The 117,960-nt window shown below is 49.2% G+C and overlaps 3 protein-coding genes and 1 long non-coding RNA gene across 8 annotated transcripts; 2 read left to right on the plus strand and 2 right to left on the minus strand.

The window, feature by feature from the left end:
- The first annotated feature begins 8,888 nt into the window (after positions 1-8,888).
- On the plus strand, positions 8,889-71,377 carry UBE2O (ubiquitin conjugating enzyme E2 O). Its single transcript, XM_059864745.1, has 18 exons — positions 8,889-9,301; positions 42,374-42,433; positions 47,490-47,600; positions 48,267-48,364; positions 49,797-49,860; positions 51,535-51,678; positions 52,317-52,426; positions 53,234-53,384; positions 54,138-54,640; positions 57,316-57,470; positions 58,343-58,455; positions 59,518-59,643; positions 60,649-60,738; positions 63,026-63,683; positions 64,569-64,705; positions 65,206-65,409; positions 66,112-66,169; positions 67,595-71,377. The coding sequence occupies exons 1-18, from the start codon at positions 8,927-8,929 to the stop codon at positions 68,332-68,334; spliced, it is 3,897 nt and encodes a 1,298-aa protein (XP_059720728.1). The 5' UTR covers positions 8,889-8,926; the 3' UTR covers positions 68,335-71,377.
- Positions 71,378-73,038: 1,661 nt separating this feature from the next.
- Positions 73,039-80,273, minus strand: SPHK1 (sphingosine kinase 1). Its single transcript, XM_059864481.1, has 5 exons — positions 79,818-80,273; positions 75,507-75,656; positions 75,171-75,265; positions 74,828-74,943; positions 73,039-74,318 (listed from the first exon to the last, which is right to left on the minus strand). Exons 1-5 carry the CDS (start codon positions 80,233-80,235, stop codon positions 73,544-73,546), a joined length of 1,554 nt encoding a protein of 517 aa, XP_059720464.1. The 5' UTR covers positions 80,236-80,273; the 3' UTR covers positions 73,039-73,543.
- A 7,132-nt stretch (positions 80,274-87,405) lies between these two features.
- Positions 87,406-112,935, plus strand: PRPSAP1 (phosphoribosyl pyrophosphate synthetase associated protein 1). Of its 5 annotated transcripts, none has more exons than XM_059864485.1 (11): positions 87,406-87,543; positions 88,195-88,306; positions 96,127-96,179; positions 97,847-97,913; positions 102,348-102,520; positions 102,925-103,040; positions 103,735-103,790; positions 104,308-104,453; positions 110,370-110,440; positions 111,098-111,244; positions 111,832-112,935. In XM_059864485.1, exons 2-11 carry the CDS (start codon positions 88,224-88,226, stop codon positions 111,988-111,990), a joined length of 1,071 nt encoding a protein of 356 aa, XP_059720468.1. In that variant the 5' UTR covers positions 87,406-87,543; positions 88,195-88,223; the 3' UTR covers positions 111,991-112,935. The 5 variants fall into 5 exon arrangements, with proteins under 5 accessions (XP_059720468.1, XP_059720469.1, XP_059720470.1 ...); XM_059864486.1 differs by lacking the exon at positions 87,406-87,543 and adding an exon at positions 87,599-87,704; XM_059864487.1 differs by lacking the exon at positions 87,406-87,543 and adding an exon at positions 87,927-88,056.
- LOC132336714 (uncharacterized) lies at positions 107,586-111,898 on the minus strand. Its single transcript, XR_009488933.1, has 2 exons — positions 111,759-111,898; positions 107,586-111,375 (listed from the first exon to the last, which is right to left on the minus strand). It is a non-coding gene; the product is annotated as an uncharacterized LOC132336714 (long non-coding RNA).
- Positions 112,936-117,960: the final 5,025 nt, after the last annotated feature.

Genomic DNA, 117,960 nt, shown 5'->3' on the forward strand with positions numbered 1-117,960 from the left:
TCACCCCCCTGCAGGGAGAAGGGACCAGCCCAGGTTCCTCAGGGGTGTTTGATCTCCAACAGCCACCATTCAGTGCTCACTGTCCAAGAGCAAGGCTTTCCCCCAGAGCATATGGAGGCTGGAAACAACTGAGTCCCAGGAAGTCTCTACAGGGACATCCATGAAGCTGAGGGTTCAAAACCTCGTGTTTAAGTGGCTGCTCCAATCCCATCAGAGAAAACTGGGAAAGGGCAATCAGGTCCCTCCAGCTATTTTTAGGAATTGCTTGAGACCCCAACCAGCAACACCCTGGAGCAGTAGTCAGGGAAGGGGAAAGGTTGCTCCTTGCTTCCTTTCCTTGCATTTTTTCCCCTCCAGCATGTTATTCCTGCCAACCCAGGTTATACAGATGAAGGGCGGATATATTTATGTCTGTTTTCTGGAAATGAACTTCTTGCTTTGCTTCTCACTCCCTGAAGAGTTGAAGGTCTTCTGGGGAGGGGGAATACATAGAACCTGCAGAGTACAGAGGAACCAACAGTGCTCCCTAACCCTGGAGAAACCCACGAGCCCTGCACAGCCATAGGGGTACCATGGGAAGCATCAAACCTGCAGAAATGAAGGAAGGTCTGCCCAAGTCCCAGAGTAAGTGAGAAACAGCAATGAGGAACATTCTGCCTCCATAGCTCATCTACGCTCCAGAAAATCCTTCTGTATTTGTTCAAGTCACTTTATACACCAGGCTGAATTTTGTGCTGTGACTCCTTGCCAGACCTGCCTGAGATGAGCCCACTATGTCTGTGTGTCGCAGTAGTGAACCAAGAGCTTACTCTGTAAATTTTTCCTGCCATCACTTGTGTTTGTGCACCAGAAATCAGAGCATCCCCATGGTACAGAGGGATGCTCACAGGTAAAGAAACAGGCAGGTGCACAGAACCCCCCTGGCAATATCTTTTACTAAGCTATGAATTGTCTGCCTGGGTTTGGAGCTGGATTCTTTTTAATTAGTTGACAGTACAGAGTTATTCACCCAGTCTTAAAATCAAATACTCTGTGTGGAAGAGCTCAGAGAGCAGGGAGGGTTTCAGTGAGAAGAGTCCCTGCATCTGGATTTTGGAAGCACATGTTGGAAGTGTAGGGGTGAGCAGGAGCTGGGATGAGAGTCACATCCTTCCCTGTGCCTAAACCACTTCTCAGCAAGCCAAGCTCTGCATACCAGCCTCCCACCCCTCTGGGGAAATTCCCCCTGTCCTGGGACACAGGAGCAAGCCGCAGTGGCCAAGGGACCAGCAGCTGTCCCCGAGGCTGTCAGTGGCCCTGGGTTGTGACAGGAATGTGGGGGCTTACCAGCCGGGGACGCTGAGCCGCTCCCTGCCCGCCTGTTGCCGCCTCAGCGCTGGCAGGAGAGGAGGATCCGGGGTTTTGCCTCCCCTCCGCTGTCTGCTGCATCCTCCACAGCCCCTGCTTATATATATTTGTTATTTATGGAGCACGTGATGACATCCTAAGGAGTTTAGAATTCTGATGAAAGACAGGGAGAGGCTTTAAGGTGTCAGGACAGCAAAGGGATCACTTCAGGCTTTTTTTTTTCCCTTTTCTTTTTTTCTGTTCTTTTTTTTTTTTTTTTTTTTTTCCCCCGGCTGCAGAGAGATAAAGCATTTAGCTAATTGCTCTGCTCTGCGGGCTGGGCAGGGAGAGCAGGGGACTCAGTCAGGAAAGGGAGCACTGTCCTATTCTGATCCTGACCTCTCCAACAGCATCCGGAGCCCTGCCCACAGTGGATGAGCTTTGTTTGGGGAAGGATGGGGAGGCTGCTGGTTGTGCCAGGCATGATCATTTCTTGGGCTTGAGCAGGGGGGAGTTTCTCAGCTGACTCCTTGTAGGATGGGGAGTCAGATCTAAGCTTTCTTGCCCAAGGAGCTTGTTCCAAAATCCAAGCATCTCTCCTCCGTGCAGCACTCTGTCCCTGGAAGCTGTTACATAAGAAACTGGACAGGCAGAACCAGCAATGTTTGTCCCCATCAGGGCACGTGTAATAAAAGGGAGATTATCCCAGGCAGGAGTGCGATGTTGGCATCATCATTATCATTGGAAACCAGATGCAGCCCTGAAAGAAGCCTGGAGCAGGAGCCAGAGCTGGCTTTGCTCCACTGGAGACATTTCCAGGGCAGCTCTGGACTAGCTTTAGCTTCCAGCCACGGGTAAAATGACCTGGAGCTACGCCCTTATCTCTCTCTTTTAAGCTTTTTCATTGAATCAAAACAGAAATATGACCCAGCAGCTTTTTGCTCTTCAGAAATGGCATTTTGGAGCAACTCCCAGCCATTAAAACAGCCCAGCTGAGCGGAGGTTGTCCCGTGGCTGGAATAGTCAATCAGGGATGCCGCATTCCACAGTCTGTCTCTTCCTGCTCCCACATAGCTGCAGAGGGTCAACAGCTCCATTAAATTAGAGCCACAGCAGTGTGCCTAGATTTGCATATTTAGCAGCTCTCTTAGCATCTTCAAAGAGCCCGAGCTGTCACTGCTGCTCCGCAGCGGGGCTGCTCCCTCTGTTGGAGTACCCACTCAGGAAGACAGCAATTATCCCTGGGCAGGATTTGCTGCGAGGGGCGACATGTGGGAGGCAGATGAATCACGGCTTGGCCCCCCCTCTGCCAGGATTGGGGACGAAGCCGTGCACACGCAGCTCAGGGGCTCCTCAGCCGCGCCGGGCTGCGGCTCCGGCCCAGCCGAGCCCCATTACCCCTGTGCTCGGCGGATTAAGCGGCTTGTGGTGTCTGCAGGCCTGGCTTTAAGGCAGGGTCTGCCCTCAGGGGATGCAGATGGCATCGGGATCCTTCCCTGTGTGACGCCGCTGGAGAGGTTTCTCTCTCAGACTCACGTAATTGCATTATTCCCAAGCTGGATGCTGTTTACATCCCTGTTCAGCACCTTCCTCTGGCTTGGCCATCGGGACCCACATTTCCAAGAGGGTGATGCTTTTCTCCTGGCAATGTCCTAACAGCAGGGCTCTGCCCTTTGGCATTGCTGCAAGGTCAGCTGTGGGCTCTGATTTCCTTCTCCCTCACCTCCTTCCTTTTCATCGCTCGTGCTGGTGCCTGTTGTTGCTGTAACTTCCCAGCAGGACGTGACTCTTTGGACATACTCGCTATTCTCAGCACTTGCCAGGTTGCCCACCTGCTGCTTCTATCCCCCAGTGCTCCCTCTCGAGCTGCCAGGAGTGGTTTTAATTCACCAGCAGCTCCTGAGAAGCCAGCATGCTTCCAGCTCTTCCTCTGGAGCAGGACATTGTGGTTTAGGAACCTGCCAGCTGCTTCTCTTTCAAAATAGCAACACAGGGCTCCTGTGGAGGGTGGCCAGCCCCCAGCCTCACGCTCTGAACAGGGTCTGGAGGGGCTAGTTCTGCTCTGTGCTCTGAAGTGTTTATATATGTATATCTATAATATGAATAACATGCAAATATACTTGCATATGTCTTTCCTCTGGCATATTCCCTTTGGCCCATCAGTGGTGGGACTGATTCTCCCCACAGACACTCTCAGGGAGCTGGGGAAGGGATGAAGGGATGAAAGGATGTTACATCACAGCTTTTCTGGGTTCTCAGCAATGGTTAGAGGAACAGGCTTTGAACTCTGGCTTTGACCTGCAGTAGATAAACATATGCCTTTGCAGGCCTGGTGTATCTTGCTGCTTTGCTACCTTTGAGGAAGGAGAACAAACAAGACTGGCAGATGGTTTCAGCCATGGCAGCCTCAGCCAAAAGCAGGAGCTGGTGCCAGGACCCAGCCTGGACCTCTTTAGTCCCCTCTCTGGAGCACAGCACTGGTGTTGATTAACCTCCTCTCCTCTCTGTGAGCTGGGTTTGTAACTAGGTCACAGCCACTCCTGGCACAGTCCTTGGGGGGAAGGGGGTCAGTGGGGGCTGCAGGAGCTTCTCTGGGAGGAGAGGGCTGGGCAGGTGGGAAGGAGCTCGGCACAGCAGCCCCACCCTCCAGACCCAGACCTCCAAGTAGTTTAGAGCCAGTGTGGCTTTGGGAAGAGGAGATTCCAGCAGTTTGGCAATTGCTGGGGCATCCTGCTGCTTACAGGGTCTGTCTGTCCTGTCCCTAGCCTTAACCCTGGCACATGCTGCTGAGAGCCAGGGTGACCCCTGGACATGGTGGGGACCAGATGCCATCCACAGGGAAGAAAAATCCTGGAGGGCAAGGCTGAGCCTGGACCAAGGTCCTTGGAGGAGTTTTGAGATCTCAGTGAAAAGGGTGAGAGGAGGAGGATCATGCCCACATCGAGTTGTTCATGCAAAAGGTGATGCTGCTCTGAGTTTTCTGTAGGAGAGCAGAAGTGTTTGGTCAGGGCAGTACAGCCAGAGGGGGAAGGGATGGGTAATCACGATTCCTGCAGGATCATGGAATGGCTTGAGGTGGAAGGGATTTCACAGAGCATCTCATTCCCTGCCCACCCGGCCTCTGAAGGCTCTCTGGGATCACAGAGACAGGATGAAGGATTGCCATATGCTGCATCACTTGCTCATATTTCTGTTCCCTGATGTTAATGGGGACACAGGGACTCCTGCTGAGCTGTTTGTCTGCGTGATGATGAAGATAAACCCCCAGCTCTCCCTGTGGGAGGGTCTGGATGCATTCCCTGTGACACCAGCTGCTCTGAAAGACCTTTCCTTAAGGCACCAGCTCTTCCCAGCAGGGAAAGGACAGGAACTCTGTGCCTCTGCGAAGCAGAAAAAGAAGGAAACCCTGGGAGGATTGGCCAAGGAGGGGCTGCAGAGCAGAGCAGAGCGGGTGGAGCACTCGCCTGCACCTGAGCTCGGAGCATGGGGGGTGGTTCAGAGCTCACCTGCACCTGAGCTCGGAGCAGAGGGGGTTCAGAGCTCACCTGCACCTGAGCTCGGAGCAGAGGGTGGGTTCAGAGCTCACCTGCACCTGAGCTCGGAGCAGAGGGGGTTCAGAGCTCACCTGCACCTGAGCTCGGAGCATGGAGGGGGTTCAGAGCTCACCTGCACCTGAGCTCAGAGCAGAGGGGGGTTCAGAGTTCACCTGCACCTGAGCTCGGAGCAGAGGGGGGTTCAGAGCTCACCTGCACCTGAGCTCAGAGCAGAGGGGGTTCAGAGCTCACCTGCACCTGAGCTCGGAGCATGGGGGGGGTTCAGAGCTCACCTGCACCTGAGCTCGGAGCAGGGCGGGGGGGTTCAGAGCTCACCTGCACCTGAGCGCGGAGCCCTCAGCCTGGCTGCAGCCGCGGGGCTCCGAGCGGAGCTGCTGCCCCTGGGGAGCCACGGGCCGGTGTCACAGCTCCCCCCGCCGGACCGGAGCCGCCGGGAGGCGACAGCCCACGAGGTGGCACCAGAGCCCCGCCGCAGCCCGGCACCGGCACCGAGCGGGCACCGCGGGACCCTGCGGGCACCTATCGGGCACCTGGCACCCTCCGGGATGCCAAGGGCGCATCCCGGCACCCAGCGGGCATTCCAGGCCCTGTGGACATCCCAGAGCCCGGCAGACATCCCCAACACCCAGCAGACATCCTGGTACCCTGCTGGCATCCTTGGGACCTGCCACGCCTCCTTGAATTCTGTTGGTACCTCCAGTGCCTGACAGCCCCCCCAGCACCCTGTGGTCACCCCACGACCTGCCCCTTAAACCCTGAACAAAGAGACCTTGGGAGAGACCCAAGGAGGAAGGGCAGGGCTTGCTTTTCAGCAGTATCTCTACAGGGAGGTAAGGGCTATCCTGGGTATCCCAGCACCTGCTGGGCATCTTGGCACTCTCTGGGTATTCTGGCACCCTCCGGGCATTGTGACACGCCCTCTGGGCAGCAGTAGCTCAGCAGGGAGATGCTGGTGATCTAACCTAAGTGCCATAAGGTGGTTAGATCACAGGGACAGCTTGGTTCCAGGGAGGATGTTCTCCTGCAGAGTAAAGGCCATCCCTTCCCAAAACAGCCCTACCAGCAAGAATTGTCCCTTAGCTGGGCAGGGAAGCTGCTTGGCATGTGTCGCTTTGTGTGTTTTGCTGAGCGGTGGGGACTTGCAGAGGTGCCTCAGTGGACATCTGAATAGTGATGTTAAATAGGAGAGGCTCATTTTGACACCCAGGCACTGTAAAATCTGCAGGCCATCAATGTTGTGACAGCCAAGGCCCTGGGCTGTTGTGTCCTGAAAAAAGCAATCAGTCCTCCTTCAGTGGCACTTCCTGATGGAAGCATATCAGAGCTCCAGCAGGGATCAGAGTGCAAAAACACACCTAGCTCGACTCCTGCTAACGAGCAAACAGCCCTGACTTGTCCCCATTACAGTCCCCCTGCCGTGAGCCCAATCAGGGGTATAATGTGATTGTTTTCGTGGCTATTTGTGGCTACCTGAAACCCCACCACTGCTCTTCAGCACATAATAGCCCTGAAGAGGGACAGTTTCCATCTCCACACATGATTGTGCCCATTACTGTATCTATATTTTATTAGTGGCTGTTGCAATGTACATTAAGGAGATGATGAGGAGCATCACTGTGCTGGATAAAGCTCTGCTTTGAAACCCCGAGTAGACATGGCATCAGATTAAATGAAGCCAAAGGACACCTTCTGCCTTTCTTAAAAGCCTGATTCTGTTTCCACAAAGGCACAATTCTCCCTGGCCACAGAGGGAGAGGGGTTGGAACCTTGTCCATAGCTCCAGGTGGGCTGGATGATCGCCCTGGGGAGATGTGTCATACTCCTCCCTCCAGCACAGCAATGTTCAGAGGGTGAAATCCTCATGCCAGAGGCACTCATGCTCTAGAAGTTCTGAATGCTGCCTATCAACCCTACAGCTTGTCCACAGAGGTCAGGGCATGTGGATGCAGGTCTGTATTCCCAGGAGCACATCCCTGGAAACAGCTGCAATCCCACAGTGGCACTGAGTGGATATTTAAACTGCCTTTCCTTGTGGGGCATGCTGCCATTTAGCCACCCAATGGTCCCTTTTAGCTCTATTCTGTTTCTTATCCCTGGGTTGAAGCCAAAACTGCTCCAGCAAGGAATCACATTAACACTCTGCCTTTCTGATTAACAGGATGCTGTGGGGAGTCATTAAATGCTGGGGTGGGGGCTGGCTTGACCTGGGAGCAGACAGGGGCTGGAGGGCTTTCACTCCCTGATTTGGAGGGAGGACAGGGATAGTTTGTATGTCTCCATCCCTCCGGATATCCTGCTGCCCTGCCACCCATACCCAGGGGTAGTGAGGAGCTGGGCAGAGCTCCCAGAGCACCCATCACCCACACACTGCCTGCCCAGCATCTTCTCAGCTGCTTCCCAGGGCTTTAGGGCCATTTACAAAATTGGAAAATCCCAATCTTGAGAAGAGGCTTCCAGAATTTAGGAGGTGAGCACAGGCAGACCTTTATCCTGGTTGCTTTTCCTAAAAGGAGAAACCTTGGAAGGTGGCTTTGGGTCAACCAAAGCCAGCTGGTCAATCCAGCCAAGGCAGAGCAGTCTGGGAGGGAGAGGACAAGAAGGAAAACACTGCTCTGCTACTCCTGGGGTCTTTTCTGCAGAAGAACAAATTAGGCTGAGGATTTCAGGCATTTTTTTGATATTCAAGCCAGCACTGCACAGGCAGGAAGGTCTAGGGAGAGAAGAGGCAGGATATGTTGTGGTAAAAGATAGGCAGTAAAGGCTATTTTGGATTCCTTTAGTCCTTTGCCTGCCAAAGCAGCAGGACCTGCTCAAAAAAACTTTTCTGTTTACAAAATCGCTGCAGACAGAGGAAAAAAATCCTTAGAGTCAATGAAGCCAAATATTCTGCTCATTTGCACACCCTAATGAGGGGTTCTAGGAGCCATGAAAAGCAAGACCGGGCTTTGATGTCAGCTGGAGAGCAGCTCCCAGCACTGAGCAGTGCCCAGTGCCAGGATGGACCCCCAGCTGTGCTCAGGCAGAGGGGTCTGTGAACAGCACAGCCCCCATCACTGGGGAGCAGGGGGTGATGCTGGGCAGCCGACAGCGACTGAGAACTGGGGCATGATGCAGTGCAGGGTCCCCCCATCCCTGGGGCTCAGGGACAATGCAGTGCAGGGTCCCCCCATCCCTGGGGCTCAGGGACAATGCAGTGCAGGGTCCCCCCATCCCTGGGGCTCAGGGACAATGCAGTGCAGCCCCCCCATCTCTGGGGACCAGGGGGTGATGCAGTGCAGGTTTCTCCATCCCTGCGGACGATGCAATGCAGCCTCCCTCCCAAATCCCTGGGGTTCGTGCCATGGTGCAGCAGAGCCCCCCATCCCCGGGGATCAGAGAACGATGCCGTGCAGCCCCCCATCCCTGGGGATGATGATGCAGTGCCCCCCAATCCTTGGGGATGATGCAGAGCAGCCCCACACCCCTGGGGGTCAGAGAACAATGCAGTGTAGCCCCCTCCTCTTTCCTGGGGATCAGAGAACTATGCTGTGCAGCCTGCCACCCCTGAGGATGATGATGCAATCCTCCCCATCCTTGGGGATGATGCAGTGCAGCCCCCCATCCCCGGGGATGATGATGCAGTGCCCCCCATCCTTGGCGATGATACAGAGCAGCCCCACACCCCTGGGGGTCAGAAGAGCATGCAGCCCCCCCATTCCTGGGGCCAGCGGCACGGCGCAGCCCCCCATCCCTGGGGACGATGCAGCCCCCCCATCGCTGGGGGCGATGATGCAATCCCCCGTTCCCGGCGATCAGCCGGCGATGCAGCCCCCCCGCCCCGGGGCCGGTAATGCAGCCCCTCCCGCGCCCCCGCCCCGCCCCGCCCCGCCCCGCCCCGCCCCCGGTCCCGCCCTGTCCGCGCCCTCCCATCTCGCCCCGCCCCTTATGGGCGTGACCTGTGGTCGCTATGGGCGTGTTCCCCTCTGGCCCCGCCCCTGGGCCGTTACTTGCCGCCCCTCCCCTGCCCTCCCCCTCCTGCCGGCCGCGCGCTCCCGCTCACCGGCGCCATGGCGGAACAGCCCGAGGAGGGGGCACCGGCACCGCCGGCACCGGCACCCCCGGCTCCCCCCGCCGCGCTGCCCCTCTCAGCCCCGCCGGGCGGCTCCCAGCGCCTCCTGTTCTCCCACGACCTGGTGTCGGGCCGCTACCGCGGCTCCGTGCGCTTCGGCCTGGTGCGCCTCATCCACGGCGAGGACTCGGAGGAGGACTCTGAGGAGGGCGGGCGCGGGGCCGCGGCCGGCGGCGCCGCCAGCTCGGGCGGCTCCGAGTCGGGAGGCCCTGGGGCCGGCGGGGAGGAGGGCCGCGCCAGCCCGCTGCGGCGGGGCTACGTGCGGGTGCAGTGGTACCCGGAGGGCATCAAGCAGCACGTCAAGGAGACCAAGGTAACCAGGGCGGGGGGCGGCCCGCGGCCTGCACGGGCCCGGGTCTCTCCTCGGGGGGCTGGCGCCGGTTGCACGACCGGGGCGCCGCCTTGGAGGCTTCCCGGGGCAGGGCCTGCACGCCCTGCGGGGCTGCGGGGTCGGTGCGTTGGAGGCTCCCGAGGCGGAGGTTGCTGCCCCGTTTCCCCCGTGACGCCCGTCCTCGCCCGCCCGTGCAGCCAGGAGCCGGGGCGGGGAAGGGGGCCGGTGTTCTCCAGAGTGTGAAATCCTGTTCCCTCCCTTCAACACGCTCCCTCTTGCAGCCCGGCATGGATGCTGCCGCTGCCTTGCGCTGATGGCAGAGCATGACTGCTCTGCTGAGGCAGTGGAGCTTGCTTCCATACGGAGAAGCGGGCCTGTGAAGGTGATCTGAGCGAACTTCCAGACAGCTCTTACTTGCTGGAGTTGTAGGCCAGTGTCTCAGCCTTTATTGAACAGTGTCGTCACCCCTTGTTCTAGGGGAGTCAGCAGTTGAGCAGGGAAGCCACCCCTGGATAAAGATTCCAGCAGGAAGCAAACACGGTTTGGATCTGCCCTTGTTTACGTGAGCATTTACCCCTTGCTAATGAGTTGCACGTAAATATGTGGCATCTTAATTATATCTGACGAGCCACAAGATGTAGGTCTGCCTTGGAATATTCCCCCTTCCCAAAGTTGGTGTGGCCTGGGGTTTTAGCCCAGGCTGACTGACAGTTCAGAGACAAAAGCGGGCGAGTGGGGCACTGTGATAGAGCACAAAGGGGCTGCCAGGGATGGGCGTTCCACTGAACAGAACGGGTGCCTGCACTGTCCCTGCAGGCTCCCCCTGCTCCACTGGGCTGGCAGTGGAAAGCAGGATGCTTCTGGAGAACTGTCTGCTTTGCTGGTCCAGAAACAGCCCTACACAGTGCAGGAGAGAGGGGAGACTGAGAGGAAGAAAGGTGTGTTGCAGTCTTAAAGGCATCGCTAGGATTGCCAGTGCTACAGAATGAGCTAAATTTAGGTGGTAGTGTCATTAGACACGTGACTGCTTGGAGATAAGAAAAACGAAAACAGGTATTCTGAAAAGATACTGCCATATGATGTATTTCTACCTTAAAAAGAAACCCACCTCTTTTCTCTAGAAAAACTCCATAATTCAGTCACTGCAGCCTTCCAGTAAAATCTTTGTGTTGTTGCAGCAAAAATTTGTCCCAAGTTGAGTTTGGTTTTCAGCATGTAAACAAAGCTACCTCCATTTGGGTGAGTAAACACAGATTTGGTTGGTACTTTTGGGTTCCTAAATTCAGAAGTATTAGCTCTCACTTCAGTCACTTGGTAACTGCACCCATTGCAGCATTATAAAAAGCTGGACTGAGGAGGATCAGAAATCAAAGACACTTATGTAAATAAACATTCTGTCTGTTTTCCCTTTTAGTGCTGCTGCCCTGGTGTAGGTGCCTTTACCACTCGGGTAATATACCCTGGGGAGTAGTTTCCTGAGTGCTAGAGAAATTTAGGTGTACTTCTGTTGGTTTTTTTTTTTCTGGAAAGCTGCCCACTAACCAAATTGAGAGGCATTGTGTACAGTCTGCACTGCAGTTTGGGGTTGCTGAAAACAAACCTGACGCCACTGGAAACATGCAGTGGGACTGATCATGGTTTTGTGGTTATAATTGGGTTTTTTAGCTGTCTGCTGACCCAGCCTCTTTTGGGTTCCACGGATGTGTGAGAAACAGCCAGGTAAGCCTGACAAGCTTGTCATTGTCCATGCTGGTACAGACCATAGGCATTATATGATTATCCTGGGTCTAAAGTTTGTTGGCTTCTTGGTGCTGTTGCCTTCAGGTACATCTTTTGGCTGTGCCTGACTCTCTAGCATCTTTGTCTGTGAGGGTCTTGTTTGAGGTCTTTTAAACATTAACCTGTCCAGGTGACAGCTCAGCCCTGGGCTCCAGAGAATGCTTGTTGCACTCTTTTATTTCCCTTAAATCTGAAAAGGGCAGAGGGTAAAGGTGCTCTTGGGGCCAGGGCTTTTGTGTGCCTATTTAGTGCATCAGATCCTGATTCCACACAGAACGCTGGCTGCCTGTCTGCTTCCTGTTTGTCAGGTGCTCCAGGATCTGGGAATCCTGTGTGTGTATTGGATAGAGTGAATGTTGTAACTGAGGGGGAAATAAAGCTGTTGGAAATTTTGAGTCCAGTGAAACAGCATCTTTGGCTTCCAGTGCAAAGATCAAAAGCAGCTTTCTGTACCCAATTAATAATCCTTGAGCTTTCTTGTATTTTCTTGGACAGTAATTTTTGCTGTTGCTTCTGGAAGTTCAACACTTGCTGTTGCTCTTTCAAGTGGCAGAAGCTCTTTTAAGTGGCAGAATGTCACTTAAACCCAGACACAAAAATTACTGATGTTAGTCAGTAATAGAAACTTTCTCTTGAGATAGACCTTAGCAGTTGGTGCAAAGCCCCACCAGCTCCTCCAAGAATTGTGTATGTGAGCACATTCCTGCCTTTGGTTCCCCTGTTGATAGTCATTAGCAGCATAACAATGATGAGACTAATAAGAGCCAGGATTTCTCTCTGTGGCTTCAAGTGCTCCTTTCCTGCTCTCCATGGCCATATCACCCATTTAAGACACTGGGAAATCACTGTTGCTGAATATTGTAAAACCTAAGCAGACCTGGAAGGAGAAAGTTTCCCTTTCCAAATATATTTGCCATCCATGTCTTGTCTGACCCAACAAATCTGCAGAGCAGTTCCTCTGGCTGGCTAAAGCCATATCTCTGGAGGTAATTTGGAAGGCAGGTTTGGAAGTACTGTGAACTGCTGTGAACACCTGATGTTTTTCTTAATAAATTATCAGGAGTTTTAGGGACCCGGCTGACTTTTAATTTCAGGATCTCTCCGCTGTAGTTCAGCATTCCTGCTGCACACTTGAGCTGCCTTTGGGAACTTTGTGGGAATGCTTGAATATACTAGGTGTTAGTCAGGCTCTGGGGACTTTAAAATGCTGCTGCCCTTCCTCCTGCCTCTCCCCTGAAAGCCTCAGAGCTCTCTGCGACCTTTCATTTTCATACAGCCTGGGCAAGGCATATTGGCCTCTTGTGCAGCTCGGGGAAATGGAAAGTGCAGGTGTTGTGTTTCAGCACCTTATCTGAAGGCCTTCAGCCAGCCAGGCCTCCTGAATTCCCCGTGCCTGCCTCTGGGAGTGAGGGCTTGGTCCCTCACTGTGATACACTGGCAGTGCTGGGTGATGTGTAGGGACCATTGCAGGACTCCAGGTTTGCTCTAAGAGTCCAGGTGCAATTTCTAAAAAGTTTTTCACAGCCTCTTTTGTAAGGTCCAGAATATGATTTAGTTTGGATGACTCTCTTACCTCATTCAACTTTGTTTTGAAAACAGATTCAAACTGTCAGGACTCCTGAGATATAAGCTGGTGGCTGATAAACTCATTATCTGGAAATTATCTGATGTTATCTCCAAAAGATTCTCCATGGATTCAGCTCTGCTTCATCCCACACAGACCTTTTGTTCTTTTCTACCCTTTGCTCCTGTAATTTCCTGACCTCAGATATTGGGTCATTCATCTAATACAAGGTTACAGGAGGAGTTTCTGAAGATCCTCAAGGTCTGTGTTTTCCCTCTGTCCATTCACAGCCACTCTGAGCCCTCACTGCTGTGAACACAGACCACCAGCATGTGCCCTTCAGATGTTAATCCTGGCTAGTGACTCTGCAATTTATTTACAACTGAAGCATGAAAACAGCCTTAAAAATCTTCAAACCTGGTGAGCTGTTGGCCATCTGGAAGTGCAGTGTGGGTACATTGAACAAGTGAAGAGGAATAGCAGGATCCTCTTTGGGGCTGTGAGGAAATGCTGGCCACAGAGCCAAACTCTGGTTCTGTTGCAGCACACAAATCTCGTGCCCATAAACTATTAACAGAGGGTTTTACTGCGTGAGGAAGCTGTATCTAACCCTCTTCTTGCATCTGACATTTCAGTTAGTCTCCCAGGGGGGTTCTTTGAAACCACCTGATGTTTGTAGCTGTTAGAGACAGAAGACAAAAGACTTACTGGAATTTTTGCAGTTCTGCATAATATAGAACCAATTAGAGTGTGACCTTTCCATCCTGTGGGTATCCATTGCAAGGTTAGGTACCCTTGGGTCAATTCCCCGTTTTACTTTGATTTGTTTAGCTCTTGTGATATAGACTTGGGGATCATCATTAATATTTTACTGCAAAAGTGGAATCCGGCACAATTCACAGTGTGGAAGTCTCAGGAGTACTAAATATTGTACATTGTTACTGCTTTGTGTTCTGTGTGCAGAGTGAATTGGTAATTCAGGAGTTGAAAGTGGCCATCTGGGCTAAGCCATTTATTATAATTTTTCCAAATGTAGACAGGAGTGTTATTTTTAAAATGAGCGAAGCCTGTTCTCAAGCAAGGAGTGTTTGTGATGTGCTCTCTTCTAAGGTGTGCTCCCTTTCAGTGTGCTGCTGTAGCTTAAAAAAACCCCAAACTAAATTAGTAATGCTTTTAGGACTAGTAAACAAACTAATGTGCACTAAAAGCTTTAGAAGGAATCAATCGATGCCCGTGACAGGCTCTGGAGTACCTGTGTGGGTGAGACATTTTGCTGCAGCTTTCTTGTACAAATTTATTTGCTGATGCGATGCAGCTCCAGTGCAGGCTTTGGCAAAGAAAGGGACTTTAGGCAATTTTATAAAGTTTCTTTTTTGGCTGAAGATTACTTATTGAAGTTAAATAGCAGCAGCTTTGACAAATGCTTTAAAGGCTTTTTGGGACAAGGTCTTGCTTGCCCATGACAGCTGTCCTTAGCTCCTCTCCTCTCTTCAGAGGAAAGGCATTATTTTTAATGTTCAACATCTGTGTTGGTGTGGGAAATAATTGGTGTTTGGAAAGCTGAAAGCCTCTTCTCCTTTGACTGTTTAATTGCTTGGGGGATTTCAAAGGCTCAGAAGGTGATGACACCTTCCTAAATGCTACTTAGGAAAGCCCTGCCTCATTTTTTCCATTCTGCTGTTACCTCCCACCATGTGCAGGGTCTTTGCCCAAAGGGACCTGTGTTTAGGTCATCCTGAGTACAGGAGCTGATCATTTGAGCTGAAATCCTTGTGCTTCCTTTGAGGTTGGCAGTCCTGACTTTCCTGGAACTGAGATGTGAGATGATGGCTCAGCTTCTGCGTTTTACATAGTTCTCCAGAGTACTTGACCTGTAACTCAGCTCAGACTCTGCCTTGTGTAGCTGGTATGTCCCATTCCTGAGACCTTTAGACCTGTGGCAAGGTACAAGAATGCTGACTCCTAGGGGAGAAAAAACCCATGGTAATGTTTGGGCTTTCTTCCATTTGCTTTGAGGCTGCTAAATAGAAATGTGCATATTTATGACTGAATCAAAAATATTCTCCTAACTTGCATTTGTGAAGTTAAGCAAAAGTGAGTTTCTCTTAGTGACAATGTCCTGGGACTCTGATAGGGTTTTTTCTTTCTGAATGTTAAATTTTTCTGTGAAGGGAGCAGGAAACTTTGAGGAGTAATGATTGTTAGGAGTGAATAAAAACATCAAATACTATGAACAGCATGTGGTTTTGACAGTAAAGATGCTGGGGATTGCTGGTTAGTGTAATAGCTGCAGCACTTTCAGAGTTTCAAGTTGACAGGTGTCTTTTTAGCTTTAATGCTGTTTCTGGTCTGTGCTGACTGAATTTCAGAAGATCCTGTGCCTGTGGTGGTACAGAGTACACACAGCCCAGCTTGGTGCAGTTGGACACTTAGAGACTTGGATGCATTTCTGGATATAAAGAATCTCTTCCTGTGCATTTCAGGGTTATTGCTACCTTCCATGTGTCTGATTGCACATCTGGCCAAAAGAAAGGGCTGGAGTGATGTGTCTGCTGTACTTTCTGCCCCGTGTTTGGGAGCACTTGGACCAGGCCATGGGAGAGACACAAGAGGATATTGTGAACATTTACTGGGCTCAAATCTTTGTGTGTGGTGTAGATGGAAACGAATATGGTGGTGCTGGATGTGGATTTAGTAACTGTGCTGGATATGTGCGTGTGCAGGAGAGGTAAGGGGAAGGACAGGTGATGTTTTCTTTGTTTTCTGCCCTTAATTGTATTAGGGTTTAGAGCAACTTGATGGAGAGACAGATCCAATAAGTACCTGCAGATGGAATTTCTTCCTCTCGCAGAATGACCTGTAGGTCGAGGCCAAAAGGTCAAGGTGGGTTGAGGGTGGGCGGATTTAAAGACTAAGAAATCTGTACCTCTGTACATGTTTTGGATTGCTTTTTAAAGAAATGGCATCACTTTTATGCTTTGTTCAGCCTTCTCCATCAGTCAGGTGCAGGTTGTACCAGAGCAGCTCTGACTGCAGGGAGGGTTACTGGGAAGGCTTAAGCTAAATAGCATTGATGCTTCTGTGCTGTGAGATACGAGTGTGGACCTGCTGACCTGCAGGTCTAAAATTTAACAAATTAATAGTTAGTGTGTGGAAGTGGTGTCCTAGAACAGTATCTTGATGAGCCTCTGTAGTTTTGGTGGGTTTTTGGATTTGCTTGCTGTGTTAGCTGCTGGCATACAGGTTGCTTGGATATACAAGGTGAAAGCCAAGATAGAAAGTGCTTTTTGTGCACATATGCTGAGATCTTGAAAGTGGGACACATCAAGCTACGCCATAAATAATCTGTCCAGTTTTTCAAAGAGATTGAACAACCAGCTCCCTGATGATGTATGTTGGATGCTCTAGGTAGGTAGGCTTCTTTGAGATTGCAGAGCTGGTTTTTTTCCATGCTTTTGCCATTGTGTTTAAAATCATGACTTCTGTTTCTTTCCTCAACAGCTGGTGCTGCTGCTCTCTGTGTGAAAGAATGGGCAGTGTGGAGGCTGTTGGCAGGAGGTGAGACCAAGGACTGGCAGCAGAGCAGGCCAGGAGAGGACACAGGAGCCCTTGGTGTCTTACTATAGCTTCCAGGCCAGGAAAAATTAAATTCACAGGAGTACATTAGGAACAAGGAAACCATGCTCAGCTTGCATTTGCTGTGGTATCACTTCACAGCCTCTGGTTACAGCCTCTTGAGTTGAAGAGAAACTGCACAGCCATACCCTTGGTCCATTAAGCAGGATTGGTTTTGTACAATGAAACTGCAGCAGTGGTACCGTGTGGTTCTGTATTCAGCACACATCAGACACGGTCTCAGTGGTTTGCACTTACTGCTGCCTGTAAAACCTTTAGCTTTTCTGCTTGTGAGGAGTTTGGAGACAGACAAGTGAAGAGGGCTATTTAATCACCAGCTGAAAAGATGAGGAGCTTAAGGCTTTTAACTATTTTTCTTAGTCTGGAGCTGGGAGTTCTGGTACCTTATTCCTGTGGAAGTGACTGGCTACAGTTGTCATTTGTCAGTGGATGATGAATCTTCTGCTCAGTAAAATACACTAATAGGGTGAGCTGGAATTAGTTCCATCATGACTGATTTATTTTTTACCTACTTTTGAAAGGATAGAACTTCTTTGAGAATAAAAGAACTTTGCATATGAATCATTTGGGTGTAAGAAATGGTGCTGCTTTTCTGCTGATAAAGGATACTTAGCAAATAAGTCGCACTTCTCATCTTCAAAGCATTTCCTGGGCAGTGGGTGTTGGAAAGGTGACAAAATCTCTGCCCTCAGGTGACTCTGGGTAAGACAGGCAGCATTAGTGCTGCCAGGTGGTGTTTTCTTGGTGTGTGCTCAGTGCTTTCTCTATTTGACCATTTCCAGGGCTCAAGAGCACGACCTGGCTGCTCAGTGGAAAAACTTTTTGACATTCCTCAGTGCAATTACAGCTAGAGATTTGTCTGGGAAAATTACTTTCAGGCAGAGCCACAAAACATTGGTTATTTGGTGTATGTGTGAAATTGGATGCTTGGGAACTCACCACTTGGCATTGAGTAAGTCAAGTTTGATTTGGTTTCACTTATGTGAAAAGCTAAACTGAGTAACCCAGTGTTTTAGAAGTTAGTTTAGGTGTAAATCTAGTGAGCTGGGGGTTTTGCAAGGCTGGATGAAAAGTGTAGTCAGTGAAGAATAGCCAAGATTAACTCTTAGGTTAGTTCATAGTGGTGTTTCTAGAATCAAGTGGGTGTTTCAGACCTCTTGGCTCAAGATCTGTTGTTAGAGAACTGGTCCTAGATCTGTCCTCAGTGAAATTGTTGGCAGCAGCTATACAGAAACAGTTGGAGCCTGAGTAGTACTGATCACCCAGGACCCTTTGTATTTTCATTTACTCTCATGGCACTAAAATGGTTATTCTGCTTTACCTGCTGCTGGACAGGGGTTGGAGGTGTCAGAGTGTGAGGGGCTGCTGCCCATCCCATGTGCCCAGTGCTGCCTCTGCTCTCTGCCCTCACATCTTTGCTTTTCAGTATTTGGAGTGAGTGTGCATGGAGCACTGCTTATTATTTTTATTGAGAGTTGATGGCATTTCCAGCAAGACCCTGCTTGTCCTTTGGCTTTGCCCTTCTGTCTGCTTTTGAAGATGAAAGTTGGGGTTTTTTCCCTCTTGGAAGGTGGGTTAAGTATCAAATCCATGTGAATAAATCTCATGACTATTGCAAGTAATATTTATACTTCCATTCAACCTCTGAGTCCAAGTTCCTTAAAACAACATTAGTCTTGAGACAAAATAGCTATATTTTCTAAATTTAGAGTTACTACACAGTTGGATAACTGGCTGGAAATGTTACATCATGAACCTCCTCCTCAGATTTATGTCCTTAGCACATATAACTTCTGTCAGAAGTCTTTGCTCTGTCCCTGTGCTGCAGGTTGTTGTAGTTTTTCTGATTTCCCAAGCTGTGGTACAGCCTTGTCTTAGTGAACGACAGTTCATGGGTTCAATTTAAAGCAGAAAGTGGGAGCAGGGAAGAGAGAGGAATCTCCATCCTTTGTTTAAAACTTGCTTTTGTGGTTTTTTTGTTTCTTAAAGTCTGCAGATGTGGATGATTAATTTGCTTCCTGTAAGGGTGGCCTGGCCAACATTTCAAGTGTATTTTAAAGAGCTTGGGAAGCTCTTCCTCGTTGTAGTAGTACATAATCACAGAACTTCCTCGACTGTGCATCTCTGTACATTCCTGAAATACAAGAAAGAAGAGAGCAGCCTGTGGAATGCCCCAGCAGGGAAGGTGACACTGTACAGGAAACACCAGCATTCCTGGCTACTTAGTTTAGGAAGAAACTTCATGAGGCTTTCTTAATTCTTTAACTGATATTTTTATCATCCTAATGTCAGTGTTGTGAGATCTCACTTTGTGTTAAATTGGACAAGCAGATCCAGAGTGTGTCATTGACTCAGTAACTACTTTTTCAGCCACAACATCTGACTTGCACAGCTGATTCAGCTTTTTGGTGCTTTTGACTCTGGGGCCAGAAACTTCCTCTGTTTTGTTTTGTGTGGTGATGGGGATTGTGCTGGTACATGATGGAGAAAAATGTTATTGGGTTCACAAATGAAATCTGCCTTGTAATGATAAAGCAAAATGTGTTCTGGGCAGGAACTCCCTGTGAGCAGCCTGGGCTGGTGCTGCTGAGGGCATCACTGCAGGAGCAGCCTGTTCTGTCGCTCAGAAAAGTTCTGTTAAAGAGTTAGCTCTTTGCTTTGATTCCTTGAATTAGGAACCTGTGTCAGTCTGGATAAGAAAAGCTGTAATTTCTAGCATAAGCATGCAAACAGCTTACACCCATCTCCTCTAGTAAAAAGCAAATGTAACTCCTAAATAGCTGCCTGTCTTAATAAATGTGCTATTATGTGCTGAAGCACAATTATTTTCTCCCTTTTCACCCTCAGACTGTACATCACTAACTTTCTTCCCAGAGAGGCTCTTCCCCCACTATTTGTGCAACCCTTGTCCACACTTACTCCAGTTTACACCGTGGTTTCTTCATCAGAGTTCTCTCTGCCTGCCCTGATCAGCTTCAAGTACCTTGTTGAATGCTGTTAATCTTTCTTTCCTGAGCCCAAGTGTTAGATGAAAACAATTCCCACACCAGGCACTCTTTGCATTTCACAGGAATATTATGTGATCTGCTGTTGTGTTTCTTGTGTTTCTTGTTGTGGAGCCTAAAGAAAATTTAATTTATGGAAAATAAATATCACCAATATTGTGATTGCTCTGGTCACTTCAATTAACATGTAAACTCTTTAGTTAGAAGAGTCTTTCTGGTTTTTTTTTCAGTGTTGACACTCTGAACTTTGGAAGAAATACAGGCTGAATTCCTGGCTTCCTCTTAATTGTGCTGTGTTCTTTTTTCTGTTCTCAGTAATATAATTTAGTACCAAATTGCCATCCATAGGTATTGGCTACCATTTGAAATCTATCTGCTTGTGCACAATGGTTAAAATAATTGTGATTTGAATTTCCTCTTATTTTAGTGTAGTGAATGCAGCCTGAGTGTTTGTGTTGCACTCATTCGTGTACTCTGCTGCTTAATTGGCGCTGGGTGCAAACCCAGCAGAGTATTCACACCTCATGTCTCCCTCACAGGGATGCTTTTTTTTTTCTTTTGTTAGTGCCCCACAGAGTTGCTTTCTCTTGAGCTCCAGCAGTCTCTGATTAGCATATGCACAGCCATGCAGGACAGCTCTGAAGAAATGCTCTTATCTGAGAGCTCCCAAAGTGAAGCTGCAAAAGTGATTTTTTTTTTCCCCTTTTAGTGGTTATGCCAGATTGGAAACTTGCAGTGCTGGAAACCCAGCCTGTTGGATTTAACAAGCAGTGTTTGTCTTTGGCCATGGTCAGTTGGGTAGAGAGGTCTCATCACCCACCCTAGCTCTGATAGTAACCATTGAGTGCACTTTACTCTCCTGGTGTCTGAAAGAACCTTCACTTTCTCTTGTGATAATCTCTTCTAATCTGGCAGTGATAAGTGCTTGCTGTCAGGAGAGCTGTGATGAGAAATGAAGGGACTGAAAAACCAGCTTTGAAGGTGGTGCTTGTAGGGCAGATTCCCATCTCTGTGCTCCTGTACCTGTGTCTCTAAGTGAGTGTTGTGTTCTGGTACTGCTGAGGGCAGCAAACTCAGGGTGAAGAGTTCTTTTCCAGAACTGGGATCTTTGTGGCTGCTTGGTACTGTTTGGGCTAGCAAGCCATGCTATGAAAGCATTTATGAGCAATCTTAGAACTCTGCTGTGTGTCTCCTTTCTGCTTCTTCTTGGTACTGGAAGAATTTGTGATAGTGGCAGCAAGCTGAACTCCCCAGGAGCTGAGGAGTCCATGATACTTGTTTTGGAAAGCAGCCTAAGGAATCTCTATGAAATGCCAATTGTTTTTGTCAGTGCTGCTAACTTAGCCCAGCTTTAGCACAGTTCAGGTTGCCTGCCTCTGATCTGCAGTGCTGGCAATGCTTGAATAAAACCTTAAAACAAAAGATCAAGGATTAGAGACAAAATGATATTCAGAGCATCATTGTCCAGCCTGTGTATTCAACTGAGCATGGTAAAAAAGACACCAAATTGCAAACTGTAGCTAAGGATAATGGCAGGACAAAGCTCCCAGTCTAAAACACTATTAAATAATTGGTAAGTTGGTTCCAATATTTCAACTATAAGCTTTGTAATTTTTCTCTGAAGCAATAAACTCACCCTAAGCAGAAATAAGTAAGGTAATACACAGAATTAGTAGCATGTGAGAGATAGGATGGTGATTTAGAACAATGCATCATCAGTTCTCTGAATACTGTACCATCACCCAGAGTCTACAACAGCTGGCAGGCCTTGTTTCACAGTGGGGACCTGGAGAACCATTCCTGGGCAAGGTCTCCAAGTTCACTTCAAAAGGGTTCTTTAATTTTTACTAGCTGGGCTCTTGGCTCAGCTGGTTCCTGCTGTGCTGTAAGAGGATCAGGTACTACTGCTGTACACATAAGTTTGTTGTTGTAGCAGGTTGTTTTTCATAACTCTCTTTGATTTTGATACCATTTGGCTCCTTCTGAGCTCTTGAAGCATTCTTCCCTTTGATTAGGTTTAGTTTTCTCTCCACACCTGGAGAGACTCAAAGACCCTTTGTCTTCACATCTCTTATCTTTGCTATTTTCATTGTTCTCTGAGAATTAAGTTGTTCAGGGCAATAGCATGTTCATTGCTCTTCAGAGCAGTCCCTACCCTGCTCTGGATGGCTGGCAGGGCATCCATTTGCTCTCTCAATTTTCCAGTTTCATCAGAAAAAGATCCCTAGATATTCTCAAAATACTTAACTGGTTAATTATGACCTTCTAGCCTGGGAGTGTTGCATCTGAATTGAGGAGTGATCTTAAGCTGAGCTTTTAGGTTTTCCTGCTAGTGAAAAATGCTGGCACTTGAGCTAAAATAACATTTCCCCTTCTTCCCCCCCCCCCCCCCAAATTGCTTTGGGGCGTATAAAATGAAGCAGGATTGTCTGTGTTCTGAAGAAGAATAAAACAAAGGATATTCCTTCTGTTCTCATGAAAATGAGGCTCTGGGAGGAACATTGCCAGGTTAGTATGTGCTGTGTGCATACCTAGTGCAACTGCTTAAGCTTAGTCTCATCCAAACAGAGCCTTTGAGTTTATCTCCTGCTTTCAAGAAAACCAGGCACCTGCCACGTGCAGCTTCAGTGTGATTTAGCAAAGTGGCAAATCTTCATCAGAGACCAGGAAGAGCTTTTAATCACAAATGACAACATGCAGTCTGTGATTTACACCCAGGCCTCAAGTGATGGGAGAAATCACCCTTCTCAACACCCACCTTGCTATAAATAGCTGTTTTCACTGGGGGCAGGTGCTACTGAAATGTCACTTGGGTGAAATCTGAGTGACATGTTGAGTGTGTGTCTCAGGGCCAAGAGAGGCATTGTCTTCCTCGGGTGTATTGAAACGTGCAGTGTCTCTGCCAAGAGATGTTGTAATGGTGAGATAGATATCGATCACAGCTACTCTTGAAGTGTTTTGAAACTCTAATACTTGCTTGAATCATCTCAGTGCTCCATTCACAAAAGCTGGTGGTGTTAAAATGTGACACTGTTAGGTTTGTCTTGGTTTTATCCCACCCTATTCTGCCACCATATGGATTTTTTTTCAGGAAACTCTCTACTTTTTCAGTTCCCTCCTTTTGTGCACATCACAAGGGGTTATTTTCTCCCCATTGTTATGAAAAGAAGTGTTGTTTGAGTGCCCAGACAGTTGGTAACATCTGGCAGTCTGCTTTTTGGGGGAGTGTTAAATATCTTCACAATTCTGTTTTTATAATTGTCCTCTGAAAGAGTGAGCCATGGTGACTCTCCCAGTAGAATATTTATCTGTCACATGCTGTCTCTGCAGTGTTTTGTGGGACTGTACTTCTGACACCGATGGTTTCTGCAAGATGAAAATTAGTTTGTCTTGATCTATCCATTCAGCCCTGGAGTGTTTCTTGAACTTTGTGGAAGGGTCTGAGATGGGTGCATGTGGTAGGAAAAAAGTAGGATTTGATTGCAAATTGCCATTATTACAATCACTTTTCAAGATGAACTCTACCAGTCATCACTTGGTCTTGAGATGAGAGCAGCAACTTCCTTTTAAACTTCATTGATATCTTTTTCTTAAAGCTACTTTATGGAAAACATCTTTGCTAGATGAAATAGATTTGGGACTTTTGAATTACAGATTTTGATTTTAAGCAGACTTCAGGCTGTTCTATCTCAAAAGGTGTGTGACACTTCAATGCTTTAACACTCAGGCTTCTGAGCACCTGTCTGGAGAACTTGGACACCCAAAGCCCACAGGAGTTATCCCTGTGTTGCCCTGCTTTTGACTGGGGAATTTTAGTGCAGTACCCTGTAGGTATTGGCATTGTGGTGACAATGTAGTCCTGAAAAGGATCTGGAGCACAGCTGTGGTGGCAGACTCAAGCACTGATGGATGGGCAAGAGTGTACCACACCTCTGTCAAAGTGATTTTTATAATTCCTATTTTTGTCTTACTCTCTATCTCAGCTTGGTCTGCTGACCAGACTGAGAGCTATAAAGAGCTCTGAATTTGGGGCTGAAGCAGCATGCATGTTGTACAGAGTGAGAGTGCCTGCCTGCACTCAGCTGGGCTTGGGAGATTTGTTTCATTCCTCCAAGGATGGAGAAGTTTGAGTAGATGAGATGCTGAACAGCACCAGGAGCCTGAGAAGTGCTGGTGCTGCAGTGAGGGGGTGGATGTCAGAAATGGTGTCTGTGGTGCTGGGTCTCTCAGACCTGCAGAGAGAGGTTCAGGCCTGTCCTGCCTTGTGGAGCCTGGATTTGGATGTGGTCTGGCTGCCAGACCTGCCTGACCGCTGTCTTAGTGCAAAGTTCTTTTCACTGACATTTCCCAGCCAGCATCTCAGAAGAGCTGCCTGAAAAAAGGAAGGAGTTTGTACCATGAAAAAGGAGAGGATGTGCTTATTTCCTTCCAATTACAAGGAACTTTAAGCCTGATTTCTCCTTAGTTTATTCTGTTTGGAGTGACACAAACCAGAGGAAAAATCGTGGGAATTTCTTCATCTGTGATTTTCTTACCCCGCCCCTGGTGATCTCATATCTGTTTAAATCTGAGACCTATTTCTGTGCAACATAATCCTTGTTGTTTTATGACAGCTTATTGTATGCACATTCTATGTGCATCTGCTGCTCTTAACTGCTTAGTGTGTACCAAAGCAGGAGTTACTTTTACTGCTGTCAGTGGTGTTGAGCTTTGCAGCACTGGGTGTATCCTGCACTGCATCCATGAAGCAAGCAGCCTTCAGAGGGAACAGGTACTGCTGCTGGTGATGGAGTGGGCAGAAAAATGATGAGGTTCAGCCTGTAAAAACTGTTGGGTTTCTGAATGTCTGAAATTAATATGGGATTAGAAAACATATCTGAAACAAATTCCAGTGGGGAGAATGCACTGCTCAAATGTGTGTTTTCCAAAGGCTGTTCCAGTGAGATGTGTTATTCTGTCAGTGCTTTTTCTGCCTTTTCTCAGTTCCTCTTGCATTCTGATGGCCTCAGTATGAGCTGTTGTCCCTGATGCCCTGCTGACAGACTGTGTCCATGTCCCTGGTGTGCCATGGGGAAGCTCTGAGCAGCTCACACTGCAGCTCTGAGGGATTGCCCTGGCTCCCTGGATATGCTGCCCCAGAGCAGCTTTACACAAATTCTCTTTTCTCTTTTTAAATTCTCTTTACACAATTCTCTTTTAATTTCTCTTTTGAACTTTTCATGTTTCACTTTTGGTTTCTTGGGGACTTTCTTAGGGTGAGCTGAATATGTGTGTTGTGGGGTTTTGGTTTTTGCTAGCTCTGCATTAGTAGAAGCTGGATCTTGATAGCAGTTTGAATTTCCCATAACTTTTTGGACATAAGAGTTATGTATAATCCTTAAATGTGAGTTGTTGCTCTTTTTTTCTTCTGTATTTTTATGCAGCCCATGAGTCTGCTTTTCTTTGTTGACTTCACTAATGGCTCACAGTCTCCTTTTCTGTGGAGACAAGAGTTGAGCTTGCTGAGTGCCCCAAAGCCACCTCCTGAATTTGTCTTCCTCCTCAAATCTGATCTTGACTGCAATTTCTTCAGGAGACAAGCTCTTGTCCAACAAGGTAAAGCAACTGGCCAGGCTCACTGAGGGCATGTGGAGGCTTTGGTGTTCATCCATCCCAGTGGTCTCTGGAGCAGAGAATGCCCATCAGATCAGGTTGCAGGTACTGCCTGCCATTATTTGAACCTGGTGGCTTTTTTACCACTCTCTGGTGGAGATTCTGTGAGCTGTGTTATCTGAAGAGACATAAGGCCACTCCATCCATCCCTGCTGAACCCTGAAAAAATGCTGGAGCTGATTAAAGAGGCACATTCCCTCTGGAGATGGGGATCCTTTGAGCAAAGGAATGTAGGTCATGGTTAAGTATATAAAATGAAAAGCTACTCCATTGTAGTGGCAGCATTTCACCACAATAATCCAGTGAGGTCCTTGAATAAATAGAAGACCTGGTCTTATATATGTGCTATTTAATATGACTCATTAAACCAGCCTAATTAAACAGCAGCTTCAGCCTTAGTGAATGACATAGCACTTACAATCCTTAAGGCTTTAGTGTTGGCATCCTGACGGGTTGATCCTCCTGTATGCCATGTTTTCCCTGTCCGAATCATGGTTCTCTGGTGTCAGAGCCCAAGGCCAGGGCAGAGGGGAGCAGTGAGGTTTGAGGCCCTGTTGAGTGTCAGATAGGATAAAGGTAACAGTGCATCCATGGCAGTCTGAGCCAGACACAGACTCTGGGGTCATGAGAGATGGATGAATGCAAATGCAGGAATGAGGTGGGGTGGAAGCTGGCTGTGTGGGGAGAAGGAGGTACCCTGGTCACTGCTTGACTCTGTTGCAAAGCTATGTGGTGTAACATGCAGGAGACCACCTAATGCACGCCTGGTAAAGGATGTATCCCCCAAAAAATTCTGACAGGGAGGTGAGGAATGCCTGTCATCAGCAAGCCTCAGGCTGGTGGTTGTTATGCAGATGTTCATGGTTGAGGACTTTTCAGTAAAGATTCTACTACATCAGGTGCTTTCTGTATTTTGTGGGTCATTTCACATTTCTAGCAAGTGTCCCTTTTGTGGTTTTTTTCTGTATACTCAACATACTTTTTAATCTTGATAGTATCTTGAGTACATGAGTAGATACTTGAGTATAGGCAGAGTGTTCACCTTTGCAAGGAGAAGTGCCATTTTCTTAGTGTGTTCTTGTCCCCAGTGTAACTGTGCACCTGGTTTTTTATAGGTACCATTGTTCAGCCCCAGTGCTGCTGCATTTCAGTGCCTGATGGCACAGTACCTTGCATATGCCTGCATAGCTGAGCAACCTTTTTAAAGTAAAAATCACTGTTGTAAGCATGGGAGTGTTCTGGCAGTGCCTCGTGTGACTTGGTTAGAATTGCTGCTGGGGGTTACATCTCCTGCTCAGGAGCCTGCCACATCTGAGCAGTGTAGAGTGGCAATTAATGAGCAGGGGCAGTTTTAAGGAGCAACTTAGTTTTTGTATTTAATTAGGAATGACAGGCCATATAATGCAGCCTAAGGCTTATCAACCCGTGGATCCTTCCCAGAACATGGCTGGGGCTCAGCACCTCAGAGCAGTTCTGCTTACTGTTGTGCTAATGCTGTTAAGTTCATGCCATGTGACTCTTCAGCAACTCTGAAATCTGCTGTCCAGTCATTCCTTTCCTCAGTCACAGGCCTGCAGCTTTGTCCCTGTTTCAAGGCTTTTCAGAACAGTCCTCACTGTGGCATTTTGTCATTGCTGGGTAAAGGCAGATTCAGTTAACCTCCATTTTTCAGAAGAGGAAGAAGCAGAACACTCTTCCAGCTCTCAGGGGAGCAGAGCTCTCTCAGTCATCTTGCAAGGGTGTTTTTATAGTGTTTGCAAATCTGCTCTACCTATGTTTATGGCTCAGTGTTTCACTGGGATCGTGATGAGCTGAAATCCTTCTCTTATAGCTGAAGTCATTAAAGCAAAGAACTTGTTATGTATGTACAGCACATAACAGAATCTGGTGTTAAAGCAAAATACCCCCTTATCTGCTGTATATATGCATAGCAATATATCCTCAAAAAAGGTAATTTTAGGAAGTGAGCATCAAGTGAATTGCAGTTCAGGAAATATGGGGCTTGCTGTCAAGGGTAAGAGACTTGGCTTAAGAAGGTAAAATTTATTTTGCAGAGGAGACTATTGATTAGTTGTTCACCAGACTGTTTTTTATCGTTTGATGTGTAGATGCAAAGGCATCCAGATGTACCAAGCATGCACTTGGACTCAAGCCACTGCCAGGACAAGGATCAGTGGCTTTGTAATGGATTAGCTTTATCTTTTATCCTTAGTATTTTTTCTTCTTGCTCAAGGTATTTGCTGTTAGGTACAGTGCAAGACTCTGTATTGCTTCTGTGCTAGGACCTGGTACCTCTCAGCTCTGAAAGATGCTCTGGATGCTTTTTTTAGAGGGGAAAAAACAGCCTCTCACTGCCTGGCCACGTGGCTGTTTGAAGGTACAGCTGCTGACTTTGGGCAAACGGGCTTTTGGTGCTTTTTGCCTGTGCTGTCTGGAGTGAGCACTTATTCCTCTAAGGGCATCTCAGTAGAGCTGCTTACATCCAGTTAGGTTACACCTGAGAGAGTCCACAGAGGCAGGGAAGGTGCTTTAGATGAAAGACCTTGGCTCATCTCAGGCATTAGGCTGAGCTGGCACATCTGAAGGAGGGGTGGGAAGGACAGGAGGGAAACAAATGCACTTTGTAAATGTGAAACATTTGACAGTTTCCAAGTCAAACATGGCATCTCTCGGTGCTATTTTAGTCTTCTCTAACCAGCTCTGCACTGAAATACCTTACAGGTGAGGTTATTGTGTGATGTTTGTGTCATTGGGCCAAGAAGACACTAAAGAAATTTTCCTGCTAGGAGCAGCTTCCTGATCTGGATGCAGGGTGAAAGATGCAGCAAAGCATCCCTTAAAGCAGTTTTAAACTCCAGTTTGGAAAATTCTGTGCCTTTAGTGTTTGACATTTATGGGGAAATAGTCAGCTCTGAGGTGAGTTCTGCTAACAATCAATCTCACCTTGCTTGCCTGTAAGAAGTGACCTTTCAGAAATGTTTTTAGGTGAAGGGGCAGTTCCAGGTCTCTCAGAAACATTCCTCTTGTTAAAAATGGAATATTTCACAGCTTCCTGGTTGGTCTAGAAGTATGTTACTCCCCTGGGGACTCTTTGGATGCTGGGTCTCCTAAACATGAAAGCCTTCCTTGAAAACTGGATTGGAGTATCCTGGGATATACTTTTTCCCAGTAATTTGTGATTGCTCTGTAGCTGTTGGGCTGTAGAGCCTGTGCAGAGCAGAGGAGCATAAAGGTGTATTCCTACAGGAATTTTGTAGCTGGCTGTGTGCTATGTCCAGAGGAAAACCACACCGGCAAGGATTGATGCACGTAGAAAGGATTTTTCCTTAAAAGATGTGTAGAGGAGAACTTAATAACCTAACTTTGAGCAGGTTTAGAATAGGAACTGTGTGTACACTGTACAAAACCGGGGAACATCTGACTTGATTACTCCTGTGGTTCCTGTGCCATTGCTGTAAATGTTTACTTACACCAGGGGCTGGTGAGTTCTGTGAGCCATCTCTAGATGTGCTGCTTGGTTGCTTAGTTCCCAAGGAAGAGGTGGGGAGAAAAGAAGATTCCCCAAACTATAAGCTTGAATTTTTGCCACATCAAATATGCTGCTGAATAACTGAACCTGCAGAATAATGTGGGGAGGAGAGTGGTGTTTCCATGTGGATGTTGGATATTCTGCTAGGTAAATACTGTGTTGTCTCAGTCTGCTGGCAGAATCTGGAGAGTTTACAGTAAATGGTTTAGAAGTCAGCCAAGAAAACACCTGAAGGCAAAATGGTACAGGAGTGTTGTTATGATGACATTGATGAGTTTTAAATATGGTGTTGAAAGCTTTGTGCTCTGGCTGAGATGGGAAGGAAGAAAAAGTCAGTCCAGTAGACTTACCTGTGCTAGGGGTGAGAAACATGCCTTTGTTCCAGGGGTATTAAGTCAAACTCTGCAGGACTTTTATATTTCTGTCTCTGTTGTATCATAACTGTCACCAGTTCTTGTTGAGATTTTTCTCAGATTTATTGAAAGGAATTGAAGGTTGGTTGCTTTTGTATTATGGAGTGCATAAGCAAAAGGCAGTGAATTAAATCTACTATGGCTGGGAGATGTTTTAGTCTTCCCCCACCCATTCTGCAGGGGGTGGATCCACCCCTCACAGAAAGGGATGTCACAGTGCAGGGGTTGCAGAAATCCAGTGGTTAAATATCTGAGCTTCTGTAGCTTGGTGTATGTATTCAGTAGGGGCTGTTCCTCCTTTTTGTAATGGTCAATACAGCATTTATGTATGTGGGGGATAACTGAAACTCTTTCAGTGAATAGAAAATGCAGCTGAGGTTTTTTGGGCAATGATGCAATTGTGCTGCATTGTCCCAGTAGCATTCACATACTCTTCTGCAGTGTGAGCTGGGGGAGTGGCTTTGCTGTTTATCAGAAAGAAATGCATGCACGAGGTACCCACACTGTCACTGAATTTTGGGTGGATTCTCTCTAGCATTCCAGAGGTTGCTTCAGCTGAATGTAAAGGCATTGATTGTTTTTTTTAAGGAATGTATGACTTAACTGTGGGTACAGCTGTCTCAGGAGTGTTATTTAACAGGAAGCCTTTGCTGAATGCTTGCTCTGCCTTGGAGCAAGCATTGGCTATTGTGCCTCTTAAAGCAGTGTTTGCCTTTGCTCTGTGCCAGGAGGGAGAGAGGTGACCCCAGACCTCTGCCCTGGCTGTGGCCCCATGAGGGTCACTGGTTTCCTTGTCAACTAAATTTGAGTGTCCCCAGAGTGCTCTTAATCACTGGCTGTGGAAACTGCCCCCAAGGCCAGCCTGAGCATCCTGTATTTCTTAACTAAGCCAGCCAGGTCCTGATCTGCCTCTGGAATCCACTGCCTTCCCTCTTCTCCTCGGGCTGCAGGCAGCCTGTCTGTCCATGCAGTGTTTCTCCTGTGTAACAGAGAGAGAGGCACTGCAGTGTGTTTGGGGAGTGTGTTCTGCATGTGAGATCAACCAGGAATATTTCTCCAGGGGGATGCTCTGATTCCAGAGCAGGCATGAACCTCAGAGAAGGTACAAGGGAGGCTGGGCAGCTTGGTGCACTCGCTGCCTGAGATTGACTTGGGAATGTGGCATGACACAGCATTTGCTGTGCTTTCAGCTACAGCTATTTATACATTGCTTTTCAGGGTTATTTTGTCTCCTGTAGGAGATTCTGTACTTGATAAAATATTCTTGCTCAAGTTTATTAAATTTGCTGAAGTTCTTAGACCTATTTGAGTATTTTAGCTCTGTGGCAATGCTCTAGCTCTGGATCCAAACAGGTCTGAATGTAAGGGATTTTTTTTTCTTTAAGATATGTCTGGATTCAGTCCCCTAAAGTAATTTGACCTGCAGACTGGACTTGCATTGAGTCTCATATGTAAACTAAAACAGGCACGCTAGGGATTTAAGGAGAACACACTAATATCTTCCCTAGGAGAGAAAATTGCAGTAATTGTGGGGGGAAGGGACTCCTGTGAGGGTGGTAGTGGAGGCTCTGGGTGAAAGAAAGGGAAAGGAGAGTGGGCTGTATTACACTAACCATCCTATGTCAACCTCCTACGTTTGGGTGTCGCATGGCTGACATCCTATCAAAGAGCTCTGGCTGTGTCCAGAATTTTAAGTAGCTTTATAAATAGTGTTGCTCAAACTGCCTGTGTGTGCAGAGACTGTGAACGACTGGGGTAGACCAAAATATTATTGGTTTCATTTTTGAACCAGTCCAAAAATGGGAGCAAGAAGGAGTAGAAACCTGAAGTGTAGGAACACCCGTGGATTATCTCCTTCCTCTGCAATGCTAAGTGTACATCTGGGGGGTCTGTGAGAGAGGCAGCATTGCTGGAGATGGCAGGCTGTGAGACTTGCAAGGCATGAATATGTGAATCTTGTCAAGGCATCTGAAACCATTCTTTCCTATTTGCCTGACGTCTTCCTGCTTGCAGGTTATGCTGTGTCTGAATAATTGTGAACAATTAGAAGCTAATTTAAATGGCTGGTTTGTATTCACAGCAGCAGCAAATGAGCTAACCAGCTGGAAAGCAGACACGGTGATTTTCTGTTGATATGTCTCCCTCTTGTTGTTCCCTGGCAGTTTTTGCAAGGGGTATTTTTTTGCTGTGGGCTAATAAGGAGTTTCTCCTGCACACAGCTGACCTGATTGCAAAGGGGAAGGAGGATGCTTTGTGCCCTAGCACAGAGTTACCACCAACCCAGCAGAGTGCAGTTTAGCTCAGCGAAAGAGCCCACCCTGCTTTGCTCCAGGAATGTGGAGCAAAGGAATATTTTTCATGGATACGCTTTTTACTTCTCCTCTCAAAGATGTAGAAAGGTGAGGTACACTGTTGTGCCTCGGGAGTGAATTGGCCAGCAAGAGTCACAGAGATTTCCTCACAACATCTTTTTAATCCTCTGAAAGGCAGATGGAGATCTAAGCAGCCCCACTCTTTCCTCCAGACCTGGCATATGCCCCAAATGCAGCTCAGAGTGGCTAGTGACTAATTTCTGTGCTGCTGATGCTGTCCAGATGGCATCCCCATCCATCCAGGTCCAGCAAGAACCTGGAAAACCTGTTGCATAACAACTGCCATCTCCTAAGGCAACAATTTGTGGAATTCTTTTACTTCAGGTAAATGAAAGAGCTACTGGACAGACTGTTTTTGCACACAAGGAGGAGCACAGCTTAACTGGCAAGTTAAAACAGTGGGCTGTTGGGAATCCTGGGAAACAAAGTGGAGGCTGAAATGGGAATCTCTTCTTCCTATCACAGTGGATGATGTCAGCATCCGTGTGAGCTCCTCAGGGGAGTTTCTTCTAGCAGTGAAACATATCTCCCTTAGAGCTTATCAGATGCTGCCAGAAGAGCTGCACAGCCATTGCTTTCACCTGCATGGTCAGATACTCACCAGGGTCTCTGCAGCCATTCCTTAGGTCCTGCTGGAGCCAGGCATCTCTTGACACACTGGGCTTGGGGCTCTGTGGAGCTGCTGGGTTCTCACAGCTGTTTCTTGCTGGGTGTTGCTGCCTCTGATCTGTACTTTGGGTGAGGCTTTACTGCAGGAGTGTTGAGGCAGCCTCTGTGAGCAGTGCTGGCTGATGGACAGGCAAAATGTTGTCCACTTTCCTGCTTACTGCTCTCGATCAGCTTCTGTGCCTGTAACTCTGGTCTCCTGTGGTTTTCCTCAGGTAACAGTGCCATCTGGTGCTGGAGCACTGCTCTTGGTCAGGCTTTCCTCAAGTACTTAGGCAGAGGTGATAGGAGAGCAGTATTGCTTTACTCAGCCATCTTACTGTAAGAAGGTGGGAGGGGGTGTCCTGTAATAATCTGTGCTTTGGGGACATTGCACCTGGAGATGATCCTTTTGTCTTTTCTGTTTAACACTTGATGTTCCCAGAACTGCTCTACAAGACTGAGTACATGAGGCAAGAACTGTAAACACTGAGAAGGGAGTTCATTTTTTACTTAAAACTGCTGCTAAGAACTAAAATCCAACATTTAGATTAAATCTTGTAACTGGGGACATATTTGAAAGATTCCTTGTAGGACTTTAAGTGACTTCCTAGTCACTAAATCTTCTCTTGAAAGATCTTTACATATTTTCTATTCATAGCCATATGCTTTTAAACTTTACCCTTCTATATCTTTATGCTAAGCATTATTATGTTCACACTTTCTGAATTATTTTTACTTTATTATTGTTATTTCCTCTAAAGTTTTGCAAACCTTTTTGCAGACACAGGGTTTGATTGTGTTCCCACATGAAAGTCCTGGTTATTGGTTGATGGGAGTGAGTGTGTGGAACGTGCTATTGTTTGAACAAACAGCACATTTGTGACAAGGTTGGCAAAATTCAAATTCTTCAGTAATTTTTTTCTTTAGATACCAGGTTGTCTTTGCTGCTTTAGCCCTTTTTTAGGTATCCAGCCCAGGCTGGCACATGTGAGTGTGTGGTGGTGGTGTTGAACATTTACACACCAGATAGAAATGTGAGGCTGAGGATAGTGGAAAGCTGTGAGTGACACTGTTTTTTATGCAGCTTTGCTTGTCTACTTCCAGGATCCTCCTCTCTCCCAACCACATTCTCTCTTCTGGGAAATGTTCCCAAACCTACTTATTTTCCTTTAAATAATAACAACCCAGTAATCTTCTGTTGTCTTATCTTCCTTCCCCTGAACTACTGCCTTGTACTTCTTTTTCAGAATGGTGTGTTCACTGGGCCAGGGAATCTGTGTTGTAGTGTTTTCCAAAGTGTCATGTAAATATGCAGAACCACAGAAGTGATTTGTTGTCAGTAAAATAAATACACTTCTTGGACAAGGGAAATCCAAGTAGAAGGTTTACTTTTGCTTAGCAAAAGATTTCTGTTAAAGCTAAATTCTTCTGCTCCAAAGCACAGCATTTACTCACATTATAATTACAGTGAAATTTTGTTTCATCCAGTGATTTATTCAGACTTTTAAACTAAATTCTGCCTCTTGGCAAAGGAAAGTAGAATATTTCAGTGTCTTTCTGCCAGGAGGCTCAAAGGTGATATTTGTTGGGAGGAGGGGAAGATCCTGCATGTTTGGCTGTGACTGAAAGACCAGAACTTTGCTGTGGAAGTTTTGTACTTTATTACCCAAAAATAATGTGGAAGGCAAAAATAAAAATAGCTTTTGTGGTCAGAAATATGAACAGGAACAATAGTAGCTACAAGTCCATTGGGGATCAATGTGAAAATAGGGGGAGACTCAGGAAGCTTCAGCCTGCAGTTGGAAGGGACTCAACTGAGTGACTTCAGGTTTCTGTGTCTCCATAATATGTCATAAAGACAAATTACAGAGCTGTCACTTTGTCTTACGAGAGCTGCAGGTCCCCAGGGAGCCTTCACAGCCTGGGGAGATTATCAGAACTAATGGCACAGCTGGATTTTGAAGCTGCTGTGTCACCAGGCTCCCTGAACCTCGGGCAGTGTCCAAAGTGAGCAGTAATGTGGAGACAGTGATCTGGTTCTCATTTTTCAGGTTGCCTGGTCTCCTGTGGGTGTCGCAGAGACTTCTCTTCTTTGCTGCCTGCCACGAACTCTCTTGTTGTTTACTCAGTGACTCTGCATGATAGCAGGTGCTGCCTGGCTCTGGCAGCCCTGGCTACAATTTGTGTGTAATTAGATAAATAATCATGTTCCCTTAGTACAGGGGGCTTGGAGATTTGTAGGCGTTCAGCTGGTGACAGACAAGTGTGTGTTTTATTGTGTGCTGGCCTGGGGCTGGAAACTGCTTTGTTCATCCCTGCCACTGACGGAATCTTCGTAGCTAATTAGGAAATTCTGCTTTAGGCCATGCCTTTTTCTTGTTTTCTGAAAAAAAAAATGTTATGTTCAAACTGTGCAATCAATCCACAGTAGTTTGCAGGTAACAGGCACTACTTGGGGTTGGCTTAGTGGTGAATCTCAGTTTGTGCTGCTGTGGATGTGCTAAATGTTGGATGATTGGCAGATTCAGAGCTGCTGGTTGCATGAACAAAAGAATTGTAATCTATGATCAGGTGACTGCCTGCAGGTAGAGCTGCTATGATGCAAAGCTGTCTTGGTTTCATCTTAGCCTCTGTGAAGTGTTCTAAAACATCTATTTCTGATCAGGGGAGCATTTTAGCACCCCCAGTGCCTACCCCTGTGCTGTCCTTCTGTTCATGAAGTTAATCATCAACCTGACCTTTCACAGAGGGATGTTTTGCACTGCCCAAAGCAGCCCCATGAGCAAGCTTTTGGACTCCTGTACAGAATACAGGAAACAAAGATCCTGCTCACTGTCCTTCCCCTGCTTTGACCAAACCAAAGGGAACTGTGTGTTCCTGTGTCACTCAAGGCTCTTCAGAGTTAGTTAGGTTGTTCATATTTGAACAAAATTTTAATCTCCTGATGCAATTCCTAAGTAACTTAAATATTTTCTCCTTTTGTGATTCTTTGAGTGCTTTTAGATGACAAGCAATATAATGATATTATAAAAATGCAGAATGATGCTAAAGTGAAATGGGTGAAAATCTCCTTGTGTCCACAGGTTGCCTAGAGAAGCTGTGGCTGCCCCATCCCTGGAAGTGTTTATGGCCAGGTGGGATGGGGCTTGGAAGAACCTGGGATAGTGGAAGGTGTCCCTGCCCATGGCAGGGGTGGAATTAGATGGCTTTAAAGTTCTTTGCAACCCAAACCATCTGATGAATTAAAGGTATGAGTTACGTGGCAGAGCACTGACCTGCTCAGTTCTCTGCTGGTGTAGGAAGCCACAAACTACTCTGACATGTAATACTTGTGCAGGTGAAAGTTTAGACCTTGCCCCAGAAGGGTATAGTTCTTCTGTACCTAATGCAGGAGTCTCCACAGCCTCCTGAGACTTTGAATTTTTTGTCTGGAAGAGCCACAGGCTACTTGTGCTTGCCATATAGGAGTAGCCAGGAGGTGTCACAGGCAGAGCTTTTGTACCAATCAGTGCAAAATATTTATTTTCATATTTTTGCAGCTGCATCCCTCAAGGGTTGTTTTTAAAACCCTCTGTATTGTGCAGCTCATTGTTCAGCTGTTCTGGGTAGTAGAATTTTAGTTCTCAGGAGTCTTAAGTTTGTTAGTCTGTCTTCTGTCCCATTTGCCCATCTTTCTTTCCCATAAAAACCCAGCATGGCTGGAAAACTCCAGTTAGAAGTGAAGCAACATGTGCCACTTTAAATGTCACAGTGTGAATCAACTCTGAGCTTCCAGGGGATTCTCTGCTGTTGCTTTTTCTTCTCTCCTTGCTTTTCACACCTGCTCATGTGCAATGCAATCTGATCAATGTAACACAAGTCTTTCACTGGAGGTGAACTTTGGGTATGGAACATATTTTTCCAACAGTAGTATATGATGCCATTGGTAATGTGTTGATACTGAAAAGATATTAAAATATCTTGGCTTCAGATCTTCTGGGTCATTGAATTTCTGAACCTTTGTCATCTAACTTGGTGTATCCATGCTATATTTGGACAGCTGACTTGCTTTTTTAGACACCTCATCTAGATTTAAAATAAAAACAGCTTGTGTTGAGTTGATTGCTACACTACTGTTCTAGCTGAAGTGAATTTGGGTGTGTAATCAGACCTTAGAGTTAAAAAAATAAGAGCTGGGGGATGCTGAGTTGGGTTGGCTGCTGCTAGTTGTGCTCCCTCCTGCTCATTTCCATGAGCACCCGCCCCACAGCCCTTCCAGTGCCAAGGTAGCTCTGGAGCTGCTTTGTTTTCTCCCAGTGCCTGGGGCTGGAGCTGGTGGTGGCCAGAAGCTGCTTCATGTAGTAAGGAAGTTTCCTCTTAACCTCCAGTAAGAGCCTGGCAGTGGTCCCAGTCACAAACCATTGCATCTGGTGGAAGTTTCCAAGCCACAGCTTCAGGACTGGAGGAGAAAAGGATCTGTTTGCTTTTGGGTTTAGAACCAGGCATGGGAACTGTGGTACATCATGTCCTGTTTCAGGTGCTGAGAGGCTGTCCAGGTCTTTCAGAATAGCTGCAAGGAGCCTGTCTGTCAGCTCAGTGAAGCAAGGTTTTACCTTTTCCCAGCACCAGGCATTTGGGTTGTGGAGTGTGGTACTGAGGTTTGGAGAGATCTGTCATGCCTTGTTACCTGTTGCTGCAGTTGTTGCTTTCCCTGTGGTTTGCTCTTAACCTGTGGGGTTTCTTTGTCTTCTGAGCATTGCTGTTACAAGTTTCCATGGCAACTTCCAAGCTCTCAAGTAGGTGCTGTCCATTCAAAACAGAATGCTAATGTGGTGACTGTAGGACAGTGACAGTCCTGGTGACCCTGGAGAAATGTCCCAGGGAGTGGATTAATTTTTAACTCTAGAACATTTCAGACATTGACTTGCCAGGAGAACTCTCCAGCACAGCTTAAAAAAAACTCCATCTGTGTGAGTCTAAAGTTCTACCTGTTGATGTTGGACAGAAATCAGGTACCTGGTTTGTATCTCCTCCATCACAGTGTTTGTCCATTGTCACAAAAAGACAAGTGTGTCGTGTTTTCTATGGATAAAACCTTGGCTTGAGTAAAAAGGAGGCCAGAAAATGATAATACATCTAAAAAAGGCATTATTATTTTTTCCCCTCACAATTTCTTTCTTAGTCCCATTAAGAGAATTCAAAATAGGCTTCACAAAATTGCAGGTAATTTCTTCTTTTTTTTACTTTTTTTGTTCACAGTTGTAGGCTTGGAGCCTGGGAGCAGTGCTTGCAATGAGATCAGTTACACAAGATGTGCAGGGGGAGGGTTGGGACCTGTGAGATGGGCAAGTAGCCCAGATTGAGTAGAAGTGACAGGTCTGTGCAGGTCACAGCCTGGCCTCTGACCTTGTGGTGGCCACTGCTATCCAAGTCCTTGTTTAAGTCAAGAGGCAGAAGCAGCTTTCTTAACAGATAATTCACTTCTGAGTCAGTTGGATAAACATCTCAACCATCATACAGCAGTTCAGGTCAACCTAGAAAATTTCATATCCAGCATTGTGCTTTTCTCCATTTTTTTGGTGGTGCCTTGTAGTCTCATTTTTATGAGTAGATACCAATGTGTGTGTGCTGCTTTTTCTCCTCCATCTGTACCAGCTTATTTCCAGAGCTCTTGTTTTGGAGGATGAAATTCAGGATGTGTCTGGAATAGAAAGTGACGTTGTCACCACAGTGATTATGTTTGAGGTAGAGGCTGTGGGATCACGCTGTCACCCTTGAGCAAATGTCATCCTTTATTGGTCAGACACTGCAGTTCTTCAGGTTGGACAAGACCTTTGAGTTCAACCATTAACTCAGCATTGCCAAACTCGCCACTAAATGATGTCCCCAGGTGTTACAGCTGCACATCTTTTGAATCCCTCTAGGGATGGTGACTCTGCCTCTTCCCTGTGCCAGTGCTTTGCCAGCCCTTTTGATGAAGAAATTTTTCCTAATATCCAGTCTAAAGCTCTCCTGGCACAACGTGAGGCTGCTTCCTCTTGTCTCGTTTCTTGGGAAAAGAGCCTGACCCTCACCTGGCTACAGCTGCTATGAGGGAGTTGCCGAGAAGGAAGAGATCCCCCCTGAGCCTGCTTTTCTCAAGGCTGAGCCTCCCCAGCTCCCTCAGCTGCTCCAGAATCTGAGACTGGCCAAGCATGAACTTTAAGACAGGGAGCTGGCATTGGCACGCATTGTACTGCATCAGGTGCCCTCTCCCACAGCCAGGGTGCTCTCTGTTGCTGGGCAGCTGAGCAGAAGTGCAGCTATAAAGCCATGACTGATCCAGGTGGAAAGTGTGCTCCCACAGCTATCTGTGTGTAGCTGAGTGCTGAGTCTCAGTGCCAGGGTCTCCTGTCCTTCCTGGTGTCCTAGTGTGGGATGAATCTGCAATGCAGCTCAGCAGTCAGCCCCTCTGAGGGAAGGTATGTCCCGTCATGTTTGAGACTAAACAGCCAAGGACTGTGTGTTGATGTTCAGGCTCCTGTCTGGGTTTAAACTTGTCCCCAGCTTCTGTTCTTGGGATGTTTGGAGCAGGGGACAGTTTTTTCATCCCTGCCTCCTGTGACAGTATTGTTTACCTGCAGTGCAATGTGGCAGTAGCAAACCAACATGCTTTGTGCAGGCAGAATTACTACCGTGTGTTTCTCCTAAAGTGAAACACCTAGAGTCCTGCCCCATGCAGAAAAGAAGCTGTGGGAATAGGAAAGGAAGGGATGTGCTGGCAGTAAGTGTGAATGAGTTGTTCCTTTCTCCTTTGATGGATAAAACATTCTGAGGGATGGTGGCAATGGTAGCTGGAGCCTGTGTGGGAGTGGTTTTGTCCACTGTCGGGTACTGATGATGTTGCAAACAAACCTAAATTGCTAATAAGTGAATTTAAGCTCTGCTTTAGTTATGCAGAGAGAGAGACCAGGGATTTATGCCACTACTAGGTACCTCCAGTACTCAGTCTGTTTGGATTCACACCACTCAGGGCTGCTTGTCCCTATACCAAGCCCAGCAACTCCCATATTATTCACCCCTGAACTTCAGGAGTGATTGTTGCATATTTACCTGCCACAATATTTAGCACTTGTGGCTAGTCCAGATCATCAAAGTAAATTGTTCTGGTTTTGAGCTCTTGTCAGCAGGGAGCTGTTGGAGAGGAAAATTGGCACCATATATTTCATTTGTTCAAGAGAGTTGAGAGATTAAACCCAGAGAGTTACAGTGGGAGTTTAGCCCACCCCTGCCTGGGGATGTTTGCGCCTCGCTGCCAAATTGTTTGCTAAAGTGGGAATTCAGTTTTCTGTCACAGACATCTCTCTCAACCTTTGCTGCTAGTTTAAACAAACAAACCCAAACCACAAAGATTTTATTTCAAATGACAAGTTTGTAATAAAAAATTAGGCAAGTGCATGAAAGCAGAAAGCTCCCAAGGCTTAATGAGCAAAGCTCAGTGGAAGTGTCTGTCCTTTCCCAGTCTGCCCAGTTCCAGGTGTAAGCACTGATGGCTCCCTTATTTTGTTTGAGGTGAGATGAATCAGCTGAGAAGGAGAATGTGGTCCTGTTGGTGCTTGTTCTCTATGCAGAAAATCAGAATTTGTGTACTCCTGCTGTGTGTGGTTTGAGAGCATCATCAGCCCTGCTAAAGTACCAGGTGTTCTCCAGATTGCACCTGCTGCCTTTTGATGAGTAAATTTACTGTGGAGCTCAGGCTCTGAGTGCTGAGCTCCAAGAGCACCTGAATAGCAAAGGAAATAAATGGGGACCAGAGCTGTTCTGCCACTTCTTTTTGCAGTCAAGGCCCTAAGGAACATTACTGACCCCAGGCTGGGTGTGTCATCCCTCTTCACCAGGGTAAAATGTGTGTGTAGTGATGAGTGTCGTTGGTTTGCCTTATTTAACATTTGTAATAGTGAATTTTTTAAAAAGCAACACAAAACACATCTTGCATTTGAGAAGGGAGCTCAGCTTGGCATAGAGGAGCACGGGATTCCTCAGAGCATATCTGGGAAACTGCTGTTTCTCATTCTTGGGGCTGTTACTGAAGCACGTGGCTAGAACAGAAACCCAGCCATGTTAATACTGACTTTCATAGAGGTAAATATAGCAGCTGTGAGGACCTGTTTGAAAAGTGCTTCTGCAACAGAATTCCCTCAGTGCTGAGGGAGGGGGCTCTCCGTCAGTTGATGATCACATTGCTCTGGGTGTGACGGAGGACAGGAGGAATCACTGAACTGTTGTGTTCATCAGCAGCCATTCCAGCTCACTCTGGTTGGGTTTCTTGTGGGTTTTGAGTCTTTTGTGACATGACAGACCTGTGAAGTATTTATTGTTGATGCTGGCATTCTGCCTGCTCCTTGGCTTGCTTTTTCTTGCCACTGAGACAGGTGGGTCTGGCACATGAAGCTGAAAATAGTGCTGCCTTTAAAAGCCAAGAGACCTGAAAATAGGTTAAATATAGTCCCTGTGTACAGGCAGTTTTATGCTTTGCTTTGGGAAGAATTTGTATGATTATATTCTTGAGGAAGGATCACAAAATGGGAATGCTGCTGATTGACAGCTTCTGTGATTTACCAGCATTGAGTAACCCAAAGATGATGCTGCTGCTGCTGCTGCTGGGTAACATGGAATCATCTTGATGATCTGGGTTCTTCAGAGGCTGCATCATAGGGAACAGTGTGGCTGAGTGATGTGTTGAAACATAATGCATCAATTTAAGCCCTAATGCATTTTGAAATTAAAGTATCATCATACAATTGGAGCTGTGCAGTGAGAATACTTCAGTTACAGTACCCAAACTGCTGCTCATGATTGAGTGCTTACTGGAATGTAAATGTTGCAGCCTGATTCTGGATTTTAAAAGGCTGCCTATACAGTACTTACTTTAACAAATAATTTTAGAAAGCTGTATAAAAATTGATGTCTATCTATATACCACAGTGGGATGTGGGAGGCAGTGAAAACACTTGTACAATCTGGAAATGTGCTGTGGGCTTCAGGTTTCCCACTCCAGTGTGGTTCTGACTCCAGAAGTGGGGTCTAAAAGCCTGCCTGGCTGGGTCTCTTCCCCTCTTACTGAAACACACAGTCAAGAAGATGATGAATACTCAGGTCCTTTGGTTTAATTCCAGATCCTGTTCTTGGATTATAGATTTGTCTAATTTAGTAAGGCAGGCTGTAAGCCAGGGAGTGGGTTAGGATGAAATGCTGACAGAGCACAGTGGAGTTCAGGCTGGGATGAACAAGGAAAAGCCAGGAATGCAGCAGCAGTGGCACGTGAGAGAGGCTCTGTCCCTGATGGTGCATTCATGTGGCACTTCGCAGAGCACGGGGTGTGTAATGAGTGTGTTTGCTGGGCTCACTGATGTACTAATGCAAATAACTTCTGGACCACTGGAATGCAGATGAGGCTTCTCCCTGTTCAGCAGAGGGAGATTTTAGCTGAGTTACTGGGAGGCTGAGCAAGCCTGAAATTGGAGTTCAGTCTTGTGGCTTCAGTAGGACATCATCCCTCATGTAGCATTCTAGTGTGTTCGATGCATTTTATAGTTTGAAGCTTGTTGAAAACACTTAATGAAATAGCCTGCAAGTAGCCTTGAGGTCACTGAAACAGCTGAATGAAGGGCCCCTTTTGGAAGGACATCACTTGGTTGGTCACTGGAGATCCATCAAGTGATCCGTTCCCTTGCCAGGAGCACTTCTGGTGCCCACAGGTCTGTATGAGCTGCTGTAGGGTACATCATGATGGTCCAACCACATCCTTTGTTGCCAGAATGAGCTCTTGGCCAGCAGGAGCTGGAGTAAGCAGTGCTTTGACTTTATCCATGGTCTTATTGATGTTTTGTTATCTGTGTGTACCTGAGAGCTTCCAAGTGCAGAAACAGCCATTTCTTTTCCTCCTTTTTTTAAGACAAGTGCTTGCTACAGTGAATTTGTCACCCATTCACCTGCCAGCCAAGACTTGTAAAATTACTGTACAGGACCTTGCTTTGTGTCCCGAGCCAAACAGGCTTTCCACAGATATTTGGGAGTATCTTGGGTGAAAAGCTTGCAGGATGAGACACAGAGCTGTGGTGTGATGTGCTGCTTTGTGTGTCTTCTGTCTTCTCTACTACATAGACTGGATGTGGGTAGGAAATAATGCGTGGTGCAGGCAGAGGAAGAGGAGAGGGGATGAATGAGTCAATGTCTGCACCCTTTTTGATGTGTCTGCTGACTTGGAGCACAGTCATGGATGGATCCCCTGGTTGCTGATGTCAGATCTGTCAACTGGATTTTGCAGCTGTGCCAAGGGGATTAACTCTGTGTATGGAAGGGCCTCAGCATCCTCCACTGCAATCCTTCTCAGTCTGGAGGATTGGGATACTGTGCATTTGTAGCTGTCATGTTATTTCTAACTGAGTATCATCTGGGGTCAGCACTAAAGCCAGTCTCTCTCTCTCTCTCTCCTTAGCTGAAGCTTGAAGATCGCTCAGTGGTCCCTCGAGATGTGGTCAGACACATGAGCTCCAGCGTAAGTGCTTTTTTTCCTTTGTCCCTTTTTGATTGTGATACTGCTACATGGATTTCTAGGACTTGCCAAATTGCCTGAATGGAGCTGGACAGTAATGCTTTGAGCATGTTCTATATTTAGTGTGTTGGATAGACTTAGTTGCCTCCAGTGAAAATGGAATTCTGCTAAGGCTGCCTCTCTACAGTTGCTTATCTGCAAAGGTCTCCTGAGCAAGCGGTCCTGGGCATGGTCAGGGAAGGAGACAAGAAACCTGCCTACCCTGCCATTATTAAAGTTTTACATTAATCCATTCTGAGATGTGGGGACTGTGGACCTGTTCTCCCAAACCTAACAGGGAGGTTGGAGTGGGGGCAGATCCCAGTTCCAGTGCTTGCCTTTGTCTCTTTGTTGGCTCTGGTAGAGAATTTGGAGGGATTATTTTCAGACACACCTCCCAATCTACAGTAAGCAGCATCTTTTCCAGCTTCTCCCAGAAATTCAGCAAACCCAGCACTGCTGGAGCATCCAACACAGCTAGGTTGACAGAAAGCAAGCTGGTTCTTAAACAGCAGCTGGTAATTGTTCCCTTTGCTCTTTCTGGATGCTGTTCTATGTCCCAGCCCCTCTGTTCTACTTGTATGGCACTTGTGCCTATCAGAGATGTGTGGATTTGGGTTTTGTGTAGGGGGTACTGGGGAGGTTGTTGAGTATTGATAATCAGATGGGATTTGCACTCTTTAGGAGCTCAGCAAGGTTGGCAATTTCTTGCTGTGGCTCAGAGCTAACCTCTAACCCTGAGCCATATGGCCCTGCCATGTGTTTGCCTCTTCTCTTGACTTGCTTCCAGAAATGTGGCTACCAAGGCTGTGGTGAAGGAAGCAGCTGGCCACTAACTGCTGCAGTTGCACCACATGGTGTGCAGCCTGGTGCAGGGACAGAGAAGGCTATTCTCTGACCTGTCTGGCTTGTTTGGGTTTTTGTTATTTTTAAATAAAGCCTTTTTTGTCAATTAATAAAAGTTAACCCACCCCCTTTTTCATAGAATATTACAAAGAAAAAAAAAAAGGAATAAGAAGCTTGAATAATAATTTGAAAATTGCTGAAGCAAAGTTTTTCCTTAAGAAATTTAGTGGTTGTTTGAAGTGGAAATTTGAAGTCAACATATTTTTTTAAAACTGCAGCTTTATGGAAGAGTTCTCATCCAAAACAATGTACAGGTAGAAACTGGAATTATAGGCTGTTAACAGTGTTGTACCTGGCACAGCTGGAGCTGTCAGAATGTTCTTCTCACTCAGGGGGATGCTTTGAGTCCTGTCTCTCCACTGTTTGTTATCCAATGCTTCTTTAAGTCATTTTAAGCTTTCAGGACAGCAGGTTGTTCTGCTCTTGGCAAACATGGATATGCTGCTTTTGTTTGCAATTTCCATTCTCATTTGAGCAGAAATTGGCTCCCCTGGCTTGCTGGACATTCTTTGGTAGATATGTACCCAGCAGTTGGCTTGCACATTCATTTTTGTTGGTTTGCGTGTTTAAATATGGTATTTGCTTTACCCTTGTGCCCAGTAACTTCATTTTTATAATTGATGGAAGGGTGAGATTATAACTCAGTTTCTTCTCTCTGTTGAAAAACATAACAAATCTGAGGATGACTTACATGTCCTCACCCTCAAATGTTTCTAAATGTTCATGGGGGTAAATTAAACAATAAACCCTTTTTATCCCAAAGAAAACCTTCACTTGCTAAGAGATATATTCCAAAAATTACAGGAGCATTTAAAATAGAAAACCTGCAAGTGTCAGCTTGCCAAATTCAGGATGTGGGATGGTTGCCCTGCGCCAGGTGGCCTGGCAAATGGAGAATGTGGAACTTATTCTGTATTCAACACACTCTCTTAGGGCTTGTTTTTAACCTTGAGTCAGCAGGACTCAAAATCCTCTGTTCCTCAAGAGAGGAGAGCTGACTCAAAATCCATGTGCTTCTCATTGAGCACGGAGTGTGGGAAAAGACTGCTTCAGGGGGAAATGCATAAAATGAGATCATTTTCACTGAATGCAGTTGGGCCTGAAAGTCTAATCCAGCTGGATGAGAAGCAGGAGAAGTGGCAGAGGTAATTTTTCCAGGGGATATGCTAATTTGGGGAAAAGGTAAGAAGTAGGTCTGTAATCTGTCAGGCACCTGGATTTTGTTGTTTCAAAGGATTCTGGGCTGTGCTGTCCTTTTTAAACAAAGAAGTAAGGGTGGTGTAAAGATCCTCATATTAGAAAAGAGAGTGCTGAGGGAAAGAGTAGAAGGATGGGAGGTGGAAGATGTGGGATTGATGGCTGTGTTTTCAGAGCTGCTGAGCTCTTGGATGGGAATTTCCTGGTCTGCTTTAAAGCCTGGTCTCTGTTGGGGAAGGAATCCATTCACTGCTTGAATATTCAGCATCTCCAGTGTGGTGCATGATGTCAGGGTGCCAGAAGAAGCAGGAACAAGGTCTAGGGAGTGCACTCAATTGTGGAGTGAGTGAGGCTTGAACCCATCAGCTCTCCTCATTCGGTTCAGTCACCTCCTTTTTCCAGTTCTGCTGTTGGAATTGATGGAAATGGATTTTTGTAACAGAGCTGTGAAATGTCAGCTCGTTTCATTTGGCCCCTCCTTTAATGGGATCAGCTAATGAAAGGATGGGTGTGCTTGAGCTGTGCCCAGCTGAGGACCTGCCCTGGAGGATGAGACAAGTTGGCAATGTCTCTTTTCTGGGACTGCACTGCTGAGCACTGCTATAAACTCAGAGTGAACCCCTCAGCCTGCAAATCTGTATCCACTGTCACAGGTTGATGTTTCCTGTGACAGCGAAATAAGTAAACTCATAATAAAGGAAGGTTCAGTGGCAGGTGAGGGAGGAGAGCTGGGATTTGACAGCCCTGTAGGTCCTGGGGCTACTCACAACACTGATCTCTGCTTTCTTAACCACAGACAGGGCTCTGCACTTGCTCAAGCATTTTATAACTAGAAGGAGAAGCAAGCTGAGCTAAACCTGCTGCTCTTGGCCATGACTAGTAGCACCCAGCTGAGTTATGTGGGAAGCACCTTTAGGGTGGTGCAGGTACCTTCTCCACAGGGAAACTCTTTTAGAGAACAGGCAGAAGGGTGCTGAAGCACATCAGTCACTCCAGTCCTGGTTTTATTGCTTGCTGTACTTTCACCATCCATTAAAGAGATTTTAGACCAGGAGACAGTATGATCCACAGAAATCACAGGTGTTGGATTTGTATCATGTCTCAGAGCTGCTGTCGTGTTGGCTGCTGATAAAGGAAAAAATTAATTTTGAAATGCACAATATAGGCAAGTAATTTGTTTCTGGAAGGGTTTTTGGTTCTGACTAACAAATAGTCTAAAAGACAGGGCCTGAACTGCAAAGCACAGCCAGAGGATGGTGTGGATATACTTGTTTTAGCTGACTCTGGAGGAAAAGCAGGGCAGGTGGCTGTGCTGCAGCCTGCAGAAGCTGTGGGTTTGTTGAGCAGGTGCCACTTCTGAGCAGGCCTCACTCATCCCACGGCTCAAATTGTGCTGGCAGTAGCTGTTGTGAAGCCAAAGTAGTTCAGGCCAACCCTTTTCAGGTGAGAGTGATGGTACAGCTCTGCTGGGCTCTCTGCTGGCAGCCTGTGGGCAGCAAGCTTAGCTGCAGTCTGTTGTGATGGAGCTGAAGCTGGGAAAGGCTCCCTTTGCTCTGCAGCCCTTCTGGAAAGGCATGGGAGTGATATGTGGAGCAGCTGGAGGGAATGAGCCCCTGCTGCTTTGGGCTCTGTCAGCCTGGCTCTCCCAGCCCTCCTGGCCCTGCTGGCACAGCTCTGCCTGGGACTGGTCATGCTCTCCTGATCCCATTGCCCTGGGAGCCTCGGGTCTGCAGGGCACTGGGCTGGTGTGGGGGGAGGAGACAACCAGCACCAGGCAAGTGGAAAGCAAACCAGCCAGAAGGGCTGAGCAGTTGTCCAGGAATTGCCCTGGGCTGTCTTTGCTCCAACTGCCAGTCCTCAAGATGAAACTGAATGAGTTGAGTACCAGCAAACTCCTGAACTCCCACAAGGGCTGCCCAGGGCTCTGAGTGAAAGCCTTGACTAAACATTTCCTGGGGTTGAAAGAACAGAACTGAGCAAACAAATCCACTTCTTCCAAGTATAAGCCCTTTGAGTGTTGTGCTCAAGTTCTGCTGGAGCAGAGACCTTGATGTTTGAGATAAGGACAGCTCATACCAGGGCATTTGTCATGCTGGCCCTCAGTCAGCTTTGATAATGGACTTGTGGTCTTTAATAAAGAAGGCTATCGATTGTCCCAGCTGTCAGAAGGCCAGTGCAGCTGCTGCCTTTGACACTGTTTGGGTTAGCAGCCCTTCCTTGTAGGCCCCCACCATATGTGTGAGCAACGTGCACATTGTGTGCTCCCTGCCAAGCTGCCCCCAGAAAGCTCCTGACAGCATGCCTTCTTTTCCTGGGGACACAAAAGATTAAAACTTTGTTAAAAAGTGAGGGAGATAATGACAGACCATCTTATAATTAGACCTGTGAATTATCTGGCTGCAAACCTTGAAATTTGACCACAGGTGCCAGATTTTTTTTTCAATATGACATAAAATAAAGACTATTTATAATGTCCTTCAGAATTGTGAGTTAAAGTCACAACAGCTTTAAAGAATTCCTGTTTTGTTGCTGATCTACCCCTGCCTTTGCTGACTCAAGGCAATAGCTGCACAATGGTCCTGTGGAGCTGTGAGCCAGGCAGATTTTAAAGCAAGTAAACACTAATCACCTGATACAGTTTGGTCTTATTTGACCAGGTGTAGGAGTCTCTGCTTTAGCATTTGTTTCAGATTCTACCTGGGAAGAAAACACTACAGGTCTGTTATAGTGATCTCCCTTCTGAGCCCTCATAGTGTTGTATGAAATGCCCCTGCAGAACAAGGACCTGAAGGGATTTAGTCTTGAAGTTTGTCTCTGAATTTATGACTTGTACACAAAACACTTATATTTGTATGTAGGACCTTCCCTTTTGGAAGGAAGGGAAAAAACAAACCTTTTTTCCTCTTTGTGTTTTCAGGACAGTCAGTGTGGAACCGTAATTGATGTCAACATCGAGTGTGCTGTGAAGCTGGTGGGAACCAACTGCATCCTTTACCCTGTCAACAGCAAAGACCTGCAGCATATCTGGGTGAGAACACAGCCAAAATGCACGTGGGAGCCAGGGCCTGGTGGTGTGGAGGGATGCTGCTGCACTTCAAGTCTCTCTTAAAGGCGAAGCATCCATGTTGTGCAAGATGCATCTGCAGTTTGGTTTTATTTTAAAAACCTCCCTAGCAGAAGATGATGCAGCATCTCCTCATCTCCCCATCTGTTCTGTGTTTCTCATCACATTGCCAAGACCAAATTTTCTTGAAGAGCTAGACTGACATGAAATTATGTGAGAACTCCTGCACTGAGTGTGGAAAGCTGGTGTGGCAGCCTGACCAGGGCAGCCCATGGCTGTGGCCCAGAGCTGCTGAGTGACACCACTGCTGTTGAAACAGGCTGTAAAATGCTGAGATGAGTCAAGCATGTTTCTGTTGAGCTGGAACAGTCTCAAACATATCTGTTTCCCTCTTTGAGTGGATAGTTGGTTTCCAGAGACCAGGTGGGGTAGGATTTCATTGTTCTTTTTCCTCTGGGATCAAGATAATTTGTGAGTGAAGAGCAGGAATGTCATAACTTATCCCAAGTCACAGCCTGCGGGAAGACAGTAGGAAATGAGCTCTTCTGGGATGAAAAATTAGTCTTAGTGATAAAAATTGGCTCCAGCTACAACAATTACTTGAAGTTTTGTTTCCTGTTTTCACCACAGCCTTTCATGTATGGTGACTACATAGCCTATGACTGCTGGCTGGGCAAGGTCTATGACTTGAAGAACCAGGTCATCCTCAAGCTCTCCAATGGAGCCAGGTACTTCTCTCCTTCCTATGGAAGACTGTCACCCCTGGTTTTCACAATCCTGATCTGTTTTATGAGAACAAGAAACAGTTTGGGCTTCATTTACATAGTGATAAGTTATCTGCTTGCATGATCTTCAGATGTAGAGCAAGAGAATACTTCTTTCTTTGAAAACATTGGAAAAGCTCTGGAAAAGCTGTAGTCTGAAAGGTGACAATATTTTTCAATCCCAGCAGATCAGTGCTTCAGAACTAAAGCACATTGGTCTTTAAACTGTGCTTCTCCTCTGCAAAAGTAGCTATTTAAGATGGGTGGTTGTTCCAGACTATTTCTCAGTAGGAGAGCATAACATCACTGAGATGCAGGGAGAATTCTTACCTTAAAAAAGGCTCTGTGAAATGATGGAAATTTGCAGGCTTGTGGTTTTTATCAAAGATGAAAAAGCAACTCAATATAGAACAGCTTTCTTTTTCACTGAATTTTTTATAAATGAAAACACAATCCAAAGTCTGGGGAAATATTTAACCAGAGACATTGAAAGAAATACGTGATGAAATGTCTGTAAAGCCAGCAAAAGGATCTGAATTCTGTGAGACAGTGACTTATGTGCTAACCCTTATGGATTCACTACATTCTCTGTTACTGTGGCCTGTCTTATCCAACAAACTCGTAGTGCAGGGGAAGGAAGGAACCCGTGGAGGGCCAAGAGGCGTATGGGCCTGGCAGCTGGGTAGTAACCCATCTGTCTTGTAAATTGAGTGTTGACATTGATGTTTAAAACACAACAATCAAATCCCTAATCCTGCAGCCAGCTCTGAGTCTGTCTAAGAGAAGTGAGTAATGTGGGAGCTGTAGCAGATGATTGGTGGATGCATCTTAGAGTTTGTCTGTGTTACTGTGCAGTTAACCCATGCTGGAAGGTTCTTAGGTCTGTGTTAAACTAGGAGTGAAAAATAGCCACACAACTGTCTGTAATGCCTGCAGTTATTGGTACAATTTAAAACTTTGCTTGGAATCTTGTACGATCTCCGGCACAGCTGTGTAAAGTGAGGTACTGATTGCAAAACCTCTTCCTAATCAATCATTTGAAATGCCACCAGAACTTACTCTGGAAATGAAGCTATTACTAAAAGAAATATGCCCAAATTGCCTTTAAGTCCCAGCATGGTACAAGTAACAGATGGGACCTCTGCAGCAGACAGATCTTGTCCAGCACCAAGCCTGTTACTTAGCTTGCTTTTTTACATGTTGAATTGGACCTTTAGATACCTTTAATGCTTTTACAGCCTGTCTATAACCAGTTGTTCTCTGGCCCATAAAAGCTCAGTGATACACTGCTGGGTGCATGGCCGGATGTGCTCAGGCTGTCTCAGTTCCTTGGGTGCTGTTTGCTTTTGGGGTAGATGACTTTGAAAGTGTGACCCTGTGTCTCCTGTGTTTCCAGGTGTTCCATGAGCACAGAAGATGGAGCCAAGCTGTATGATGTTTGTCCCCACGTCAGTGACTCGGTGAGCTGCTGGCTCTCCTGAGAGTCCTTTTGATCAACTGAGTCTTGGAAACTTTTTGTGCAGGAGGGAGGGAGAAGGGAAAATTCAGAGGCATTTATTAATCCCAAGAATGTATCACTTACAGTAACAGTTTAAAGGTGATGTTAGTCTTGACCAGGGTTTGAGGAGGTATTACAATTGATACATCCAATTGGTTTCTTTGTAAACAACTTGTGTGACACACTGTCAAGGCAGTTACTCACTGCTCCTTCTATCTGCACATGCTTCTAAAGGCTCTTTTACTCCATTTACTGCTTTTAAAAAGTGTTCCTCTTCTGGAAAAAGGGGTTTTGTTTAACAGGTGTTCTGCTAGAAGCAGGTTTTCAGGTCATGTAAGGTAATGTCTCTCGTTACTGCAGTCCGTGGCGTTTTTGAACGGAGACCTGCCACCACACTGGCATTTTCCAAATCACACGGCAGGGAAGGTTTTGCTTGCTTTTGGGTAAAACAGTTTGCTGTATGATGGGATCTAACCTCTCTCACCTTCAAAGGCTGATGACAGCTTGCTTGTTCTTCCAAAGGGCCTTGCTGCACTCCTGGCAGCAGTGTTGGGAGATGACAGAGGATGACGTGTGATTCTTAGGAACTTGCAAAGCACTGAGCTCTTATCCTTCCCAGCCTTGAAAGCAAAGGTCCCTTTGATCTAAAACTGCACTTCTGCTAAAATGTGATGCCAGCTTGTTGAAGAGTAAATGGAATATCAGTTCAATAGGATGTGCTGCTGTGGTTTTCTGGTTCTGTACAGAAAAGGAGTGGTCTGTCACTCGATATTCTCCAATGCCTCAGTCTCTGCTACTTTAGGTTGTGCAGTGTTTTCTGCTCACTAAATGGATGTTGTAGCAACATTTAGCTTCTGGTTACCTAATTTTGAGATGGCTTGTTTTGAGTCAGGCTGCCTTTAAAGTGTACAGAGTCCTCTGGGGAATCACAGTTTGGCCTGAATCAGCTGTCTCCAGCATTACTCTTGATCCTGTGCTCAGAATTGCTGTGTGTTAGATGGTTACCTGACCTAGATCTTGTCACACTGCTCTTATCCCTTCTGACAAATTACAGGACTTGATGCAGTTTTGTGCTCAGTGTTTTATCTACCCTAAACTGCTCTGTCCTCCCCCACACTCTGAATCTCAGCATCAGTGGAAAGGAGCTCTAGGAAAGCAATTGTTGTGTTTACTGTCCTGTTTTTGTTTTCAAAGAACTGTCATATTAACTAATCCACCTGAGACAGGAATACTTACACACTAAATTTGACAAGCAGGGGAGTGAAGGCACACATCCTTTCCCTCTGAAAGATATAGGTGCTTGAATTAGAGCATGGAAAAGAGATGTCCTTGCCCTGCTGACCTTGGCTACCTTGTTACTGAGAACCTCTGTGTGGAAATATACATTTTTAGTTTCTTGCAAATACCTTTGCTTCTCCTGTACCAAGTCCTGGTCCTGTTGGCATGTGTGACAGAGCAGGTTGCTATAGGAACTGTTGGGTTGCCTTCAGGAGAGGATGAGATACAGGAGATGGGCATCTTGCAGACTTTACCTTTATAGTTAATTTTACTGATCACAAAAGGTGGAAGGGAAGTGCTGGAATATTAAGTCTTAGAGTCCTTTATGCTGTTCTTGTCCCCTCTGTTTCTCCCACAGGGTCTCTTCTTTGATGATTCATATGGCTTTTATCCTGGACAAGTCCTCATCGGGCCATCTAAAGTGTTCTCCAGTGTGCAGTGGCTCTCAGGTGTGAAGCCTGTCCTGAGCACAAAGAGCAAGTTCAGAGTGGTGGTGGAAGAGGTAAGGACTGACACCCTGACACATGGCCACCTTCTGCCTTGCATGGTCCCTTCCTGGCTGTTTGGAGCAGAGTCAGCTTGCCATGGTAACCTCCCAAGAGCAAATGTGCTGTGGCTGTGGTGTTCTGAGGTGACAAATTTCTCACTGGGTATTGGCAGGACTTTTGAGCATCCTAGCAAGGGTCCCTGCTGGCACCCTGTAAAGTGATCATGTGTCAGCACACTCAGAGGGCAGTACTGCTCATCATTAGGGCAGTAGGAGCACATCTTCTATTGAAACTTAATGTTGCATGCTGTCCAAAAAGGGAGAAATATTGCTGATTCTTTGCTTAAAGAAGGAGCAGCTCCAAGTCCATTAGCATATCTCTTTGTGACATTGGACTGCTGATTTACATGTACCATAGCTTGCTTCCCAAGCCACTGCTCTTTCCTTGAAGTCAAAAGCTGCAGAATCTCTGTTGTCAGAGGTCAGGCTATGGGGGCACTGTGATTGCCCTGGATGGGGTGAAACTTCACTTGCCCATATTAAATGATAAAAGCAGGTTTGCCACTTTCCTGTATGTCAACTTTGAGATCTGAGATATGGGTCTGGGAAAGTCTCTGAAATGTGTAATTGCCTTTTCTATCACTACATTGTAGGTTCAGGTGGTAGAACTAAAGGTTACTTGGATCACTAAAAGCTTCTGTCCTGGAGGTACTGACAGTGTGAGCCCTCCTCCCTCAATAATCAGCCAGGATAAACTGTCCAGGTGAGATCCCTTGAAAACCCCTTTTCACTCTGAGCACTCAGGCTCTGCAGACTGTGGGTGATGGCCCTACCCGGTGAAGAGACACAATGTTTCTGTTTCCAGCAGGATTTTTTTTTTTTCCCCATGTTGCGTGCCTGCGTATCCCAGAGCTTTCAAAATACGAGTAACTTCCAAATTCGTTTAGCAGGCCCTTGAGTTACCTGCACGAGGCCAAGCATCCTGCTAATGCCAAGTTCTCTCCAGCTGACAGGTGCACTGAGTGGTGTCTGGCTGCAGCTTCCTTCTTCCCTTGCCCTTCGGCTCCTGCCTGGAGCAGGCTGCAGCTCCGTGTGTGTCAGGGCTGGGGCTCAGGGGTGCGGCTGCAGCCCGGGCTGGTGCTGAGGCAGTAACTGGTGCCCTCTGCAGGCTGCAGCTGCTGGAATGGGCTGGGGAAGCTCAAAGATAAGTCAGATGAGCAGCAGCACTGTCAGTGTGGGTCCTGCCTGGAGCTCCTGCACGGGGTGGGGGAGCAACTCTCAAATTACAGCAAAAAGCCCCAAATGTCTCTTGGCAGCTCTCTCTTGTGGGAAGGGGGGAGCTACAGGGAGAGGAGTGACTTGTGTCCTACCCAAACCCTTTGTATCCTCACCCAGTCCCTGGTGAGATTCCCACTTCTCCTTTAGAATTGTGTGCCTGGGAATGATTTGGTGTGGCTCTGCCACCCCTGCAGCAGCTCTGTTGGGGTGAGGCCATGCCAGCCTTGTCAAGGCCCTGGGCACTGCTGGGTTCTGTTTCTGTTCTGTGCTCATGGCTCTCCTGTTCTGCCAGGGTAAAGCGTCTGGGGTGCTTTGACCATGCCCAAAGGCAGCTTGGGGAAAGGTGCCTCTACGTGTTCCCAGACAAAGTGGAACCTGCAAAAATCACCTGTGAGTGTCCAGAGAGGAACTGTGTCCTGGGTGAAGGATCAGTTGCCAAAAAGGTGAGTTGAGGGATTGAGGGAGACGTTTACTTCTCAGAGCATTTGTGGTCACTGTGGCTTTTAAAGCAGAAATTTTCCTGGTAGTCATGTGATCTGAAATGTGACTCCTGATGTGGTTGTGAAGAGTAATGGCTTGTTATTGCCAGCAGGGAAGTCACCTTGGGGAGCACTCTGACTGCTCTGGGTGAAGCATGCAGCTACACCTTGAGAGAACATGAACAGGGCCTCAACACAGAAATGTCACCTTGCAGGTGTCAAGTCTGCTCTGACAACTGGGACTTAAAAACATGTTGTTTTCTTTAGCATTCTCATGGAGCTGAAATGTTCAGTTAAATCCTTGCTACAGTGAAACAAGGAAGCTGGTTTTGCTTCCTAGGCCACGTGAATCATTCTGTGATCTGTACCTGCTGGTTGTAGAGCCATGGTGTTCCTAGAATAACAGGATGTCATCAGTGTGTAGATGGTGACCTCTGTGCATGTTACATGGATTTACTTGTGACCTTCCACGATAAAAAACTTCAGAACATGCCTAAAATAAGTTGAAGGAGCAAAGCTCACTTTACTTGGGCTAGTGCAGTGCTGCTCCTGAGCAGAGCAATGTGAGTTGCTGATTTGCAGAGTAGTCTGGTGCAGGGGAAATTTACAGAGCCCCGTGGGTGCTGTTTTTTCTGCACAAAGCTGAGCATTCCCCAGGCTAACTGGCAGCCTGCTGAGTGCCCGGGCACAGGTCTGACCCACGTGTGCTCTCTCCAGGTGAGACGGCTGCTGAAGAAGCAGATTGTGAAGATCATGTCGTGCTCCCCGGAGTCTCAGGGCACAGGTGAAGCCCCTGACAAAGAGTATGCTGCAGCTGCTGACCAAAAATCAGAAGAGCTTAAGCCTGAGTCCAAGTGTGAGCTGGATGACTCTTCCAACCGTGCACCAAGTCCTGGGGAGAGAAAGGAGGAGCAGCCTGAAGAAACAGGGAAGGAGAAAGGGGGAGCAGCAGCACAGCAGCAGCAGCCCCCCTTTCTCCTGAAGGATGAAGGGCTGCCTGACTATCGGCTGCAGTCCATGGAGCAGGATGCTGATGATGAGGCAGCTGATGACACTGATGACACCAGTTCTGTCACCTCTTCTGCTAGCTCCACTGCCTCGTCCCAGAGTGGCAGTGGCACCTGCCGCAAGAAGAGCATCCCTCTTTCCATCAAAAACTTGAAGCGGAAGCACAAGAAGAAGAAGACCAAGGTTTCACGAGAGTTTAAGCCAGGAGACAGGTGAGCTGGATTTCTACACCCATGTTTAATTGCAAAATCTCCCTTCCCCAAGTGCTCAGCTGTAAAGCACCACCTGAGCTCGGGTGCAGGCTGATGGGGAGCTTGGGCACTGCTTGGTAGTAACTGACAGCAATTATCTTGTGGTGACTGAGCAGTGGCCTGTGTGGAATCAGCTTGGTCTCAGTCCAGCTTCTGATGAAACTGGGGCCATGTGACCTGACATTGATGCTATTCCATTTCAGCTGTGCCTCAAGGCATCGACAGCATATCTGTGCTGTGCTAGATTCTGTGTGCAGGGAAAGAGGTGAATAAAGATCACACAGCTTAAACATGACACTAATTGGTTACCTTATTGGCAGCTTCTGCAGAGAGGCTGAGGACAGACCATGCTAGGAATGGACAGCTTATCCTAGAGAGCTGTCTCCAGAGCTGCACGGAGCTCTGAGCTGGCAGGTGGTAGAACTGCTGTGGTCTCTGCTATCCTGGCCCTGCTCTGCAGAGATCTGCAATTTTACCAGCAGTGTACTTCTTAATATTAGAATTTTTTTTAATTAATAAATTGCACTCACTCCTTGAGAGCCTTGGAGGAATTTATTTCAGTAGCTTGGGGGGAGAGCACTGCATGTATCTGTCCATTTCTAGAAAAAAATGGATTTCAGCAGCTTTTAACTTAGGAATGTTTAAACTGTTTTCATGGGATGCAAGGACATCTGACAAGTTGTCTGCCTGTATTCCTTGGGTTGCTTAGTTGTGTACAGATTCTGCATCAACTGATGAAGGAGAACATGGGAGAATTCTCCCAGGAAAGTGACATTATCAGAGATTATTCAAGAGCTCAACTAGTTTGAGAATGTCACGAACTTCATTGGCATTTTTGGTAGGTATTTAGCCTTGCCTGTGAGTGACTCTTGTAGTCCTTGTAAGTTCTGGAAAAATTAGATTTGAAGGTCACAAAGCCCAGCAGAGCAGCATCCAAGTGTGAGAAAAAATGGGAGTGTGTGATAGAATTCCTGGGAACGGATTCTCAGTTCACTCTTCATGTCTCACTCCCCCGCTGAGTGTCTCTGTTTTACTGAAGGTTTTGCTAAGGAGAGCATAGCTAGGGCACCTGGTGGCTCCCTGCACTGTACAGGCAGAGGGGAGAAATCCCAGTGTCAGCCTCAAGAAATTCCAGTGCTGGACCAGGGCAGCTCCATACAAGGAGAGACAACCATGACACAAAGTAGGAATTAGAGGCTTTTTCAGCACAGACTGAGAGCCCCCAGCTGATGCTCTGAAGGGTACATGGGACAGCTGGGCACAGCTCAGTGTGAGGGGCCAGTGCTGTTGAATATTCCTTTGGGGTGCTGAGGAATCAGAGATGTTTCTCTGGTCATCAGAGATGTTCTGCCAGGCATTGCTGAGAAATGCTGAGTGCTTGGGCTGACTGCACTCTGTCACCACATGTGATGTGTCAGCTCCTGGGCAGTCTGGCTGCAGGGGCCGGCTCAGCATGTGGCTTTGCCATCAGTGAGTGACCTGCTGCAGCTCTCTGTGCACCACATAGACAGCTGGATGTCTTTTAGTGAGGATATACAAGGATTTTTATTAACATCAAGTCTTGATTTTTGTTTAAAGCCACCATTGCAGACAGGAGCTTCATTTCCTTGCACAGCCTTTCCATTCCCATCCTCAGGTGCACATGTCCTATGTCCCCCAGAAACCATCTTGCTGTGTATCACACACACACTTCGCCTGTTACAGACCCTTCTCTGATAATTTCTGCTGTTGAGTGCTGGCCCTGCTAAAACTTCATCTTGTTTCCACTTAAAAATATTTCTCTGACATTCATAAAAACAGGGCTGGGGACAAACAGCTGTATTTGCCTATTCTGATTTGGTTCTGAAACCAACATAAATCCAGCACTTGTGTTATTCTGGAAGGCCTGGCCAGCAAAGTAAAGGGAAGATTTAAAGCCAGTGTGGGATTTGGTTTGTTCTGTTCTGTAGGACTTGGTTTGTTCTGTAGAAGAGATGAAATTTGTGGGAGGCTCATTAGAAGAGTGTCCAGCTAGGCTGTCCCGCCTGCCCCAAGCACTTTGCCTCCTCAAGCATCCCTGTCAGGCCCCACAGCAGAGAACCAGCATGGGGTCCATTGTGGCGTGTTTGGGCTCAGTTTCTGAGCTGCAGAGACACGCGTGTGTTTGAGCAGCTGGGGAGGACATTTTTTTCTTTTAAACAAAATCCTTTTGCTTTACTCACATTCAATGTGTAGCCTCTTTCCTTTGTTTTTTTCCTCTCTGGAAGGGCTGTGGTGATTTATCTTTCCAGTCATGTGTTCTTCTAGTTTCAAAGACTCCTCAGAGCTGGAAGATGCTCCAGTGGAGAAGATCTCAAGCTTCAAACTATTTGAAGTTTCTGTCGGGGGCAGAAAGTGGGTGTTGGTAGATGTTAATTTGCCTCCATAGGAATAAAAGTGAACTCAGCAGGAGCTCCCTGGAAAGTCAGTCCTCCTTCAACCTGCAGGGGTTGAGAGCCCATCAAAACAAAGCCTGCTGTGTAGCTGTGTCCATGTGCTCTGCATGGGGTTTCCTGACTTGCTTCCCAGCCTGCTGATCTGTGTACCTTTGTGTTGCTGAGGTCAATCTTGATCCCTGATGTTCCCTTTGGTAACTCATTGCCTTTGTGTGCTGCCAGGGTTGCTGTGGAAGTGGTGACCACGATGACTTCAGCTGATGTGATGTGGCAGGATGGCACCGTGGAGACAAACATCCGCTCCAACGAGCTGATCCCTGTCCATCACCTGGACAACAATGAGTTCTGCCCCGGCGATTTTGTGGTGGACAAAAGAGGTATTGGGTGTCAGTGCAATGCTCTTAATTGCAAAGTATTGTTCAGTTTGGATCCCCTAATTTGCTCACTTAAGGTGGGCACCTGACAGGGACAGCAGTGACTCAGCTGACTTGGTGGGAATGGCAGCAGAGAACCATTATTTACATACCAAAGTTGTACTGTGACAACAGGAAGGATGTGGAAAGAATAAATACCAAGGATCCAAACTAAGATTTTCAATATTTCTGCAGAGCAGGAGTTGCCCACCTTGAAAGGGCCAACAGCTCTGAGCTCCATCCCAGAATGAGGGGAGAAACAAACAACTTACCTTAGGCTGTTTTCTCTGTATGGCTGATTTATCATGACCCTCACATTGTTTTCATGGAGAGTTTTGGGATCCAGAGGCTTCTTCTTGTATCTCTTTTCTTCACCAAACCAATTGGTGATGCTAGTGAAGGCCACAGAGCAAGTTCAAGGAGACATACAGCTTTTAGATATGAAATATTGATGACACTGTCTGGCTCTCAGCTCCTTTTCTAGCAAGGGTGGACCCTCAGCAGTGGGGACCGGAAGACACTCAGGTTGGGAAGCAGGAAATCTGGCTTAGCATAAATAGGCTGTTTTATGTGGCCATTTCTGATGAGTAATGTCTGACTGGTCTTCTGGGTTACAGGTAGTCTGTGGAAACTAAAGTTACCCGTCAGCTCCAGCTCTACCATTCTAGTTTGGCAACAATTCTCACTGTGTAGGAAGAAGTGTTTTTCCTCATGCCATTCACAAGTGGAAGGCTTTAGCCATGAGAGCCCAGGAGCTGACAGCCTCAGTCACTGAGCAAAGTCTGTGCTCCTTTGCCTGATTTGTCTGTTTTCTTCCCTGCCATTGTGACCAAAAGCTCAGAGCTCCCAGGATCCTGGGCTGTATGGAGTGGTGCAGTCTGGGGACCACATCGGCCGTACCTGTGTGGTGAAGTGGTTCAAGCTGAAACCCAGTGGAGATGATGTGGAGGTAAGTGCAGGAGCCAGTGCCTGCCACAAACAGCTAAGAGAAAGCAGCCACAGAATAACACATGCCTCACAGATAAACACAAATAAGCCTGGAAATCAGCTCTGCATTGATTGTGTGTCCTTGAGGAAGGGAGCAATGCTTATGGGCCTGTGAGATTTATCTAGAGGTCATGTCACTTCATATTTGTAGATGCCTGTGAGGTTGCAAAGATCAGGCAGATAATTTACATCCTATGGTATCATCAGGTTCTGGTATGGATGAAGATTTTTGCTGAAGTTGTCACAGACAATTGATTTCCTAAGTTCACTATAAGAAGTTTGCCTTCCTATGTCTTTGCATGGTTCATAGAAATAGGATCAATCTATTGCACATTGTTGTGTTTGCCTCTGCCAGGTACTATTGCCCATAGTTACCCAAATGCCTTTTTCCTGGGATTTGTAGGAATGCTGTATGTTCCAAAGTCTTGATAGACTGCAGTCTAGTTGGAGATGAGAGGGGGCCTCGATGCTGCTTTGTCTTGGCCTGCCAGGCCACATTGTCATAACTGAGCAGGGCCCTTCACATGCAGAAGCAGAACATGTGTCTGACCCAGAGTTGTGCTTCACTTATTTCTCATAATTCATGAGGTCCTAGCTCTCTTTCTCCAGGAGAAATCAAAGTAAAGATGTTTCCCATTATATGACAAAGAAACCTGTCATTTACTTCCTGTTGCATTGGATAATTTCAAAAGTAAGCTCTTGCCCTTTGGGCCCCAGTGAACTGCTTTGAGAAATCTGGGTGTTCAGAAGCGAATAAAGCACTGTGGTTGCACATCTCCTTGTCGTGGTGACATGAACACTGAGGTAAAAGTGAGGGTGAGCAGATGAGACAGAATATCTTCTTCCTTTCATTGTTGTGCCTTGGTCCACATGCCACTAGATGAGGTGACAAAGAGTGACAGCAGCAGCCCCTTGTAGGCTGAAAAGGGATCAAACAAAGCACAAAACGCTTTGGAGGGCTGAAGGTGTGTTCTGGGGTCAGTGCAGCCTGGTGGGGCTGACGTGTGGCTGTGTCTCTGTACAGCTGATCGGGGAGGAGGAGGACGTGAGCGTCTACGACATCGCCGACCATCCCGACTTCCGCTTCCGCACCACCGACATCGTCATCCGCATCGGCAACTCCGACGGAGCCGCGGCCAAGGAGGATGAGGTGGGTCCTGGCCACACTGCTGAGGCCACAGTGTCACCAGGTGTTGGTGGAGACACTTGGAAAAGTGGCTAGGAAAGTGTTAGACCCCACATTGGCATCCTGAATAAACTCCCTAGCTTCCTGATTTTGTATTGGTGTCCCCTGCTGTCATGAGTAACACATCAGAGCTCTCTCTGGTGGAGATGCAACCTTGAAATCCTTTGACTTTGATGACAGTCTGCAGCAGAGCAAGAGTGAAGCTGAGACAAGGACTGAACATATGCCTGAGGACAGAACTCTTGCTTAGGATTTCAGAGTAACTTGTAATAAAAGGATATTCTGTGGGCTTCTGAGCAACCAAGAGGTGGATTTGTCATGAAACCGATTTCACTTGGCAACAGAAGACTGGGGTTCAGCTGTAACAGAGCTATGTTCATGTTAATTTTGTTGAGCTGATTGATTTCCTTGGGGGAAGAAGGAACAATTTATATTGTAGACAAAACACCTCTGGAGAGACCTCCAGCTTTTGAGCCTGCTGCCCTAAAAAAGTGTTAAAAGGTGTAGTGTTGTTCTTACAGCACAAAACACATCCCAGCCTGCTCAGCTGACCTAAATAACCTGCTGCAGGGCAAGGTGCTCCTTGCCTGCACACCCTGCAAGACTGAGGCTTGTTTGTTCATGCCTGTGCTCTCTCTCTCTGAGGAGCCCCTGGTGCTGGGTGTTGGGGAGCTGAGGGCACCCCACTAGAGGGCACCCCCATTCCATGGAGGACCTGTCCCTTGCTGGCACTGAAAGGCCACCGGTCCTGTCAAAGATCGGGATCTCCTGCCAGACCAGCACTCCTGCTCCTTGTGGAGAAGAGTTCTCCCCACCTCCATGGCAGAGTTGTGTGGTTTCTGTACATAGGATTCAGGTGTTGCTCTAGTTGGTTCTCCAGCTGGGGAATGTGTTTCTCAAATCCTTCCTGCTCTGCACTGAAATGCCTGGGGAAGAAGAGGGACTGACAAACCACTCTTGTCTCCACAGCCCTCAGTCGGACAGGTGGCTCGTGTGGATGTCAGCAGCAAGGTGGAAGTGGTGTGGGCTGACAATTCCAAGACTATCATTCTGCCTCAGGTGAGGTCCTGTTCCAGCTCTCAATATCACTGTAACTCTTAGATGAGTGACAAGATGTGGATTTAAATCCTGTATGTAGAGAGATTCACTGGGTAAGGGACTCTTGCTCTATTAATTGGTGCAGTCCCATATGATAGGGTAACTTCTCATTTCTGTTATCACAGGAAAATCCTTTTGTCAGGAGGTCTGAGCAACTAGTTAGTCATAACTGCTCTCTAATCTAGTGATTAGGACAGCCTGGACAGGTACTTTTTGCTTTCACAAGTGCCTCCCAGCTCTGCCCACAGCCCTGCTCCTGGCCTCCAGCACCTGGAGCTTTGCAGAGCTCAGGGATCGTTGGTTCTGACTGGAGCCTGGGTTAGTGCATTGCCCACCCAGGACACTGCCAAAAGATGATTGCGTGTTCTGTCTCTCTTGTGAAATGTCACCATAGTGGGGTTTTTGCTAAAGAAACTCCTCCAGAAGCTGGGCCAGAGCCACAAATTGTCACCTTAGCTAATCTAGGGATCAGACTCAAATCTTATCCCAGGCAGGGAGGGAAAGGGTTGAATGCAAGCTGAAAAATACAGATACAGCCACACTGCTAATCCACTGCACCCTGCTGATTTGTCTGGGGTTCTTTTAAGGCTTTTGTTGTAGTGTTTGTACTCATACTTGCTACTCCCCATACAGTTTTATCCCATGTCTTCTTTCCTTGTTGCCTGGAATGAAGGCAGACAGCCTAAAGATACAAGACAACCTACATCTGTGGAGTCCGTTCTGTCACTGACAGAGCAGCCATTGCCTCCACTGCAGAGATGCCTTAGCAAGTACAATGTACTTGAGCAAGATTCCTTTTTAAACCAAGCAGCTCTGCATTAATTACAGTAGAATAGTCAATGCCTGCACTGTGGCAGTGGACTGGGGCGTACAAAGCAGGCTGCTGTCTCCCTTCTCCGTTGTCACATGTGCTTGGATCACAGGCACAATCAGAGGTCTGATGCCTGCTCCACAAAGGGCTGTTCTCACACTGCAGTGCTGGGGCTCTGCAGCAGCTCCTGCTGTGTCACGCCAGTCCCTTCGATTCTGCTCCTCTGCGTAATTATGGGAGTTAGGGAAATGTCAGGAGCATGAATTATCAGTTGGTAAAACCATGATTTATCAATGCCTGACCATGTGCCCAGAGACGAGCTGTCTGGGTGCTTTTTCACAGCTCTAAAAATAAAAATGGCATAACAGGCTAATTAACTTTCCAGCTCAGATTTGGATTAGCTTTGAGGGCAGTGAGTTTTGATGGCTTTTCGTGCCTGCAGTCACTTGGGTTGAACCCAGCTAACCTCTGCTGGCTGCCTGTCTCTGGGTGGCTCAGGACTGGCTCCACAGTGCTGGTTCAGTTGAAGGCTTTGACAAGATGACTGAGGGTCCCTGTGCTTTAGCCTCTGGGTCATATCTTGCAAGATTAAGAGGATTCTTGGGCTGTCACTCAAATACCAGAAGCTTGTGGATAAAATGCTCCTGTCTTGTCACTGCAAACACAGCCCTGTAAAGGTGTTCTTGCTCCTCTGGTTCTGTGTTGGTGCTTATAGCTGGAGGAGGTCTGTAAACCTCTGCAGAGAGACCTCCTGAGATGTAGCATGTGTAAAAGCAAGTTGTAGGAGGTGAGGCTGGATGGAGTGGGGTTGTGTTCAGCTTCCAGTAGTGAGAGGGAAGAGAGCATTTTATGTAAGAGCTTATTCAGCAACTTGGGTGAGGCTCCATTGTCCCAGCTGAATTTTAAGCAGTAGCCACATATAACAGCTAAAGCAGCCTAGCAGGGCTCTGTTGGCAAGTATTGTGTGCCACAGGAGAGGAGAGCTGCAACAGGAATGTGTTCCTGGTTCCAGCATTGTCTTTGTGGAAGGACAGAGTGTGGAGGCAGCCAAACCAGGGCTCTGTGCCAACACAGTTGCTGATGCAGAAGCAGGACCAGAAATACCAACTCCTCACATGATACCAAATGCCTTCTGAGCTCTGTGTTCTGAAACCCTGGGGCATCCAGGGAGCTGTGGGGGACCTGCCTGCTCTCCAGGGCTGGATCCCAGACACGGGGAGGACTGCAGCCCGTCTAGAACTTGCCCTAGTTTTACCCCCAGTGCCACAGTTGGAAAAGTGGAGGATGGGACTGTGTGGTTTCATAATCTGTGCCAGTATAGATGGAATGGGTTTAAACAGCCCAAACAATTCCAAATGGAAACTCCTTTTGCTTACTTTTCAAAACAACTGAAATTGTGCTTCAGCCTAAGTCTCATGGAACTCTGTTCTCCTTTAGCACTTGTACAATATTGAATCAGAAATTGAGGAGTCAGACTATGATTCTGTTGATGGCAGCACCAGTGGGGCATCCTCAGAGTGGGAGGATGAAAGTGACAGCTGGGAGACAGATAATGGCCTCATGGAAGATGACCACCCAAAAATTGAGGACTTTGAGCCTGAGGAACCAGCAGCAGAAGAGGTTAAAAAAGTAGAAGAACAAGTCCAGGGAGCTGTGGCTATGGCAGTTGCAGATCTTGCTACAGAAAAAGGTGGCAAGGATGGAGCCCCAAAAAGCTTCCGGGAACTAAAGGAGGCCATCAAGATCTTGGAAAGCCTGAAAAATATGACTGTGGAGCAGCTGCTGACTGGCTCTCCAACCTCCCCAACTGTGGAACTGGAAAAACCCACTCGAGAGAAAAAGTTCTTGGATGATATTAAAAAGCTGCAGGAAAATCTGAAGAAGACCTTGGATAATGTGGCTATTGCTGAGGAGGAAAAGATGGAAGCCATGGTAGAGACGGAGAAGAAGGAAGAAAAAGCAGAGGCACAGACACCAGTGAGGTCAGAGTGGCCCAGTGAGACACCAGTGCTCTGCCAGCAGAGTGGAGGGAAGCCCGGAGTCACCTTCACCAGTGCCAAGGGAGAAGTGTTCTCTGTGCTGGAGTATGCTCCAGGTGAGTGTGGGATACTTGGTCCTTCACTGCTCTCCTGAAGTGTTTCTTGATCCAAAACCTTTACCTCAAACCTTTTAGATTCTATATCCTCTCTTCTTAGTCCTTTTCATAGCTCATTAACTAGAGAAGATAAATTAAGCCAACTTCTGCTAGCACAGTGTGTTCTGGGACCTAAGCATGGCTTTTAGATAGCATCTCTAGGCACTCTTGCACCTTCCCAAGCCTCAGAAGTGTGCTTCCCTCTTTCCCAGGGTGGTGGCTAACATTGGAGGGCTGCAGACACTGGAGGCCTGCAACATCTGTTGCTTTCCATTGCAGACATTTCCTTGCAAGTTGCAGGGTTTGTTCAGGCTTTTTTGTCAAGGCTGAATTGGTTGAGAAGCAGAGCAAAATCAGCTGGTGTTCTTGTGCTGGGTGTCCTTGGTGAGTGGGTGTCCTTATTTGCTGGCACCAGTGTTAGTGGCCAGGAATGAAAAAGAGCATCTGGCTGTGTGGAACACTGGTGACAGGGAGCCCAGGGTGCTCCATCCTGGGTGGGAAGGGTGGCCAGACTGTTGTGAAGCTGCAGGTGTGGGCAAGGGGAAGTGGGGAGCTGTGTTAGGTTTGGCAGGGCCATTGTTCTGTGAGTTTGTCCCAGCTGTGGGACAAGTTTCCTCACTGGGCCACAAGGGACAGTGTTGTGTGGGACAGTGAGAACAGGAGATGCTAGTTGTGGTTGCTGTACTGTGTGGGAAATCATCTCTCCTGCCTCCTGGCTCAGCAGCAAAGCAAGTTAACTCCTCTCTTCCACACGATGCATATTACACATGGGTAGATTTGCCTTCATGAGGAACCTGTGGCAGTTTCCAAAGGCAGGCCATAATTGTTGCCTTATTTGTCCCACAGATTCCCATGCCTTCAAGAAAATGGAGTTCCAGCCCCCAGAAGCCAAGAAGTTCTTCAGCACCGTGCGGAAGGAGATGGCTCTGCTGGCCACCTCCCTGCCCGATGGCATCATGGTGAAAACCTTTGAGGATCGAATGGCAAGTGCCTGCTCTCAGATGCCTCTGTGGTGGTGCTGGGCTCAGCAACTTTATCCCTGTCTTTGGAATTCCCTGCTTAGCCCTAATCCTTTGCATTAGAGCTGCAGGAATGTGTGCATCATGTGAAACAGGGCTGTAATTACCAGAAATGGCTGCTTTTGCTGCTTTTGCATTCCCTGAGTCAGGGTGGCAAAAAAGGAGCTGCTGATTGCAGGGAGCCTCTTCTGGGCACTGAGTGGGAAGACAGCCAGCAAGGGGCTGTGTCAGCAGGGAGTAAATTTGGGATTTTTGGCCCTCCTCAAAGCCCTGTTTCAGATGCAAAGGTTCGCTTTGCTCTCAGGGTGCAACATCTGGCGGGGTAAGATGCCCTGAGATGTGTTGCTTGAGCTGACACTTGAAAGGGCCAAGTCAATCACATCCCCACTCTTCCTCCCTGTAAATACAGCTCTGCCAGGGTAAGAGGGTGTTTCCCATGCCTGACCTCCTGCCTCTCCCCACAGGATCTTTTCTCAGCCCTTATCAAAGGGCCCACACGCACACCCTATGAAGATGGCCTCTTCCTCTTCGACATCCAGCTCCCCAACATCTACCCCGCTGTCCCGCCTCTCTTCCGCTACCTCTCCCAGTGCAGTGGGAGGCTGAATCCCAACCTGTATGACAATGGCAAAGTGTGTGTCAGCCTCCTGGGGACCTGGATAGGCAAGGTAATGCTGTCCTCCACCTGTCCCTGGGGAGCGGGGCTTGTGCTGGGCTGCTTTTGCAGCAAATCACTTCCTCCCAGACCTGGGTGACTTCTCTCTTGGGTGGTCTTTGAGCTGGGGTGGCCTGGGCTTTGGGCACTGGTTTAGGTGTCTGGAGCACATAACTGGTGTAGTTTGGCTTTTTCTGGGTCTGTATTTGGCTCAGCTGTCTCTCCTCAATGAGAAGTCTGTGGTCAGTCCAGCCATAGCAGAGATGCCAACACCAGCATGGGGTGTGCCTTTGGGTTAGGGCTCTGTCTTCCACACTGTGGACAAATCATGTAGCATGGTACAAAGTGAAGCTGGAGACTTGGAATAAGCAGGGAAATAGGTTTTGAGCAGGACAGGGCAGCTGGGAAGGGGTTGAAACTGATGGCTGGTGTGTAAGGTTACACAGTTCCAGACAGAACTGGCCTTGGAGGTGGGGGGGGGGGGGGGGGGGGGGGCGGGGTGTGGTGCTGGTAAAAAAATAACGGAGGTCTGTGTTGTTGAGATGGGACACCAGCACATCACGTGCTCGTGGAGTCAGTTCCTTGTTCCTACCATGAGCCACAGGATGTCAGCAACAGGAATGCAGAGCAACTGGGGCCTCACTTCATCTGACAATAGTCACAGAGCAAACTGATCTTGCTTCAGCCCTTTAACATATTTGTGTTTGCATTTCAGGGGACAGAAAGGTGGACCAGTAAATCTAGTCTCCTTCAAGTACTCATCTCCATCCAAGGTCAGTGCTCCTGCCAAGCATGTGGGGCAGGAAAAGGCAGAGGGAGGAAGGGATGGTGGTTTATGGTGAGCACACAGTTGGGGTCTGCCACCACAGTTGGGTTAGAGCTGCCTTTTGGTCTCACCTTGCTGGACAAAGCCGTGTCCTTATCTCTCTGCTTGAGCAGTGGAAGCAGGTGCCAGCTTTTCTCATGCCCAGAGTTCTGGCTGTATCCCAGGGCTCTGACACAATGCTTTCCTCTTTTCTCACTGCAGCAGCCAAGCACAGAGTTGTCTGCTTGTTACTCTGAGCTGACAGAGGTGAGCCACCGTGTCCTCAGCCTGTTACCAAAGTTAGTTGAAGTTGCCAAACTGGGCCTTGTTTGCAGGACTTTTTTTTTATCCTCACTGAGTCACCCGCCCATCCTACTTGGGACGTGTTTTGCACATGATGCTGGTGTTTATGTTCCTACCAAAGCAGAGAATAATCAGGGGTGTGCCTAGACGAGCCCCAGGGCTTCCTGCTATGGGGCTTTGCTCTGCCCCATCCAGTTTGGGAGCAGACACACTAAATCACATAAATTCCTCCTGGGTGACTTTCTGTGCAGGGAGCTCAGGCATGTGATGAGAAACCTTTCATACAGAGCAAGGGTTCCTGCTGAGTGCAGGCAGCTCCTGCTCCTCTGAACTCCCACAGTCCACCTGTATCCTCCTGTGGGGGAAGGACACCACAATAAAAGCTTTTTCTTGTTTCCAAAGCCAAGGATCCAAATTTAGAAAATGAAATACTTAATGTTTTACTGGAGCAACTTGGTGTTAGGGGAGGAATCTCTTCTGCTGCCTGGGTTTTGAGAGACACATGATCTCCCCAGCTCTAATGCAACTTGTGGCAGGCTGCCAACAGCCTGGCAGTGCTGGGGCTATTGCTACATACCTGTAATTTCATTAGACCAGAAGTAAGCAGGAGAAATCTTGGTAAAGGTGACTTGTCACAGTCTTCTGTGTCTCAGAACTGCAATGTCTGGTGGGACTCTGCTGGATAGAGCAGAACCTGGCCAGCTCAAATCCTGTTGATGAAGTCTGGCCTTTGTTCTGGTTTAGAGGAGGAGGAAAATAAAAGCTTTTGTTGTGTTTGTGGGGTTTTCTGCAGGAGGGAAGTGAAAGGAGCTGTGAAACCTCTCCCTTCCTGCCCTTTTGAACTCCTCTGCTGTTGTGTGCCCTCTGCATTGTGCTGGCAGAGGGCTGATCTTGCCAGCCAAGGAACGTGGATGCCACTCCCTGCAGAGTCTGAGGTCCCTACCACATCACACTATGCTCCCCTTGCAACACCAGACCTTTGCATCCTGCAGCTTCTGGGGGTTCAGCCTGGCCCGCGTTTGACGCTCTTGGCAGGAGCGGACTGGATGATGTTCCTGCCTTAACCCCTCGGTGTCCGTTCTCCCGGCAGGTCTCATCCTGGTGAACGAGCCCTACTACAACGAGGCGGGCTTCGACAGCGACCGGGGGCTGCAGGAGGGCTACGAGAACAGCCGCTGCTACAACGAGATGACGCTGATCCGCGTGGTGCAGTCCATGATGCAGCTGCTGCGCCGGCCCGTGGAGGTCTTTGAGCACGAGATCCGGGAGCATTTCCGCTGCAACGGCTGGCGCCTGGTGTCCCGCATCGAGTCCTGGCTGGAGACCAACGAGCTGGTGGAGCGCAGCCACGAACAGGCCAACGGGGCGGATTCTGCCTCCCTCCTGTGCGCCGAGAGCCCCGGGGACACGGCGGGGGCGCTGGCCGAGGGCAGCTTGGAGCAGGGTGGGGCTGCCGAACTGTCCGACTCGGCACTGGACGCGAAGGAGGAGCCAGACGAGTCGGAGTTCCCGAGCGTGACGCCCAACGCCGGCGACCTCCAACAGTACTCAGACTCGGAGAGCACAGGCCAAGCCAGGGGGGACCTGGCCAGAGACCGAACGGACGAGGGGAAGGCTGCCCAGGACTCTGCCTCGCAGCCCAGCGTGAAACCAAAGAAAAGGAGAAAGAGCTACAGGAGTTTCCTGCCGGAGAAGAGCGGTTACCCTGATATCGGGTTTCCCCTCTTCCCTTTGTCCAAGGGGTTCATTAAAAGCATCCGCGGTGTCTTGCAGCAGTACCGGGCTGCCTTAGCAGGGGCCAACATCCCAGAGTGGACAGAGGACAAATAAACCATCAGGTTAGGGACAGGCAGGTGCAGGGGAGAAGGGAAAGCAGCAGAAAGTAAATTGGCAAATGCTGTTATCAATCAACTGGCTTCTCCTTACAGCTTTTCTTCCTCAGCTTGGTTTGTTCCAAAGAAGGTGGTAGGCCTGACTGCTCCTCTGAGGAAAGGTTGTTTAAGCATGAGTAACTCTTTTCCCTCAACCCCTCTTCCTTCCCCCTGTCCCTCTTCCTTCCCCCTGTACGTGCTCTTCTTGCAAGTTTGACCTGCAATGGTAAGATTTGAGACCTGCACAGAAGCAGTCTTGCAGCCACGTTCCCTCTGCACTTTCATCTTGGGGCACCTTTCACACAAGGACTCTTCCCACCCAGCGCTACACCCAGCAGTTTGTTCTGGTGGGGTTCCAGCCAGGAGAAGGGATTGCTGTAGTTTCTGGAAATGAAGGGCAATGCCCTCCCAGTCTGTTATTTTTCTCAGCGTTCCCATGGGTTCTCTGAAGTCTACCCCAGCTTATCTGTACTTAGACATTGGATTGTGTTTGCATTGGAGTTGTCTACACCATACGGAGTTGCTCTAGTCTTAGTTGTTCACCCATAGCTACAAGGTTCTTCCAGTCGGGATTGATAGGCAGGGCCAGAGCTCTCCACTGGCACTTGTGCTGCTCTGGGAGTGCTGCAGACTTTCCACGCAGTTCTTCAACTTCCAGGTCAGTCTCCTGGAGGCAAGTCTAGCCATCCCCACTTGTTTTTCTCCAGAGTGAGGCAAACTTCCCTTTCCCCCCACCATGCATGCCTGTCTTCTAGAAATACATGGGATTCAGGGTGTTCTGCCCTTGTTACTTGCTTAGGTATCTTTTGTTCCCAGCCATCCCGGCTGTCACACAGCACTATACCCACCCTGGATCCCGGCCTCACCCAGGCAGGCAGCAGCCAGTGACCCTGGGGCCTGTTGTAGATCTGGATGAGCCTGGTGTGGCTGCTGCTCCCTCATCCAGCTGCACATGGGTGTTCAGGAGCCGTGGGAGCCAGGGTCACCCCAGGGAAGCCGTGTCATGGCGAGGCCCTGTTGTGGCAGCACCAGTTTGTGCTGGTTCCTGTGCTGTTACAGCAGCTGCTTTGGGCTGTTATCAGCTCCTTCCCTTGCCAGCTGTTTCCCATGATGGCCTGGTTGTGGCCAGCAGCACTGTGGACACAGCACTTCCCATCCCTACTCCCAGGCATGGTGCTGCTGGACACTCAGGGAAGCACCTGGTGAAGGCAGCCTGTGTTTCACAGCCTGAGCTGGTGACCATGAGCACTTTGAAGCAGTGTTTTGCCAGAGTCCCCTGGTCAAGTCCCCTTCCTTAGGCCTCTGGTCCAGCCTGCACACACCTTCACTTGGAGCTGGGCAGTCACACTCCAGCCCTGCTGCCTTTGCCCAGTGCTCAGGCACTAGAGAGGCACCCTCAGAGCATCCATGGGGAGCACGGTCTGTCAGGGAGAGTCCTTCCAGCTGCACAGCGAGGCAGCGCTGCCAGGCTGCCCAGGGAGCAGTCAGGCTGAGCAGATGGCTCTGCCAGAGGTAAGGATGGAGCCAAAGCTCTCTTTTGCTCTTGCTCGCTGTGGCTGCAGTTATAAACGGAGATCAGCGGAAGGATCCCAGCATGTTGGTGCAGTGCTTCTTGCTACCAGAAACACCAAGGGCTGCAACCAACAGCCCAAATCCACCCCTCTCCCTCCTCCCCCCCAGCTCCCTGTGCTTTCCTGCTGCCCCCATGATGCTCCTGAGCCAGGGGCTGGCTGCACAAAGCCCTTCTCATGTCCCCATCCACCACTGGGATTTTGGAAGACATGTCCTTCTGGTGTTCCAGAGGATGCAGGGTTTGGCTGTGATGAAGACCTGGGCTGCAGGTATCTCCAGACACTGCTCTGTGAGTGCATCATCTTCAGCAGCTCCAGCCCTGCTCCAAGAGTCCTTCCTGGCAGGTGGGAAGTCAGGCAGGTGCCGATTTGGGGGGCAGAGAGGTGCTGGGAGCCGTGGGTGGGGCAGGGCAGGCTGGAGCTGTAACCACGGCCGGGAGTGAATGGATCACTTTGAGCAGAGCACTGAGTGTCTCGGAGGGCTGGGGGCAAGAGGGGAAGCCACTGCTCCAGGGCAGGGGAAGAACAGACAGAGGCTGATTCCAGGCAGAACCACGGTTAGTGATCCAGACACTGACACCCTCTGTCCCCAGAGCCGGGCTGTGGCTGCCCCATGACCCACAGGAACAAGGATGGAGGGAGGGAGGGAGGGAGAAACCCACTGGGGATGGAGGAGCTGTTGAGTTCCCCTTTTCCCCTCCTTCACTCTGCAGCTCTCATCTCACGGGGCAGGCTCCACACCCTCCCCTTTGCCCAAAAAGTCTTTGATCCTACACAAGAGCTTTTGCACAGGCTGGGCTCCCTCTGAGGAGGTGGATGTTGGCCTTCTGGAAGGGGACACTGCTCCCCCCGGCACCGCTCACTCTCTGCAGCTGTCCCAAACCCAAGCGTGCACAGAGGTTTACAAATTTTCTAAAGCTTTTGATAATGTGAAGCTCCTGGGTGATGAGGTTGGTGGTGAGCACACTGCAGCTATGTAATTTTTTGTGTATGTATGTAATATTTAAGGGTAACAAAATTTAAAAGGCTAAAACCTTAAAAAAAATTTAAAAACACACAAAAAAAGCCAAAGCATGATGCATATTGTTAGCCTTAAAACTGGCTACACGACTGTGTGATGTACAAATGAGAGCAGCCTGTAACTGTTTTAAGTGCTGGGGAGGGGGAAGAAGCATTACAAAATCAGTTTGTAGCCTTGATTCTGTACAGTATTTAATGAATTAAAAAAAAAACAAACCTGACTATTGAGGCCATGCTTAGAGGTGTGTCGTTCATGTGCAGATGTGGATGCTTGGTTGCTTATGATATATGTATAAAGTGCTGTGTGACCATTAAAACTTTTTTTACCTGCAGATTTTTTTTTTGTTTGGCTAACCAAGGTGTAATAAAGGAGGGAAGATGACTTGCCATTAAATTTTGCCTCTGTGAGTAGATCTGTGAGTTGTCTCTTTCTTTCCCCCACCACCCCCTGCCACTCTCCTGGCACTTGCCCCTCTCCAGCTCATCCCTGTGCCAGCCTTGGGGCTGGACAGGGTCCCACTGGCTGAAGCCAAGGCCGGTGAGTCCAGAGGGATCCAGGCAGGTCTGGCAGGGAGGGGCTGCCTCTGTGGCTCTCCATAAACTCTTCCTCAAGACCCTGATGTACAGAGGGCATCTGTCAGGCTGGGACTTTTTGTTTTCTGTGGCCCTTGCTGGTGCCTGGTGCTTATGGGTGGCTCAGTGCCTGCCCCAGCACAGCTTCTGGTGGCCGCGGTGCTCATGGCCAGACTCAGGTAGGCCCTGGGAGCTCTGCCCTGCCCCTCACCTCAGCACACAGGTAAGCGTGTGAGGGATGGGGCTGGACACAGCCGTATCTGGTAACTGCCGGGTGCTGCTGGACTCTGGAGCAGTGATGTGGAGTCCTGACTTACATTTTGTCCCCCTGGGTGCCCTCCCTGCAGGAGCAGCTCGAGGTGCCAGTGCCCGACCCGGGCGTTGTTCGCAGCACCCTCTGCCGCCTCCCTCGGTCCGGGCAGCGAGGGCTATGCGGGAGGAGGGCCGGGGGCTCCCCGCCAGGAGCTCGTTGCTGTGGTCCAGCATGTTTTGGAAGCAGATGGGTGATGGCAGAGCTGCTCAGCGAAACCCGCGAAAGGGAGGGCAAGGGCGATCCCGGCCAACCTGCTGCTGAGAGCCACACGGGATCCTGGGAGGAGCCTGCGGGGAGCCTTTCAGGGGCTGTGAGCCTGAACGGCTCTGCTCTGCTGCTCCGTGAGCGGTGAGAGAGACGGCGAGAACTCTGAGCGCATCCCCTGCCATGGGCTCTGCCTCAAGCAGCTCAGCAGGGTTAGAGAGTTATTGCTCAGCCTGTTTTTTACACCTGGCCCGATGCCACGGGGGAAATAACTTTATTTTGGGAGGTGGTTCCCAGCTCCTGCCGGCCCTGCTGGCTCAGGAATAAGGCCCCTCTCTATGCGCAAGTGAGGCCATGAGGGGAAGACAATCGTGCTCTTCTTTCCCGGATCTGCCATCCTAATTGCATAGTTTGCAGTTGAATAAATGCAAACAGCCACCACTGTTTACTCTTCTGCTTTGTACTTGAGCGCTGAAAATGAGGTTTAATTACTGCAATTTTATATCAAAGAGGCTGAGTAATCCCCCCTAGGCAAGCCCCAGGGCAGGGACCTGTAGAAGGGCTCCAGCTGGCCCCGGGCAGCCCGAGAAAAGGGATGCGAGGGTCCCTCAAAAGGCCCCTGCTGCAGGCAGAAAGCCAAACGACTCCTCCTTGAACCTCTTCCATGAGTCCTTCCCTGCTGTCGCTCAGAGGTACCGAACTTTCGCCAGGATGTCCCCAACTGTCACTGCAGGGCTGAGCTCCCTGGATACAATCAGCCCCAGCATGAGGCTGAGCAGGGAGGCATCACCGCACCCCAAAAATGGGGGTGGGTGGTGGCAGCAATGCCCTGTGTCCTGCATCCTCAGCACCTCCCTGGGAGCACCTCCGGGGCCCCTCGCTCCATGCTGCTCCTGTCAGGATGCCAGGGAGCAAAGGCTGCTGAGCTAAACCTGTCCTGCGGTCCGTGTGCCGTGAGCTCGGATTCAAAACCCAGGAAGGATTTTTTTTGCAAACGCTAGATATTTATTTTGCATTTCTCACAAGAATAAACTTCGCTTCTACAGGAAGCTTTGGGTAGAAACATTCTTTAAAAAGTCGGTTTATTGTATTAGATCTATTGGTCCTGACCCTCCCTAGGGGGTGGCACTGGCTCCGGGGCGGGGACACAGCGATGCCACCGTGTGCGTCCGAGCCGGGGAGGGGACGGGGCTGTGCCGGCGCAGCCGCCTCGGGGCCGGGACCTCGTACCAGGATAAACCACGCTGGCGTCTCGCCGGCACCGAGTACCTGATGGGGCTTGTGGCTCATTTTTGGAACAGCACTGGTGGCCGTCCCAAGGGGGTAAAGCTAAGCGTGGGGGCAAGCGAGGGGATGAGCCCCACGCCCCCCCCCCCCAAAGACCTATTGCTATGGAAGGAGGGGTTCCTGAGTGGGAGGAAGTCTCTGCCAGCCTCGCGCCGGGCCGTGCCGGCAGCTCAGCGCTGCAGGGAGGGCGAACGGGGAGCTCAGGAGCCGCTGAGGACGCGGCAGACGCGGGCATGAACCTGGCCCTGCACGGGCTCGCAGGCCAGCGCCTCCCCATCCACTGTCATGACGCCCGCAGCCACCCGCGGCTCCAGGCGGAACGCCCGGACGGGGACGTAGGACAGGTGGGGACAGTTCAAGTCCAGGTGGGTCCCCCTGGACATGGCCAGGAAAAGCTTCAGCAGCGTCACGCGGCTGATGCCGGCCTTCATGTAGAAGAGGTGGATGCAGCCGTCGTGCAGCCGGGCCGCCGGTGCCATCAGCAGGTTGGTGCCCAGGTGGGACTGGTAGATGGCGTAGACCAGGACAAACTCCTCCTCGGGGACCACGGTCCAGTGCGCCGGCACGGGCTGGCCCAGCGGCGCCAGCAGCGAGTCGGGGGGCAGGGAGCCGGGCGCTTCCGTCCCCGCCGGCTGCGGGATGTGGCCGTTGGTGACGGGCGCGGGGGCGTCCCGGGGTGCCGGGGAGCTGCCCTGCTCCGCGGAGATGGGCAGGTAGGACAGGCGGCCCTGGTACACCCTGAGCTTGGCCAGGCACTGCAGGGTGCCCAGGGTGAAGCGGGCGTTGCCCAGCCAGCGGTACTTCTCACTGTCGATGTCCACGTCCGAGATGAAGCCCCAGCCGAAGCCCAGGAAGGAGAAGAAGCGCTTCCCCGAGGCCGTGCTCAGCGACACCAGGTCCATCTGCGTGTACAGCCCCTTGCACAGGATGAAGGTGCAGTTCGTCAGCAGCTTTTTCTTGGCAACGTGATCGTAGCTGTGAGGGATGGAGAGAGTGAGTTTGGAGCTCAGGAACTCTCCTGCTGCCCCAGCATCTGCCTGCAGACCTCACCCTTCTGTCATGGCTGGGACATGTCCCTGCTGGGTGACAGTGTCCCTCAGGAACAGCTGCTGGGAGTAGTTTTGCTGGGGATGGGAGGGATAAACCAGTTCCTGAAAGAGGGAACCGAGCCAGGGCAATCCTGGCCCCCACACCTTGGAATTGGCTGTGCCTGGGGTGGGTCCTTTGGGTTAAAGCTTTACCAGTCCCTGAGCCCAGAGAAAGGGAGTGGGGAGATTAGGATACCCAGGGATTAATCCCTTGCTCACAGCTGGGGCGGTGCTGCACCAGCCTGTGGGGAGTGAGGACCCTGCCAGGCACCCCTGGTCATCCCAGCACACTTCCCTGGGCTGCAGCCCCGCACAGCCGTTCTCTTGCCTCATCCCTGCCTGGTTCCAGTGCAGCCCCGCAGGGGGCAGTGGGTGCCCCGCGGGGCTGGGACTCACCCTGCATAGTAGTTGATAGAGGCAGCCAGGGCGTTCCCAGAGCCTCCTGGCAGGATGCACAGCGGCTTCTTCATGGCCTCCTTCCAGTCCGGACGCTCCATCAGCCCGTTCACCACCTGTGGGGATGAAGGATCCGTGGTACCCAAGGAACCCAGCAGCCCCTGCAAGCCTGGGGGGAGCAGAGCCCACGGTGCCCCTGCCCAGGGCAAGACAGAGATGATGGCTGCTTTGCTCCAAGCTTGGTGTCATCTCTCCTTTGCCATTCCCTGCCTGACTTTGTGACCCAGAGCTTGGATCCTGCCCCAGGCACCCCTGCTCTGCCCAGCCCCGAGGTGCTCCTCACCTCGAACAGCAGCCCGTCCCCAGACATGACCACCAACGTGTCCCATTGTGACAGGTCCTCATCTCGCACCTTCTCATGCGCATGGTGGGCTCTTTCTGTTGGGGAGAGTGGAGAGATTTGGAGCATCACTCTCCATCCCTCTGCCCTTCCTGCTGCACCCCCCAGACAGTGACCCCAGCTCCACATGGTGACCCCAGCCAGGGATGCAGGACCCAGAGCAGTGCTGATGCAGAGTCAGAGGCCCTTGGAGGAACCTGTCCCCAGGTGGCAGGGCCCAGGTAGGATCCCAGGGAAGGGAGAAGGAGGAGGAGGAGGAGGAGCTGCTCATGGACTCACCGGTGACGAAGACAGTGGTGGCAATGTCAGCCTCAGCCAGCATGGGCTGCACCACTGCCTGGAAGTCATCAAGGGCACGGCCGGAGCCGCTCTGTGGGTTCAGCAGCACCAGTGCGTGGCAGGGCCGGGGCAGCACCCCGTAGCTGTCACCTGGGGGGGACAGGGGGCTTAGGCTGCTGGGTCATGGCCCTGCCCTGGGAGGGCTTTGCCAGCCAGGGCAGCATTTGCCAAAACCAAAAGGGGAAGGTGAACTGGCCCTCCCCCATCCCCACAAGCTCCCTGGGCTGCATCTCTACCCAGAGGACATGGGGGTAGCAGGGATGGAGAGTCCCTGCTGGGAATGCTGGGGAGGCAGCAGAGACAGGACACAGGGGCCTGCAGGGACTCATTTGAGCTCCCCCACAATCAGCAGAGATGTTCACACCCAGGATGGAGCCCTGCAGCACTCCAGCCATACCAGAGCGGGGGATGAGAACTCCAGGTCCCAATTGCCCGCATCCACCCAGATGGAGCGAAGCCAGGACAGACAGTTGTGCTGGCAGACGGACGCTCCCTGCTCCCTGCTCCCCACAGGGCTCAGGTTTCGCCTGCGAGGGCCTCGGCCAGGCTGTAATTACAAGCCTGGCAGGGGTCCCATCCCTCTGCCTCCCCAGTTGCTTCCAGTATCTCCTTCCCCAATCCCAGTGGTCCCCATGCAGGGGAACAGGGGGAGGCCACTGAGCTGCCCTGTGAGGGAGGCAGGGGGAGAAGGAGGAGGGCAGGAACCCTGGGTGCTGCTGGGCACCCCAAGCCCTGAAGTGAGGAAGGGCAGCAGCCTCAGGCTCCCCCAGCACCTCTGGAGATCCCTGGCTCTGCAGCGAGGAGCCAGTTTTGGGGTTGTTGGGGATGTCCCCGCCAGCCCTGTGCCCCCTGAGCTGTGAGCTGGGCCCGGGGGGTGTGGGTGCCCGCCCCAGCACACAGACCCAGCTCCAGGCGGCCCCTGCTGACTCAGCAGGAAGAGCTGCTGTGTCAGGACAGCAGAGGCCTTTCCCAGCACATCCTGGGCCAGGAATCCCCTCTCAGCCCCTGTGGCACTGGAGGTGCCCCCACCTCATCTGCACACGTGCAGTGATTTGAGCTGTTTGAACACACGAACTGGGGTTTTACAGCTAAACCCTCCGACACCCACAGTGGGGACAGTGGTGGGGAGAGGTGAGCATGGGGCCATGGAGGACACCACGTGTGTCACCTCCCCTGGGTGACATCCAGCATCACACCAGTCATGGCCATGAGCTCCACAAGCTGCCTGGAGGGAGGTGGGACTGGAGCATCCCATCTCCATGCCTGTCCCAGCCCTGGAAGCACACAGAGCTCTGCTGACTTCATCACCACCAGGACGATTATTTCCTGGCCTCATGGATCACCCTCCAGGACACCTCCTGGTCCCCTTGCCAGCTGCTTGGGACCTGCCACCAACTCCACAACAAAGACCTGCCTGTGAGAGCTCCAGGGCTGAGCCTGGCTGGGGCACTGGCTCCAGGCTGGCTGCGGGTGCAGCTCTGGGTGCTGGCTCCAGTCTGGCCCTGGGTGCTGGCTCAAGGCACTGGCTCCAAGCTGGTTCTCCCCACTGCTGCCCAGGGCCAGTGGCTCCCCCCCACCACCCTCCCCAGCCCCTTATCAGTGGGTTCCAGATACAAAGGGACCAGCTGCCCTCGGGGAAAGCAGTGAAGCATACAGAGCAGAGGCCACTCCAGTCTGGCTCAGGGATAATAAAAAGCAGCCCAGGGCTGGGCTGACCCTGCTCAGAGCCCTTTGGAGCTTCCTTGGTCCCCACAGGCACTGAATCCTCTGCAAGCAAATGCAGACAAGGCCCGCACAGGCTTTGAACCCAAGCCCAGCTTCTTTCTCTCTGGGGGGCTTTCTCTCTCTTTCCTCCCTCGAGCCCTGGATATTGAAAAGCAAAAGCCAAAGGCACTTCAAAACCCTAAATGCAGTTTTTAACCCTGCAGTGTTAACCAAGCACATTGTTTCTCACACAGACACGGAGCTGCAGCTGAGTCTTGCCTAAAAATCCTGCCCAGACCTGTGGGTGCTGCCCTGTGGCCTCCTCTGGGCAGCAGGGAAAGGCTGGGACCCCAAGGATCAGCTCCTTGGCTGGAAGGGGAAAACAAATCCTGCTCAGGGCACAGAGGTATGTCATGACTCCCTCCCAAGGGGCAGATTGTTGGTACCAGGCTGTGAGTGGTGACAAGAGTGATCCCAGTGTGGGACTGGTGACACCAGCAGCACCAGGCTCAGCCCTGTTGTGGAACTGGAGGGTGCTGGATCAGAGCTGGAGCCCAGCAATGGTGATGCACAGGGAGACAGGTTTCAGCAGCATCCTGACCCATCCAACCCTTCCTGTTGCACAACACCGGCCAGTCCCTGGCATCCCAGCAAGATTCCACTTCCCAGCACAGTGTGGTCACTTTCAGCCTCAAATGCTGAGTAGAGCAGAATCTGAGTCAGCAGGAGGAAGGGGCTCCAGCTGCTGCCACAAACTCTGCTCCACTCCCTCTGCCCACATCCTCCTGTGTGATGTGCCCTGGCTGTGCTCAGGCCAGGACCACACTGCCACAGCTCTGCTGTCTGCAGCCCAAGCCACTCCACTGCATCCCTGCATCCTTCTGGAAACTCTCTGCACAAGGAACAAGCATGCCAGGTGGAATAAGGCTGGGGCTGAGCTTCCTGGGGCTGGATTTCCCTGTTGGGACATAAGCATGGGGGCAGTTTGTTCCCTCCTGGATAGCTGCAGTTTGGGACATACTGCAGGCAGCCCCAGCTTTGGGGTTATCAGCTGCTGAGGAACTTTCTGTCTATCCCTTGGGGTGAAACAAGGAGGGGGAATCATCCCTCCATCCCTGCTGCAGCATTCCGCAGGGCTTTTATCCCAGAGGATGCTGGAGCTGCAACAGCACCAGGATGGGATCGCTGGTGGCTCCCCAGGTCTCCTCCTCATGGGGACAGGGTGACAGGACTCTCTGCACGGACTCACCCGCAGCTTCCCAGCACAGCCCTTATCAGTCCCGCACAGGACTCTCTGCCGCACGTGCGAGCACTGGGTGTGGACAAGGGGCATTTTTAGCTCGGTCCCAAACTGAGGGAGGAGGATTGCAAATCCTGATGGCCTTCAGCAGGGACAGTGTCTGCAAAATTCTGCACTGCCTTCTCCCATCCTCCTTCCCCCCAAGGCCCCGAGGGCCCTGCGTGCCATGAGCTGCTCCTGCCCCAGCACCCTCACACCGCCTGCTCACAGGGCAAGGGTTGGAAAGCACTTGGAGACTTCCAGCTGCAAAGTTCAGGCTGGAAATAGAGCTGGGGAACTGGTTCTGCCCTCACCCCATTCCACTGGATTTTTTTGTAATTCTTTAGGAAGAGAGACAGAAAGTTGTTTTGTAGCTGCAGGTCATATAAAAAAAAGAGCTGCATTTTAAAATCCAAGCAAGGAAGAGCTGGGCTAAATGTGATTTGACAGGATCCCTCCAACCGCATGCCTCTTAATTTCCAAGTCTGATCAGAGCGACTGGACAGCCAAATAAATGAAGTAGTGCATATAATTGAATCTCTGCTCAGATGTTCAACTATCTGCCAGCACGCCCTGCCCTGCCTGCAGGAGCTGGGGGATGCAGCCCCCGAGCAGGACCTTCCCCTTCCAGACACGGACAGCTCCCGAGGGGAGCAGGATCAGAAACACAGACCCCGCCAGGCTGCCCTGAGATCCCCCTGGACCGCAGGGGTCCTGGGGGGATCTGCCTGTCCCCAAATCCCAAGTGATGGATGGGACCTGCTGGGGACAGTGCCTGGCTCCCGTCCTGCCTGCGTCAGCAATGATTACTTTTTTTCCTTGGATCATGCTGCCCTTTGGAGCTTTGGAGTTATTGAACGGGAGCAATGGGGATGGGGGGTGCAAAGGGCCCCCATAGCCTGGCCACGTCCCTGCTGCCCCTTCAAATTAAGGGTGAAAGGAGAGAGAAACAACCAACCCCTGCCTGGAGCTGCGAGCAGGGATGTCTCTGTCCCCCCCAGACTCGGCGAAAGTGGGGGGAGGGGGGTGTCCGAGGGACCCCCCTGTGGCGCGAGTCACCGCCGGTCTGTGTCGTCGTCCCCCCCGTCCCCCCCGTCCCCGGAACGCGACACCGCGCAGCGCCCGCGGCTCGGCCACAGCCGTCCGGCGTGGGGCCCGGCGGCGGAGCGACCCCGGCCGCGACCCCGACCCTGACCCCCACACGGTCCCGACGGAGCGAGCCCCGCGGGCAGCGGTGCCGGGCGGGGGCGGGGGAGCTCGGCACTCACCGTCCTGCGCGGGCACGGCGGGCACGGCGAGCTCGCGGATGCGGCGGCTCCAGGCCTGGGCGATGCGCAGGTTGCCCTCGGCGTCGGGACCCCGGGAGACGCGGAAGGTCCGCTCCAGGCGCTGGCGGGCGGGCGGCCCCCAGCGCGGCCCCCGCAGCGGGTAGCACACCAGCGAGAAGCAGGCGGCGGCCGCGGCCGCGGGGAAAGCGGCCGAGCCCACGCAGTCGGCCAGGCGGAGCGCGGCGTCGGGACCGGCCGAGCCGCCCGAGCAGCCGCCGGCACGCCGCACCTGCAGCTCCCGGGCCGTCAGGGACAGCGAGCAGGCGGCGGCACCGGGGGCCGGCCCCGCGCCGAAGATGCCTTGAAGTAGCACCGGGCCCCCGCCGGGCTCCGGGGGAGCGCGGCGGCCGGCGGCCATCGGCGGAGCGGGCGCGGAGCGGAGCGGGAGGCACCGGGGAGCGCCGCCCGCCGCCGCTCGCTGCTGACGCCCGGCGATGGCAGGCGGGGCGGCCCCATTCATAAAAATTTAACCCACCCACCCCCCCAGCCACCTCTTCCCCCGCCGAGGGGGCCCGTCCCGGGGCTGGTCCGGTACCCCCCACACCCCCCGCCAGCTGCCTCAGTTTCCCCAAGCGCCGCCCCGCGCTCCGGGCAGTGCTCCGCGGGGGAACCGGCTCTGCAGACGGGCGGGGGCTAAGGGACGCCGTGGGTTTGCCGCAGGTGGTTCTGCGCTGCTGGTGTGGGTGTCTGGCGTGGGTGCTCCCACGGTGCTGGGGATGCAAAGAACAGACCCACGGTCCTGCCGGCAGAGGGGAGGCAGAGCACCCGGCAGCCACCCCCGCCCCAGTTCCTGCACATCATTCCCAGCAAGGCACGCATGGGCGCTGGCAGGTGTGCCCGGAGCCCCCACCTTGGACTTAACAGCGTTTTAATACCATTTCTGCATCTCTCCAAGCACGAAAGGAGGGAGGCGGGGGCCTGGAGAAATCGAGGCACGGTGAGGGGTGAGGACAGTGGGCAGACAGCGGAGGAGGACGGAGAGGGATGATGTCCTACCCATTACTGGTGGCTCGCCATCAGGTATCCGTGGGGATTCGAGGTTGCCATGGGCGTGAAGCCCCGTGGAGGGAGGTGGGCTGTGCTGTGAACCCCACTTTGGGGCACAGAGCTCTGGGGACAGAGCCCAGGGGACTTGTCTAGAGGGTGCCAGCAAGGCTGGGAGTTCCTTTGTGTTCAAGGCAGCTGGCAAAAATCATTGACAGCAGTTTTTTGCTGGCAACAGGACTGACCTCACTCTCCCAAGGGACTGCTGGGCTCCAAGGGGTCTGGCCCAGCCCAACAAGGATTAATTTTTGTCAACCAATTCCTCATGGATGTAACTCTGTCCTAACCTTGAGCTTGCACCTCAGGGAGGCATCACTCCTCACAGTTAGGGCAGTTTAATTAGCAATGAGCCCTCTGTCCCTGCTGAAACCTTCTGGAACTGGCCAAGAAATTGCAGGGAGGGCACAGGATCACCAACTGGGCAGAAAACATGGCTGAGTCTTGTTTTCCCAGAGCAGACCTATGAGGAGAGCCGAGATGCTGTGATTTGGAGCATTGTGCTTTCCAGAAAGACTTCCCTGGGTGCTGCGGGCACAGAGGGAGGCTCAGAGGGGCAAAACCTGCTCCCAGCTGTGATGCTTTTGTCTTGGGAACTGCAGCACTCACAGCTGATTCTGGGTGAGATTCGGGCTCAGCCGCTTCCCCAGCCACTGCCATGACACAGTCCAGCGTTTGTAAACAGCTCTGAGGTTCCTCAGCAAGGTGTCATGGGAGGAAATGGCTGGATGCCGGGGAGTGCAGCGTCCTGACCTGCCCCTCACCCTTCTCGGTGACTAACCCGCTCCCAATTTCCGTTCAGGAAGACATGAGTCGTGTTGGGAGGATGTGAGAGCAGCTGTCCCATTGCTCCTGGCAGGTGCCATGGGACGATGAGGGTGCTTTGGCCTCTGTCCTCACCATGCTACATCCGTCCAAGGCCCTGTGCCCTGGGGCTGCAGGGATCCCCCTTCGTCCTGCCAGCCTGTGCTTCAAATAGGAGCGGAATGCCTACCCAGGTTCTGCTGGCCATGCTCGTGCTGTGGAGAAAGGGGCTGAGAGTTGCTTCACCGCGAGGTGTCAGGGCTGGAGGTGGGTGCAGGAAGGGCTGGGGAAGCGCTGTGCACGGTGGGGATGCCAAGAGCTGGGGGCTGCAGCCAGATTTGTCTCAGATGGGGAATAGGACTGGCACAGGCTCAGCATCTGTGATGGCAGGGAAGACACAGATAGGGCTTTTCCATCTCATTTCTGGTCTGTGGGGACTTCCCAGAAGTCTGACCTGGTGCTGTACCACCCCTGAATGCCCGCTCCATGCCGTGACCAGCCGTGGCCACCACCAGCACCAGGCAGGTCCCTTTGCTCTCCGCAGCCACAGGCTGATTCAACCCAGTCGCACACGGACACCTCTTGTTTGCCTCCAGATGTGACGTCTAAGGCAGAAGTGGGATCACTTCCTTCCCTGGGCTGATAACCAGTCGTTTGGGGCTATCTTAATTATGAGAGCCCTACCGAGGCCCCTCGACCCCAAGGGCAGCCTGAAGGGTGCTAAGCAGCTCCCAGGCTGTGGGCAGGCGACTGCCGGTCGGGTTTGTCCTGATCGGCTCCATTCCCGCCCGCGTGGCGCTGCTCGGGCCGTGTGTGTGGGAGGGAAGTGCTGGGATGTGAGGTGGGGATGTGCCACGGAGCTGGTGTGATGGGGGACAGCTCCTGGAGAATCCCCTCACTTCCTTCCTCACTGCAAAGGAGACTCGCCCATGGAGCAGAGCTGGCTGGCAGACCAGTCCAGCCATGACCACCAGTCTCCCTTCAAGAGCAAACATCCCTCCAGCTCCTGTCCTGGGAGGAGCCCTGGGGTATCCCAGACTCCGCAGACATCATTTGGTGGAGAAGGTTTGTACATTTGAAGCCTGGGTTCACTGGGCAAGATGATGTGTGCCCTGAGTTTGGGGAAACTGAGGCAGAAACAGCAGATAAGGTTTGTCTTGAGTTGTGCAAGAAGCCAAGGGTTAAATACACCAACAACCTCCCTCAGCTCCGTCTGCCCCGGGCTTCTCCTGCTCCTGCCCCCAGCTGCTGGAGGAGTTGATCTGCACTGGGAGTTTTCTATCTTGGGGGAAGAAAAGCACAGAGTCTGGGGTCTTCCCACGCAGGCCAGGATTTCGGGGCCCCACTGCCACATCACAGCCCCTGAGGAGGCGTGCAGAGGAAGTGCCTCTGCTGCGAGATGAACTGCGGCGTTTCCATTGAAGGCACAGAGCTCCTCCTCATCCCTGTCCGCTCTGCCGCGGCCGCCGGCAGCCACCCGGGGACGGAACGGGAGGGGGATGCACTCCTCCCGAATCCATCTCTTTTAGCATCGTTCCCACTGCTGAAGGTACACGTCTCAAGGTGGAGCCAGAAATAGCGCGGCTGGCACTGCATCGGAGCTGGCAGGGCTGCAGGCTTGGCAGGGGGACAGGCACCGACTGCAGCAGTGGGAACCTTCCAGGCAGCTCCTGCGGGAGCGGCCGGTGCGGAGATAGAGCCATTTCCATGCAGATCCAGCTCCGAGACTGCGGATCAGCCCCGCTCAGCCGTGGGGTTGGGGCTGACACGGGGTCCACCACAGCGCAGGAGGGGACAGAGCTAACAGAGATATCTCCTGGAGGAGAGTGACTGGGATCACATCCCACCTGAGCTAGGACACAGGTCTGGGCTCTGCCACTGATTTGCTGCAGAACTCGGGAAAGAAGGCTGCACCTTCTACCTGCCCCCCTGACCTAGGTTTTCGCCAAAATCCATCTTCTCTCAGCCTCCAAGGAGCTCAGTTTTTTCGTGGCAGCTCCTGAATCATAGCCAGGCTCTGCAACTTGTTGGGGGCTGCTCCCCTACATTGACCCTCCACTGAGCTCCCCGCAGCAGCTGGCACAGCTCGGGACTGCAGGGCTCACCGAGAGGCCCTGAACAATGCCGACGAGCTGAGCTCATTCCTCCCAGCTGATAATTTGCTTAAAAATATTTCTGTGCTCAGGCCTCCTTAGGGAAAACACTCCCAAACTCCAGGCAAAAAGCTACTGAGTCTGGAGGAACCACACACCCACCACTCGCTGGCCAAGACGTCCCCCGCGATGACAAGCCCTGGCGTCAGAGGGACTGAGGCCAAAGGCTGCCGTTTGATCTCCCCGTTCGCTGGGGGAAGCCGAATTTCAAGCCGTCCAGGGGTTTTACCACTTCCCGGTAGCGGTTTCCTGCGATGATGTGAGCGCAGGAATTTTTGGGAGGTGAGTCAGAGGCTGCAATGAGAACCACCTGGCTGGTGCTAGGCTGGGAGGCTCAATCCCGATCCAGGGGTGATCCCTGCTGCGATGTTCGATGCCGGCGGGCAGCATTACCAGAGTGGAATTACTTACGGGGGACAAAACATCCCATCATCAGACCCTATTTCTGGCCTGGAAGAAGAAAGAGATTTGCTGCCTCGGTTCCTACGGCTTCTCCTTCCTTGCCGGGCTGGGATCAGTGCGCTCCGGCCACCCCACCCGGGCTCCAGGGAGAAACATGGGTAAGAATAAAGAGCAAAACCTCGTCCAGCTCTGCAGGAAGCTGCCTGGAATGGCTGTCCCGCCCCAGCATCGGGCTGTTCCGAGAACAGAAGTGCCCCAAAGCAGCGCCGGGGCTTGGTTTTCTCTGGGGAGCAATGCAGGGAAACTGCCTTCCCTAGCCTGTGAAATTCAAGATACAAAATGAGTTCCTTCTAAAGGAACCTCCCAGGTTTTGCCTGCTGGGCCCTTGAAGCTCCATGACCCCATGCCCACTCTCTCCCCAGCATTACTCAAACCCCTCCACATAGAGAATAAGTGAGTCGAGTCCAGAGAGTGAGACTGAGCCGGGATAAGCCTTTGGAAAGGAGCTAAACCTGCTCAAAGCCGGCACTGTTCCCTGACCCGCCCTCCTAATCCTGCCTGGCTGATAATGGAATAATAAAGGGCTGCACAGCCTCACTCTCTGCTGCTCTGTGGGGGAGGTTCCTGATGCCTCGGTACATGCCAGCAGCTGGGATATTAATGACTCCCTAAGTAAACAGAATTGCTCCTTTCTTCTCCTTTGCGTGGCTGTAAAACCGAGTGTGACCTTCAGCCCACAGAGAAATCAGAGTTGCTCCCCTTTCCAGGAGAAAGGCTGGTTGTGGCAATGATAGCACCGTGATCTCTGCCTGCCACCCTTGCCAGGGCTGATCCCAACCCTGCAGCTTCCACAACGATCCTGGTGGGACTCAGGGCCACCCCCGCAAGGCTTTGGCCTCTCCCCGCGGGGACAAAGCCGGTGATTCGCTGAGGGGGAATCTCAGGAGCACAGAACAGGGGGGTTTGGGACAGCCAGCCCCTCCAAGGTGTGCACACCTTGTCTGCTGTGCCAGGGGCTGCCCTGCAGCAGAACCTACAAACTTGTTGCATCTCAGCCTCAGCAGGTGGGAAAAGGGCAGGGAAGTGACAATGCAGATGAGACCCATTCCTTATGGTTGGGATGGCTCTGAGCACCTCACAGGACTGGTGACAGGAGGAGGGTGCTGGGGGACCTGGAGGGCAAAGCAGAGGCTGAGGGCACTCAGATGCCACAGCATCATCCCTGGGCTGCTGTACTGAGGCTGCTGAGTGAGGAGCCAGCTGGGAAGGGGAATAAAGAATCTTTCCTTCTCCACATGCCTGATTCCAGGCAGAGAACAGCCTTATAGATGAGGGCTGAGTGCTCTGCAGAGCAATGTGCCATGGCTTCTGCAGTGGCACGATTCCCTCCCTACCCTTTGGACATGCCCCCCCCTGTTTGGGTGTCCCTACAGCATGATTTCCCTGGCTCCCCTGGGAACTGCCATTTCTCTGGTGGGTGCAGAAGGGGCTTCGGGAAGCAGCTAGCTCCTCACGTCACAAAAAGTCTGACTCCCATAAAATTTTTTGAAGGACAAAGGCAGGAACCTGTGAGGAGTGACTGTACCATGGGTGGTGTTACTGCTCTCAGCCTGGGGCTGCGGTGCCCGGGAGGGGTGTCTGGGCTCTCTGGCTGATGTTGTGGATTCATCCCAGGATGATGCCAGCCTGGAGGGCTGATCAGAATCCCATGCCTGGCTGTGCTGCCTCCTCAGAGTGAACTCGGGCAGCTGATGCTGTCAGCTCTCGCCTCGCCTTGGGGGAATGAGCTGGAATGTGGAGTCCAGCTGGAATAGCCTCTACAGCCGAGCTGGAATAGCCCCTGCTCTGACAAGGCATGATTTTAGGACCTGCAGGAGGCACAGCAGGAGGGAGATGTGGGGCTGGAACTGCAGGAACAGGTAAGGTGTCACCAGGTATGGTGTAACAGGGAGACAAAACTCTCCATCCCAGTCCTTCCTTGGGCAGTGCTGGCATACAGAGGGAACATGGACAATTCTGTCTTGTTGGCATTGAGGATGTCTGAGAGAGACAACCTTTAATGAAGTGTCAGCTAAGGGGGCTGAATGGCAGCGCTGCAGCTCTCAGCTGAGGCTGCTACAGGGACTCGCTGGAGGCACCGTGGCTGTCACACACCAGAGCAGTTGCAAAGCCACCGGATCATGGAGGGGAAGCTCGTCCATGTCCTGAACAAAGCCCACCAGGCCTCCTCCTCCTTCTCCCTCACTCCCAGCTGGGAGGACACAGGCCAAGGGACGATGGTATTGCACAGCAACTTAGAGAACCGCCAAGAAAAACCCCTCTTTCCAGGGTGAACCAAGTGATGTGGGGTGATGCTGGTGATTAAAATAATGCAGTTTGCCTTCCCTGCAATACATAATTTCTGTCATATACCCTCATTTCTGCTGCACTGTGGGGTGCTCTGATCCATCCTGACCACAGGGGATGAATCCTGACAGTGTTGTCACCTCCTGTCATTTTCCCAGCTGCCAAGGCTGAGATGTATACTGTACATATATTAAAAATTTTTAAACAAAGTGTAAATACCTACATATATATATATATATAAAAATATATTTGTTTAGCCAAGTTTCACCTCCTCCTTATATATATATAGAGATACATATATTCCATGCATATAACATATAATATATATTTAATATATAATTACTATACACGTATATATTATGCATATTATATGTTGTATGCAGACTACATCTTATGTTATATATTTACTATTTCATACACTCTATGTATTTTACCGATAAAAGTGTATATTATTTATAACATATGCGTTAATATGTTTAATTTATAGGTGTTATAGATGTTATATATAAGCACCCTCTTAGTGCATGGAAAGGTCAGCCCAGCGCTCTGCCATAGGGGCTGGAGCTGACCTTTCCTGTTTAACTAAGCTATTGAGTGCCTGTACCCGTGAGGATTCCAGAGCGGACAGCGGAGCGCTGGGCACGGAGCGTTCCCTCGGGCAGGAGGTGCGAGAGGTGCTGGAGCCGCGGGCCGGGCGGATCCTCCCGCCGCCCCCGCCTCAGAGCGGGGCCCGAGCGCCGCCGCCGCGCTTCCGTTTCCCCCGCCGCCATCTTCGGCACGGGCACTTCAGCCACCGCCTACACCCCGTGCCTCTCACCGCCGGGCACAAGCGGGAGGCGGCCGCGCTGCGAGCCGCTCTCGGGCAGCGGGAAGTGTATTAATCCCCCGAGGAGGGACGTTTCTGCCGCTGTCCTACTGAGGTACCGGCGCAGTTCGGGCAGGCGGTGAGGGGACGCCGTGACGGGGGAGCGCGGCGGCGGTGCCCTCACCTAAGATGGCGGTGGGGGCGGGCTTTTCCCGCCGAGAAGATGGCGGTGGAGGGAGCGGCGCTCTGGCCGGGTGGCGGGACGTGCTCGGCTGGGTGAGGGGAGCGGGATGGGACCGTCCCCCCCAGAGACCTCCCCCTTGACAGGGACTTCCTACCCCACCACGGAGACCTCGGACCAGCCCTGCTGCATCACAAAGAAGCCCCTCAGCTCACCCGCACCTTCTCCAGCTAAGGCAGCTCCTCTCCGCCTTGCTCCCGCCCTCATTTTGGGGTCATCCCTCCCCTGTTGCATGAGGGGCCACTGGGTGGGCGTGGGGTGGGGTCACCCGTTGCCTGTCTATCCCTCTACTCCCCGAGGCTGCCGCTGCTCCATTTAATTTTAATAATCATAATTTACATCCTAACGTTCGTACTTTGCCGCAGGAATGGACCAGCAAGTCCATAGGTAGCGGAAGGGTCCCCACCTCCTCTTCCCCCTCCTCCTCCCCACCCCTTAAGGGGCGGTGATCTCGGGGGAGAGGAAAGAAAAGGATGCCACGGAAGCTGTTGTTGCCTTATAAATCTGTTTTTTCTCACTTTCGAGCTCCCCGCGGGTTGCATGACTCTTTGGCGATGAACGCGGCCAGAAGTGGCTACCGGGTCTTCTCGGCCAACTCTACCGCAGCCTCCACCGAGCTGGCGAAGAAGATCACGGAGTAAGTTGCCTTCTCTTTCAAGTTTCTTTCTCCCCCATCGCTCTCCTGCGCGGGCAGGAGCCCTCCCGAGTGGCTGGAGACGCTTCTGGCATCCCCCCGCCTTCCCAAGGCGTCTCCTGCGAACACCTTCGTGGAGATTTTGCTCTGGGAATCTTCACCAGCTCTGCCTGACTCAGCGATGGAAATGGACCCGCCGCTTTCTCCCTTCTTTGACGTCCATTTCACTGCTGGAGAGGCTGAGCTGCAGCAAAAGCTGTTACTTTTGGGGAGGGAGGAGGTGAAACTTGGCTAGACAAACCTCAGAAAAGAGTTTTTAGCAGGTTTGGGAGATGCTCGAAACTTTCTCCGACTCCTGACCTTGTTTTCTCAACAGCCTCGGTGCCTGGGGCAAGGGGAGTGTCCATGTGCACCTCGGCACAGCACCTTGCACTGACCAGGGTGGATTTGGGAGAGCTGGGCAGCCTGTGCTCTTTGGTTCGGGGTAAAAGTCTGCCCCATTTTCTTCAGCCCATCAGTTTAGGCAGAGTTTGACCTTGTCTTGTCCGGGACAGATGTGCTGGGTCCTGCTGAGTGAAGGGTGAGACAGCTGCCTCCAAAATGGGGCTCTTGGTGCACAGAGCTCTACGTTTCCCCCAGCACTTGAACTTTGGGGTTGAACGACTTTGATTCAAATTGGGGCAGTCCCAGCCAAAGGGACTATTCTGAGAAGGGCATCTGTGTATTGGGCTGTCAACTTAGAACAGGCTCTGGATTTTCCTTATACTGTTTCTCAGCTGCAGTTGATAGGCAGCTGATCCCAAAATCGAGGGGTCTCAGTGCTTATTTCCCTTCTGCAGGTTATAGCATCCCAATTATCCTTTCTAGGCGTCTGCTGTCCCATTCCCATCTCCAAGGGTGTGCTTAAATTGGAAGTAGGACTTAAGTACAGGTGTGCTGCCACCTTAAACTACAGAAACACTTCACTGTTCATCCTGCTTACTTAATAAACAGTGTTCAATCCTTAGCACAGCTTATCTCCACGGAGCTGACTTGGCTGTTTGGCTGGGAGGTGTGTTGGATAATAGTGATGAACTTCTTTAAGTGTGAGGCTAAGAGGAAAATCCTTGTGTTTGGGAGTGGAAAGTTGGGTTGTTGTTTTTTTTTTTTTTTGGCTCATGTATTCTTGCTATCTTTGGTCACTTTCAGTTCAGTTCTTTCACTGAACTCTGAAATTAATGCATCTCTCTATAAAAGTAAGTTTTGCTGCAGCAGATGGGACAGAGTTTTAGAGGGCTTGTTCTGTTGCATCAACATAGCACAACAGAATTCCCCTGGGGACAAGCTTCCAGTTCTCAGGACTGGAGGAGCAAACAGGCAATCCTTCTTCCTTGCTCTTGTCTTAAAAATAACTCCCTTCTTTTTAAAGATGAAATGAGAAGAGACTTGGAGAGGCTTCCCCAGGCTGTGTGCTGGCTGGGATGATGTGCTGATGTTATCCCAGAGATGCTCTGAGGGGGAAAGAAGCAGGATCTGGATCCAGAATGACCTCTCTGCTCTCTCCTTGATCTCTCACCAAGTAAATTTCTAATAGGAGCAATGCCTTGGCTTTTTTGCCTTGGCTCTGCCATCAGTGGGATGTTGGATGCTCTGGTGGTGGCACGAGCACTGTGACACACAGCTGCTGCTTAACTGAGGCTTAAAGACATTTATCTTTGTTGTGGGTGTAAAATCTGGAACTGTTCACAGTACAGATTTGCCCACAGTAAAAAGTCTCCCAAAATTAAAGGTATTTTCATCATCTAATGCAGTGGTTTTGCACTGCCTTCCCTTGGGAGCTCAGGGGCTGTTTCACCTGATCTGTAACACATCCCTTGTTCTTTCAGGTTGCAAAAGATGCGTGGCGGCTGCCTTTCCCCCTGTCTCACATCTCAGCCTGTTCTTTGCTGGGGAGGTCAGTTGCACCTTTAAATAGAGTTGGAGCAATCTTACAAGGGTGAGTCTGTCCTCTAATATTGTGCGTTCTTTTTAAAGTTTTTTTATGACCTTGAGTAAAAGTACTGAAAGAACTTTAAAACAACACGCAATATTAGGAGGGCCCCTTGAGACACCTGTCCATCTGGGCTCTGTTCTTTACCTGTAGATGTGAGCTTAATATCTCTACTTGAGTGGTTCTGACTTATCCTTTTTAAAATCTCAAGCCTGGAGAGGAGCAGTGTGACACTGACCAGCTTTCAGACACCTGATTTATCTCCTTGCTTTGTTTACTGCAGAACTTCCAGAGCTGCTTTCGTTTCAGGCTTTGAGCATCATGTTCTGGCACAGTTCTGATCTTCATCCTTCCCCTTGAGCATTCTCTAGTTATGGGACAGTGATTAATAGTCAGTCTTACTTTCACTTTAGGTTTTAGAGCTTTAGTTGGTGGTAGTGACTGCCAGGGAGAGGAGATGACTCTTTATTATGAGGACCTTATGAAACTTGAAATGATGAAGATGTTCCTTAGATTCAGCACCACTGAAACATAAATATACACCCAGATATTTACTTTTCCCTTATAAATTGAGGGGGATGATTATTTTATTTTAAATTCTTTCCATGATGGAAAGAAAACTTGCTGTAGTTAGGAGACTTGGGACCTGATTACAAACTGCATTTTCAGGGGAGAAGGATAATTTCTGTGACCTAATGGGTCCTAATTCTGGTCCCTAATGGGCCTGTGTGCTGCTGGGGGGGAGGGAGATCTAGCAAGTCTTTTTGATCTTTAATCCAACAGATGCATTTAGATCTCCTTCTGACTGCAGTGCCTGGCTCAGCAGGTACAAATAATAGATTCTACTTGCTGCTTATGTGTTTGGCTTGGAGGGGGGTGGTGATTGAATCTTGCTAATGCCTCCCCAGTGCTCCTGCAGCTCTGTGATGTGGGATGTGATACTGTCTTACTGCCAACCGTGGATGTGAGTATTCCAGAGATTCACTCAGTTTGCAGCATGGAAAATGCTGGTGATCTGAAGATAAAGCATTGCCATGAGCCTAAACAACATGGGATTAGGAAAACATGGGGATTTGTGTTTTGACCTCTGGCTGCAGGGAGCTGGGTCACAGTGCTAAAACCAGGGTGGTGTTTTCTGTGACTGGCTGGGAGGTGAGCCCTGCTTTGGGGGGAGACAGTACATTCAGAGGACTTGCAGCAGCCTCCCTCAGCTGAAGGGGGATTTCTGGTAGGAAATGTATTCTTTAGGTCATCTTTCCAGCGCATGAGAGAGTGGCTGAGGGGAGTCAGAGTATCTCTGTGCTGTTTAGGTGGAGCACAGAATGTGGTTGAGCAGGCTGGGCTCATGTGGAACTTTCTGTGCTGGCCAGCACAGCTTTAGGGGAAGTTCCTTCACCAGGAGCGGGCTGGTGGGAGCAGAGGAAGATCTGCCTGATATTTGCCAGTACTTGGGCTGCATGGCTTTGGCATGGCTGGAACAAGTGATTCTAGTGGCAAATGAGCAGTAGGGACTTTCTTCAAATATCCAGTCGTGCTGGGTGGATGGAGAGAGGCAAAGAAGAGCTCAGATAGTTTTAAAGATATCTAAGCAGATTGTATCCAGGAAGCTGCCATTCCCTTTCCTTTCCTGGCTCTTCTTATACTGGGGGATTAGGAAGTGCACAGCAGAGCTGCCATTGTGCTGGCTGGACCATGACTAATCTTTATTTAAAGATTTGTTAAAGTTTGAAAAGCAATTAAGAGTCAGGCTGTGGCTTGATTTGGCCACAGTCAGGCACAGCACAGACCCTCTGTCCTCTGCTCCAGCTCCTTCTGATTCTGCACCAGTTCCTGGAGTCTGTAGATGTGGAAGAGTTAGGAGTTTGCAGAGCTGAGACCAGGGAAAGTGTTTATAATGAAGAGGATATTGCCAAAATAAAATTTCACAATTAAGAGCTTTGTGTGCAGATTTCTCTTCAAATTGAATGTTTGTGCTGTGAGCTGGCTGGAAGCGCCTTTGGAGATAACCTGACAAATGTCTTGGATTCTGGTCACAGAGGGGGAGAAGGAAACCCAGCCTTGCTGAGGCACTTCTCAGTGGCACTGAAACAGGCTCTGATGGCACAAAATACTGTGAGTACATCTGCCCCTTGAAATTTGATTCAGCTGAACATGGAGTCTCTTTGGCTGCCCTTTGTCTCAAGAGCCTCGTACAGTGGTTTTTGACAGTCTTCCGTGGAGCATTTTAAAGTACAATCTGATACAATGTTTCCTAAAATGCTGCAGTGTGTCACTTCCTCATTAAACTATAGGTGACTCCTGAGCTGTTTGCATTTAGATGTGAGTTTGAGACAAGTTTTATAAACACTTTTGTATTCAGAGCTTCATATCCTCTTGGCATGTTTTGAGACTGCGGAAAGTTAGATCATCCTTCCTGGGCAGTGTTTACAAAGATTCCAGATCAATAGGAATTTTTACTGGCCAATTGCTCTGAGTAGGATTTTCAAAGCCATAAAGAGTTTGGTTTTTTTTCCCTCTTAGATGCTGTCATGCCCCAGAGGAGTTGGTTTAGTGATGGACCTAGTGTGAGGATAGCAGCTCATTTTTCTTGGAGATGTGATTTGTCTGCAGGACTTAAAATGTTATTTTTGCCAGAAGCCGCTTTATCCCTGCTGGATGTGTGGTCTGGGTTACCTGCAGTGGCACTTTCTCTGTCCTGGGGCAGGTCTGCCTGTGTCTGCAGATGAGGGATCAGTAACTGTGGTAGCCCAGGTTCATGTGATTATGCTGTTAGTCCTGGAGCTGGATGAAAACAGTTCTTGCTGTCAATTCAATTCCTCTGTCCTCTAAAGCAACAATCAGTTGGGAGCTTCAGGATGGAGAGGATTTTGGGAGAAAAGATTTGGGATGGAAGAGAAAACAAGGGAGAGGTAATAGGAAGGGGAAATTTATCTTTGAACTCTGGCTTCTGCCAGGCTGTGTGGTTGATGAGGTTGTGCCCTGCCCTTGACTTCCATGCAAATATCCCTTTTGATAAAAGTCCTCTGGAATTTGGTGCTTCACAGCAGGAGTTGCACCAACAGTCCCCTCTTTATTGTTCTTGACTCAGTCAGGGTTTATCAGACTCCTTCCCTGGCTGATACTTGGTCTAACTGAAGCCTGGAGGAGGGGATTTGTTGCAAGGGCTGCCCCTGGGGTGTGCGTACCTCAGCTGCTCTGGGGGAACTACCTCTGGATCCTGCTGTGCCTGTGGCTCCTCTGGAGTGCTGCAGGCAGGGCTGGTCTGGGACTTTCATGGGCAGTTTTATCTCATATCCACTGCTCTTGTTTATTTGCAGTCAGCAGTTGGAGCAGAGCTGGGATTTGTTGTCTGACTAGAGCTGCTCATTCCTCTAAGCTGGCATCTGTCTTGTGTCTTCTGCTCCCTGCACTCAGGTTTGACAACTGAGCAGTTTTAGTGCCCCAAGCCAAGCTGTTTTAGTTCCTCTTGCCATGGGAGCAAACTTGCACTTCTGATTTCTTGTTTCAGCAGCATACAAATGGCATTGCTGCTCTGTGCTGAGTAGGAGAGCACTGGGCTTTGGTTTCTCTGGCTACATCATGGAGTCATGAAGTTGGAAAAGACCTTTAAGACTGAGCACAGCTGCTAACCCAGCTCTGCCAAAGCCACCACTAAACCACATCCCCAAGTGCCATATCTATATGTCTTTTAAATCCCTCCAAGGATGGTGACTCCACCACTTCCCTGGACGGTGTGTTCCAAGGCTTGACAGCCCTTTCAGGGAAGAAGTGTTTCCTAATATCCAATCTAAACCTCCTCTAGTACAACATGAGAACGTTTCCCCTTGAGCACCACAAATATGGTTTTGTTTGCTACCACTTAGCACTGAAACTGTCACCTTCCAAGGGGTGTTTTGCTGAGATGAGTCTGACTGGACTGGTTTTGAAGCTTTCCTTCCTGCCATGAGATTCAGGGCTGACTAAGAGCACTTGCACAGTCTCTCCAATGGATTTTTTTTCCCCAGTACTGAGGTAGGATTGTGCTGTCTCAGTGAAGTCAGGGCACACGTGCCTCCAAGGGGAGCTTGCAAGACTTGCCATGCAGTTGTGGAGGAACAAGTGTGAGTCATTAAACATTTCCCACCACACACTGCTCTGGGGTGGGTGTGTGTGTATGTTCCTGAATTTGTTTGGACTCAGATGCCTTAGCCGTGATTAGGACTAAGCTTGGTGGTTGCAAGTGCCAGACTATCCTCATCAGGACAGCAAGATCCCACCTGCAAAACTCACCTCTGGTGTCAGTCTATCCCTGAGGTGCCCAGGCTTGCTTATACTTGACCAGCTGCCAGCTCTTTTTGAAGATACTGAAGGTACTGAGGTTGCCTTTGCATTGCAGCTGCAAGTTTTAACCCAGCTGAGCTGAGAGGAGCCCATTCAGAGATTTGTGAGACTTGTCTGGCCTAGGCTGCAGGGGGATGCTGCAGTTGGTACCTGAGCAGGGCTGGTGACAGTCTGGCATGTGCAGCTCTCATGGTGGCAGTTCAGTCACCAGCCCAGCCATTGCAAAACGTGCTGCCAGACACTCAGTGGGGAGGGTGTGTGTGCCAGAGACGTGCTCTGGAGCCAGCTAAGCAAACATATCCCATGGCATCTGAGTGTCTGTTATCTCAGCTGTCCCAGACACACTCTCCAGGCCAACTTCTACCTGGGACCTCCAGCTTTGGCTCACAGCTGAGCCCAGCAGTTGCTGATGGCACAGAAGCATGCCAGGGTCAGGCTGTGTTGCTTTCACTTCTGAAAGCACAGATCTTTGTGACAATTGAAGTGCAAGGCCGAGTTAGTGGGTAAGGAGATGGAGTGAGGCTGACTGCTGAAGGCTGTAGACCAGAAAAAAACCCAGCAGAAGATATGGACTCTTCTATTTAAGAGTTAGTCCTGATCTGCAGAATTTTGGCACGTATCCAGGTAAATACACTTCAAGTGCAGGCAGGAAACTGCTGCCATAGTCAGTGTGGTGAACAAAGGTATTTTTCAGGCATAAACTGTTTCCTAATTCATTGTGTGGCCATGGCCACAGAGCAGATCCCTGGGAGAGGAGGGAATTGCCCCACTCCATCTCACTTGGCCAAAGCATCTCCACTGCTGCAGGGTCTTTGAAGCTCTGGGTTAAAGCACAAAAGCCTTTTAGTACTTACTAATGGATTACTTGTCAGTACAGTTAAATACTGAAGTGTCACCTGAGGGAAAAGTCTGCATTTTGGAGCCTTTTAAAATGCTCTTCCAAGTCTTTGTTTTGTAAGAAAGAAATTAAAAAGAGAAGGAGGGTGACTGGTGTTTGTTGCGATGAGTGTTGTAGATTTGATATTTGAGAAAAGGAAGGAGTAATTTGTAAAAATAATAAAATCGAAGTTAAAATCTCATTAATTATTTGACTTATTTCAGAAGGAAGGTTCAAGGAGGAAAAAAAAGGAAAAGAGGTGAGAGTCAAAAAAAGTGACTCAGGTGCCATTAATTGAGTCTGAGTAAATCATTTAACTCTAGTTGCACATCAGACCTGCCCGAGGGGGCATTGCAGAGGCTGGCAAGGTGTTCTTTGCCATCAGGAGTCACAGCCTATGGTCAGTCATACAGCCTTTGGGTACAGCAATGACATGCTGCAGAGCTGTGTGTCCCAGGGCCCTCTCAGGGACATCAGAAGGAGGGAGACCCCCAGAGAAGGGGAGGATGTAGCTTTGCAGCCTGGCTGGCTCGCTCTGCTCCCTGTTGGGCAGTGCTGTGTTTTAAGGGTGTGTCGCGTGGTCCAGTCCTGCTTGGCAGCACAAACTGCTGGGCTCCTCCATTTCTCCATTTCTAATGTCCTTTTTTTTCTTTCCAGGCGTCTTGGTGCTGAGCTGGGGAAATCTGTGGTGTACCAGGAAACCAATGGAGGTAAGAGAAATCTCTGCTATTTGCAACTGTTTTGAGGTAATCTTAGAAATGCTGGGTAACTCCATTGGCCAGACCTGTCTAAGAAGTGCAGTGATTCAGCTGTGATGTTACTGCTGCTCCTGGCACTGCTAAACCTCCATGGCTGACCTTGGACAAGGCAATTAAACATGTTTCTTGTTTTCCCTGGTTATCTTGTTTGTCTGCCCATCTGCAAACTCTCCTCTAGAGTTCTGCCTCAGGTTTTAGCTGCTGCCAAATCTTTTATGCTCCTACGCTGAGCAAAACATCTCCAGATTTAAAAGTAATGCCCTGCTTTTTCAGTGTCTGCCTTGTGAGCTTTTAAATTATCCCTTTCTTTCAGCCCTTCCCTGCCACACAGAATTTACAGCTGCCCTTGCTTTTCAAAGTGCAAATTCATGGCTGCACTGGGGAAAATGCCTCTTGGAGGTTGCTTTTGTTTTTAAGGGGGTTAACACTCTGCAATTGTCCATTTTCAGATCCTGGGTAAAACACAAGGTTATTGGCCAGCAGAGTTCTTTGGCCAAGAGTCATTTACTGTTTCAAGGCATCTGATACCTTGTTTGCAAGAGAGAGTGGAACCCAAGAGCTGCTGCAGGCTAGAGGAAGGGGTGGAGGATTTGTGCTAGTGCTGCTGCTGTTGCAGCCAGAATGGGCCTCACAGTGGGAGAGCTGCTGTGGTTATGGTTGGGCTGGCTGGTGCATTCCTGCCCAGGACAGCTCGCTGCCCTTTGGGGTTGATTTTAAATCAGGTTGCTTGCTCTGAGGTCTGAAGTTGTTTTTCATCACTGCACAGCAAACGAGTCTGCTCTCAGCATAGTCCTGTAGGGTTACTCCCAGGCCAAGGCAATTGGACTTGGAATTCTATAGCTGGGGAGCTGTCTCTCCTTTTCCTTATTCCTGCCCTCTAGCTCATGACTGTCTGAGAAGGAAATGGCTAAGGCAGGCACCTTGGGAAACCTGGAGTCATAGCTTTGGCTTTGCAGAGCTGCTCGAGGCTCAGCTTCTGCATTTGAGTCAGGGACTGCAGGCGTGGTGCTCAGCAGAGACCCAGACTTCCAGCCTGTGTCAGTGTTGGAATGTCTTGACTTTGACAGTGAGACTGGGAAGTTCTTGCTCTGAACTTGGTGCTGCTGGAGTTGCCTTGAGCTCTGCAGCCAGCATGGAGCTGATCTCATGGTAAGCTGAAAGAGCAAAGTGCAAAAAGTGCTGAGTTACTTTCTTGGAAGTACTGAAGGTTGTTCTTCCTTGGGTGGTTAATTGCTCACTAATGAAGTTGACAGCTCTCAGCACTCCATGGAAGCGTGAAAAGGATTTCTCATTGAGAGTTAGGTAAATTGCCTTCTAAATTTTAAAATTCTAATTTCTAAATTCTAAAATTCTAAATTCTATAAAAAAATAAACAGCTGTTCGACCTGCTTTTGCTTTGTAAATACAGCTAACTCACTGGTATGTTGTGCCAGCTGTACCCAGGTCCAGCCTTAGGAAAATCCACTTGGCTCATCTGTGTATGTCTGTGCACAAAGGGCAGAGGAGCAAGTCCTCATCTGCCCTGACCAGGGGGCAAGGTTGCTGCTACAGCATGGTGTGTTGTCACTGTCAACCTGGTGTTTGGAAACAAAACTGATTCTGTTTTCCATCCTTTTCAGAAACAAGAGTTGAAATAAAAGAGTCTGTCCGTGGACAGGATATCTTCATCATACAGACAATCCCCAGGTGAGGCACTTGTGGCTCAGTTTTGCACCTGGGATGTGCTTTGAATACCTGGATCAGCAGATGGTTCAGTGGTTTGCTTACTGTAAACCAGCACAATAAGCAGTGGAACTCATGCAGTGTGGTCATTGCTCTGACTTAGATTAAGGCCTCACATAGTGCTAAGCTGTTAACATTCCCAGGGGACTTATTGCAGCACTGAGATGGTTCCCATCAAATATCTGGAGTGTGTCACTTGAGGCAGGAACAGGAGTGACTGATGCTTTCCACTGAAGCATCCCTTCTCTGTGTGTTAGTGGCCTTTCAGGCTCAGCTGTTGGGTAATTTCTGACTGGCATTTCCATCCCAGGGTGGGTGATTTCCTCTGCCTCCCAACCACCAAGCAACAGAGCCACCATCAAACAGCAGCTGCTGCTTTCATTGCAGGCTGGATTGCTCCTCCCCTTCTGCTGTAGTGGTGTGAAACTGACCTCATGTGGAATTCTGTAGCCTTCCTCCTGTGCTTTTACAGTTTGTGATGATGGTAGGCCTTTTTGGGTTTTATTTTGGGCCGTTCTAGGCTTGGAGTAAGAGAAGTGCTGCAAGTAAGCAGGGGGCTAGAAAATCATGTGTAACCCCAGGAACCTTGCTGCCTCAGAAAAAGTAATGGGACAGCACTAGGGTGATGGGAAGGGAGCCTACAAATAAATGATAACTTCAAATTGACCTACTGTGAATAGGGGAGGTGCTGTTTACAGGGATGAGGTATTGATATTAACAAAACAATTACATTCCTGCTCTGATAGCTTTTTCCAAGTTACCAAATTCTGCTCAGATTTTGGAGATCACAAGAAGTAATAAGTTAGCAGAGCTTAATTTTAGCTCAAAAGTAGTGGGGAGCAGAATTGCCTGGATACAGGATCTTTCCTTGGCTTGCCAAAGAAATAGAGCCCGAAGAGAATTCAAGTTCATTTCCTCTGTGAAATGCTTGGCTGTTGCAAAGAAATCAGTAGGACTCCTAGAGCAGCTTACTCGCTTCTGGAATTCCTCTTGCAGGCAGAAACATGTTCCTAGGGCTCATCTCTCTCCAGAGAGATGCCCCAAGTGTTTCCTCCCTCAGGGAGCAACTAAATCTCTGCAAGATGGAAATCCTCTGCTGTAGGTTTATGTTTCGGGTGAATGGTGCCATTCTGTTGTCCCTTGTGAAGGAGTTCTCTGGAATAACTTGTAACTGAGAGCTGTGTAAAAATGAAACAGATCAAGTGTTCAGAGAGCTAACTCAGGGCATTAGGGACAGGAACAGTTTTGGGAGGGGAAAACCTCCCCCTTAGTTTTAACTTGTTGATCCCCTTGTTTTTCCATTAACTGAGTTCAGTGATTTGGGCCAAGAAATGGATCTTTTTTAGACAGAATGTTCAAGGCCCACCAGGTGAGGAGCCAGTGTTGTGCAGCCAAGTCATCTTTCATTCCTAAACTGCAGCTGTGCCTTGCTGCATTGCTAGAGAGGACAGGTTCAAGGACATCTCAATTTTGCAGTGGGTTTCAGGGAGCTTTTCAGGAGAGTCAAAACAACAACTGTGTGGAATAATCTAAGAATAGGACTTCTACATTCAGTAGTGGTTTGAAAAGAAGATGTTAGGACTTGTTAGTAGAGAGGGAAACAACCTTGTTATGCTGCAGTGTGAATTCACAGTCTGCATCCTAAATGCACAGAGATCACAGAAAGACCTGAATATTTGATACAGGCTCTCTGTCATAAAAGCTGTAGCACAACCAAAAAAAAGGTGAAAAGGACAGTTACTATTCAAAACTGGCATGTGGACTGGCATTTGTGTGAGGGGAAAATCAAATAGCTCATGTTTAGGGAATATAAAAATAAAGGAGTTGGTGATTTTGTGAGACCCTAAAGGTAAATGGAGCCTTTTAGTGCTGAGTGTTGGTGCTGATTGTTGCAAAGTCCATGGAGAGTGTCACATAAGGTGTTTGCTCAGCCTCCAGAGCAGGGGTGTCCAGGGATGGCCCAGGCAGAGATAAGGAGCAGCAAGGGAGGCTCTGGTGTGGTAAGCAGGGTGTGGGGGATAGCTGAGCTGTCTCTGAGTGTCCTGGTGATGAGCTGCCAGCCCCTGTGTGAGGTCTTGGCTCAGCCCTCCCTGCAGTAACTGGCTGAGCATGGCTTCAGGGCTGGAGATGGGGAGGGCAGCAAGGAGCCTAGGATGCTCTCTTGGGTACCTGTTTTGGAGTTGCTGGGGCTGTGCTTCCTCCACCAATGTCATTTTTCCCAGCTGGTGCCCTTGGCTGGAGTCAGTGCCCCTTGCAGATGAGCAAATCAGTGATGGCTCATCATGAAACCATCTCAGCCCACCCACCCTGGGCCATGCTGGAGGGGCAGACACATCCACCTCTGCCTAGTGCCTGTGCCTGCTGGTCTGCAGGAGCTTCCCAAAGTCCAGCTTGGGATCCTGCTTGAATACTGGGAGAAGTACCCTCCTTGAATAACTTCTCCATCGATATGGCTGCTGGTGTCCTGCAGCAGCACAGGACTGCTGGTGCCTTTTGGAGCCTCAGTCTTGTTCTCTACCTGCTTTCCGTGTGAATATGTATGGATTTTCAAAGAGTAAGTTGAAAAATAATGATGAAAAATACTAAGTTTCTGAGATGAACTTTAAGTAGGCTTCAGTTTGACCACTTTGTTTTTATATGACACTGATAGTAGCATCTTTTTCTTCTCTCACAGCCCCACTGGCACAGCTAAATCACCAAAGGGAAGAAACAGTTCTTTGTTGTCCTGTGTGGCAGGGGGCTGTGTTTTATGTAATTCTTGGCTGGGTGCTCCAGAGCCAACAAAGCTTTCTTGTGTGTAAATGGCATTGTGTGCACAGGCTGCTGGGACCAGCAGGACAACAGAGACCCAGAGCCTCACAAAAGAAGAGGCACAAGTGGAGGTTAATTTCCAAAGGAGGGGAGAGCAGTGGGGAAATGGAAATAGTCAGAGGTTTGTCATGGGTCATGTCTCTGGGCATTTGGAGAAGCTGTCTCTAGTGGCTGTGCCAGGGGGACAACAGGGCCTGAGCAATGTCTGGGTAATGTCCAGAAAGCTCTGCAGAGCTTTAGGCTGCTCTCTTTGCTCCTCTGCTGCTGTGTGGGAAGATGGTTCAGTCAGCCCCTGCCCTGTCACTGTGGGCTGCAGAGCTGAGCCACTCCAGCAGTGCCCTCCTGACTGGGCTGGGGACACGTGTGTCACTGGGAGCTGTCCCTGCTGGAAACCCCCAGGCAAGGGGGTCTGTGTTGCAGGATGCCTGTCCTGCCATCTGAAGCATGTGCTCTTCAGTTCCCAGAAGTTCTTGAGTCAGTCTGTGATGATGCAGACAGTGTCTCTTGGTGTTGCTCTTAAGAAATAAAGGGGAACTAAAGGGAACTTAGCATTTTTCCCTATCCCAAAATTAATTAAAATGCAGATTAATACTCTCCTACTGGGCCACTCCAGTCATTGTGGGGGAGCAAACTGTAAATGGGATATTTCAGTCTCATGACCTGTCCAGTCAGTGACAGGACTCGAGGAAACAGCATGAAGCTGAGTCAGGGGAGGTTTAGATTGATATCAGGAAAAGGTTTTTCACCCAGAGAGCTGTTGAGCACTGGAACAGGCTCCCCAGGGAAGTGGTCACAGCACCAAACCTGTCTGAGCTCAAGAAGCATTTGAGTAGCACTCTCAGGGCAGGGTGGGGTTGTTGGGGTGTCCTGTGCAGGACTAGGAATTGTACTCCAGTTCCTGATGGGGCCCTTCAGACTCAGCATGTTCTTATGATTCCTCTGCCTAGGTTACTTTTTTGTTTCGTTGTTTTCCTTTCAAGAAACAGTCCTTTAGCATTTCCTGTGCTGTTGTTCCTTCCATCTCTAGATAAGCTAAAGAGTGTGGAGATGCTGATGCTGATGTCCACCAAAGTGCCATGTCTGGATTTTGTACTGCTCCAAATGCAGTATTTCTTAAGGCAGGAAAAGTAACCTGCCTTACACTGTTAAAGAGGAAAATACCCTAAGAAATCCAGTGTGGATGAAGTTATGTTGGCTGCATGTGTGCTGCTTCTTTAAGAGACTATTTTATTTCAAATTACACTGTATCAGGTGACATTTTTTCCAAAGTAAATTCTATAAAAAGCCTTTTTTTGTCAGATTATGGAGGGAAATCATCATACTCCTTATGTTAAAATATACAATCAAATTCCAGTCCACAGCTCTTGAGTGCTGGTGTCGTGTCCTATGTGTGTAAGAGTTGATTGTAATTTGTTGTGGCAGGGTGGAAGGAGCTCTATGGCTGCAATCTGGGTCTGGCATACATCAGCCTGAGATGCAGCATTATTTGCTTTGAATTTTGGTGAGAAGTGGTCTGGGTATAAATGGAAAAGGAGTTGCATTAGCAAAACACCTGCTAATATTTGGAATTGTGTTCAAATCTCCTAGAGACGTGAATACTGCTGTCATGGAGCTGCTGATCATGGCCTATGCACTGAAGACTTCCTGTGCTAGGAACATCATTGGAGTCATCCCCTACTTCCCCTACAGCAAACAGAGCAAAATGAGGAAGAGGGGCTCCATAGTCTGCAAGCTGCTGGCTTCAATGCTTGCCAAGGCAGGTGAGTGTCCCAGGGAGCAGCAGCACAGCAGGCTTGGTGCTGCTGGGCATCCCAGAGGTCATCTGTCCTTCCATTCTCCTGTTTAATGTGGGGATGTGTTGCTGAGATCTTAAGCCACATTAGGGGAGTTAATTTTCTTCAGCTTTCTTGTGTTTCTTTGTAACTTGCACCTGGGGAGGTGGCCTAGAAATGTTATAGTGAAATACTGTGTCAGCCCAGTGCAGTGGCATCACATGCCTGTTTCTCATTATGTCTGTGGAACTTTCTCTGTTAATCTGTTCATGATTATTTTATGACAAGGCATAATAGTCTGAGCTAAAACAGTGTGGAAAATGGAGGTGTTGAAGGAACTCCAGCCACGTGGGAATATTTTTCAATAAATTGTTGTCTTTTTTCCCCCTTAGGTTTAACACATATTATCACTATGGACCTTCACCAAAAGGAAATCCAAGGCTTCTTCAGCTTTCCAGTAGACAACCTGAGAGCATCCCCTTTCTTGCTTCAGTATATACAGGAAGAAGTGAGGTTACTCTAGTTCTATGTATATCAACTTGTCTGAACTCATTTTAATGTGATGGCAGCATTGGGCCTCTGCTTAAGTAGAGGTGGTGGTGTCAGTCTAGGTCAATCCTTCTGTTAATGAATTCTTTCTCAGGGGATACCTATTGCATGTTTCATGGAAAGATGTTGCACTTCTCTGATTGGATAGAAACTAAACTGCAGCTCAAGCAGGAGAGGAGCTTGCTCTCTGTGGAGTTAGTGCCATTTGAGAGATGCTACTTATGCCTCTGCCTCTAATCACCTCTGAAATCCTGTTAAACTGCTCCCCTTCTCCCTTTGTGCTGTGCTGGATTTCTGTCTGCTCTGAATTATTGATAGACTTTGTTTTGGGCTGAGTGTAGGAGTGCTGAGCACAGCAGGGCTGGGAGCAGGGCACGGAGGTTTTGTTCTCCAAGTGCAAAAGATGATGATTTATTCCCACATGGAGAGAGCAAGGCTTCCTCATATGGGGAGGGTTAAACAGAGTGAACATTCCCACCTTTGCAGAATACACAAATTGGAAGCAAGTGCAGTTGCCTCTCTAGTTCCTTGTCACAGAATGAAGATTTGGTTCTGGGGAGGAGGATGGGTGAAATTATTCAGCCATGTATCAAACCAGTTACTCCGCAGCAAAAAGGCCTTTTTTTAATTAATTAACTTTTTATCACATCCAGATTCCAGATTACAGAAACGCAGTTATTGTAGCCAAATCTCCTGGTGCTGCTAAAAGGTAAATGGATGCTTTGCTAGCTGGTTAAAAGTTACTTGGAAAATACCTGAAGATTTTCCAATCTTCAGGGGTTGAAGATTTGCTAGGGAAAGTATGGGAGGGTGACAGATGGATTGACAATCTGGTCATAATTCTTTTGTGGCTGGAAATGGGATGGATGTGGTGCAGATAGACAGCTGAACTTTGTATTCCCACCCCTATGGGTGTAACTCTGGCAGTCTCACTGAAGTGGTTCACCTGGGGTCAGACTTGCTGCTGGAGTTTCAGCAGTGCCTGACCATCTCAGAAAGCATTTCCAATGTGGAGGAGCACAGGAGAGCCTGTGGTGAAGCCAAGGGCAGAATGGGCTTTGGGATATTAATAAGAAATGAAGAGTCAATTCCAGTGAGTTTCTTGCGGAGAAACAGCCACAGAGGTGCAGCCTCTGCTTGCTGTTGGTGTGGGAGAGACCTGCTGTAGTGGGCTGTGAAGCTGCCTCAGCCCAGCAGCTTCCTGAGGGGCTGTTTTTGTCTTGCAGGGCCCAGTCCTATGCTGAGAGGCTGCGCCTGGGGCTGGCAGTGATCCATGGGGAGGCTCAGTGCACGGAGCAGGACATGGATGACGGGCGTCACTCCCCTCCCATGCTCAAAAATGCAACTGTGCATCCTGGCCTGGAGCTGCCATGTAAGATCAAGCTTCTCTGCTTACCTTTGAGGGGAAAAAAAAGAAAAGTTTGGTGGGAAATTTCTGTTGGTTTATCTGTGTGGGTGTAACCAACCTAAAGGCAGTTAGACCAGTGGGATTCTTTTCATAGAAAGGTTGATATCAGTGAGTTGTGGGAGAAGTCACAGGAGAAGGTTTTTATTTAACTCCTTCTGGCCATACAGAGCATCAGTATTTTCTCCATGGCTGTGCCTGCTCCATAGAGTTAGACTGACCAACCTCTGATAAAGGTGGTGCTTTTACAGTGTTCAGCAACAGAATTCATTGAGCTGATGAAACCAGGGAGATGTAAAAGTGTAAGTAATGAGATAACAACCACTGAGGCAGGCTGTTGGTTCACTTGGGGAGGGTAGGGCTGGTCTTTGTCTTCTCTGCAGTCATTGTTACTGCTGGAAATTTTCTTCACCCAAATGATCATATTCCAATGTCTGTTTTGACAAGGTTTTGAGGTTTATGTGGCTGGGGTGAAAAGGTTCTCCAAGAGCATTGTTGACCTGCTTCTGGAGCTCTTGCCATTGATTTGGGAGCAGGGAGCAAAAGAAAAAGAGGAAACTTGTGTTCTGGGAAATGCCATCCTCAGGATTGCTTGTATTCCTGCATCAGTCAAATAACAACAGTACAATCAAATCCAGCTCCCTTTTGGGAGGATTTCAGCTTTCTAGGCAGGTGGTGGCAGGACAGAAATTGGGAGCAGGAAGGTGGTTGAGAAGTGCCCATGGGAAAGGCTGTGTGCTGCTGTGTGTAACAACACCTGCAGTGGTTTGGGCTACTGATAATCATCTGATCTTTGGAAATTTAGGGAGAACATCCAACCAGTTAGTGGGCAGCTTGTGGAGGGGAGGCAAGTAAGACTTGTAGGCATTTTACATCACCCCAGCTGTGTCTCACTGGAATACAATCAGTTAAACAGTGCTTTTGTTGCTGGTGAAACTCCTCTTGGGCCTTGTGGGGGCAGGTGGGGTTTGGTAATGAAGTTTGGGACTTTGTTGTTCTCCTTCTGACAAGGGGATTTTTTTTTATGCCTGTCCAAGGAAGCAGGAATTTGCATGGTTATTCTTCACTTTCTCCTTCCCCTCCTATTCTGGAGGATGCTGTCCTCCAGAATATCAATAGCTGACATTTGTGTGCTATGGAGGAATTGATGTGATTGTAGTTTTATTTCCAGCCATGTCACTTGAAAGAAGCTCAGCTGTGGAAGGTTGTGCTGCTGGAGAACTCTGTAAATGGTTGTTCATACAGAAATGTGCCCTTGTCCAGTTTAATTATGAATCCAATGGGAAATTGTTTTCAGTCCTCAGCTATCCAAACACAGACTAATTTGCTGTGTATCACCACTTTGTTATTTTATCTCCTGCTGCACAGACTCAGCACTTGACCAATGACCTTACATCCCAGCATGCCTAAGGCACAGTGTAAAACAGTTGAGCTGTGGCTTGGCAGCTCTCTGTCATGGGGTGGATTGTGGGGCAGACTTGTCCAATACTCTCAGTAGAAGTTGCTTTTCTCTGCAGGTTTCTAACCTGAGAGATACCTGATTTTGAGTGAGCTGGGTTCTGGAGGTGCAGAATTGAGGTTATCCCTATCTAAAAGCAGTCTGTGCATTCTGATTGTGTCACTGTCTCTGCCAGACAGAGGTGAAAGTGCAGCTGGGATGGCAATGCTGTGTCTGTGCTGCCCTATCTGCTGTGCCTCATTTCTTTTCCAATTCAGTCATTTGAAAAGCATCTCCCCACCTCAAATGTCACTTGATTCCAAACCCTCATTCAGCTCTCCCTTCCTGGTGGTGAAAGCTCTGAAGGCACAGTGTAGCAGGGTTCAGCTGTGTGGTTGGTTGTGAAAAGTCAGACACGTGCTGCTGCTCAGAACTGGGTATTCCTAACACCAAAACTGTCCCCAAACCCTCCAACTGTCAAAACAGAAGCGATCTGTGAGTCTACCTGGCTCAGCAACCAAACCTGGGCCTGGCAGGTAGGAGCTTGGGGATGTTACTGGGGAGTGACTGAGACTTCTTGTGGAGCATCCCACCCTGGGCTACAACCAGATCAGTATGGAGCATCCCAGACATGGCAACTGAAGCTCCAGACAGTTGTGTTAGAGGCAGGAGAGAGGTGAAACCTGTGTTGAGGAGCAGCCCCAGAGCCCCACAGCCATGGCTTATGCTGTGTACCATTCTCCATGGGCTTCCTGGTGAACTGGCCAGGCTCCTGTGTCCTGGCATGCACCTTCTCCCTCTGTTCTAGCAGGGATCATGTGCCTCTAATTAATGAGTGCTAGGCAGTTTAATGGCTTAGTTATTGTTCTCTGAGTGTGGCCTGATGTGATATTCTGATTCGTAGGGAGCCACAACAGAAAAATGCCAGGGGTGCTTCTAATTGCACTTAAAATGCTTCACTAGAGCAGCAGCAAGAGCCCACAGTACTGCAGCCCCTGAAATCAGAGCCTTGGAGACAGGATGTCACTCCAAGGTTATTCCCTTTGATTGTGTGCTTTTGTGTCTCAGAGCTTGCAGCTGGCTCGGGCCTGTGCCTTAACAAATGCATGGGGACTCTTTGCCTGTTTCCTGGAGAAAAGGAGTAGAGCACCATCTGTTAAATCATTTCAGTGGCTTTGGAATTCAGTACTTTGTACAGAGAGCTAATGGTCTGCTTGAATCCCAGAGCCCAGCAAACTGCCACAAAGGGAGTTTGGGGGAAAAGCTGGAGTGACTGTGGGTCTGTTCCTACTTCCCTACCCCCATCTTGCCTATGTTTAGGCTGGGCACAGGGATTTTTCTGTCCTTCCAAGGTTATCTCTACATAAAACACTTCATTCTTGAGCAGCCTTTTGCTCCCAGGCTCTGTTGTAAATGCAGCATTATATTTCTTGGTGATTGTTACTTTAATTTGCACTGTCAGCTCCAAACAGAATTTATTTTAGTATTTCTTAACCTGTTTTTGACCACTTAATTAAAGCAACATGTTTACACACCTGGGAATGTTCTTTCTTAGTGCCAATGATCATGCCTTTAACATGTGGTACTTTGGTGTATATTATGCACATCTGAATGAAAGTGTTCTCTGATATTCTTGTTTTATAAAGAAATGGTGGTTGGTCTAGATTTTTCTCTTTTATTTTTCCCCCTCAGAAGCTACAGATACCACAAGCATCTTTTCTTACTCTCCAGAAAAAAGTCAGCAGCTCTTTAAACCAAACTTGTACGTGATTCAAGGGGTTACACCATACAAAAGTACCACCATGGCTTATTTCTGTTACCCTCTTCTGTCTACAAACATAGAAGGTTTGTGTCTGGGAGGAAAATATTCTTTTATTATTTGAATCATTTTTCAAGGCACCTCCTCATAGCAGTTCTGACTTGCACATCTTGATATGTTCAAAGATTCTGAAGAAGAAGCTGGCTGCACTAACCCTTGTGTAGACTCTCATCACCTTGGAGCAGTTGAGATTTGATGTGGTTGTGGGTAGATCTTTGGCTTGCAATTTTTTTTTCTTTTTTTTGCAGAGAAAATTGAACAAGGAAAAGTGAGAACATCTCTTTAAGATCCGGGTAGGTCGACATGTTGCCTACCGTTCTTTAAAAATAAACCAAAATTGAAATACAGCTTTTAAAAAAGAGAGATGCAAAGCACTGCTAATGTTGCTGGTTGCCATGTTAGCCTTTAAGCATAGCAAGGAATGTGTCTGCTTCCTTCATGGAGTAGAAGGATACTGATTTGCTGAAACTCCATATCTCTGTGAGTAAAATAGTGCTGAATTTCAGCCCCCCAGGCCTGTTCACCATTCGTGTAGAAAAGTTTCCCCTGACCTGGCTGTTGTAAAAAGAGATGGCACTCATCAGTGGATACACACAGAGGCTGGGATGGCAGCCAGGTGGAATCCTTTTGATACTTCACAGCTCCCACCAGGAGCTCTATTACTGTCCAAACTAGATAGTAAACTCATAACTAATCTGAGCAGGTCAGTAGTGCCTGTAACTGAAATTTATGATCTGCTTATCTCTGGTAGTGCTTAATCTTCATTTGTTATAAATAATCTTCCTTCTCAAAAGAATATTTTTCCTTCAGGATTTAGATGTGACTTTGCATTTGGTAGGAGACTCAGAAATAACCATGCAAGGGAGGCTGAGGAATCTGTGCCATGAAGAGCTGTTGATTAACTCCTCAGTCCAAGGTAGCTGTGACTTTAACTGCAAAAACCTGGCAATGAGTGATGGGACTTTGGGCAAAACAGAATTACTGGATACCTTTTATGCAGTTTTGGTAGGTTTATGGAAAACCAGCCTGTGGAGTAGGTCATGGATGTGAAGAACAGCTCTACACAAGAATGTTCGAAGTTGTGGTGCTTATAATTGCTTTAATCATATCCCTCAGTGTGAGTCATTCACCCAGCTGTGCTTGCACTCTAAGCATTCCCAGGCGCTGATGAGATATGGGAATGGTGCTGGATCATCCTTCTATGCAGGATGGGGAGTTTGATGCAAGACTTTTTTGGTGAGAAGAGCAGAGATCAATATTTAGACAGGCTTTTTGGTGGGCAACAGCTTGTGTTCTCCTGCTGCTCAGGTATTACATTGAAGTGGATTATCCTAAAAGAGAAAAATCTTGCTTTGTCTGAACTCCTTGAGGCACTTGAGAAGCCTCTGTGGCCAGAATCCTGGCAAGACCTGAGCTTACAAAAGGAGGGGCACCAAGTGCCTTGGTAGGACACTTTGCACTCACTGTGGAGAGTACAAAATAGAGGTGTGGGGTGTGGAGGTGGGCCAGGTAAGTGTTACAAAATGCTGGAGGTGCCTCTTGGCTTCAGTGGTTAGATCAGCCCAGATTGTCACCTATTGACACATGTCTGCCCACCACAGTGTCCTTTCCATGCTGGAGGTTTTTGTTCCAGCACCCCATGGCAAGTGAGAGGTTTGGCAGATGGACAGCAAGTCCCTGGCCTGTGCTGGAGGTTGGTTGCTGTTTGGTGTAAGTCTGAAGGCTGTGTTACCTCTGGACACTCTCAGTGTATCTCAGTTCAGATCTCTGGTATTTTCATGGTACTGCTGGAATTTTGCAGCATGTGGTTTTGCATGGACCCTGTCAGTGCAAAAGTAGTGTCAGGAGGGAATGGAACCTTATTTCCCAGTACATCTCTTCACTGTGTGCCAGGTAGCACAGCTTGTCAGTATATGCTTTGATCCAATTGTTGGTTGCACTGAGCTTGTTGAACTGAGTTTCAACGGGGTTTTGTCCTACTCTTTCCATTAATCCACTTAAAAAATAATCAGCAAATTTGCTTCTGCAAACTTCCTTAAGCTTTCTTTGCCTGAGCAGGTGGTATTAAGGTTCTTACACCCTCTCAAAGACCCCTCTGTGTTTGGTGATGTGTGAAAGCAAATGAGCTGCAGTGCAAGTCTCTGGTCCCACAGATGATTTACTGAGTCCAAGAAGTAAAAAGTTGCACCTTGTAAAGCACCTGCCCTTTGAGAGGTGCTGCTTGAAAAAGTCCATTTGGTATTCCCAGTCACAGAATGGACCCTTTTTCAAGTCCTGTGCTGGAGCACAGAGAAGGTCACTGATATTGCCCATAAACCAGGTGCTGCTTTGTAACTCTCCTTGCACAGGGGTCTGTTAGAGAGTTGGAATTGCTTTCTGTTTCTGAGGTCAGTTCAAAATCTCCACAAAAACAGAATTTCCTCTTTATGCAGCAGTGCTGTTCATTTGAGGAGAAAAATGATGGTTAAATGAGAGTTTCTCACTTAGGTGGGTGTCAGGATCATGTAAAGCACGTCTGTGTCTGCATCAGTGTAAGGTGTTTAATGGTTCAGCCTCTTGTCTGGTGGAGCTGTGGGGGTTTGACTCAAGCCTGAGTCACCTGGACTCTTTTTTTCCCCTTCTTTAGTGATGATGGCCAAGGAGAAACCGCCAATAACTGTGGTTGGAGACGTTGGAGGAAGGATTGCCATCATTGTGGTATGAGTGTGAGGGGAACAGGTGGGGGGTGGCTTCCTCACAGCATCTTTGCTTCAGCTGTTCCATCCCTGAGGGTCAGAGGGATGACTGGTATAGGAGTGGGCATATGTTTTTTAGACACTCTTTTCTCCAGTAGTGCTGGTGGCTTTGGTTATTTCAACTTTCTGTTGAAAACCATTTGCACTTCAGCTCTTTAAGCCCTTGCTGCCTTGATTCCAAGTGTCAGATGTCTGCAAGTAATGAGTAAATCCAGGGCACACAGAGAAAACTCCTGAAGTGTTAAAAAACCCCAAACAAAAGACTTGCCAAGCCTCTCTTACTTGCTATGCCATGCTGCAGTGTAAGTAATCAACATGCAGCTCCTGCCCCATGGAAAAATACGCCTTGCTGATGATAAACTGTGAGTGCATGTGCAGGGACTGATTTGTTTCCAAGACACAGCATTTGTTCTCTGCACTAGCTAAAGGGTCATTAAACCAGGGAAATAGCATTCACAGATTAGTCATGCACGTGGCTGTCCTCATCAGCAGCTGAAGTAGACAGGGATTCTATTTTTCATCTGTGTGCATGGCCAAAGCTGCAGTAGCCTGCAGATCCACTCCTGCCCTGCAGGCTCTGTAAACTTCTGGTTTTGATGTTATTTCTGTTTCTGCTCAGGATGACATCATCGATGACGTGGAAAGCTTTGTAGCTGCTGCAGAGATCCTGAAAGAGCGTGGAGCCTACAAGATTTTTGTGATGGCTACTCATGGGCTCCTGTCAGCAGATGCCCCTCGTCTCATAGAGGAATCCTCCATTGATGAGGTGAGTCTGCTCTCCAGACTGCAGAGTGGGGGCTGGCACCAAAACTCACAAATTGATGTCCTTCCCAAGGCATGTAGCTTATGTCTAGAATTACTCATTTAATCAGGTGCTTTCAGTTAGCTGGTTCTTCACTGAAACACAAAAAAAATAAAAGTGTGTGTGATTAATACTTGCTTAGATCAGATTTGCTTCCCTAGTGTATTTTCTCCCTAACAAAAATATTAGTCATCCCTGCCTGGACACTTCCCTCTCTGCAGCTGGGGCTGTGTGGCTGCCATCTCACTGTGCTGACCCTCTCCCCCAGCGGATCAGGGGCTGCTGGCATATGAAGAGGACAGGATTTCAAACCTTAGTAATAGATCCTGTGATCTGAGTGGGCCCATCAGCCTGTTGGAGGGTGCTGGTTATGCTGGTCCCCTCAACAGACTGTCACAGAGGGGAGACCACTTATTATAATCTTTTTTCCTAATATGCAGGGAGTTCTCCCCCTGAACTGTGAAACAGCAGTACCCACCCCTCAGGGTGGCTGCTCAGGGAGGGTGAACATTCCTGCAGCACAACTTCCTTTCCTTTCTGGCCCTCCATAGGTGGTGGTGACCAACACTGTTCCTCACGAGGTGCAGAAGCTGCAGTGTCCCAAGATAAAGACTGTGGATATCAGTTTGATCCTCTCGGAGGCCATCCGGCGGATCCACAACGGCGAGTCCATGGCTTATCTCTTCCGCAACATCACTGTCGATGACTAGACCTGAGCCTGCCCCTGTCCTGGATTCCACAAGAGAGGGAAATCTGCATGGAAAGGCAATACCATAAAACATAGGCATAACACAGCTGTTTATTTTTGTAGGAGTGTTGAGGTTTTCAGGGTCTTGAGCCATGAGATCTAATAGGAAAAAAAAAAATCAACCTGACCAGCACTTTACAAGTCAATAGAAGGGGCCACTGGCAATGGGGGGAATTACACCTTAATTGAGAGAGATGGAGAAATGAGATGGTGTTGAATTTTTAAGTTCCTTTAATGATGGGGTTTTTTTTGTCTTTTTTTTTTAGTGTGTTTTCTCTTGCCCTGTAGGAGCAGAAAGAAAAGCTAAACAGAAGTAGCTGTCAGCTTATGAGAAGGGAACAGGGACTGCTCATTGCTGTGTGGGCAGTGAGAGCAGCCTTTGGGGTTGTTTCTGCCTGTGTCTCACCCCAGAGCATGGAAGGGAATGTTCAGGCTGTGCTGCTGCCAGAGCTGAGCCAACAGCAGCTCTGTGCCAGCTCAGTGGCCTCTCCTCTCCTGCACAGCAGAGCAGGGACTTTCATCAAAGCTAAGTTAGCAGAACATCCCGAAAGGACAGCTTAGGGCAACCCACTGGCAGGGCTGCTCCCATCCCTGGGTCAGGGAGCTGGGAACAGGCTCACGTGTGTGTCCCAGCAGAGCAGGGAATGCTAGATAATGTGTTGGCCTTTTCATTTTGCGAGCTTTGGATCATTATTGCTCTTCAGTGACAAGTCATGTGAGGGTCTTGCTCCTCTCTGGAACACTTGTCTGCACTGCAAAACCAGGCACGATTTTTGAAGTTGCCTGGGGCTGAGTTTGTGGCAGAGTCTTGTGGGGAAGGGAAGTTGGAACAATATCTGCTTCTAATGCAGCTGTGCTCTCCAAAACACTAACACTGAACCTGCAATAAAAAGTATAAGACTTTTCAGCTTTGGTGCTTCCTATAAATCCTGTGCCCTCTGAGGAGCTGCTGTGTCTGTTCAGTGGGGCTGTTGCTGTAACAAGGCTCACTTGGCACCTTGCAGCCTTCTTCCATGGGGAAGTAGGACTGGCTGATCACTTATTTCTTGGGTGGTAGTAATTTTTGGGTGGAGGGGACACTTAAGGAAGTAGCACGAGATGCATGTGGAAGGTTTTGTCTCCAGGATGATATAAGGATAAACTCCCAAACTGATCTTTCCCCTTGATGAGACAAACACACTCCAGAAAAACCTACACCACTGGTCTGCTGATGTGAGGAACAAATAAAAGCTGCTGCAAGCAGTTGCTTCAACAGCACAGGAAATGTTTAGTTGTTTAGTTTCGGTTATCCTTATTCTACACTCTTCTATTCCACTCCAACATATAAAATGTGCCAAGGGGCCAGCAGTGACTGAGCAGAACAAGCCTGGAATACCAGGGAAACAAAAGGACCTTGGCATGGAGTGCTTGGACCACCTTCAGTATCCAGCATGGATTAAACCTCCACGCCAAATTCCATGAGGGATGTGCAGAACTGGATGAGGTATTGAAGCTGTTGATGGGCTTTCCTGCATTTTCAAAGTACCATGAACAAATCTCAGCTGTACTCTGTGACCACAGCCTGGCTCCTTGGCCTGGAGGGGTAATAATGCTGTAGTGCAAGTATTGAACAGATCATCTGGAGCTGTGGAGTCCTTGCAGTCTCTGCCCCCTTTATTCTGAGCCAGTGCTGGACAATGTTCTTCATCCTGGAAGCCAGTGTTAAAAGTGGGAGCAGTATTGCTGTTCTCTCCCCTTCAAAGTGCTTGTCAGACCTGCCAGGAGCAAGGTTGGGGCTCATTGAGGATTGTTGCCCCATTCAGGCTTGCTTTTGCTGGGCTGTGTTTGGGTAGAATCCATGGAATCATAGCACCACTGAGCAGATGATTGTGCCTGTTTGCCCTGGGCCATTGTCATGAGTGAATGTTTTATGATTGCTTAAAGAATCACAAGCAAACGTATCAGCAAAAGCAGGTTTAGTATAGAAGTGAAAGTTCCCCAAAGTTGTTGGCAAGGTTCACTCTACTACTACATGGTAAAAGAAAACTGAAATCTAAAACCAATCAATCTAAACCCAAAATCAATCAAAATATCTACGTTGAGGCTGGGGAGGGGGGAAGGGTAAGGCTAGGAAAGGGCAAGGATAAAAAGGAAACACAGGATGAGTCACAAAGTTCAGAACAGACCCCCTTGCAAAACTGAGCCCCAGACTTGACCAACAGTTTTGGCCCAAAGGTTTAACAGCACTGAACAGCATAAGCTATTAAGCTATTGCTTATGCTGAAGTTAAACAATTTAGCAATTTCATATAGCATTTACTTAAAAATCTAAAATACTTTAGAATCTAGGAGAGCAGCATCCACAGTGTATTTGCTGTAGTACATTCCCACTCACACACAAACCTGAAGGAGCCTGTACAAGGAACCTCTGAAGAATTCCCCTCGAGCTCCTGGAAATACATCAGATATCTTTGCATCTTCTCAACAGGCAGAGTTGAGCCTCAAGGAATGGTCATAATTCCTCTCCATCCTGGCCACAATTCAGGTCAGCAGCTTTCTTTGAAAGTTCAATAACAAAAATGTTGTTATGCTTGGGTTGTTATTCAGGCAAGAAAAATAATTTTCCAGGGCTGTTTGTTAAGAATCAGGAGTTTGTTAGACAGCACAAGTCCCTGGGAGCAGACAGTGTTTCTGATAAGATTGAGAGTTGCTCATCCCAGGTGCTGTTCTTAAGGCCAAGGCCTAACAAGCATTTCTGAGATCATAGTGCAGTTCAAGAGCTGGGGGAAGGCCCCACCAGAATCTACCCAGTGACTAAAAACAGCTTGTCTTGCTCCACAGAGTGGCCATGTCACCTCTTGCCTCTGTGCCTATAAACAGGGATTTATTATGTCCAACTTAAAAATTGTGAGAAATTTTTAATCAGGTTAGCAAAATACCATGGTTTTTAAGACTGTTGAATATGAGAGAACAATATTATGTATGCAAGGACATCTGTGGGACAGTGCTACCTGTCTAGCTAATATAAACACTCTGGCATATAAAACACTACAGTACATTAAGCATAAAATGACAGAAATCAGCAAAATTGTAACAGGATGCAGTGTTAGATCTGGAATTCCTGTTGCAGTGGGTGACCACCCAAACACAATCCCACCAGTGATGTTCTCCATTTCTCATCATGTGATATATCTATTCTGTATTTGATGAATAGTGGTTAGAGCTCTGTGTCCATTGTTTCAGACACCTTCCAGCAGTGAACACAGCTCTTTGTGCTGCAGGAATTTTTCCACCAGTGCAAGGTTCATTCCAGTGGGGGTGAGCAGGAAATCTTGCTGGGATGTGTAGGTAAATTGTTGCAATTCATGGGTTGTGACAGAACTGAATAGTTGAAGTCATATCCTCAATTTTGGAGAAAACTACAAACCCCAGTATTTGAATGATGGCTTATTTCTATAGTGGTGTGGTCTCTATGGAATCACCACTAGTTCTTACTCTTCCCAATGTATATACATACATTACAAGTATTTCAGCAGGACATATTTCAAAATGACAAACATTTTGTTCAGTGCCAAGACAAATGTCTTGGGCATTAGCATTGGTGTTACTTTCACAAATAAATCCCTGTTGTTCCTGTACAACACACACATCAACAGTGACAGCTTGCCATTTGTTCCCATTTTGTTGGCCCATGTTCTGTGTTGTGTTGGAAATTATTTAACCCCAGTGCAGTGGTTGGGTGTATTGGGTTTACCAAAGCACTGTGTATTGTTAAAGCAAAAGCTGTGGCTTTACTGTTGGTAGGGTCAGAAGTGAAGTTAACTAGATGCCAACCAAGGTTGAAATTCTCATTAAAACTTATTTGCATTTACCTTTTACATTTCAGTGGTCATGGTACCTCCATAGCTTTCCCTTCCAGTTGCTGCTGCAGTGAATTGTCTCCAGCACTGAGCTTGGATGCAGCTGTAGGCAGGGAGACATGCAGGCTCCAGAATGAGGAGGAGAGTGAAGAGGAAGGAGCCTGGTGCACTGGATCCCACCACAGCCCCTCCTAGGTGCACGTGGGCACCCAAAACCCTTGGCTGGGGAGGAACCTTTTGAAATTCAACAAAGGCAAGTGCAGGGTCCTGCTCCCTGGGACATTAATTCAGGATTCCCCAGCACTCACACCTCCATCCCATGGATGCAGCCAGCACGAGGCCACCCAGCAGTGCAACAGAGGGTCCCAGTGTGTCTGGGACTCAGCTGAGTGCCATGGGGACAGTGATGGCTTTGGGGACAGCTCTGGCCCTGTTCCCTCTGGCTGTCACAGCCAGGAGCTGTGTGATGCCCTGGCATCAGACCCACTTAGCCAGTGATGGAACTGTGGGGTGCTGCTGATGTCCTCCCAATGGGAACAGGTTTCTGTCATTCCTGGAGGAGTGGACAGCTCCAGGATGGAGCCCCTCTGAAAGAGCAGCTGCTCGTGGCTGCCCAGGACACACAGGGATGGATGGGAGGTGGAGGGCTCAGGCTCCCACAGCTGCCATCCCAACCAGCCCTCACACCTGTGTCCTTGCTTGGTGAGCCCTCTGGACCCCCCCCCTGTGCCCTGCCAGGAGGGCAGGTCATGACCTGGCTCTGGCAGCATGTGCCATGAGAGGGTGGTCCTGGTCCTTCAAGATGCCCTGGGGCTGTATTAAGGCAAAACAGCACCAAACAGTCAATTAGAAAGTTGGAGATTTTTGGCAGCAAGGATTTAAACCTTGTGATAGCTTGTATGGACTGTGGCAGCAACAATTTAAACCCTCCTGAACAGCCTGTGGATTAAATTTCCCTGGACAACCTGTGGATTAAACCAAGGAACAGCCCACAGATTATTTCAACAGTGTGTGGATTAAAATTCTCTGAACAGCATGTGGCAACTTTTTTGAGCAGCCCACAAATTAAACTTCCCTGATGAAAAGCCCATGGATTACACAACTACCCCAATGGACAGCTTGTGAGTTAAATTTCCCTGAACTACAAACAGTGATTTCTTAACAGCCCATGGCAGCCACAATTTAAACTTCTAAGGAGAGGGAGCAAGGAAGGAGGAAAGCAAGGAAAACACAGATAGAGGAAGAACTTGTGTCACCACCCGGGTTCCAGCACTGTCCCTGGTCTGATCCCTCGGGATGATGAGTGCCCCCCAGCTCTTGTTCATTGTGGAATTTATAGACTGGTCCTTGCACAGCCTCATTTTGTTATTCTTGAACTTGTGTTCATCTGCTTTTCCCTGCTTGTATGGCTCTTTGCTTTGGAGCAAGGTGCTGAAATTCTGTGTATTGATGGCGTCAGCAGCAGCTTTCCACTGTTCCCACATCTAAGGGAGAAGGGAAACTCTTATCCTTTTGAGGCCTCAAAAATGTATAGACTGGAGGTGCTTCCTCTCTGGGACTGGTCTCCTCCTGGAGTGTTCTGGAATGCTCCAGGCTGTGTGAGAACATGGATCACCTCTCCACAGGGCACAGCTCTGCAGGGCAGGCTCTACTCACCCTGCCAGCAGCTCCTGGGGCACTACCTGCCTAATGTGAGCTGTCCTTGGAGTCATTTTAGGGCTGAAAGTGGTAAAGGCTGGAGGTGTTGTGGCAGATGGTCCCTGCAGGTCCTGTTGGTTGCTGGAACCAGGACATCAGCAGCAGCAGGGGACAATGAGAACATTCCACACAGGGCTGAGCCATTGCTGTGTAACAATGGGCACTCTTTGCCAGGACAGGGGGACACTGTAAAGAGGGACTCAAGTGGCACAGGCTCCGGAACAAGGAGGAGACCGAAGAGGAAAGAGCCTGTTGGCTGTGCAACCCCTCCTCTTCCTTCTCCTCCTTCTAACACCTCCTACCACTGCCTACCACCTCCCACCCCACCTGTTCCTCTCGGGAGCAATAGCACAAGAGGCTCCTGTTCCTGGCAGTTCTGTGCTTTTGGACAGACCA

The sequence above is a fragment of the Haemorhous mexicanus genome, chromosome 20 (genome assembly GCF_027477595.1).
Source record: "Haemorhous mexicanus isolate bHaeMex1 chromosome 20, bHaeMex1.pri, whole genome shotgun sequence".
In the NCBI taxonomy this organism is placed as follows: Eukaryota; Metazoa; Chordata; class Aves; order Passeriformes; family Fringillidae; genus Haemorhous; species Haemorhous mexicanus.

Excerpts from the sequence above, each read along its gene's own strand:
- UBE2O (XM_059864745.1), top strand. The coding sequence starts at position 8,927 with ATGGCGGAACAGCCCGAGGAGGGGGCACCGGCACCGCCGGCACCGGCA. Across the intron at positions 52,427-53,233 it reads AGCCAGGATAAACTGTCCAG|GGTAAAGCGTCTGGGGTGCT; the intron begins GTGAGATCCCTT and ends CTGTTCTGCCAG. Across the intron at positions 59,644-60,648 it reads CCGCGGCCAAGGAGGATGAG|CCCTCAGTCGGACAGGTGGC; the intron begins GTGGGTCCTGGC and ends TTGTCTCCACAG.
- SPHK1 (XM_059864481.1), bottom strand. The coding sequence starts at position 80,235 with ATGGCCGCCGGCCGCCGCGCTCCCCCGGAGCCCGGCGGGGGCCCGGTG. Across the intron at positions 74,944-75,170 it reads GGGACGGGCTGCTGTTCGAG|GTGGTGAACGGGCTGATGGA; the intron begins GTGAGGAGCACC and ends TCATCCCCACAG. Across the intron at positions 74,319-74,827 it reads TCTATCAACTACTATGCAGG|CTACGATCACGTTGCCAAGA; the intron begins GTGAGTCCCAGC and ends CATCCCTCACAG.
- PRPSAP1 (XM_059864484.1), top strand. The coding sequence starts at position 88,143 with ATGCCACGGAAGCTGTTGTTGCCTTATAAATCTGTTTTTTCTCACTTT. Across the intron at positions 103,041-103,734 it reads TTCAGTATATACAGGAAGAA|ATTCCAGATTACAGAAACGC; the intron begins GTGAGGTTACTC and ends TATCACATCCAG. Across the intron at positions 104,454-110,369 it reads TCCTGGCCTGGAGCTGCCAT|TGATGATGGCCAAGGAGAAA; the intron begins GTAAGATCAAGC and ends CCCCTTCTTTAG.